This window comes from Panthera leo, chromosome B1 (assembly GCF_018350215.1).
Source record: "Panthera leo isolate Ple1 chromosome B1, P.leo_Ple1_pat1.1, whole genome shotgun sequence".
NCBI classification, from domain to species: domain Eukaryota; kingdom Metazoa; phylum Chordata; class Mammalia; order Carnivora; family Felidae; genus Panthera; species Panthera leo.
The window spans coordinates 118,698,484-118,820,379 of NC_056682.1; the positions used below are offsets into that span (position 1 = coordinate 118,698,484).

Consider the following 121,896-nt stretch of genomic DNA (forward strand, 5'->3'; position numbering starts at 1 on the left):
ATCCTCATGCACAAAACTGAAAAAATACTAATATCTTATTTTGGACTCATTTGGGATATAGATATGATAGAAACTGATATAGGGAATGGCCTCTTAATTTTGAAATAAATAATAGCAGAAGAAGGAAATATGGGAAATGGTCCAATATAGTCAAACTGCAGATATAAAATGTATTGACGAGAGAATAGTAGAGAAAAACATGATGATCTCAAAGTTTTAAACACAAATATCACAGAAGTGACATAAAGCCTTAAAATAGCCCTGGAAAGGTTTAAGCCCCAGGATGTGCTGAGATTGTGGGAAACATGAAAACAAGTGAATGTTTTCAACTAATTCCAGGGAAGCAATAATCAAGGAATGTCTATTTCCTGCTGGAGGTAGATAATGGAATGTTAATGAATAATAAAGGAAAGGCAGAAAGATCCATTAAGCAATTTCATTTTCATCTTCTCCAACGAGTACAATCTTTACCAATATGTTGCCTCTTAAGCTTGCCTGAGCTGTTAAGAGACCAACAGCAAATTCTAAACAAATTCTGGAAAGCCAATGAGGCAGGACTAAGTAACCCCTTCCAATGGGGGCAAATATCAGACATTTCATTTCACCCATAAATGTTTTAGAATATTGTCTACAAGAAAAGGATTCTTTTTTTAATTAAAAAAATACCATTACCACTCTTCTTAAAATTAACAAGTTTTTAATATTATCAAATACCTAGTCAATGTTCAAATGTAATTGTTTCATCAACGCTTTATTTAGAGTTGATTTGATTCAATCAAGAACCAAACCATGCCCATATGTTGCATTTGGTTAACATGCTTCTTAAATACTTAATTTTCAATGTTTGTTTACTTTTGAGAGAAAGAGAGAGACCATGAGCAGGGGAGGGGCAGCGAGAGAGAGACAAAGAGAATCCCAAGCAGCCTATGCACTGTCAGTGCAAAGCCCGACGTGGGGCTCAAACCCACAAACCATGAGATCATGACCTGAGCTGAAATCAGGAGTCAGAAGCTTAACAGACTGAGCCATCCAGGTGCCCCGGTTAACATGTTCTTAAATCTCTTTAGTTCACACATTTTGCCTTGAGATTTTTTTTTCTAAATTTAAGAAACAAGTCTGTTGTTCCTACAGAGTTTTCCACATTCTAGATTTTGCTGACACCCAGAGTGTCAACATATTATTCAGTCTCCTATGGATAATTAGATATAGAGGTCTGATCAGATTCAGTTTGATATTCTGTCCAGGGACACCCTGGTGGCTCAGTCAGTTAAGCGTCGGCCTGCATCTAAGGTCTTGATCTCGAAGTTCGTGGATTCGAGCCTAGTGACGGGCTCTGTGCTGACAGCCTGGAGCCTGCTTCAGATTCTGTGACTCCCTGTCTCTCTCTGCCACTCCCCCACTCATGCTCTTTCTCTCTCAAAAATATATAAACATTAAAAATTTTTTTTAAAGAATAAGGCATAGTTGATATTGTGTACTTCTACTAGGAAGTATGCAACATTCGATTGTCCCTCTTTTTGTGAGGGAGTTTTTTTTATGTTTATCTAGTTTTTTTGTTTGTTTGTTTGTTTGTTTTTTTGAGAGAGAGAGAGCTCAAACAGAGCTCAAACCCACAAACTGTGAGATTATGATCTGAGCCAAAGGTGGACACATAACCAACTGAGCTACCCTGATTTCCATTAAAATGTTTTTAGCAGCTATTATTGACCTTTGCCTAGGTCTATTACTTTTTAGAAATCAGAAAGTGGTAATGTTCTCATTATTTGATTTCTTCATTTATGAGCTGGAATGCTTCAATAAAGATCCCCTTATCACCTATATGGCTACCCTAAAGTTCTTCATACAAGAAAGACATATTTGATACATTCCCTTCTTTACCAGGATTCAGAATAATGAGTTGGTTCTGTAACCTTCAAAGGTAACCAATGAGGCTTTTTTTTAAGTTTTTATTTAAATTCCAGTTAGTAACAAACAGTGTAATATTAGTTTCAAGTGTACAATATAGCGATTCAACACTTCCACACAACACTTGGTGCTCATCACAAGTGTCCTCCTTAATCCCCATCTCCTATTTCACCCATCCCCCTCCCCCCCCCCCCCCCCCCCCCCCCCCGCCGACATCCCCCCTGGTAACCATCAGATTATTCTCTATGGTCAAAAGAGTCTGGTTCTTGGTTTTGCCCCTCTCTCTTATTTCCTCCTTTGCTAGTTTGTTTTATTTCTTAAATTCCACATGAATGAAATCATACGGTGTCTTTCTTTTTTTTTTTTTTTAATTTTTTTTAACGTTTATTTTATTTTTGAGACAGAGAGAGACAGAGCATGAACGGGGGAGGGGCAGAGAGAGAGGGAGACACAGAATCGGAAGCAGGCTCCAGGCTCTGAACCATCAGCCCAGAGCCCGATGCGGGGCTAGAACTCACGGACCGTGAGATCGTGACCTGAGCTGAAGTCGGAGGCTTAACCTACTGAGCCACCCAGGCGCCCCCGGTATTTGTCTTTCTATGACTTATTTCATGTAGAATAATACTCTGTAGCTCCATCCATGTCATTGCAAATGGCAGGATTTTCATTCTTTTTTATGGCTGAGTAAATTCCATTCTACATATATACCACATCTTCTTTATCCATTTATTTGAGTATCATTATTAAGTCATGAAATTTATCTTATTTGATGTCTTGTATTCGAATACAGTCCTTAATCCTTATATGAGGAAGCCTTTTTAATTTGGCTCCTGTGCCATTTCTGTCATAACCCATAATAGTAGGTGGTAGCTTCCTCATTTTCTGGTATAACAAGATCTTTCTGACTCCTCTTGTATATCTTCTGCTCTGGACCTGGAAACACTTATTTTTGCAAAAACTCTGTTTTCTTTTTATGGAAAAAAAATTAAAGAATCAGCTTGGGTATTATAAAGTGTTGCCTCAGGACTTTTTTAGCAGACAGAGCTAGGAAACACCTTGTTTGAAGAGAAAATATATCATCATGAATTCGTATTAATATTTCCAATCCAAGTTTAGGTTAAGATGTTTTCAGTTAATTTTTTGTTTGTACTTTTATATGTCTCTTCTCTTATGCTAAAAATATTGGTTCCTAACAGCATTAACATAATTACTTATTAATTAGTTTTGAACAATATCATCACTGATTACTGAAAAAACAATTTAATATTTCTTTGCATATCTTTTTCTCCTTAGCCCATGTTCACTAGAGTCGTATAAACTACTATGTTTTAAAGTCACTTGAAGTATCTACTCTCTGTGTCATTAACCTACTAATTCAATTTGTTTCATTTTGCTCCCAATTTTTAGGAACTCCTTTTAATTTTAGATTAATTTATTATATAGTTATGTAAAACATACTCATGTTTCCAAAGTCAAATCTAAAAACTAAAATTAAAAAGATATATTCTGAGAACTCCAGCTTCCATTTCTACCCCTCCTCTCTGTCCCTTCCACAATCATTGCAGTTCCCAAAATAGTGCCCCCTAGGAACATTTAGCAATGTCTGGTTGCACAACTAAGTAGGTACCTCTGTAGGTATAGGCCAGGGATGCTGTTAACCATCCTACAATGCAGGAGAGAGATAGTCCTACAACAAAGAATTATTCAGTTTAAACTTTCAATATTGTTGCTGTTGAGAAACGCTTCTCTATAAATAACACTTGTTCCTTTTGTTTGAGTTACTCTTTTTCTAATACACACCAAAGAAAAAATTACTTCCTTAGATAACAGTAGACATAATACCTAGTTTTCTCCTTGATTTTTTTTAATGTAATGATGTACCCTGGAGCTCATTTCAAAGCAGTATATAGATGTATTCTTCATTCTTTTTCACAAGGACATAGTACTTTATTATATGGATGCATAGTAGTTTATTCAACTATTTCTTATTCATAGATATTAGACTCGAGTATTTTTCTATTGAAAATAGCTCTGCAATGAATAGTGTTGTGCATATGTCCTTTTGTACTTTTGCAATGCCCATATATTTGGATGATCTTCTAGAAGTGAGGTCACTAGGTAAAAGAGAAAATGCAATTATAACTTTGCTAGCTATTGTCAATCCCCCTCCATACAGGTTTCTTCATTTCCATCAGCCAGTGGAATACTTTTTCAGATTCTTTATCACTGTTTTTACAAAGATTGAAAAATTATATGTCAGTGTAATTTTTAATTTGCATTTCTCATTATATGTGAGTTGAATATCTTTTCATTTCATTTAGGACCATTAGAATTTATTATTACTTTTATTAGTTAACTTCTGCCATTTTTTGTCAGTGTTACTAGTCTCATTCTGCTATATCTTTAGGAGCTCTTTTTGTATTAGAGATAGTAACCCTCTGTAATATAATTCACAAATACTTTTCCCAGTTTATGTTTTTATATGTTAATTTTCTTATAGCTTTTTTCCATGCAAAACTTTTTTTTATTTTAGCACAGTCAAATGTATCTGTCATTACCCTATGTCTTCTAGATTTCTGAATTTTTATCAAGTTTTCCCACTTACAAATTATGAAGGGATTCCTGAATTTTTTTTTCTGGTAGTTGCATGACCTCTCTGATACATTTGGAATTCATCCTGGTAAATGGTTCAAGGAAGGATCAACTTTCATCATTTTCCATGTAGCTATTCAGTTATGCCACTATCATTTCTTAAAGTATTCATCTTTGGATATGCTATCTTTATCTTGTATCAATTTCTATATGCACTTGGGACTATTTCTGGATTTTTTTATTCTATTAGTCTAATTACATTAATTTGTCTATTACATTACTCTGCCGAATTAATGCATTAATTACATCTGTTAAAAACAGCATCCCAATCACTTTTCTTCCTTTTTTAGGATTTCCCTGGCTATTCTTGCTTGGCATTCTTTCACATAAAAATTTGAATAAACTAGTATATCTCCAGTTTTCATTTAAATAATGACAAATATATAAACTAACTCATGAAGAGTTGTCATCTTTATATCATTCAGTCTTTCCGGCTAAGAATATGGTGTCTCCTTCCATTTGTTCAAATCTAATTTTTGTGAATCCGAGGGAAGATGGCGGCGTAGGAGGACGCTGGGCTCACCGCGCGTCCTGCTAATCACTTAGATTCCACCTACACCTGCCTAACTAACCCAGAAAACCGCCAGAGGATTAGCAGAACGGAGTCTCTGGAGCCAAGCGCAGGCCCACGGGAGAGGGTAGGAAGGGCAGCGAGGCGGTGCGCGCTCCACGGACTGGCGGGAGGGAGCCGGGGCAGAGGGGCAGCCTGCCGGCCAAGGAGAGCCCCCGAGTCTGGCTGGCAAAAGCGGAGGGGCCTGACGGACTGTGTTCCGACAGCAAGGGTGACTTAGCGTCTGGGAGGTCATAAGTTAACAGCTCTGCTCAGAAAGCGGGAAGGCTGGAGGACAAAGGGAGGGAGAGCTGCTGAGCCCCCGGACGACAGTGCTCAGTTTGGTGGGGAACAAAGGCGCTCGCCAGCGCCATCTCCCTCGCCCATCCCCCAGCCAAAATCCCAAAGGGAACCAGTTCCTGCCAGGGAACTTGCTCGCTCCGCTCAAACACCCAACTCTGTGCTTCTGCGGAGCCAAACCTCCGGCAGCAGATCTGACTCCCTCCCGCTGCCACAGGGCCCCTCCTGAAGTGGATCACCTAAGGAGAAGCGAGCTAAGCCTGCCCCTCCTGCCCCCGTGCACCTTGCCTACCCACCCCAGCTAATACGCCAAATCCCCAGCACCACAAGCCTGGCAGTGTGCAAGTAGCCCAGACGGGCCACACCACCCCACAGTGAATCCCGCCCCTAGGAGAGGGGAAGAGAAGGCACACACCAGTCTGACTGTGGCCCCAGCGGTGGGCTGGGGGCAGACATCAGGACTGACTGCGGCCCCACCCACCAACTCCAGTTATACACCACAGCACAGGGGAAGTGCCCTGCAGGTCCTCACCACTCCAGGGACTATCCAAAATGACCAAATAGAAGAATTCCCCTCAGAAGAATCTCCAGGAAATAACAACAGCTAATGAACTGATCAAAAAGGATTTAAATAATATAACAGAAAGTGAATTTAGAATAATAGTCATAAAATTAATCGCTGGGCTTGAAAACAGTATAGAGGACAGCAGAGAATCTCTTGCTACAGAGATCAAGGGACTAAGAAACAGTCACGAGGAGCTGAAAAGCACTTTAAACGAAATGCAAAACAAAATGGAAACGACGACAGCTCAGATTGAAGAGGCAGAGGAGAGAATAGGTGAACTAGAAGATAAAGTTATGGAAAAAGAGGAAGCTGAGAGAAAGAGAGATAAAAAAATCCAGGAGTATGAGGGAAAAATTAGAGAACTAAGTGATACACTAAAAAGAAATAATATACACATAATTGGTATCCCAGAGGAGGAAGAGAGAGGGAAAGGGGCTGAAGGGGTACTTGAAGAAATTATAGCTGAGAACTTCCCTGAACTGGGGAAGGAAAAAGGCATTGAAATCCAAGAGGCACAGAGAACCCCCTTCAGACGCAACTTGAATCGATGTTCTGCACGACATATCACAGTGAAACTGGCAAAATACAAGGATAAAGAGAAAATTCTGAAAGCAGCAAGGGATAAACGTGCCCTCACATATAAAGGGAGACCTATAAGACTCGTGACTGATCTCTCTTTTGAAACTTGGCAGGCCAGAAAGGATTGGCATGATATCTTCAGTGTGCTAAACAGAAAAAATATGCAGCCGAGAATCCTTTATCCAGCAAGTCTGTCATTTAGAATAGAAGGAGAGATAAAGGTCTTCCCAAACAAACAAAAACTGAAGGAATTTGTCACCACTAAACCAGCCCTACAAGAGATCCTAAGGGGGATCCTGTGAGACAAAGTACCAGAGACATCACTACAAGCATAAAACATACAGACATCACAATGACTCTAAATCCATATCTTTCTATAATAACACTGAATGTAAATGGATTAAATGCGCCAACCAAAAGACATAGGGTATCAGAATGGATAAAAAATCTAATTTTTGTGCATTTTGGAGATGTCTCATAGTTTTCCTCATATAGGCTTGAATATTTCTTAAGTTCATGCCTAGATATTCTATTTCAGTTCATTTTCTATCATTAACAGGATCCTCTATTCCTATTGTATCCTAATATATTATTATGGGTTGATATGAATGCTATTGATTTTGTCTATTGATTACTTAACATACTATTTTACTAGACATCAGATGTATTTGAGTGGGTTTAGCATTCCCTTATAATAGCTGGAAGAGCCCCAAAGAAATACTGCTTTATTATGTTTGAGAGTTCCTATTTTTAGCGTAGGTTGATGTGGCCAAGGGAAACAGATTGCCATGAATCAGAAGAGTAAAACAAGTACCACTGAGAAAATAATGGAAGCCCCATCAGAAAAGAAGATAGTAAAAGAATACTTAGGGGAGGCAATTTTCGAAAATGATGGAAATGCTTCGTATCTTGATAGGTTTGTGTTTATACAAATGACATGTATCTGCCAAGATTCATGAAATTGTACAACTAAGATTTCTACATGTCACTACATAGAAATTTCACTTCAATAACCTGTAAATAAAAAGAGTACCTAGGGGTTTTTTTATTTCTTACTTTTCTAATCTAAATAAATACCCACTGAAAAGCATCAAACTAACAGCTATAGATGGTTAAAATTTTCCACCTCCTCCCCAAGCCTACTCTTCAGAGGAAATCACTGTTAACACTTCAGTGTCAATACTCCCAGACTTTCTATAACATATAAATTCTCTCTCCCTTCCTCCTTCCCTCCCTTCCTCTCTCCATCCATTTCCTCCCTCCCTCCTGTCTCCTCTCCCCTCCTCCTCCTCCTCATCCTTTTTCTTCTTTCTCCTTCCTCTCCCTCACCCTCTCTTTGTTCAAGCCAAAAACCCACACAATCCAAATTCAAGGAAGAAACAAATTTCAGCAACCAAAAGCTAGTATCAAGTTCTTTTATTTCTCAAATATATTGAACAGGACACATGCTTCATAGCAGTATTTCTTAAAATTCCCCCTTTCTCTTCCATCAACGTCTAGTACAAATGAAGGGGTTTCATCCAACTTCTGAGAACAATCCTCTGAAGTATCTCTTCCCTCATTCCTAGATTGGACTGTTTCTCTATTTTACCTCATTCCTTTTCCCACTTCTGCATCACTATCGGGAAGTACCTGACAGCTTAGACCCCTGTTGGATTATTAGGGAGAAGAAAAAAATGTGAGAAAGCAGAAGCCACCAAAGGGTGGGAAGGAAGCTGAGAACAATATTTGTCATACTAAAATGATAAGCATATATATACACAAACACAAATTATAATCCTATGATACAAACATCCTGCAATATGATTTTCAATTTACTCAACTATAAACTCAAAGTACTTATCCATACCATGAACAGATAGATACTGTAATTATTTCAAGTCACTAGATAGGTCAAAAGACTCATAGGTGTGAACTGGATAAAATAGCTAGTAGGGTTACTGCTATTAAGAATAGTAACTAGATTGCTGATTAATAAGTATTGTTACGGAAACTGGTCTAGATCACCTGGCAGAAGAACCAAGTGGCACTCAGAGATCTGGAGATCTTGGAAGTCAGGAGGTTTATTTTACACCAGTAGGCTCAGAGAAGATCACTCTCCAGAGGTCTGACCCTGGAGCATAAGCAGAGGGAACAATTTATAATCTGTTACTTCCGCATTCCTCATGAGTAGTAACTTGGCAGAGACAAGCAGGGTGGGAAGAAGAACCCGGAAGGGGAGTCTTAGGTCAGGGACTGGAATTACCCTGTCAGTCCTGTTGGCCATCTTATAACAGATTTTTCCCTATCGATATCAACCTGGAGAGTGCTCTCTAGTGGCTTGCTATAGAACTCTATCCTTGCCTCTGCCCTGTTCAACATTCCTATTGGTAATTTAGATAATGACATAAAAATCATGCTTCTGAAAATTGTTTGACATAAGTGTAAGAGGAATGGCTAATGCAATAAGTGATGTAATCAGGATTCAAACTGTTCTTCTTAAGTCTTATTAAACTAAAATCCAACAAGAAAAAATGCAAAAGTAAAATATAAAGTTTGAAACATAGGAACATAACCACAATAACTTAAGTGTAAGATATAAAAGACTAATGGGGGGCCTGGGTCACTCGGTCGATTAAGAATCCAACTACTGGTTTTGGCTCAGGTCATGATCTTGCTGTTTGTGAGTTCGAGCCCTACATTGGGTTCCATGCTATCAGCTGATAGCAAGGAGCCTGCTTGGGATTCTCTCTCTCCCTTTCTCTCTCTCCCCTTCCCTGCTTGTGCCCTCCCTCTCTCTTTCAAAGTAAAATAAACTTTAAAAATAAATAAATAAATACTAACAACAATTCCAGCAAAATAACCAAAAAAGTTTTACATGCCGAAAAGTACAATATTAAGTAATAATTACTCATGAAATCTAAAATAGACAATAGACTTCTTCATTTGCATTAACAGGAAGTTAACATCCAAATCAAAGGAGGTCATAGTACTCAATACCCACTGTAACCTGACAGTGGACAGCAACATTAATTGATTTAGTTCTGGGCACCATACCTTACAAAGGACATGGATAACACTGTGTTGAAAGGACAACAAAAACAATGAGGCATACACAGTCTACTTTACATGTGAACTGAATAACTAAAAGCCATTTACATATAGAGGCCATAATTAAATATCTGAAGTGCTGGCATGTGAAACAGAGGACAAATGCAATATGTATCATCCAAATGGAAAAAGTAAGACTGATGTATTGAAATTAGTGAAAATCTGTGCTTATTAGAAATAGCCATACACAAATTTTAACCGTATCAGCCTTGTATATAAAGAAAGAACAAAGAATAATGTACATTAATTTTAGGAAGAGCACATATTTTATTGAATATGTCTTTCTTGTTTTGTTATCTGAAAGGCAAAAGAAATATTTCTTATCTTTATTTAATATTGCCAAGATGTCTATTTTTGCAAACTCTGGTTGTGTGGAAACCCTCTATCCAACAAAAAATCTAACAAAGGTCCAGAATGAGTAAGGTTGGTGACATAGAAGAATTGTATCATTTAAACCAGTGTTTGGAGCCAGGAGTGATGATACCATACCACACTGGGAAGAATGTGACGATGTTCTGGTTGTCACAATAATTAACAATGCTATTGTTACAAGTGGGTGGGACCATGAATGATAAACATCCTGCAAAGCATGTGAGGCTATCCTTACCAAAAACAAACAAAAAAAATTTACTCTTCCCAAACTCCCAATAGTTGCCATGTTGAGAAACACATGTTTAGATCATAATTGTGCTCATGGTGCACTTTGAATACTAGAATTTTTGGCTACATATTTAAAGAAATGCAGTTGTATCTATGTAGTTGTATCTACATATTATTACAGTGTTCTCTTGGATGACCTTCAGCACTATTTTAACTGTTCGAGTTGATATGTTTATTGCCTTGATTTTCATTCCATAAACTCACTAGGTAATTTGTTCCAGTAACCATCAACTTTTCCTTGGTGCCAACTTGGTGATATACAGCACCTCTTCTATGTTCCTTGTGGCAAGTTGCACCCCACTCCTCACATCTTATGATGCTCACAGCTGCGGGTTCAATCTGTTAGACATTGCTAAAATAGTTTCTATTCTCAATGAGCAAAATCCAGGACCACATTTTGGGAGAATTTATAGCGTGCATGGCACAGGAAACTAGCTGAGAATCAATGACATACAGACAATCAAATTTTGTTTTCACAAATTTGCAAGTAACTTCCCCAAGCTCTTTCTTTTCATATGCCATCCTTGCTTTCATATTTTTCACCAAAACAAATATAAAAGCTCATAAGTATGATAATTTATCAAGAGTCTTCAAATTAATGCTTCTTTTGTTATCTACATCCTTTTCTAAAGGAGGGGCAGTCTGCTAGCAATAGTGATACCCATCATTGGTTAGGGAAGCTTTCTTTCCCCATTCTCCTGTACGTCCAGAGCTATAATGGCTTTATTGCCCTAGGGTGCTAATCAAACTCTGTTTCAATAACAGATGGTTCAACAGCTGTTAACATTTGATAAATCCTTTTGTTCTTATCCCAGAACATTTTGTGTATTCTCATTAAATGCAAAGGGAAGAAATGAAAGAAAACACAAGAGAGAGACTGTGGACAAAACTATTCCTCAGAGAACTTTCTAGTTTAACCTATGAGCCATGAAATTAGTGATGTGCTAAATAAGCTGGAAATTTTATAATTTAAAAGACCTCACAATATAGAGTGGTCTGCTTGCTTGATCATGTATATAAAAAAATACATAAATTATGGACATAAACTACAATTTATGTAAACACGCAAAGAGACCTCCTAGGACAGGAGCTGGAAAACTGAGGCCCACAGGCCAAATCCAGCCTGGCACCCACTTTGGTATGGCTCAGAACTAAGAATGTTTTTACACTTTTGAATGGTTGAAAAAAAAAAACAGAAGAGACATGACATTTTATGATATGTAAAAATTATCTAAAATTTAAGTCTTATTGTCGATATTTATTAAAACACCACCACACCATTCATTTATGAATTGCATATACCTGTGTTCACACTGCAATGACAGAATTGAGTCATTGCTACAGAGACCATATGTCCTGCAAAGCTTAAAATATTTTCTATATGGCCATGGCCTTTTAGAGAAAAAGCAAAGAATGAAGAGTGTCAGAAAAACTCTAATCATGCAGATGGACGCTAAGTAAATACTTTTTGAAAGGAGTAGTGATGGAACAGAAATACTGGAGCTGCATTCCACTTCTCAATGGCAAATAACTCAACCTTTTAAGTTTAGATAGTTCAACTGTGAAATGGAAATTAGAATATTTAACTCACCTTATTAAAAATAAACTAGGTAAGTGAAGTATACCGTACATAATACACAAACAACAAGGGTCAGCTCAATGAACATTCACAAAGTGAACACACATTTGCAACCTCCATGAATATCAAGAAATAGAATATTACCAGGACTGTCAAAATCCCCCTTCCAAATTACAATGCACCTCTTCCCAGAAAGAAACCACTCTTCCTGATTTATACCACTATTAATTTGTTTAGCCTATTTCTTATCTTTATTTAAAGTAGATCAAACGGTATATATTTTTTAGTGTCCAGCTTATTCTGCTCAGTATTGCATTTGTGAGTTTCACCCATGTCACTGTAAGTAGTAGTATTTAACTCATTTTCATTTCTGTATTTTAGGTCCTTGTATGAAAATACCATAATTTATTCATTTTAATGTTGATGAGCATTTGGTTATTTCCATGTTTGGGCCATTGCAAATAATGCTGCAATGAACATTTCATGAGTCTTTCATGCACATATGTGTGTATGTCTGTGTGGTATATACACAACTTTCTTTTTTGTATTTACTTATTTCCCAAACTGTTCCAAAAAGTATTAAAGACAGCTTTAACAATTGCTACAGTTAGGTTGAAAGCATTATTAATGGCTAGTGCTTAAACCCCACTTAAGGAAGAATGGTCTGTTAGGAATGAAAGGTGGACTCCGGAAGTATAAGTTGGAGAGAAAGAATGAAACCAGAAAAACAGTCAGCATTTTTTTTTAAATGAAGAAATGTATTGGCAAGAAAAAGTATAAAAGAGAGAAGAGGAAAGAATGTATGGAAAGAAAAGGATAAGACAACATGGCAGAAGGCTACAGCCTACAAAAATAACTGGTCTATGAGAAGTCACCAAAGAACTTTAAGGAAGAGGTATTTTAAACATTTAATATCAAGCTGCATGAACTGTGTCCTGTCAACCATCTCAATTTACCCCCACCTAAAAAATCAGCTGCCCACACAAATGCCTTTCTGAGTAAATTGGTCCAATTGTTGTTTCATGAACAGCAAAGAAAGAGGGAGCTACTATACATCTAGAGTAATACAGCACAGCAAATTTAGGAACATAGCTAGAATATAGCCCAGCAAAATTAAGAAATCAGCAAACATGTATTGAGTGTTCAAAATGATTACTGTGTCTCATTTGTTATGGGCCATGGAAGCAAACAAAGATAAATAAGACACAGTCCCACATTAAAGTCCTACATAATTGGCAATCCACAAAAATTAAGTTAATTACTTTTTGTAGGTTATATGGCTTTCTTTAAACAAACAAAAACAAACTCCCCTTTTCTAAACAAAACATTTACAACTGTGTTACCTGGAGCATGAAGAGTCCACCTTCCAGGTTCATAGAAAAACTATCTCATTAAATATTAATTCAGGGCTTTCAAATTTTAACACATAGATTAGGATAATCATTATGAAACTGCTAAACATTAAGTAGACCTCTTTTTTAACTTTTAATTTTGAAATGCTTGTAGATTCACAGGAAATTAACAAAATGTACAAGAAGGTACCATGTGCCCTTCATCTAGATTCCCCCAAGTATAATATCTTTCATCTTTACAGTACAATACCAAAGCCAGGAAAATTACATCAGTACAATCTACAGAACTGACTCAGATTTCACTAGTTTTAGATGTACTCATAGGTATGTGCAGTTCTATGCAATTTTATCACCTGTGTAGATTTCTGTGACTACCACCACCAAGATACAGAACTGTTCTATCACCATTAAGATTAATTAAAATCAAAATTAAATTTTAAATTAAATTAAAATTAATTTAATTACTTTTTAATTAAAAAATTAAAACTTTTTTTTAATGTTTTCATTTTTTTTTTTTTTTTGAGACAGAGCGCATGCGTGTGCAAGTGGGGAGGGGCAGAGAGAGAAGGAGACACAGAATCTGAATCAGCACGGAGCCCAACATGGGGCTCTGGCCCACAAACTGTGAGATCATGACCTGAGCTGAAGTCAGACACCCAACCAACTGAGCCACCCAGGCACCACTCCTGGGTGCCTCTTTATAGCACCTCTTTATAGCACCTCCCAGTCCACTCCCACCTCCCATCCCTAACACCTGGGAGCCACCAATCTGTCTTCCACTCTTCCATTCTTATTTCAAGAATGTTATATGAATGGAATCAAATGGTATGTAGCCTATGAGACTGGCTTTTTTCCCCACTTAGCATTATTACCTTGAAACTCATCCAAATTATTGAATATGGTTCATTTTTATTGCTGACTAGTATTGAATGGCATAGAGATACCACAGTTTGTTTAACCATTCCCCTGTTGAAAAGACATTTGAGTTGCTTCCAGTTTTTGCCTACTACGAATAAAGCTGCTAAGAACATTCATGTACAAGATTTTGTGTGAACTTTTCTTTGATAAATGCCCAAAAGTGCAATTGCTGAGTTGTATTTTTTAAGAAACTGCTGAACTATTTTCCAGAGTGCCTATGCCGTTTACATTCCCAATGGCCATGCATGAATGATCCAATTTCCCTGCATCCTCACCAATATTTGGTGGTATCACTAGTTGTAATTCTAGCCATTCTGATAGGTGTATAGTGATGTCTTTTTGAGGCAGACAGCTTTTTAAAAAGTACCACTATCCCTGGTAGCTTAAACATTAAAAATGATAGTCTTTATAACTTTAATAATAAAAAATATTTTGTCAGCATTGATTTTCCTTGTCCTTCGAATTAGAAAATATGCACATATAAAACATTGTCCTCTTTTTCTAAAGGAGGAAATGTACATTAGGCACATGCTTTACATACAGTAATCACATGCTGAATTAATATGAGTTGTTAGCAGCAGTACAAAGTGCAGTAGTAGCAGGACAGAACTGTTAAACCTTGTATAATACAGAGGTTCTGCAGAATAAAAATAAGTAGTTTTTATAGAGGTTCTATGCATGCTGAAAAATAAATATATTCTTTATTCTAAGGAACAAAGCCCTATAATAAACCAAACCATGTCCTTTAACTCTTGTTTAGCCTAATTTTTTTTTATTTAAGTGTGAATTAATTCATCAGTTTCTCAAGCTTCCCTCAATGTTTAATTTCTGTATTGAAAGGCTATGTGGTCACCACTTACAAATAAATGATTAGTATATCATTTTTGTAACATTTCTTTTATAACCATATGGTACCTTACTTTAATACTTTCACCTTAAACTCTATTCCGTTGGATATTAATATTGTTCCACCATTCCCTGTTGGTCATTATTAGCTTGATATATCCTCTCCCCTCTCTCTACTATCAATCCTCCTGTGTCTTTTGTCAAATCAGTCATTTATAGGCAACATTTAGCTGTTTTTGCTTTGTATCCAAAGTGATAATCTTTTTTTATGAGTGAATTTTTTTTCCAGTAATTTTTTTATATATCAGACCTTATTTCTATTCTTGGTATGTTCTATCTCATTCTATTTTTCCTCTTTATCCCTGATTTCTGTTGGATTAATAAAATTTTTCTATACTCCTCTCCCATCTCTCTCTCTCTCTCTCTCTCTCTCTCTCTCTCTCTCACACACACACACACACACACACACACACACACACAGTATTTTCTTTTTGGTTTGGTAGTTACAGATTTCCTTTGCTGGTTGGAAACTAGTCATTAGTGATATCGAATTGGCAGAAATCTCAGACCACAGACACTACCTGGGTAAAGCAAATAGGGTTTAATAATCCAAAGTCAGCAAAAATAGCATTTGTAGAAAAAAGATCACTAACATTTTCTAGAAGAGACAACAGATCTAACTTGGAGACCCCAAAAGCTTCACCAGTGGGCAAACTTGTATGGGTAATAATCTCTTTTTAATTAAGGGGCATATCAGAAATTCAGTTGGTCCAAATGGCCTCCTGCTGGTCCAGACTTATGTCCTTAGGCCAGGCAGGATTTGTGCCAAGAACTACTTCACCTGGACTGGGTGCAATTCACCAATGTGGAGTTAGAAATATGCCATATGCCAGAGTAGGGCTGGCACAGTACATGATATGACCCTAGCCCTCACTTATCACCTTCGACCTCTCCAAAGCCTTGTCCAAGCACATTTCTGAATTCAGGCAGTAGAATTTTAAAAAGGATTTTTAGATGTCACAATAAAGGAGATTATTAGCTCATTTGTATGGCTTAAGTTACACATTCTTAACTCTGATTTTTTTTTAATCTAAAGTTATTAAGGATCTTCAGTCTCTTCCCAAAACAAAAATGTGAACATGTTTCAACTACGCTGTGAACACTATTTCTCCCTCATATCCCTTGTTACTTGCTAGAGTTTTGTCTTTTCTAAAAAATTCACCCTAAAAAACAAGTTCTTTTTTACTATCAGTAGTTAAATTTATCAGAATATTTACCACTTCCTAAATTTGTCACAATTTCTTCCATTCCATTTCTTCCCCCTCCAACACATGCTTTGGTAGTTTTCTCAATGAACATCTAAGTTCTCTTATTATTTCTATGTCTGCAAATGCCAATATATTCCACCCTCACTCTTGTAATAGGTTAGCTAAACATAAAAATCTAGATGACAGTTATTTTACCCCAGCATTTTGAAGATAATTAGTATCTTGCCTTCTGTCATATGCTAATTTGCTAAGTTGCTAATGGTCAATCGTCTTAGGTAATTTCTTTTCCTTTTATGGAGGCTTTAAAATTTTTTCTTTGTATTCTTGATGTTCCCCAATTTCACAAATCTGTGACTAGGTATGGAATTACTTTAATTATTCTACTTGCTCTTTGCTGTTCACTTTCAGTCTTGAGAATTTTCAAAATTCCTCAGTCACTTTCTCTTTGAACATTGCTTCTTATTTTCTCTATTCACTTTTCTGGAATTCCTGTTCGATTTAAGTGCAAATATTAGAGCCTCTCTAGCTTTCCTTCATTTCTTTTAATTAATCAAAATCGCTTTGTCTATCTGGGCTGAATTCTGAGCAAATTCATGAGTATTGCCTTGCAATTCATTAATTCTTTCTTTGATTTTGACCTGTCTAGGATGAATTCATCTTCCATTGACTGCTTTTGTTGGATGTGTTTCCTAAAATGAATTTTCCACATTTTGGAACTTGGATTTTTGGGGGTTTTTTCTGTACTTTCTGTACTTTTGGTTTTTTCTCTACTTTTCTCTACTTGAAGGTTCTTGTTGACTCTCTTTTTAATCTGCTCACCTCTCTTTCATCCAATATTTTGACAGTCCAGAACCGAATCTCCCATTGGTTGCTCCAAGTTCCCCCCCACCCGCAGTAAAAATTCAGCATACTGCAAAACAATTAGCTACACCAGAGGGAAGCTTGGCCTCAAGACCTGGTCAAACACTATATCCAGAAATCTACACAGACTCAAGCTTTGCATAGGCCACAACCCCAGGCAGTCATTGGTAGTAAACCTTCAGTCTCCTCTGCCTAATACAGAAATCCTGATGTAGCCCCTGGATTCAAACCAAACCTGGCTTGGGTTCTTTTTTTCTTCCCCTCACCCCATTACGTCACAGGAGCCAAATACCCAGCAGATCCTTGGCTTCAACTTTTCACCTCTTTATACTGCTGTACCATTTGTGGTTTATAGAAATTCTAACTTTATTTTAATTTTCTCCTCTTATGTATGTAGCATTAACAGTAGGTTTGGACACAGAGAGTAGAGTGAGATAATGAAATACTCAAAAGAGTGAATTTATAAACCTGTTCTTTCTATTTTGTATTTATTAAATAATATTTCTGATAGAAAAGGGAACTATTTTCATTACTATATAAGAAAAAACCAATTTAATTAATTTAATTAACACATAAAGAAATAAAACAGTGGGGGCGCCTGGGTGGTATAGTTAAGCGTCTAACTCTTGATCTTGGCTCAAGTCATGATCACACAGTTCATGAGTTTGAGCCCTGCATCGGGCTCCGCATTGATGCACAGTGCCTGCTTGGGACTTCTCTCTCTGTCCTCTCTCCTTCTCTCTGCCCCTCCCATATTTGTGCACACGCTCGCTCTCTCTCTCTCTCAAAATATATAAATAAACTTAAAAATTGTCCTCAAAAGCACAACCCTTTTGGTTGAAAGACATAAAATCAAAAGCATGTAGATGATCATTTAACTTTTGTGATCTGGTGGTTAAAAACAACTCCTAAAATACAATAGCTTAGATAAAATAAAAATGATAAGCAAACATAATAAAGATTCAGAAAGATATATTTGATGGTCTGCATCAGAAAAAAAAGCAGTAGTGGGGCGCCTGGGTGGCTTGGTCGGGTAAGCGTCTGACTTCAGCTCAGGTCATGATCTCACGGTCCGTGAGTTCAAGCCCCGCATCGGGCTCTGTGCTGACAGCTCAGAGCCTGGAGCCTGTTTCAGATTCTGTGTCTCCCCCTCTCTCTGCCCCTCCCCTGTTCATGCTCTGTCTCTCTCGGTCTCAAAAATAAATAAACGTTAAAAAAAATTAAAAAAAAAAAACTAGAGAGAAAAAAAGCAGTAGTGAAAGGAAATCTACTAAAACTACATTTGTATTTCAACACTCATCACTAAATACTACAAATTTTAGAGAGGTGAGTGAGTAAGTGAGTGTATGTGTCTGTATGTCTGTGTGGAGAGGAAAAATAGGTCTAAGGGAATGGAAATATAGTTGGAATTTCAAAGCTTTTGGTCAAAGCTATTACTAAATTAAGTAAAACAACAAACGCAAAAATAAAGCAAAATATTTTTATCTGTTTTGTTCAAAGATGCATCCTAAATTCCTAGTTCCTGACACAAAGATACCCTCAGTTACTAACTGGCCATCAATCACGAGTATGTGGTTGACATACACTATCTCGATTTCATCAACATAATTAAGGTTTTTGTTATTTAAGGAACTATTAAAGAAATAAGACTGAATAACAAGTAAAATTAGGTAAACTAATTAGTTCATGACCTTTCTCAATGTTCATTTATTAGTGAATTGAAGTCCTCTAAACTGAAATGAAAATAAAATAACAGTTTCAGACAATCTAATTCCAGGATAGACAGGAAGAAAGCCAACAACAGTCACCCATCTGGAAAAGCTGATATGATCCATCTAGTGGCACCTTCTCTAACAGGGAGTCATTACCTACATAAGTTGCCTTCTATTTTAACAACCTGCTCCCTAGATAATCCAGGGAAACCAGCCAAAATTCTATTTTCCCTTTCCCTTTTACTCCACTTGGACAGCTCCTCTGGGTGGTCTGGCAATCCAAATGGATTTCACTGATGAAAACCCAGAACTCAATGCCTCCAAAAGCAATGGGTTCACAGTAAGCCATGCCCAGAGGTATGGGCAGAGGAAGGGGAATTACATCCTTGTCTCTATCCTTCTCAACTCTCCCCATAAACCATGAAGTCATTCTGGCCAATTTTCTCTCTAGTATCAATCATGCTTGGTCAAATTACATAATCTGATCAAGGGACAGTTTGGTAAGATTGGTAAGACAAAGACTGGTAAGAATTATAATTTGGGTAAGCTAGAGATATTTTCATTTTATTTTACTATTTCTTCAATTAGCAAGCAAAGGAGACCAAGCACATTTGAAGATGCAAGCAAATTCTGCTTTGATGCTTCTCAGAGTCAAGACCAGATTTAGTGAAGGATCCATATCCTCCACATACCCATGGATCCCAAACTACTAATTTTCTGTTTTCATTCTCTTTTAGACAGGAAACATCAGTCTTCCATACTAGTTTTTGAAAGCAGGGTGAAGAGAACAACATTGGAAAGTAACTTGTTCTCTTTGGGAGTGTTTGAGGAATCTCTTACCTGTGGCTCATTTCACATAAGTAATGATTCCCCCCTGTTATTTGGTCATAAATGACTCCTGCCTCAGCCACTGATGCCCTGTGTTTCACTCTCTTTTGGGGTTCCCTTACTCCAAGAGGGTCTTTGAAAGAAGCCCCACTCAGGGAGGACCAATTAAGCTTCCTTTCAGTTGGTGTACATCTAGCCTATAGGAAATAACACAAGAATAGCCAGTTTAGGTTGATAATTTCTTTCTCTAAGTTTTCTTTTTATAAGTTGTTTTATTTTTATTAAAATAGCATGTGCACATATTTTACAAATCAAGTAGTGCTAAAAAGCTTAAAACAAAAATAGCAGGTTCCCCACCTTATGCCCTCTACCCTTTATCTACTACCCACTCCCACTCTTCCTTTGAAAGAAGCAACCACTTTCAAATCTCTTAGCTATGTAATGTGGGCACTGAACATGTCTCCAGTTAATAGATGCATACATGTCTACAAGATTAAATTGTTATCATTGGGTTATTTGTTTCAGTCTGAAGAAGCAAAAGTTGGCAGTAAGGGATTAGTTATTTTTTAGGAGTTCCTTGGGATTTGCTTCTACTTTCAGAACTCTCCAACAGCTGCTTATAAGATGACAAATTATCTCACAAGGAGATCTAATTACAAACCTAGTTAGAAAACACTAAAAAACCAGGGCACCTGTATGGCTTAGTCAGTAAAGCCTACTACTCTTGATTTCAGTTCAGGTCATGATCTCACGGTTCATGAGATCGAGCCCCACATCAGGCTCTTAATTAACAGCCTGCTTGTAATTCTCTCTCCCTCCCTCTCTCTCTGCCCCTCCCCCATTTCCGCGCGCGCGTGCGCGCGCACTCTCTCTCTCTCAAAATAAATAATCTTAAAAAAAAAAAAGAAATTGAGAAACAGACAATTAAGAGTACATTCCAGCAAAAAGCTCAATGTTTTACTGTGGTAAGTGCTACTATCAGGTTTTCAAATAACCCCATTACATGATTATTCTGTGTATCAAGAATTTTCATGCCACTCTCATGCATACATTTGCAAAAATATTTGGAAATAACTTTCAAAAAATAAAGCAAACAGTCATGCTTACAATACTTAAGAGAAACATATGTCGCAATAAGGTTAAACCAGGGTGTTTTTCTGGTGAGCAGATCTTACACTTAACCGAAATCACTACATCCGCTTGTACTAAGATATATATATATATTAAAGATTGTAAAAGTCAAAGAAGCAAAAACCAAATACATGGAAATCATAATCAAGACAATAATTCTTACCCACAATGCAAATGTAAAAGTATGTGCCCCACATGGTAATTTGTTCTGCTAATTACATATGCAATGCCCTTCATGGATCCTGGAATGAAATGATGTGGTTCTAGATATTACTGGTATACACATATTCCAAATATTACATTTTAGAGGCAGCTCTAGGCCTGAAAAAATTATGTTATTAGAGTCTATTTTAGTATAATATATCAATTAACATTTTCAAGAAGAGTTACTTCATGGGTATTTTCAGCTACTTCTCTTAGTACAAAACTAACTTCTCGGAGAACGGTCATTTTTCACAGTTATTAAAGTACCTGTTTTTCATTTCTTAAAATATTGTCAAGATGTTGAGGGCATGATAACTATCACCAATTGATATTTCAAAGGGATATACATCAAGTATTCAATAATTTAGCAAAGCAGGATGTAAGAAAATTGAGATACAGCCCTACTCTCAAAGAGCTTACAGCCTAGTTGGGAAGTCATATGACGCTCCAAGATGTAAATACTACATATGGTGCTACAGGAACACAGAGAACCAAATAGAGGCCTCTTAGAAAATGACATTTGAACTAATTCTGGGGGAAAAATAGCAGTTAGTCATAAAAGGAAGGGGAAGCTGAAATACATCAGTGGTATTAGTGATGCACAAGAAGGCAAGGATTCAAAAACACTTAAGAGAAAAAAACCTATAGGATCGCTGATTGGTTAGCTGTGGGCTGTGAGCAAGAGCAGGAGTTAAAACTAACTTCCAATTATTTTTCTTAAATAACTGGGTTGTTGTTGAATCTATTGAAAATTATAACAAAAGAGGCAGAGCTGAACATGAAACATATGTGACTAGTTTGGAAAATTTTGAGATTCCCTTGGGATATTCATGTGATATCCAGTAAAGAGTTAGATGTTCATGTCTAAGCTAAGGAGGAATTTTGAATTAGAGATATAGATTAAGAGTTAGTCTACAAACGGCAGCTAAAACAATGACAGGGGACAGAGAATAAAAAGAGCAGAGGACTGAATAAAACCACTGGGAATCATAACATCTATGAGTAAGTCAATGATGAGCTTACCAAGGAGATCAGAAAATGGTGGTCATGGAGTAAGAAGGGAACCAAGGAAGGGATGTATATTAGAATCTGAGGGAGCAGAGCTACACTTTCCAATATACTATCCACTAGTCCCACGTGGGTTGTTGAGGACTTGAAATGTGGCTAGTGGACCTGAGGAACTAAATGTTTAATTTTAATTCTAATTTAAAACCTTATAATTGATTCAGTTTGTGAAAAAATTTAAGTAAATTTGGGACAACTAGGCTATGTTAATCTATTTTTTCAATGGTAAATTGTATAACCTCTAAATAAGATCTGTATTTCTGATCGAAATTTACATCAAATTGAGACATGCTGCAAGTATAAAACATGTTCTGAATTTCGAGGATTTCATATGAAGAAAAGAACATACAACATCTCAATGATGGGAAGGGGAAGATGGTGGCAGAGTAGGAGGATGGTAGGCTCACCTCATCCCATGAATACAACTAGATAACCATCAGATCATCCTAAATGCCCCAGAAATCAATCTGAACACTGGAAGAACAAACTCCACAACTAAGAGAAGAGGCCACACTGAAGAAGGTAGGAAGTACAGAGATGTGGCTTGGGAGAGAAATGGATCAAGGCTGCTGCAGTGGGGAGGGAGCTGTGGCGGCAGAGAAGGGTGAGAGACAGACTAGCACACTGAGGAGTGCAAGGAGAAAATGAATTCCCATAGTAACTGGCTTGGAAAGCAAGATGCCTGAATTTCATGAGTTCTTGCAACCAGCAAGGCTTAAAACCTGGAGTTTCAAAGGTCAGCATGCTTAGCTCGGGGAGAGCTCAGAGGACATTGGGGCTGTTCTTAGAGAAAAGCAGGGTAAACAGCCCTCAGACATACAGCTTGGAGAAAACAATCTGAAAAACAACTGGGGCACACAATAGGGAGGCTATTCACTCATCTCAGAGTGGTCCCAGAGAGATAGCATTCATGGAAAGACCCTTCCAGGAACAAAGGAACTGGTTGGCCACATTTCCCTCTCCCAACTCCTAAGCATAAGCACAGGGCCACCTGTAGAAAAGTAGCACAATGCCAACACTCCCTACCTACCTTTTTTTATTTTCTTTCCTGAGACAATGTTTTATTAAACCTTCTCCTTACATCAAATTTAGCCTCTAGTCACCACCACAGGTATCAGTCTAGGTGCACGATCTGACAGGACACGGAGGCCTGTTGTCACAAGACAAGAGGACACCTGAGGCTAGGCTGGAGCTCCAGAAGGTGACTCTCCACTTGGGATTTGTCCTCACACAGCACATCTGCACCCATGGTGACTTGCCACCCCCTTTTGCTGCAAAGGCAGAACCAGAATGTGGAGAACACAGCTATCACAAAGGCAGATACTGCAACAATCCTGACATTTTCCACCTTGACTTCTGATATGTTACACGATTAAAGACCTTACTTTGAGCTGTTACAAGAGCAGTAATTTCATATTTTAATAAAATGCCCTAAAACCCCACGTTCCAGTGGAACCACCATTCCAGCACAGTAGGCCCCTCCCCTAGAAGTCTGGCCCAAATCCCTGCCAACAGTGCATCACCCTACCCAGGAGTTTTGCAAGGACTCAGTTTAGGTGGCTGCAGCAGCAGGTCTCATTTCATAAGCAGACCAGAGCACACCTAGTTAAAATGCACCACATTCAGGCCAGGCACCAACACTGCCCACAAAACACAAAGAGATGTTCTTCAGACAACCAGCCTAAAAGATAAAGAATCCAGGACACAACAGCTGGGTGCACACAGCACACACTAGAGACACTCCCAGAAGTGCCAGGTCCAGGGGAACAGAGGACACTATGCTATAGGGCACTACAGAACCTCTTCTTCATAAAGCCATTACCTTCAAAAACAGGAGACAACGTAACTTTCCTAACACATAGAAATAGACACAGAGACTCAGACAAAATGAGAAGACAGAGGGATTTGTCCCAAATGAAAGAACAGGACAAGGCAATGGCCAGAGATCTAAGTGAAACAGATATAAGTCACATGCCTGATGGAGAATTTAAAGCATGGATCATAAGGATATTTCCCTGGACTTGAGAAAAGAGTGGAGGACATCAGTGAGACCATCAACACAGAGATAAGGATAACATAACAGAGATAAAGAGTTCAATAAATGAAATGAGAAACATGCTTATTGAAATGAAGAGCAGGCTGGAAAAAGCAGAGGAACGAATTAATGACCTAGAAGACAGCGTAACAGAAAGTAATCAAGCTGAACAAGAGAGGAAAGAAAAAAGAATTATGCAAAATAAGAATAGATTTAGGGAACTCAAAGACTCTATCAAATGTAATAACATTTGTATTATAGGAGTCCTAGAAGAAAAAGAGAGAAAAAAGAGGGCAGGGAATTTATTTGAAGAAATAGTAGCTGAAAACTTCCCTAATCTGAGGGAGGAAAAAAATATCCAGATCCAGGAGGCACAGAGAACCCCCAATAAAATCAACAAAAACAGATCCAAATCAAGACATTGTAATTAAAATGGCAAAAAGTAGTGATAAAGAAAAATTTTAAAAACATCAAGACAAACAAGAGAGTTACATACAAAGGAAACCCTATAAGGCTATCAGTGGATTGTTCAGCAGAAACTCTCCAAACCAGAAGGCAGTGGCATGATAAAATTCAAACTGCTGAATGGGAAAAATCTGCAGCCAAGAATATTCTATCCATCAAGGCTGTCATTCAGAATAGAAGGAAAAATAATTTCTGAGACAGATAAAAACTAAAGGAATTCATGACCACTAAACCAGTCCTGCAAGAAATATTAAAGAGACTCTTTGACTAGAAAATAAAGACAAAATATGACAGTATGAAAATAAGAAACACAAAGGCAGTACAAATGAATATTTCTGCAAAAAATCAGTCAAGGAACTCACAAATTAAAAGGATATAAAATATAACAGCTTATACTTAAAATCTGGAAAGGAAAGGAGTAAAAATGGATTGAAATTTAAACTACCATCAACTTAATACAGAATTCTATATGCAGAAAAGCTTATATACAAATGTAATACTAACCACAAATCAAAAGCCACTAATATACAAAGAATAAAGAGAAAGAAACCCAAATATATCACTAAAGAAAATCAGCAAACCATGAAAGAGAGAAAGGCAAGAAAGGATCAGAGAAACTCTTCAGAAATGACCACAACACAAGTAATGAAATGGCAATAAGTATATATGTATCAATAATTACTTTGAATGTAAATGGAGTAAACACTCCAGTCAGGATATAGGGTGACAGAATGGATTAAAAAACAAGACTTATTTATATGCTTCCTACAAGAGACTCATTTTAGATGTAAAGACACCTGCAGATTGAAAGCAAGGGGATGGAGAAACATTCATCATGTAAATGGATATCAGAAGAAAGCTGGAGTAGCAATATTTATTTTAGACAAAACATACTTGAAAACAAAGACTATAACAAGAGACAAAGGAGGAAACTATTTAATACTAAAGGGGACAACCCAACAATAACAATTGTAAATATTTAAGCACCCAACAAAGAATAACCCAAATACCTGAAAGAGTTAACATACAGAAATTAATCGATAATAATACAATAATGGTAGAAGACTTTAACACCCCACTTACATCAATGTACAAATCATCTAAAGAAAAATCAAGACGGAAACAATGGCTTTGAACGACACACTGGAACAGATGGATTTAACCGATATATTCAGAACATTCCATCCTAAAGTAGCAGAACACACATTTTTTTCAAGTGCACATGGAACATTCTCCAGAACAGATCACATATTAGGTCACAAAACAAGCCTCAACGAATTCAAAAAGATTGAAGTCATGCAATGCATCTTTTCTGACGACAACGCTATGAAACTAGAAGTAAACTACATGAAAAAATTTGGAAATAACATATATATGGAGGTTAAACAGCATGCTATTAAAAATTAATGGGTAAACCAGGAAATAAAAGAAGAAATTAAAAATACATGAAAAAAATAAAAAAGAAACACAACAGTGTTTCATTCTTTGGGATGTAGTAAAAGCTGTTCTAAGAGGGAAGTTTATAGCAATAAAGGCCTACCTCAGATGCAAGAAAAATCGCAAATAAACAACCTAACCTTACACCAAAAAGAGCTAGAAAACAACTACAACAACAACAAATAAAACCTAAAACCAGCAGAAGGAAGGAAATAATAAAGATTAGAGCAGAAATCAATGCTATAAAAACTATAACAAAACAAAACAAAATACGTGCACACACAATAGAATACATCAATGAAAGCAAAAACTGGTTCTTTGAAAATAATAAATAAAATTGATAAATCTCTAGCCAGACTATCAGGAAAAAAAGAGAAAGGACCCAAATAAATAAAATCACTGAAGAGAGAGGATAAAAAACAACAAACACCACAGATATACAAGTATAAACACAAACAATTGTGAAAAACTATATGTCAACAAATTAGACAACTTAGAAGAAATGGATAAATTCCTAGAAACATAACCTTCCAAAACTGAAACAGGAAGAAACAGAAAATTTGAACAGACCAATTACCAGCATATAAACTGAATCAGTAATCAAAAACCTCCCAACAAACAAAAGTCCAGGACAAGATGGCTTCATAGGCAAATTCTACCAAACATTTAAGAAAAGTTAATACTGGGGTTCCTGGGTGGCTCAGTCAGTTAAGCATCCAAATTTGGCTCAGGTCATGATCTTGCATTTCGTGAGTTCGAGCCCCACATCAGGCTCTGTGCTTCAGATTCTGTGTCTCCCTCTCTTCCCCTCCCCAGCTCACATTCTCTCTCTCAAAAATAAGCAAACATTTAAAATAATTTTAATAAAATAAAGAAGAGTAAATACCTAATTTTCTCTAGCTATTCCAAAAAATAGAAATGGAAGAAAACTTCAAAATTCATTCTATGAGGCCAGCATTACCCTGGTTCCAAAACCAGCTAAAGACACCACAAAAAAAGAGAACTATAGGCCAGTATCTCTGATGAACATAGATGCAAAAATCCTGAACAAAATACTAGCAAACCATATCTAACGATATTTTTAAAACTACACCAAAACAGTATTTTTAAATATTTTAAAACTCACCATGATCAAGTGGGATTTATTCCTGGGTTGCAAACCTGGTTCAATATTTGCAAATCAATCAATGTGATACATCACATCAGTAAGAGAAAGGATAAGAACCTTATGATCATTTCAATAGATGCAGAAAAATATTTGACAAAGTACAACATCCATTCGTGATAAAAACAAAGTAGGTGTAGAGGGAACATACCTCAACATAATAAAGGACATATGTAAAAAAAAAAAACCCATAGCTAAAATGATCCTCAATAAGTAAACCTGAGATCCTTTCCCCTATGGTCAGGAATAAGACAAAGATGTCTACTCTCACTACTTTTATTCAACATAGTAAGGGAAGTCCTAGGCTCAACAATCCTACACAAAAAGAAACAAAAGGCATCCAAATAGGTAAGGAAGAATTAAATTTTCACTATTTGCAGATGACATGATACTACACATAGGAAACCCAAAAGATTCCACCAAAAAACTGTTAGAACTGGTAAACAAATTCAGTAAAATTGTAGGATACAAAATCAATCTACAAAATTTGCTGCATTCCTATACACTAATGATGAAGCAGCAGAAAGAGAAATTTAAAAGACAAGCCCATTTACAGTTGTACCAAAAATAATAAGATACCTAGGAATAAACTGAACCAAAGAGATGAAAGACCTGTACTCTGAAAATTAAAAAACATTGATGAAAGAAATTGAAAACGACACAGAGAAATGGAAGGACATTCCATACTCATGGATTGGAAGAGCAAATATTGTTAGAATGGCTATGCTACCCAAAAACAATCTCCACATTTAATGCAATCCTTCTCAAAATACCTGTAGCATTTTTCACAGAACTAGAACAAACAATTCTAAAATTTATATGGAACCACAGAAGACCCCAAATAGCCAAAGCAATCTTGAAAAAGAAAAGCAAAGCTGGAAGCACCACAATTCTGGACTTCAAGTTATATTACAAAGGTGTAGTGATCAAGACAGTATGGCACTGGCACAAAAATAAACACATAGGTTAATAGAACCAAATAGAGAAACCAGAAATAAACCCACAATTATACGGTCAATTAATCTTTGACAAAGCAGGGAAGAATATCCAATGGGAAAAAGATAGTCTCAACAAATAATGTTGGGAAAACTGGACAGCAACATGCAAAAGAACGAAAGTGGACCACTTTCTTACACCATACACAAAAATAATTCAAAATGGATTAAATACCTAAATGTGAGAACTGAAACCATAAATATCCTAGAAGAGAGCAAAGCCAGTAATTTCTCTGACATTAGCCATAGCAACATTTTTCTAGATAGGTTCACTGAGGCAAGGGAAACAAAAGCAAAAATAAATTATTAGGACTACATCAAAATAAAAAAATTCTGAACAGAGAAGAAAACAATCAACAGAACTACAAGGCAACCTAACCATATTCGATAAATGGTTAGTATCTAAAATATAAGAATAACTTATAAAACTCAACACTCAGGCCAATCATCCAACTTTAAAATGGGAAGGAGACATGAACACACATTTCCCTAAAGAAGACATACAGATGACCAAGAGACATATGAAAACATGTTCAACATCACTTATCATCAGGGTAATGCAAAATCAAAGCTTCAATGAAATATTCCCTCACGCCTGTCAGAATGGCTAAAATTAAAAACACAAGAAACAAGTGTTGGTGAGGATATGGAGAAAAAGAAACCCTCATGTACTGTTGGTGGGAATGCAAACTGGTAAAGCCACTCTGGAAAACAGTATGGAGTTTCCTTAAAAAGTTAAAAATAGAACTACTCTAAGATCCAGCATTGGCACTACTGGGTATTTATTCAAAGAATACAAAAACGTTAATTCAAAAGGATATATCTACCTCTATGTTTATAACAGCATTATTAATAGCCAAATAATGGAAGAAGCCCAAGTGTCCATTGATTAATGAATGGATAAGGAAGATATGAATACACATATAATGGAATATTACTCAGCTATAAAAAATAATGAAATCTTGCCATTTGCAACAACCTGGATGGAGCTAGAGAGTATAATGCTAAGTGAAATCAGTCAGTCAAAGACAAATACCATATGATTTCACTTATATATGGAATTTAAGAAACAAAACAAACAAGCATAGGGGAAAAAAAGAGAGAGGCAAACCAAGAAACAGACTCTTAGCTATAGAGAGAAAACTGGATGGTTACCAAAGGGGAGATGGGTGTGGAATATGTGAAATAGGTGATGGGGATTAAAGAGTATACTTGTGATGAGCACCAGGTGATTAAAATAAAACTTAAAAAATTGTTTTTAAATCTCAGTAATGTTTTTGTACACTGATTACATGTTGAAATCATAACTTTTAGATATACTTGGTTAAATAAGATGTTATTAAATTTAATTTCACTTGTTTCTTTTTATACTATTTTTTGAAGTTTATTTATTTTGAGAGAGAGAGAGAGAGAAAGACATCAGGGGAGGGGCAGAGACAGAGGGAGAGAGAGAATCCCAAGTAGGCTCCATGCTGTCAGCACAAAGCCCAATGTGGGGCTCAACCCCATGAACCATGAGATCATGACCTGGGTCGAAATCAAGAGTCAGACACTCAACCAACTGAGCCACACAGTGCCCTCTTTTTAAACTTCTTAAATGTGGCTATTAGGTATCATGGCTTGCATGATATATCAATTAAACATAGAGTATTTCTGGAAAGGAGAAATCATGACTGTTGGAAGACCATTCTCCATGGGTCTTATGATTCTGTAGGTCTTGTAAGTGAAGCACTGTATGCCATTTGTTCCAAGGATATTTGTATAAAGAACAGCCTTGAAAAATGAAGATAACATCTCACTATGGACCGATATCAATTGTCCATTGTAAAATATTTAGATCTCCTAAATCAGGGTTCACATTCTTGTAATTTAATCCACTGTGTACAGATGTCTCTTGACCTTCACTGAACCATCTTTTAAGATTTGGCGTTCAGAAAACCAGCACAAAAATTCTCATACTCTGGCTATCACTATGACAGTAATAAGTAATAAACTTTTCATTTTTATGAGTAACAAATTTTTCTTCATCCTTGACCTCGAAGTCTTGTATCTTCTACTAGTATCCATGAAACTATGGCAGGCTAGTTTGGCATACTAGTTTGGCAGGCTAGTATGGCAAACTAAGAAGACTAAAATGTTAGACCCTTCACAGTTCTTGATAGTGACTATGTCAGTTATATATATCAGCGTATAAGAAATAGCCATAGTAGCTTAGAACAATAACAATTAAAGACAGACACGTACATAAATGGAATTGAATAGTCTAGAAAAAGACCCATGCAAATAAGATCAAACAAGCTTTTTCCAAAAAGCTACAAAGACAATTCAGTGGAGTGAAAATAATCTTTTCAATGAATGGTACTGGAACAAAAAACTATGCTTATGCCAAAAAATAAACATAGACCAATACCTTATACCTTATATAAAAATTAACTCAAAATAAGACCTGAGACATAATTTAAAATGTAAACCTATTAAACTTTTAGAATTAAGTATAAAATAAAATCTTTGTGACTCTGGGTTAGTCCAACAGTTCTTAAATATGACATCAAAGCATAATCTGTAAAAAAAATAATAATAAATTGGGCTTCATAAAAATTACAAACATTTTTTTATGTGAAAGACACTACTAAAACAAATCATAAACTGGGACTATGTATATGTAAATATCTCATAAAGGACTTGTATCCAGAATAAGGAACTCTCAAGACTCCAAAATTAGAAAACAAAAAAAAAAAAAAAGTGAGCAAAATATTTGAACAGATTGTGGTGCCTAGGTGGCTTAGTTGGTTGGTTGTCCGACTTTGGTTCAGGTCATGATCTTGTAGTTCATGAGTTCAAGTCCCCACCTCAGGCTCTGTGCTGACAGCTCAGATTCTGTGTCTCCCTCTCTCTCTTCCCCTCCCCTGTTCATGCTCTGTCTCTCTCTCTCAGAAATAAATAGACATTTAAAAAAATTTTTTTTAGTATTTAAACAGATCAAAAATCCACATGAAAAAAATGAGCAAAGAAGCAAAGGATTTTTTAATCCAAATGGACAATTTAAAACATAAGATGTAAATATTACATAATAATTTATCATGATGTTGGATTATTTATTACTCTGTAGTGTTTGCAACTTCATTTTTTTCTGATAGTGTCTTTGTAACCCCTTAATATTCATATAGCTTCCATTTGGTTGACTGGTAATGTAAAATTAGATATATTGATGTAATGGACTAGTATTCAACATTAAATACAATGTGTCTTGCAAGATAATAAATAAATACATACATACATACATACATAAAATATTACATAATAATGAAAGGATGGCCAATCCTTTGGCAAGCAGGAAACTACAGATTAAAATAATATTTTTTCCCTATAAGATTTTTAAATATAGAAATATTGATAACATCATGGATTGGTGAAGGATAAGGAAGTAGACACTCACATACTCTTGGCTGTAGTACGATTGGTACAACTTCTTTGGAAAGTAATTTGGTAGTACTTGTTATAATTCAAAACAAGCATATTGTTTGGGTCAACATTTTGACTTCTAGCAATCCGCTCTATGAAAATAAAGGCATGCACATGGAATGGTGTATATAGATGGATTTTTGTATTATAAGCTATATTAAAACAGTGACAACCATTGAAATGCCCATATAAAGGAATGATTGAATAAACCACAATATAACCATATAATTGAATATTAGGCATCCAGTAAGAAAAAAAAGGGGAGGAAGGCAGATCTACATATTGATTTGTTAGCATAAAAAGCAAATTGCATATCAATAAGTACAGAATGATTCCATTCTTGAAAACATTAATGTGGTTACTTCTCTAAACAGATTTTTTGCACATATTTTAGAAAAGGTCAGAAAGGTTTTTGAGAAGTTTTCGGCGTAGGAGGACTCTGGGCTCACCTCATCCTGCTGATCACTTAGATTCTACCCACACCTGCCTAAATAACCCAGAAAACCACCAGAAGAGGAGCAGAACAGACTCTCTGGAGCCAAGCATAGAGAAGAGGCCCACGGAAAAGCGTAGGAAGGGCCAAGAGGTGGTGCACGCAACATGGACTGGCGGGAGGGAGCCGGGGCAGTGGAGGGGCAGCCCACCTGGCAAGGCAGAGCCCCTGAGTCTGACTTGCAAAAGCAGAGTGGCCGGAAGGACTGAGTTCTGACAACCAGCAGGACTTAACATCTGGAATGTTATAAGTCAACAGCTCTGCTCTCGGAGAGCGGGGAGGGCGAGAGGATGCCAGGACAGAGAGTTGTTGAGCCCCAGGAGACAGATCTCAGCTCGGCGGGGAACAAAGGTGCTGGCCAGCGCCATCTCCCTCTCCCATCCCCCAGCCGAAACCCCAAAGGGAACCAGTTCACCGAACTTGCTTGCACCGGGCAAATACTCAACACTGTGTTTCTATGGATCCATCCCTCCTACAGGTCTGCCTCCCTCCCGGTGCTGCAGGGCCCCTCCCACAGGGGACCACCGACAGGCAAAGTGAGCTAAGCCTGCTCCTCCCGCTCCTGTGCACCTTGCGGATCCACCCCAGCTAATACGCCAGATCCCATCAAAGCAGCACCACAAGCCTGGCAGTGTGCAAGTAACCCAGACAGAGGCCACACCACTCCACAGTGAGTCCTGACCCTGAGAGAGGGGAAGATAAGGTACACACCACTCTGACTGTGGCCCCAGCGGTGGGCTGGGGACAGACATCAGGTATGACTGTGGCCACGCCCACCAACATAAGTTATTTCAGACAGCACAGGGGAGGTGCCCTGCAGTTCCGCGCCACCCCAGGGACTATCCAAAATGACGAAACGGAAGAATTCTCCTCAAAGGAACTCCAGGAAGTAGAGACAGCAACGAATTGATCAAAAATGATTTAAGCAATATAACGGAAAATGAATTTAGAATAATAGTCATAAAATTAATCGCTGGGCTTGAAAAAAGTATAGAGGACAGCAGAGAATCTATTGCTACAGACATCAAGGGACTAAGAAATAGTCATGAGGAGCTAAAAAATGCTATAAATGAGGTGCAAAATAAAATGGAGGCGACCACAGCTCAGATTGAAGAGGCAGAGGAGAGAATAGGTGAATTAGAAGATAAAACTATGGAAAAAGAGGAAGCTGACAATAAGAGAGATAAAAAAATCCAGGAGTATGAGGAGAGAATTAGAGACCTAAGTGATGCAATCAAACGGAACAATATCTGTACAATAGGAATTCCAGAAGAGGAAGACAGAGAGAAAGGGGCTGAAGGTATACTTGAACAAATCATAGCTGAGAACTTCCCTGATCTGGAGAAGGAAAAAGGCATTGAAATCCAAGAGGCAGAGAGAACTCCCTTCAGATGTAACTTGAATTGACCTTCTGCATGGCATACCATAGTGAAACTGGCAAAATACAAGGATAAGAGAAAATTCTGAAAGCAGCTAGGGATAAACACGCTCTAACATATAAAGGGAGACCCATAAGCCTCGTGACCCATCTCTCTACTGAAACTTGGCAGGCCAGAAAGGAATGGCAGGAAATCTTCAATGTGATGAACAGAAAAAAAAATATGCAGCCAAGAATCCTTTATCCAGCAAGTCTGTCATTCAGAATAGAAGGAGAGATAAAGGTCTTCCCAAACAAACAAAAACTGAAGGAATTCGTCACCACTAAACCAGCCCTACAAGAGACTCTAAGGGGGATTCTGTGAGTGAAATGTTGCAAGGACCACAAAGGACCAGAGACATCACTACAAGCATGAAACCTACAGACATCACAATGATTCTAAACCCATATCTTTCAATAATAACACTGAATGTAAATGGACTAAATGCTCCAACCAAAAGACACAGGGTATCAGAATGGATAAAAAAACAAGACCCATCTATTTTCTGTCTAAAAGAGACTCATTTTAGACTTCAGGACACCTTCAGATTGAAAGTGAGGGGATAGAGAACTATCTATCATGCTAATGGAAGTCAAAAGAAAGCTGCAGTAGCCATACTTATATCAGACACACTAAACTTTAAAGGTTGTAACAAGAGATGAAGAAGGGCATTATATAATAATTACAGGGTCTATCCATCAGGAAGACCTAACAATTATAAATGTCTCTGCGCAGAATACGGGAGCCCCCAATTATATAAAACAATTAATCACAAACATAAGCAAACTTATTCATAAGAATGTGGTAATTGCAGGAGACTTTAATACTCCACTTACAACAATGAATAGATCATCTAGACAGAGAATCAGTAAAGAAACAATGGCCCTGAATGATACATTGGTCCAGATGGATTTGACAGATATATTTAGAACTCTGTATCCCAAAGCAACAGAATATACTTTCTTCCCAAGTGCACATGGAACCTTCTCCAACATAGATCACATACTGGGTCACAAAACAGCCCTTCATAAGTATAAAAAAATTGAGATCATACCTTGCACACTTTCAGACCACAATGCTATGAAGCTTGAAATCAACCACAGGAAAAAGTCTGGAAAACCTCCAAAAGCATGGAGGTTAAAGAACACCCTACTAAAGAATGAATGGGTCAACCAGGCAATTAGAGAAGAAATTAAAAAATATATGGAAACAAATGAAAATGAAAATACAACAATCCAAACGCTCTGGGATGCAGCGAAGGCAGTCCTGAGAGGAAAATACATTGTAATCCAGGCCTATCTCAATAAACAAGAAAAATCCCAAATACAAAATCTAACAGCACACCTAAAGGAAATAGAAGCAGAACAGCAGACACCCCAAACCCAGCAGAAGAAGAGAAATAATAAAGATCAGAGCAGAAATAAACAATATAGAATCTAAAAAAACAGTAGAGCAGATCAATGAAACCAAGAGATGGTTTTTTTTTTAATTTTTTTTTAATGTTTATTTATTTTTGAGACAGAGAGAGACAGAGCATGAATGGGGGAGGGTCAGAGAGGAGGGAGACACAGAATCTGAAACAGGGCCCGGGCTCTGAGCTGTCAGCACAGAGCCTGACGCAGGGCTTGAACTCACAGACTGTGAGATCATGACCCGAGCTGAAGTCAGACGCTCAACCGACTGAGCCACCCAGGCGCCCCAAGAGTTGGTTTTTTCAAAAAATAAATGAAATTGATAAACCTCTAGCCAGCCTTCTCAAAAAGAAAAGGGAGATGACCCAAACAGAAAAAAATCATGAATGAAATTGGAATTATTACAACCAATCCTTCAGAAAAGGTCAGAAAGAAACAACATAATCATCTTAAGGAAAATGAAATTTGATGGGTAATAAGGAACATTCACTTGACAACTCTAGATGTATTTTTTTTAGAATAGTGGACTTACAGATGATCCTTCTTTTTGTAATTTGATAGCATTTTTCTGAACTAGAGAATAATTGCTGAAGCAAAGTCCGGGAAGAGACTGAAGAGGAAACAGTCAGGGTGTACACAGAAGAATCCACCTTGGACATGACAAAACCTCATCCTCCAGAAGCGTGTGGAAATAGATGGTGGGGATATGGATCAATTGGAGCACAGTCTATAAGGGTAGGAGAACTCAGAGATGAGACATCTTGCCTGGTAGCCTGGTTTGTCAATAAGGATGAGGATGGGACCCAGGCATGAGGAGAGTGAGGAAGGTTTGGAATCATCACTGAGGGAAAGAAGAAGGTTGATCACCAAGGACAAGGGAGGAAGTTTTTATTACCTAGGCCTAAAAGTAGCAGCATTAACTGTAAGGCTTGCTGTCTGTCCAGAAAGAAGAGAATGGATTCCGGTGGACTGCCATATCCGTCTCGTCTCTGCAGCACTGTGACTACCTGAGATATCTTCTGCAACTTGGATCACTTTTCCTGTCCCCTCACTCATTCCATATTCTGTTGGACACCCATCCAAACTCAATTTTAACAAGTTCCTCTTTTTTACAAAGATGTCATAGATTTATTGAAGCTGATGGAAATCTTAGAAATTCTCTTAGCCAATTTCCTCATTTTGTAGATGAGAAAAATGGTAAATCATAAAGGTAAATGATTTTCTGGTATTGTAGCATAGCTTATAAAGAGTGGAGTTGGACTGACGCAGGTCAGTGCTGTTTCCATGATGCCACAGAAATCCTGTGTAACCATGATTAAAATGAAAAGGATACTATGTCTGTGATCATTACAAATACTTACATAGCAAAATTAAAGGTAAGACTCCTGTTTTGGAAATTAAAGTACTCCTGTTGAAGGGAATGGCATGATGTAAATATATACTGTAATTAATTGTATATGAAATGCATAAAATAAATGAGGACAGGAGAATAATTTGAATTGATGCATATTTCTAATATCACAAGCTTCTCTGAATCCTAAAATTTGCACCACACTCTAGAACTACAAAACACTATTCAAGGCTATGCCATGCTTTAGAAGGATTACAGTGCCCTCTGCAGCTTCAGCAGAAATAAACACAGTTTGGGGGGCAAAACAGTAACTTAAGTATCAACATGGAACTGTGTGCAATTAACAGGCCTCAAAAATGTACTTTACCTTCTTAAACTGAATGCAAATATTTATGTAAAGATCACATTTTAAGCAAAGTGCACTACAGCATGTACAGCAAGTATTTTTGTAAAAAGATATACAATGTAGGAAAAAATACATATGTACATATGTATAGATTAATTTGGGAGAACACTCAGGAAATGCCAAAATTGCCTTTGGGATGACAATGGCACGGCACCCTGGGGATCAGATGTAGCAAGGTTTATTTTTCACTGTGATTTTTCATGTACTACTTAAACGTTTTCATCACGTGCATGTGTTAACTTTCCAGGTAAGAAAAAAATTAATCAATAAACCTTTTAAGTACCTTTCAGAGAAAGGATATGCATCCAAATCTGAAGCCTGTCTCTCCAGAAGTTCCATAATTTCAGACAAGTTGTTTAATCTGTTAAAAAAGAAAAAAAAAAAGGCCCAAAATAAAGTCATTTATGTCAAGCCTCACATAACCAAACTGAGACTTAATTACTGTTTCAGCTCTCCCAGAAATGGAATCTTAAACCAATCAATCAGGAATCACCTAATGTGGTACTGATTAGGTAATTTGCCTGATAAACCCCTTCCATCCTCTGAAGGAAAGTAACTTTTCAATAACTACCCTGCTTTTTTTTTTTTTTTTTTTTTTTTTTTTTGCCTAGTATGACTTCTTTGTTCCCCTTCCTTCTGCCTATCAGTCTCATTTTGTATAGCTTCTTGGGGCTCCTTTCTATCTGCTAGATTGGATGCCTGGTTTTAATCAATTTTTGCTCAAATAAACTGTCAAAATTTTTAATATGTCTCAGTTTAACTTTTAACAAATCTCTTTGCCTTTCCTGACCAATTTAAAACATAGCTTTTCCTTAACTCTTTTTTATCTTATTTGATACAGCCTAGCATCTTCATAATTTAAAGTAGTCTATACTAGTTAAAACCAATCCTGAATGAGTAGACTATTTTACATACAGTTTTTATCTACTAGCTAATTTCTTAAAGTGAAAGAAATAATATTCATTAATTAAGATATTAATAATTATGAAATAGTATACAATGAAATGTATACTTTCTAACAGGCCTCTGCTCCAAAGGAGATTAGTTGTCCTCTGTGCAGCTTTCCCAGAAATTGTTAATAAGTACTTATAAAGTGATTGAATAAACAAGTTTTTAATTGAATGTTTACTATACTCTAATTCTCTCTTTTTTTTATTTATTTATTTTTTACAGAGAGTACGCAGCCATGTGTGCACGCATGAGCAGGGGTGGGGCAGAAAGAGAGGGAGATGGAGAATCCCAAGCAGGCTAGGTGTTGTCAGCCCGGAGCCCCATGTGGGGCTGGAACCCACTAACCTTGAGATCATGTCCTGAGTCAAAATCAAGAGTCAGACACTTAACCCACTGAGCCACCTGGGCACCCTTCTAAGTCTCTTTCTAGATGCACAGGTAAAGTATAAACAAAAATGTTGCTAACCACTAGTTAGAGCTGACACTCTAGTGAGAGGAAACAAATAATACATACATAAATCAATACTTATATTATTTCTGAAAGTTTTAAGTAACCTTTTAAAAGAAGAACAAAGAAAGAGAAGTAGCAGACAAGAGAGTTGTTATTTTATACAGAGTTCTGAGAAGGTGACATCTGAGCAGATACCAAATCTAAATGAAGAAGGAAAACATAGATATCTAGGGTAAGAGCCTACCAGGCAGAGAACAGCCAGTGCAAAGGCCTTCAGAGAGAGGGAGCCTGGCTACTATTCAAGAAACTGTCAAGAGACCAGTGTGCCTGGAGTGGAAACAGCAAAAAAGAGAGTGGTAGGGGGTAAGGCCAGAGGGGTAGCAAGGGGCAGTATCATGTCAGGGAGATAGCTGAGACTGTAATCTCATTCTGAGAAAAATTGGGGTTGGGGGTGGCCCTGGGGGTCTTAAGAGAGAATTAATATGACCTAACTTATATTTGTAAAAGATCACTCAAATTGCTTTGTTGTGAATAGGCTGGTAGTGGGGGTGGGCAAAGCTAGAAACATGGAGATGAGTTCAGTAAGAGGTGATGGTATTTTGGACCAGATGGATAGCAGGAGTTGTAGTAAATGGCCATATTCTGGAATATTGTCAAAGTAGCCCCAACAGAATTTTCAGGAACACCAAATGTAGACTCTGAGAGAAAAGAAGTTGAGCATGGTAACTCCATAGTTTGTGGTCTGGGTAACCACAAAGGGTGGAGTTGCCATTAACTGAGTTGTGGAAAACTGCAGATTCACCAGGTTTTGAGGGGAAGATCATGAATTTGGTATTAGACATTTTAATTGTGCTGTCCAAGCAAAATTTTAATTTTGCTGTCCAATATTAGATGTCCAAGATGGGAGAAACTAAAGCAAATGTTTGCTAAAGACCAATTTATTAGAGAAGGGAAAATGACAACATCAGACAGAGAGAAATTAAGCCAGAAGGGGCAGGATCTAGAGGAAACATGGAGAGATTTTCAGAGTGGAAGACAGAGGATGTTCACATAGTTACAATCTGGAGGATGAGGTAAATGGCACAGACAAGCAGGTGGGTAACCAGGTTGGCAGGAGTCAACGCAAAGTGTCTTCTAGCTGCTTCTATTTTCATAGTGAAATAGAAAAAAAAAAAATCTTGTTTGAATAAATTAGGGAATCCCTTTTTATTCCCTTCCTTAAAACCTTCCATTAGATTCCCCTCACCATTGGAATAAGAGCCTAACATTTTATCATGGCCCACAAGACTTCACAGGACCTGGCCCCACATACCTCTCTCCATTGCCCAAAATGTTTCAGCCACAGGGGCCTTCTTTTTATGCCTCAGACATGTACAAGACAAACTTGTACAAGCCTTGAGTTCTTTGACTCACTTGTCCCTCTATCTGAGACAAATAAAAGAGGTATCCTTACCCTCCCATGCATGGCTAATTCTTTTCATATAAGTCTCACCTCAAAAGTCCCCTCCCTAGGCCTTTCTTGAGCATCCCATCTAAAGTGACACCTCCTTGGGGCACCTGGGTAGCTCAGTGGGCTAAACGTCCCACTCTTGATTTTGGCTCAGGTCATGATCTCATGGTCTTGAGATCAAGCCCCGATGGGCATGGAGCCTTCTTAAGATTCTCTCTCTTCCTCTGCCCATCTCTCTTGAGCATGAGTGCTCTTTCGAGCATGAGTGCTCTTTCAAAAAAAAAGTGGCACCTCCTCTTATCATAAGATCCTAGAACTACATCTGACACATAGTAGATGTTCAATAAGTATTTCTTTATGAACATATTTGGAAAATTAAATGGAAAACTGCATGCAGAGCATACACCAGAGCACCTGACACATAGTAAATCTCATTAAATGTTAGCTGCTGTGATGATGGCAGCAAAGACTAGCATGGCCACAATCACAAGCACAACTCTGAAAGGCAAATCCTCCTCTGTGCTCTTGAACCACCCCACTTTGTGTTGTCAGAGATTTTCTCTCATTAATTGCATGTCCCTTCTTCATCTTTATAGGCTCCTTCCCTTCAGCTAAATATGTGCAATATTTCACCACCATTTTTTAAAAGGCAATTAAAATATATTTTTCTTAACTCTGTCTTATTAGGTGCAGCCAAGTATCATCAGGGTTTAGCCCTTAAAAAAGAGTAATCTAGGGGCACCTGGGTGGCTCAGTCAGTTAAGTGTCCAAGTTCAGCTCAGGTCATGATCTCATGGTCCATGGGTTCGAGCCCCATGTCAGGTTCTGTGCTGACAGCTCAGAGCCTGGAGTCTGTTTCAGATTCTGTGTGTGTGTGTGTGTGTGTGTGTGTGGGCGCGCGCATCTGCCCCTCCCCCACTCACTCTCTCTCAAAAATAAACATTAAAAAAAAGATTTAAAAAAAATAAAAAATAAAAAAAAGAGTAACCTATACTAGCTCACAGCTGAATGTTCAAACTCATTCTTATTTACTGTTTTTTTCCATTAACTAGTTTTTCCAAGTTTAACAACTAGATATTTGCATGGTTAAAATATTATTAATTATAAAATATTATACAGTGGAAGGTAGATCTACTATCTAACTCATCCTCCCTCTCTAAGGAAATTAGGTATATTCTGTGTATCTTTCCAGAAATTATGTATGCATATCTAGACACATAAATATCCTTTGAAAATATCATAGAGGATCATATTGTGTACACAATTCCACACCTTGGGTTTCTATCAGTTAATGAAACACCTTGAACAGCTTTCTAAAGTACATATTAAGAGCTATATCATTCTTTTTACCAGCTACATAGCATTTCATTTTATTGATAATATTCCATCCATTTAACTAGTCTCAGATTTATTATTTATTGGCACTTAATGTGTTTTCAGCCATTTGCTATTGTAAGCAACCCTGCAACCCACATACATATATCCTTGCACAGTCCTTCAAATACATGTATAAATTAATTCTTAAAAGCAGAATTGCCTGTAAAAAGGGCATGAATATCTTCCACTTTTTATTGATATTGCCAAATTTACTCCCAAAACAGTTTTATTACATCACTAGAATTTTCTACTCCTCTAAATAATAAATTACTAGTAACTGCCGGTCATATTTTTGGTGAGGGAAAGGGAATAATTCCTGAAGCTCCTTAAACCAACCAAAGGGAATGAAATCACTCTTAAAGAAAATGTTAACACTTTACTATGATACATATTTTTTAAAAAGAAAATAGCACTATTTCCAGGAAAGAATTATTTAGAATTACTTTCCCACTCTTGCTAATAAATGTTCACCGTATTACTCAAAGAGTTTTTCCAGTGTTCAATAATTCTCTTTCCAAAACAGCTCCTCTTAGGAACTCACAGCCATTGGAAATAGGAGTTTAAAGAAAAAGGAAAATGTAAAATGTAAAACTCAGAGTTTCTAAAGAGCACAATAAGATTCTTACGTTTCGGGGCAGCGAAGTGACTTTCAATTCTTGTCTTTTAAGGTATTTTTAATTTTAAAAAGCTGTTAGGAGATTCTTAATTCTGTTGGTGGATTTAAAGGTCTTAACTCTTTGTGAAAAAAAAAAAATATCTGCCTTATTTTCCTACACACGGCAAACTCTTTAGGGGTGAGGTTTGTAAACAGCTGCCTGCACTTCAGTGACTTTTAGCAGATAATAGTTCTCTCCGCTGCAGCCAAAACAGACGCTCGCCGCCTGCTTCCTGCATCTCCTCTCTGTGACTCCCTACCCTACTCTCTTCCAGATCCTTTATTCCCCCCTCCACCTTTTACCCGTGGACGCGCCGCCGGCCTCGCGCCCCCCGCGCCGAGCGCAGTGGAACAACCCATGACGTCACGAGGCCGCGGCTCAATCAGACGCGGAGTTTGGGAAATTTTAAACTCAAAGGCGGGGCGGCCGGTGCTCTCAGAAGAAGGGACGCTGAACAACTGTGCCAGTTCCCTGGGATCTAGCCTGGCAGGATGGCGGAGGAAGGGGCTGTCGCGGTGTGTGTGCGGGTCCGGCCGCTCAACAGCAGGTAGGTGGGCCAGACCGAGACCGGGTCCCAGCTGCGGCCTCTGGCGCGGGCCTGAGCCCCAGAGTGAGTCCTCGCTGCTCCTTCCTGCTGCCTGGTATCTCGGCCTCTTACCCGCTTTGTGCCACGGTGTCCTTATCTGGTAGTGACCAAGAGGAAGGATCGGAAGATCTATAAGACAATTTCCAGCTGTAGGAGTCTTTTAGATGTTAACTCAGGCTCGCCAACGTTAAAGACCTCAACGCCAGCCCTGCACTGCCTCTCCCCGTATGCTCTTCCCCACCCCACCCCACCCCACTCCTTAAAGGAAGTCGTATCGGAAAGGTTTTTATTTGTACTCATCTGTCATTTTGCACTTAACTGCCTCTCCCTTATTACTGTGTACTTCTTGAGAGCAAGGACTAGTCTGTCTTGTTGCATTGTATTCAAAGGCACTCAAGACTTCAGTCAATGACTGAATTCAACATTCAGAACGTTGAATGGCTGATATTTATCAATACTGATTTTTTTTTTTTTTAGTACAGTGTACTCTACTACACAGACACTACCATCCTTGCCCCTGTGGATCTACATTCTAGTGGGCAGACAGAAAATAAAGTAAAAAATACAGAATGTTAAGTTGACATAATGTTACAGGAGTCATGCTACAGAGAAAAAAAGAAGGGGGGGAAATGAAGTGTTTGCTTCTCTCTGATCTGTGGCCCTCACTCCAGAATACTAACATATTTTGTGTTTGAGAAATATTTGTTAAATATCACTAGGTGTTAATAAATGAGGAATTTACTATTTTTAAATATCTCATTACTTAGTGCATTAGAAGACCATTATGTTACAATCAAAATATTTAATCTCTTATTTTTGAAAGGGACTGATATGCAGTCAGAACTGATATGCAGTTAGGCATGTATAGGAACTTAGAGCAAGATGACGTTGAAGAGAGAAATAAACATGTTCCAGATCTAGTATGCCATGTTAAGAATTTCAGATGTTTTTTAAAAGTTGTGAGCAAGAGTGACATAATCAGAGTTGCATTTTGAATGTATCTTTTCAGCAACCAGTACTAGGTAGGAGGGTAGAAATGAAGAACTTCACCAGGAAACTCCCATGAGAAGGCAGGAGTTAAAAGTCTTGGCCCACTTAAAAGTCTTGGCCCCTCAAAGGCAGATTTTCCATGTTTCTCATATATAGTATAAGTCAATACTACTATTTTTTTTTTAAGTTTACTTATTTTGAAAAAGAGAGAGAGAGCAGGAGGAGCAGAGACAGAGGGAAAGAGAAAGAATCCCAGGCAGGCTCCATATCAACAGCCCAGAGCCTAACATGGGGCTCAAACTCACAAAACATGAGATCATGGCCTGAGCCGAAACCAAGAGTCCGACACTTAACTGACTGAGCCACCCAGGTTCCCCAATACTATCTTTTAAAATATTCTTCAGAAGAGGCACCTGGGTGGCTCAGTCAGATAAGCGTCGGACTCCAGATCAGGTCATGATCTTACAGTTGGTGAGTTTGGGGCTCACGTCAAGCTTTGTGACAGCTCAGAGCCTGGAGCCTGCTTGGGATTCTGTCTCCTTCTCTCTCCACCCGTCCCCTGCTTACACTCTTGTCTCTCCCTCTCAAAAATAAACATTTAAAAATAAATAAATTTATTTATTAACTAAAATAAAATATTTTTCAGAAGACAGAATCTTTTAAATTATCTGTCATATGACATGAATTCCATGACCAGTTTTACTAAAATGCAGTGTTTTTATTCTTTCAGAGAAGAAGCTCTTGGAGGAGATACCCAAATTTACTGGAAAACTGACAATAATGCTATTTATCAAGTTGATGGCAGTAAATCCTTCAATTTTGGTAAGCTTATAATAGCATCAAAAGTTAATATATTATCCTTTTCCTATTAGGACTACAAAAGGCTTATCCATAATACTGGATTTGTCATTAAAGATCAGACGAGGCCTTGTATAAACTGCGTTAGTAAAAACTCAAAAATTGTTCATCTATCATGTATGATAAATAAGATAATAAATTGTTATTTAAAATGCAGTTATGTGTGGAACCTGAGAAACTTAACAGAAGACCATGGGGGAACAGAAGCTGAAAAAAAAAGTTACAGAGAAGGAGGGAGGCAAACCATAAGAGACTCTTAAATACAGAGAACAAACTGAGGGTTGATGGGGGAAGGGAAAATGGGTGATGGGCATTGAGGAGGGCACTTGTTGGGATGAGCACTGGGTGTTGTATGTAAGCAGTGAACCACGGGAATCTACCCCAAAACCAAGAGCACACTATATGTTAGGCAATTTGACAATAAATTATATTTTTAAAAATGCAGTTATAGTCATAGTGCCTTAAGGTTGAAACTAACATTTTTTCCTCTTATTCATTAGTGTATTTGTGGCCTAAAACCCCATAAGCCTAAAATATGTTGCTTGATATCAAGTCATCTTTAAGATCGTTGATTTTAGTATATACTTTCCACAATTATTTTTAAGAAAATTCTTTAAAGAATAAGTAGTGAAGATATTCCTTCTTTGTCTGCTAAAATACAGCAAAGACCTACCCCTGCTTTTGTGGAACTTCTCATATGATGAGAGAGAGACTTTAAACAAGTAATTACATTTGTGACAGCATAAGCTTTGTGAGATTTATAGTGGGACATAACTAGTCTAGGTTTCTAAAATGGTACCACCAACACTGGGGCAGAGGGTCATGGAGGCCCTGAACGTTGACTCAGCTGATTTGTATATTGATTTAATATGGGTCTACTGCTGACACTGTGCCAGATACAGTTTTGAGCATGTCATATTTATTAACTCATTTAATCCTCATAACAAGCTTATGTGGTAGGTACTATACAGTAGGTGCCTTTCCATTTCAGAGTAACTGAAATAAGCCTAGAGTCCCACAGCTAGCAAATGGAAGAGTCAGACTCACTAGCATGCTGTCATTTAGGCACCTCAGGGCAACACTGAGGCCCTCTCAACAACTCTGGGAGTAAGAATGGTTAGGATGTTGAACTAGCATTAAGCTAGAAAGCCATCATAAAAGGTTTTGGAGCAAAGATGTAAAGAAGAGAAAACAATTTCTGGTAAAGGACTTGTTTTAGAGTATTCACATAATTTTTAAAAAGGTAGTACAATAAATGCCAGAGATTATAAAACCAAGAGAGAGGGATGCACAAGCATTCAGACTCATGATCTATGGGTTCTCTGTAGCCATGTATGCCCATCGTGGATTTGGACTTATCCACTTATCTAAAGCAAATGGCATTAAGATTTGAATTATCCTGCCATCTGTCCTTGCTCTGATATCATAACCCCTAAGCAGCCTTCAGATGGCACTTTGATTTTCCATAGAGCTCTGCCAACAGGGCAAATGTGTTGTCGTGATGCAAACCATGTGATCACTGAATTTCTCATTGCACGTGGATGCATTTCCCTCCTGATTTAGAAATGCATTTCTTGTGAGCTTTTTAATATGAGGCTACCATTGAAAGAGTAGTCCATTTTTAATGTGCTAATTATGCTAACAAAATTAGCAGAGAACCACATCCTAGACTAGTGAATTCATCAGTACAAATGTACTCTAAACCCAGCCTCCTTTAGCAGCCAGCCAACTGGTCATTCCTTGTAACATTTCAGCTTTGTTAGGTCTCTTCTTCCATATGTGTGCATTTCTTATTTTAGTTTGAGCTAGGTCTTCTTGCTAAATATGTTATAAACCTTAAAATTTCTCAGTAGTAATAGTTCATATTTCCTAAGTATTGACTATAGGTTCACAATAATTCTATGAGGAAGAGAATTCATATCCATTTTACAGATTGGGTAATTGAGGCACAAAGGCATCAACCGCCTTGCCCGAAGTCACGCAGCTTATAAATGGTGGAACCAGATTTGCAGAGTCTGATTCGATAACCCTGTATTCAGCCACTGTGCCCTGCTGACTCTCAAAAGCACATAGAATAGCTGAGAAGTCTGACTTGTATTTTTTCTGTGTGAGGTTCTGTGTGGTTTGTTTGATTTAACTTCTGTGTATCTGTTTTTTTCTTTTTAGATCGCGTCTTTCATAGTAATGAAACTACTAAAAATGTGTATGAAGAAATAGCAGTACCAATCATAGATTCTGCCATACAAGGCTACAATGGTTTGTATTCATTGTAGAAATATTTTGGTATTGGTTCTTTGTTCAAGTATTGATAGTTTCACATCTTACAGATTCATTTTTAATCTTTGCATGTGTGTGTGTGTTTTGTTTTTACAGGTACCATATTTGCCTATGGGCAGACTGCTTCAGGAAAAACATATACCATGATGGGTTCAGAGGATTATTTGGGAGTAATACCCAGGGCAATTCATGACATTTTCCAAAAAATTAAAAAGGTAAATAACTTAGGTAAATTTCTGGTACATAAAGGGAAAAGTAGTAATAATAGGATGAAAACCTTAATATATTTTCTTATAGTGATGAAAGGAAGTAGATTTACAGTTATCTCTTAATTAGCCATGGGTAAAGAAGGCATAACAGATTCATTTTTTTCCCCACAAACTTACTATGTAGAGCTTAAAGTTCTTTCATTCTTTTCCTTGAATCCTGAAACAGTAATAATCACACCAAAAAGTGGGTGTTGAGAAACAGGAAAATCTTACCAGAATGGTTAGCTCCTCGTTGTCTTTGTTTAACTACCAGTGATTTTTTTTTTTAATGTTTATTTATTTATTTTGAGACAGGGAATGAATGTGCGCAAGTGAGGGTAGGAGCAAAGAAAGAGAGAGAATCCCAAGCAGGCTCCACACTGTTAGGACAGAGCCTGACAAGGGGCTCGATCTCATGAACTGTGAGCCAAAATCAAGAGTCAGATGCCCACCGACTGAGCCACCCAGGCTCCCTGCTACCAGTGCTTATAAAGGAACAGAGAGGGGTGCCTGGGTGGCTCAGTCAGTTAAGCGTCCAAGTTTGCCTCAGGTCATGATCTCATGGTTGGTGGGTTCTACCCCTGCATCTGGCTATGTGCTGACAGCTCAGAGCCTGGAGCCTGCTTCATATTCTGTCTTCCTCTCACTCTCTGCCCCTCCCCTGCTCATGCTTTCTCTCAAAAATAAATAGACGTTAAAGAAAAATTTTTTTAATAAAAAAAAAAAAAAAAAAACAGAAAAGTAGATGTAGAAAAAAGACAAGGAAAGCAGAAGGCCAGAATAAGCAACTTAGTTAATTAAGAGCTGGTTTTAGGTTTGTTTTTTCATTACTATTTTAATGATTTTTAATGTTCTTATTTGAACATCCATTGGTAGGTTTTATTTTGAGTTCAGAGAGTTGGACCAGGCACTCTCCTCTTCTAATTCTTTGATACTATACTTTTCATTATTACTGAAACATATTTTTATATTTTTGTGTTTATTGTGGATATGAAACGACATGAGGTTTTGTTTGTTGTTTGCTTTACAAAGATAATTTCTCAGAATGTTTTAATATTTAATATTAGCACATAAGTATTCAGTATTAGGTTTTCATAAATGGATGACCTCTGATGTTTTACATATTTTTTTCTGCTAGTTTCCTGACAGAGAATTTCTCTTACGCGTGTCTTACATGGAGATATACAATGAAACCATTACAGACTTACTCTGTGACACTCAAAAAATGAAGCCTTTAATAATTCGGGAAGACTTCAACGTGAGTAACAGAGTTAGTGTGGTTCTAAAAATAGTCTTGCTTATTGGGATTCATGTTCTTGAACATTTACCTTTAGTTTCTGTATTTTTTAAACTGTCTCCTATTTGTATGGTTTATTTTTTTGTTTCTTAAGTGTTTATAGAGATAGCATATGAGCAACATGTATCGTTTTTAAACACTGACAGCCGTGATATTTTGGTGTAAGTGCCCCCTAAAAAAGAGCAAAATGGAAGTATCAGGTTAGAATTTGGTACAGAAATAAATTGTACATATCATAGTTTACTTGTTATTTTCATCCATTTTCCATTTGTAACTTCTGCATGTGAATTCTATACTAGCTCACACCTTCTTGTGAGATGCAACTTTTTAGTGACTTCTCTATTCTTAACCTTGTTTCAGAGGAATGTATATGTGGCTGATCTCACAGAGGAAGTTGTTTATACATCAGAAATGGCTTTGAAGTGGATCACAAAAGGAGAGAGTAAGACTTTATACTGTATTTTTCCAAAACACTTGTAAAAACTATTCAGTTGAATAGGCTTTAAATCACACTTTTCACTCTAAAAAAAAGTCAGTATTTTTCTTTGATTTTAATATACACACCTGAAACATGACTCCCTTTTTACAGAGAACAGACATTATGGAATTACGAAAATGAATCAAAGAAGCAGTCGTTCTCATACCATTTTTAGGATGGTAGGTAACTCTCTGTTTGGCCTTTCCAATTAGAAATGCACTGATTTTTTTACAAGTTGTCTTTTCTGTCTAGATTTTGGAAAGTAGAGAGAAAGGGGAACCTTCCAATTGTGACGGATCCGTCAAGGTGTCCCATTTGGTGAGTATTGATGGACCATGATACCGTACCACATGGGCCAAACCATAATTTAGTTTGGCTGCTGGATGTTTGGTTTTATAAGAACTGTTAACTGAACTAAACAGGCAAAAACATCTATAAATTGGTAGTTTAGTCTCATCTATAAACGTAAGATTACAAGCTGAAACATCGGACGAATTCAGAGGGCCTTTCTTCCTGTTATGTTATTGCTGTTGTCTCCTAAAATTTAGAGCGAAGCACTTTTCCTAACCAGAGTTCTTGGGGAAGAGTTTTTCCGTACACATTTAAGAGTATATTCTTGCAACGGGGGTGGGGGCGATTTGGTATTGTTGTTGCTGTTGTTTTGTCTCAGCCAAAAGAATTGAGACTCGTGAGATCAACAAAAACCTAACTGGGATGGTTAAAAAGTAAATCACATTATTCAAGTTCATTCTTAAATAAAATAAGGAAATGTTGTTTTTTTTTTTATTTTTTAAACGTTTATTTATTTTTGAGACAGAGCATGAACGGGGGAGGGTCAGAGAGAGAGGGAGACACAGAATCTGAAACAGGCTCCAGGCTCCGAGCTGTCAGCACAGAGCCCGACGCGGGGCTCGAACTCACGGACTGAGAGATGATGACCTGAGCCGAAGTCGGCCGCTTAACTGACTGAGCCACCCAGGCGCCCCAGAAAGTGTTTTATATTATAAACATTGTGTTTACGACTGTAAATCCCTTGAAGGGAAGAAAGACATTTATTCATCTTGATAGCCCCAACACAGTATACGTAGTTTATATTGAGTACTTGTTTGCCGAATAGTGAATATAAGCATGATGTAAACATTTCTTTTTTCTACATAAGTAAGCCACCATTTCCTTCTTGTTGCACTGAAGAAGTTCTCTTTTTTTTGTGCTTGCTTCCTGTTCCTTGCCAATATTGCTTTATTTCTGTCTTCAGGGTCTAAATTTCTTAGCTTCATGTAGGATATGATTTAAGATTATTCTTGAAAACTTCAGGGAAAAAAAATAAAAAATCTCTAATTATTCACTTACAGATTTGAAAAATCAGAGTCTTAATAAATTCTAATTCTTGTTCACCTCAGTTATTTTACCGTACCAATATAAAATTTATTTTAGTAGATGGTCTTGCTTTAATTTAACAACAAAACACAAAACCTAACTTCTGTTTTGTTTTCTAAACCCAATCTGTGATACTTCACTACAATTTTAACTTTTAATAATTTCTTTAATACTCTCGACATGTTCAGTAATCAATTTGATGACTTTTTTACATAATTTGACACTCTATCATCTAGGGAATATAGATACCATCTGGGGCGCCTGGGTGGCTCAGTCGGTTAAGCGGCCGACTTCGGCTCAGGTCATGATCTCTCGGTCCGTGAGTTCGAGCTCCGTGTCGGGCTCTGTGCTGACAGCTCAGAGCCTGGAGCCTGTTTCAGATTCTGTGTCTCCCTCTCTCTGACCCTCCCCTGTTCATGCTCTGTATCTCACTGTCTCAAAAATAAATAAAATGTTAAAAAGAAATTAAAAAAAAATATATAGATACCATCTGGTCCAACCCTTCAGCCTTTCTACTTATTGTAAGTATCTTCTTGGAAAGAAGTCTTCCTCAAAAGATCATTTTCTGGCTCTGTTTTGTTTTGTTTTGTTTTGTTTTGTTCTGTTTTGTTTTTTTAGCGTCTTCTGATCTTTCTGGTTCATAATATCCAGGTCCTTTTGGCTCTGCTTCTTCTCTGTTCCCTTTGTGGGAATTCTTTCTCCTACTCTACTGTCTAAAACATAGGAGTGTTCTGCTGTCGCCTTTCTTGCTTCCTGCGTCTGCCCTCAGACATTCTGTTATCGTTTCTATATTGATGACAGTCAAGTATTTTATCTAGAGTCTCTGAGCTCTAATTCATGTCTTTATAAAGATGATTATAATTGTGTGTCTCACTGTTACTTCAAACTTCAGTGTGTCTAAAACAAAATTAATTTCTTTCTATCATAGTGAATATTCCTTTTTTCCAGTAGTACCAACATTATCCTGATCACCTAGGTTAGACCCGAGCCAGTTCGGACTCATCTTTTTCAGCCTTCCCCTTTTTGTGTCCATTCATCAGCATTTCTTATTCAACATTCCCATGGGCATCACATTCATTTAGGTCCTCATCTCCTGACCTAGCCTCTATGACTCTGGTCTTCCTTTCTGCAGTCTGCTGGCAGATTTCTAATGTTACTAAGTACTGCTTTTGTTATGTTGCATCCTTTGGCAAATTCTGGCCACTCTCAACCAACCTAATTTGATTTCCCTCTACTCCACGTGAGCCCTCTCTCAGATAGATTGGTGCCTCTTGGTGTCTTTGAACACCGATATTTGTTCCCATTTTTATTCCTCAATTCATGCTGCCTTCATCACTACTTTGCCCCTTTAATATTTATCTAGGTCTTCTGTAATAGATGCTACACCAGAAAGATTAGACTGAGTATTTTAGAGAAAGTAGTGTCTGATATAGGACATAATTAAAGCAGGAGTGCATAATTATTGCCCATCCGTGAAAGTCTCTGACTTTGTTTTAATGCATTGAGAATATTTGCTGAGACTGCATCATGTTCTGAGCATAGTACCAGGCTCTGAGATTAGAAGAATAAGGAACACATCCCTCCATCACTTACTGTTTCCCATGCTACCTTACTAGTCCAAGCCGCCATTCACCTCTTGCTCAGATTCCTACAGGAGCCTAATGGGCTCCCTGCTGCCACTCTTGCCTCTCTCCAGTCCTTCCCCACCCACCCTTTTCACCCTTCTCTGCCAAAATGTCTGTCACTGTCTTGCTTAAACCGTTTCCCATCACATTTAGAAAATCCACAGTTCTTGCTCTTGCTTACCATGCCCCATTCCATCTGACCCCTACCCACTTCTCTGACCCAGTCTTGTGCCAACTCCACTTCACCAACTCTGTTGTCCTTCGTATTTTTTTAACACACTAAGCTCATTTCTGCTTTGTGACTGGGTATACTAGCTGTTCTTTCCATCTGGAGTATGGCTTCCTTAGGCTTTGCATGGCTGGGCCCCTCTTCTCTGTCTTTCCAGATTCTAGCTTAATGGGAGGACTTCCCTGCCATCAAGTCCAAAGAACCTATTCTGTACCTTCCTCTTTCCCCTTCCAGCACTCTATTTAAATTATCTCTAATGAGGCACCTGGGTGGCTCAGTCCCTTGAGCATCCAACTCTTGATCTCAACTCAGGTCATAATCTCACAGTTCGTGAGTTCAAGCCCTACTTCGGGCTCTGTACTGACAGCACAGAGCCTGCTTGGGATCCTCTCTCTGTCCCTCTCTCGCTCTCTCTCAAAATAAATAAATAAATAAAACAAAAAATTATCTGCCATGATGCATTTCTTATCTTTTTCTTGCTTCTCACCAACTTTCTCCTCTCCCCAGCCTGCCCCATGTAGAATAAAAGCTCAATGAGAGCAGAGAACTTACATGTCTGATTCACTGCCATATCCTTAGTACCTAACAAACTGCCTGGAGCATGACAGGCAGTCACTTGTTGTCAACAATATTTGTGAAATGAAGGAGAGGCCCATGCTTTTAAAGATGCTACAGTGTAGGCAGAGACACAAATGACTAGCTCAACACAGTAAGTGCTGAAGAGTAAGTTGTATCTTTAAAGACCCTTGGGTACACAATTGAAAGAGCAGATCAAGGTGTGGGAGAGGAAGGATAAAGATGGCAAAGTTTCCCTAAGAAGGTAACAGTTGTCTTTGGTCCTGAGTAAAGAATAGGGACAGTCTAGAAAATTAGAACTAACTAAACAAAGGGAATGGCAAAAGATAGCTCTTGGAAGCATAGAAGTACATGAAGCATTTAGGGTATAGTGAGTAGATCAGCTAGAATTCAGAGTGAGTAATGTGTGGATTTAAAGCTGGAGGAACACAAGTGCCAGATTGTAAAGAATTATATTCACCATGGTAAGGTTTTGAACTTTGTGTAGTAAATAGAGAAACTATTCTGACAACATTATGGAGGCTATATTATAAGGCAGGAACAAAGTATGCACATCAGTTTGACCCAAAAATGGTAAGGCCCTAACCGGTGGAGCGAGAGACCAGCATACAGATGGGGTATGCTGATAAACCATGTGTTAAAATTGTTCCTTCAGTCATTGGGATTTTATTTCAAGTTACCCTTCTTAAAGTTTCATTTTCATCTATCTTACAGAATTTGGTTGATCTTGCAGGCAGTGAAAGAGCTGCTCAAACAGGCGCTGAAGGTAATGGAAACTCGTAAATGTTTTGGCCTAAGTGTTATCTTGTTCTTTTACAGAATAAAGAAGTGCTACCTTGCATTTTAGAAACTAATCAAGATAGTAAGTTTGTGACAAGACTCTTTAATGTAAAAAGCAGCTTCCATATCTAGCAAATTATCTATTTGGGGCTACTATAGCATCAATTAAAAAGCTAAAACTATGCAGTTGGTAGGATTGTATAGCTACAAAGCTGAAAGTACCGTGAAAACCATCTAAATTTTCATAATTAGTAAGGAAATTCAGGAAGGTAGTCAGGTACAAAATTAATATACGATATTAATAACTCCTAATACAAACAACAACCAGTTAGAATATTTAGTGTACAAAAAGACTCCATTTACAATAATGACTTAAAAGATCTAATATCTAGGAAAAAAACTCAACGCAAATTACACAAGGCCAAAATAAAGAAAACTTTAAAACAGACCTAAAGGATGTAATCAAATACTTAAACAAATGGAAAAGCATACTTAGATAGGAAGTTTCAAGATCACGAAGATGTCAAACCTTTCTATGTTTATTTCCTACAGCCTGACACAGAGACACTCCTCTGAGCATGGTCTCTATTCACCAAACCAGTGGATGCTCCAATCTGTAAACAAGAAATAAATGCTTGTTGTTTTAGCTGGCTTGTTACAGCAATAGCTGAAAAATGCATCTGTAAAATAACAGCTGTTCAAAACTATTTGTTGTAGTACCTTTTATATATGTGGTATATTGAAAATGTACATGACCCTCAACAGGGTGCTGAGGAAATAAATTTCGATACATCCATATAATGGAATTTTATGCTATAAAAGGATAAAAACACCAGTGTTTACTGATATGATATATTGCCAAGTGAAAAAAAAACAAAGTGCAAATTAGCATATATAGCGTGCTACTCTTTGTGTAAAAAAGAAATAAACATATATGAACTTGAATTTCTAAAAATCTCTACAAGAGTCAACTAAGAAAAGTGATTTTCTGGTAGGGGGACAGGAACTGGTTGAATGGAGCATAGGAGAAAGAAAGAGCTTTTTCAGTGTACTTTTTTGGGGGGGTATATGACTCATGAGAGCATATTAGTTTAAAAGTAAGAACTTTGTTGTGCACCTAATAGGAATTAATTTGGTTGTAAGTCTATAGTTGCCTATATTTGGAGGTTTGGAAAAAATAGATTTGAACTGAGGAATTAGGCTCTTGGGGGAAATGAACTTTACTTCCCTCTGATTTTTTTTCTTAGCCATCATTTTCTTTTTGCTCTTTCTCTGAGGTGATGACCTTTCTGATTCACTTACTAGGTAGGAGGAACAGGGAAAGAGCTCAACCAGTGGTATTAAAGGTGGACTCAGATCTAATCCAAAGCACAGACTTTATCATCTAACCCTTTAATTTCTAGTTTCTCTTATAATTTATTGATAAATGAGTTAATCATCTAATACAGAGGTTAGTTTTCATTTTTATGTTTGCTTAATAAATGCAGGTGTGCGACTCAAGGAAGGCTGTAATATAAATCGCAGTTTATTTATTTTGGGACAAGTGATCAAGAAACTTAGCGATGGACAAGTTGGGTAAGTTTATTCCATTGTACATTTACCTATTAATGCTTACATTTTTCATTAGGTTGAGAATTTTAATAATTCAGTGACACTCCAACGTACTGATTTCTTCAATATGTTCAAAAGCTTTTGCGATTCTGTGAGCATGCTTAGCTTCTTAAATATATGACTACAACTTCCTAAATTTGCTTTCTATTTTAAATATTTTTTACTGAGTAGTTTTGACCTGTCTTATGTAACCTATAAAGAATTAATTTTTAAATTGTAGCTAATTTAAGGTTCTGCATTAAAAACCAACCACTTTTGTTAAATAAAAATTCTTACTGTTTTTTTTTTTTTTCCCCAAACTCCTTTCTCACTAAGTGGTTTCATAAATTACCGAGACAGTAAATTAACACGAATTCTCCAGAATTCTTTGGGAGGAAATGCAAAAACACGTATTATCTGCACAATTACTCCAGTGTCTTTTGATGAAACCCTTACTACTCTACAGGTAAATTTGATTTTTATTTCAATATTCAGGCCGGGGTGGGGCGGGGGGGAGTGTGGGAGTGGGGAATCATCTTTAAGAAGAAAAAATTACCCACTAACATTAGGGTTTGTTTTTTTTTTAATGACACACTATATCTATTACGATAAAATTGGTATACTGTCTACTAAATAGTATTCCTTAATTTTCTCAAATTTCAATTATTCATATCCCACCGTCACAGTTTTGCTGTATCCAACACTATTATACTGATATATTTCTCTTTAAGAAAGTCACTTTTTCTACTTTATTTATTGTAGAAGGAAACTTTATCTCAATCCCATGAATGAAAAACTAGTATCACTTTCAACAAATAGGTACCCCAAAAAAACACATATCTGTATGTGTGTTTATAATAAAATAACTCTTAAATTCCTACTTGTTGATTGCCTTTGCTCTGAGCCTAAGGCTTACATTTTCTGTTAAAAAAAAAAAAAAAAAAAAAAAAGGAAAAATGAGAAATGTCAATAGAATAGCCATCTCAGTCAAGGGTTCAGTGTTATTTAATGGTCACCTTCATGGACCCACTTAAAGTTACTTCTGATACACTCTAAGAAACATTGTTTTAAATAGCTATTGAGCACTGGCTCAAGGTACTATGAAAGAAACAAAGATAGAAAGTACAGTCCCTGACTTCACAATTTATAGTCATATAGGGAAGGGGCACCTGGGTGGCTCAGCCAGTTGTGTCTGACTTTGGCTCAGGTCACAATCTCACAGCTCGTGAGTTCGAGCCATGCATCGGACTCTGTGCTGACAGCTCAGAGCCTGGAGCCTGCTTTGGATTCTGTGTCTCCATCTCTCTCTGCGCCTCCCTTGCTCGTGCTCTGTCTCCCTCTCTTTCCAAAATAAGTAAACATTAAAAAAAAAAAATCTTAAAGTACTATAAGGAAGATAAGACCTGTCTTCCAACGTGATTGGCTTGGATTAATTAACTGTTAATAAATGGAATAGAGTTCAGAGAAAGGAGAGGTACTTTCCACTGGAAGCAATGCTTCAGAGTAGAGGGAGCATTTGCTCTTGACTTTGAGAGGTGGGTGGGATTCTAGTAAGCCAGTATTTGTAGTTTCTCTGTTGGCATATGTCTTCAAGATGTTTCCCTGACTCTTCTGAAGACTAGCAGCCAGGGTAAGTTACAAGGATAGAGAATACTCTCTGTGTTCAAAAGTATTAAGCCACCTGGGAAGAGGATTGATCTTTCTTTATAAAACGTAATTACAAGAAACCTAAATATTATTAATTAATTTTTTTGATGTTGAACACTTAACACTCTTGTATTTTCCCCAGTTTGCCAGCACTGCCAAATATATGAAGAATACTCCTTATGTTAATGAGGTATCAAGTGATGAAGCTCTCCTGAAAAGATACAGAAAAGAAATAATGGATCTTAAAAAACAGTTAGAGGAGGTATGTGTGAACCGACAGATTTAGGGGCGCCTGGGTGGCTCAGTCGGTTGAGCGTCCAACTCTTGATTTCAGCTCAGGTCATAATCTCACGATTCATGGAATCGAGCCCTGTGTCGGGCTCCATGCTGGCAGCACAGAGCCTGCTTGGGATTCTCTCTCTCTCCCTCTCTCTGTCCCTCCCCTGCTCCTGTACTCTCTCTCTCAAAAGAAATAAATAAAAATTAAAAGAAAAAAAAAAGAATAGGGGCAGATTTAGAACTAAGAGCTGCCCAAATACCCAGAGATTCTTAACTCCTCAATAGCTGAGGTCTACAACCTAATTTTTTTTTTGGGGGGGGGGGGGGGAGGGGGGGTGCTGTGTCATAAGTTTTATGGTGCTAAAATAGAAAGATAAAATTTTACCATTTTTTAAGTGTAAAATTCAGTGGTATTAGGTACATTAACAGTGTACTGATATAATCACTGCCACTACCCAAACTTCTTCATTGTCCCAAACAGAAACTCTGTACCCATTAAATAATTACTTCCTATTTCTCCCCCGTCCCTCCAGCCCCTGGTAACCTGTACTCTCATTTATGTCACTATGAATTTACCTATTCTAGATACCTCTTGCAAGTGGAATCATGCAGTATTTGCCCTTTTGTGTCTAGCTTATTTCACTTAGCAAAAGGCTTTCAAAGTTAATCCAAGTCATACTGTGTATTAGAACTTCAGTCTTTTTTTATCCATTGTCTGTATATAACACATTTTGTTCATCCATTCACCTGTTCATGGACAAGTGGGTTGATTCTACCTTTTGGCTATTATAAATAATGCTGCTGTGAACACTGGTGTACAAGTATCTATTTCAGTACCTCTTGTCAGTTCTTTTGCACACATACCTAGTCATAGAATTGCTGCGTCAGATGGTAATTCTATGTTTAACATTTTGAGGAACAATCATACTTTTCCACAAAGCTGTACCATTTTGCACAACCAACACATTGCATGAGGTTTTGAATTTCTCCACACTTTCACCAATATTTGTTATTTATTTTACTTTTTTTATATAATAGCCATCCTAGTGAGTATAAAATGATAAGTGTGTTTAGTTTTATAAGAAACTGGGGGCGCCTGGGTGGCTCAGTCGGTTAAGCATTCGACTTCGACTCAGGTCACGATCTCACCACTCTCTAGTTCCAGCCCCACGTCTGGCTCTGTGCTGACAGCTCAGAGCCTAGAGCCTGCTTCAGATTCCGTCTGTCTCTCTCTCTCTCTCTGCCCCTCCCCCACTCACATTCTCTCTCTCTCTCTCTCTCTCTCTCTCTCTCCCTCTCTCCCCCTCTCCCCCTCTCCCCCTCTTCCTCCCTCCCTCCCTCCTTCCTTCCCTCCCTTCTTCCCTCCCTCTCTCTTAAAAATAAATAAACGTTAAAATTTTTTTTTACAAATAAGAAACTGCCAAACTGTCTTCCAAAGTGGATGCATTCCCACCAACAATAAATAAGAGTTCCTGTTGCTCCACATTGTTCAGCATCTGGTATTATCAGTGTTTTGGATTTTAGCCATTCTAATAGGTGTGTAGTGGGTATCTCGTTGTTGTTTTAATTTGCAATTCCCTAGTGACCTATGACATTGTCTTTTCATGTGTTTATTTACCATCTATATGTCATCTATGGTGAGATGTCTGTTCACATCTGTTGCCCATTTTTAAATTGCATTATTTTCTTATTGTTGGGTTTAAAAGTTCTTAGTGTTTTTTGGATACTAATCTCTTACCAAATATGTGTTTTGCAAATATTGTCTCCCAGTCTATGGCTTGTTTCTTCATTTTCTGAACAGTGACTTTCACAGTGTGGGGGTTTTTTGTTTTGTTTTGTTTTGTTTTTTTATACAAACATGATTCAACTTTATTTTTTTTTACAGGAGACTCTTTCTTTTTGGATTTTTAATTTTAGTTGAATCCAAGTTAGTTAACATATAGTGTAATAATGGTTTCAGGAGTAGAATGTAGTGATTCATCACTTACATATATCACACAGTGCTCAACAAGAGCCCTCCTTAATGCCCATTACCCATTAGCCCCCACCCACAACCACTCCATAAACCCTCAGTTTGTTCTCTGTATTTAAGAGTCTCTTATGGCTTGCCTTCATCTCTGTTTTTATCTTACTTTCCCTTCCCTCCCTTATGTTCATCTGTTTTGTTTCTTAAATTTAAGAAAAAGACGTATATGCTGCTGTAAACATTGGGGTGCATGTGCCCGTTCGAAACAGCACACTTGTATCCTTTGAATAAATTCCTAGTAGTGCAACTGCTGGGCCGTAGTGCAGCTGTATTTTTAATTTTTTGAGGAACCTCCATATTATTTTCCGTAATGGCTACACTAGTTTGCATTCCCATCAGCAGTGCATCCCCTTTCTCTGCATCCTCACCAACATCTGTTGTTTCCTGAGTTAATTTTAGCCATTCTGACAGGTGTGAGGTGATCTCTGATTGTAGTTTTGATTTGTATTTCCTTGATGATGAGTGATGTTGAGCATCTTTTCATGTGTCTCTTAGCCATCTGAATGTCTTCTTTGGAAAAGTGTCTGTTCATGTTTTTTGCCCATTTCTTCACTGGATTATTTGGTTTTTGGGTATTGAGTTTGTTAAGTTCTTTATACCTTTTACAAGCTAAATTTAAAACAGCTTTCAAGTAAGAAGAAATCAACTCATAAAAATTTTTCAATTTAATATAAACTGAAAAATTTGATTTCTTGAAATTATTTTAGATTGTTTTTCATTTCCAAAAAGCAAAATTTGAGATGTTCAGATGGGCCAAGTAGAGATAGTCTTTCTAAATTGTCACGAATGCATAGGGAGTTAGGTTAAAAAAAGAGAGACCATGTATAATTACTTAAAAGTGTCTTTTGTATGTTCACATTATCTTGAATTCTTCTTCTGACTGTAAGATAACAATCGAATAAGATAGCATAATCATTTGTCATTGTAACTTGTTTATTTTAACCATTGTGGTCCCATATTTTGTAAAAATTTTATATTTTAGTTATCTTTTTAATAATGAGCTAAAATATCAAATGGAAGTCTTATGAGAACATCTGTTCCCTTGCTGTAGGTATTCAAGTCTCTGCTGTTATGACTTCTCTGCCTAATTTTTAGGCAATTAATAGGATTGCTTTAACAGTCTTGTTATAATCTATATGGCATAGAATAGTCACATGGGAAGAAATGTTTATTTTACTTTATTATAAGTTAGAAAAATTACTCTTTGTGGCAACTGAGTATTAGTATTCTATAGGTAAGATATATTTTATTTCGGTAAAATGTAAATTCTCATAGTTCACATACAAATTTAATATTCTGTTCTTTCAAGCTACTTTCAAGCCTTGAAAATCTAGCTATGTTTATTATTAATATAACTTAATATTATACTCTATAGGTTTCTTTAGAGACTCGAGCCCAGGCAATGGAAAAAGACCAATTAGCCCAACTTTTGGAAGAAAAAGATTTGCTTCAAAAAGTACAGATTGAGAAAATTCAGAACTTAACACGGATGCTGGTGACTTCTTCTTCCCTCACATCACAACAGGAATTAAAGGTAAAATTTAAAGGAATGACAACTCAGACTTAGTATATAGAGACTAGGATGGGTATTCCTATAGGTTTATAATATAGTTATGCATTTCTTATCCTTTGTTACAGTGTATTCAGGAAACCCAGAACATTTTGTGTGTTTGCCTATGTGTCAGCAAAACCTAAAAGGTTCATTAAAAATACTGATCTCTGATCCTACATGTAGAGATCCTAATTTGAGAAATCTAGAATAGGGGCACCTGGGTGGCTCAGTTGATCATCCAACTCTTGATTTCAGCCTAGGTCATGATCCCAAGGTCATGGGATTGAGCCCCATGTCAGGCTCCATACTGAGTATGAATGATTATGATTTTCTCTCTTTCTTCCTCTGCCCCTCTTCCCCCATCACGCTTGCTCTCTCTGTAAAATTAAAAAAAAAAAAATGCACAAGAAGTCTGGAATATTGACAAGGAATCTATATTCAATATGCTTCTTAAGAAATTCTGATGAAGTTGATCAAGTGATTGGGAACCACAGGTGTCTAGGGTATATGGGAATATTTTCTCTTTAAAGAAAAAGAATATCAATCTCAGGATAATTGATCTAGAATACAAATCAACATAGTGATCAAAATTCTGGTTTCCAGTATGTGTACTTTTTGTTTTTGGTAGAGTTAGGGGTTTTTTTTTGGTCAAGTAAGTATGTTTTGGCTATAATGGTATCATGGTTAAAAGGATGGCCTCTGGAGCTTGACTGCCTGGATTTGAATCCTGATGCTGTCAGTTCCTAACTCTTTACCTTGGGCAATTTCTTAAATACATTTTTGCATTTTTTTTGTATTTTGTATTTGTATTTGTATTTGTATTTTGCAAATACAAAATTTGCATTTTCTTATTTGTGAGATATCTAGATCTCCACCTCATAGGAATGCTGTGAGAATTAAGTTAAATAATACATAGACTGTGCCTAACACTACACTTTCTACAGGCCAAATCCTCAATATATGTATGCTCTTAATTAAGGTAATTATTAATAGACATCATGCTCAAGTCACCACAGTTCGTATAAAGAAGACATTCGAAGAGCTATTTGTTGACAGACTGACGAGAAGAAAATAGTCCAATGGAAGGTATAAGGGAGAATATTTTAGGAAGAGATCTACATGTACAAAAGCTCGGAGTTGTGAAAACAACATAATATATTTCTAGGGCTTAGAATGTTTTGGTGGCAAGGGAATTTTAAACCATAGTGAAGGATTTGAACATTGCGTTATGCTAAGGACAAGGAAAAGCCTTGTATGTGACACAGAACTGTATTTTATTTTTTTTTTTTTTTTTTTTTAATTTTTTTTTTTTTTTTTTTAACGTTTATTTATTTTTGAGACAGAGAGAGACAGAGCATGAACGGGGGAGGGTCACAGAGAGAGGGAGACACAGAATCTGAAACAGGCTCCAGGCTCTGAGCTGTCAGCACAGAGCCCGACGCGGGGCTCGAACCCACGGACCGTGAGATCATGACCTGAGCTGAAGTCGGACGCTTAACCGACCGAGCCACCCAGGCGCCCCCAGAACTGTATTTTAGAAAGGTGTGTCTGCTTGTGTGCATCAGATTGGTTGGGACTGTACAAGGACTGTGACTCTGGAGATGCCAAAGATGTGGATAAATTGGAGAGCTGTGTGAAAGGTAGACTCAACAGGACTCTATGATTGTTTAGATGTCAGGGACAGGGATAGGGAGGCATCCAGAATAATTTGCAAACATTGCTAGGCTTGCTGGGTAACTGGTAGCAGTATTCGTTGTTAAAGAACACTGGATGAAGCTTAGTGCAGCTGCTCAGTGTTTTATTTGGGCCATCTCCAGTTTAAGGTGTCACGCAGTTGAAAATCCAAATATATGAAATTCAAGTGAAATTTGTGAGGTGGAGATACCAATGTGGCCATTAGATACTGCAGATCCAAAGTAAAGTCATGGGAACGGATAGTCTTATTCTGGGAGCATGTTGAAAATGAAAAGAATAGAGAGCCAAAGACCCCAAGGACAACTTTTCAAGAAAGGCAAAAGAATCCCAAAGGGAGCCCAGGATTAGCTGTAGAGTTAAGTAAACCTGGTGAATGTGGTCTCTAAGAGAAGAAAATATTTCAGAGAGGTAGTGATTAGCAATGTCACATTCTGCTAAGAACTTAATTAAGATAAATATAGACATGGGGTGCCTGGGTGGCTTAGTCGGTTAGGAGTCCGACTTCAGCTCAGGTCATGGTCTCGCAGTTCATGAGTCCGAGCCCCACATTGCTCACTGTGCTGACATCTCAGAGCCTGGAGCCTGCTTTGGATTCTGTCTCTCTCTCTCTCTCTCTCTCTCTCTCTCTCTCTCTATCTCTCTCTCTCTCTCTGTCTCTCTCTCTGCTCCTCCCTTGCTCATGCTCTCTCTCACTCTCAAAAATAAATAAACATTAAAATAACTAAAAAATAAATAAAGGATAAATTTAGACAAAAACTTTTTGGATTTGGATATAAGAAGCTCATTTACAAAACAATTTGAGTTATGTGGTAGGAGTGAAAGCCACTTTACAGAGGGTTAAGATGGCCCCAAGGGATTGGATCATGAACACAGTAGAGAGGACTGGCTTCAGAAGAAAGGATCATTTATAGATCTATAAAAAGGATCTATAAATCCTAGTAATAGGATTGTAGAGAGGATCAAATAAGACAATACTTGGACCTAGCAGAGGGACCACAGAAAAATGGTAACTGTGAAATATGGAAAAACACAAGCAGAGGAGGAGAAACCAGCAAAGCAGAGTGAGAGGTGAGGACAGCTAGCTGGGAGACAGAGGTATTCCTGGAAGGAGTAGATGGATGATGAGGAAGAATACAATGGTAGATAGAGAGAAGTAAGGACTGAGAGTTTGTTTTAAAAAAAATCAAAAGCAAATAGGGCACATGGATGGCTCAGTCGGTTGAGTGTTCGATTCTTGATTTTGACTCAGGTCGTGATCACAGAGTAGTGGGATCGAGCCCTGGGTCAGACTCCCTGCTAAGCGTGGAGCCTGCTTAAGAATCTCATTCTCTCTCTCTCAAAAAAAAAGATATTAAAATAAAATAAAAGTAAACAAAGAGGCTTGAGCATTTATCAGGCTAATAGGAGGGAACTGGTAAAGATGACATGAACAGATAACCCAGGGAGCAAGGTCTCAAGGGAGAAAGGAACAATGAGGTCAGGAGTGCTGGTGGAGGCATTAGCTTTACTGAATTGGAAGAGAACTGGCATTGTGAAGGCCACGTGTGTGAGATTCATTCACTGCAGGAAATTCAAATGGACTGTCTGTCCCTTGTCGGTTAAAGCTGGAGACTCAGACGTGCTTTTGGTAGCTATGGTGTGGCAACAGCAACTTCCTTTCTAGAGAACACTGGATTACTTACTTAAAGGGTTGTGAGTCTGCCAACTCCTTTCAATTAAGTCCCAGAAAAGTTTGTAAATAAACCTTCAAGTAAAACATGACATTTGTTTCATCAAAATTTTTTATGGGTTAAACACTGATTTTAAAAGTTTGTGTTCTCACAGGATGTCCTAAGCCCAGTATGATATTACATAGGCTTAATAAGAATTCTACCAAGTTAGTGCTTTCCAAAAATGAAAACTAATTCCCTTGTTTTATGATGTTTGAGCCCAGATCTGTGTGAGGTAATTTTTATTTCTTTCTCCTTAGGCTAAAAGAAAACGAAGAGTCACTTGGTGTCTTGGCAAAATTAACAAAATGAAGGACTCAAATTATTTAAATGAATTTAATATGTCAGCAAATATAACAAAAACACATAAGGCAGCTGTAACTATGATAGGAGAAATTGATGAATGTGAGTACTTTTTCAGCTGCTTTTAATTATAAAGACATCCTTGTAGGGGCACCTGGGTGACTCAGTTGTTTGACTTGATTTCGGCCCAGGTCATGATCCCAGGGTTGTGAGATCGAGTCCCATGTCAGGCTCCACAATCAGCATGGAGCTTGCTTAGGATTCTCTATCTCACTCCCTCTGTCCTCTCCCCAACTTGCACTCCCTCTCTCTAAAGTAAAAAAAAAAAAAAAAAATCAAAAACTCAAAATCAAAACAAAAAATTATCCCTGTAAAGAAAGACTTCTTTATAATTCAGTTAATGTGGTAAACACATTTAATAAAATGTATGAATTTTAGGTATGATTACAGATGGAGATAATGATAAAAAATTAGTAATTTTAAGACAATGAACATTCTCTATTTTTTTCAAGACTCTTAAGAATAATGCACTGTCGTTGAAACACATGAGACATGTTTTTACTGTTTGGTTTTTGTTCTAATCATTATCCAATTAAATTAGTATCCATATAACATCTGCCTTAAACTTTGTTTAATCTTGGAAGGGGGACATTACACAGACATGTTTCAAAATAACGTCTCCAACATTATCAGTATTTTTAAAGGGCATTTTAAAACCTACTTACAATGATCAAATCTTAAATTCAGATTTTGTCCCTATAATGTAGGTAACTATATTTTATTAAGGATCTATATTATATTACTAATTCCAACCAGGGATCTTAATTCATACAATACTATAAATGATCATATCTGTTGTTAATATATTCTTGGCATTCATATTGTGAGCACATGTTACCTAATTGGATCTTATTATTACCTCTGATCAGATTTTCTTCTAGTCTTTGACTTTTGAGAAATTTTATTAACACATTTATGGATAAATTGCTTTTTCTCCTTATTATAGCTATCTCTTCAGAATCTGATATTTTCAGTAACACTCTTGATCCATTAACAGAGGTAGAGTGGAATCCAGCAACAAAGCTACTATGTCAGGTAATTTAAGTGTACTTCATAGACATACTCTCTTTTTAAAATTCATTTTTATTGGTGTTCACTATTGTTGCTGCACATTATAAGCTCTGACTTAATTTCGGTACCAGTTTTGGTTCTAATTACTTGCAACACTGCTAGTTGCTAACTGGCACGCGGAGGAGGCGAAAAATTTCATAATGCAGGTGTATCGTATTAGGTGACCTTTGCTTCTGGTTCTTTACCAGCAGATCTTGGTATTCGTGATTTTTTGTTTGTTTGTTGTTGTTGTTTTTGGTTTTTGTTTTTACTTAGACCCATAAGGGTAAAAAGGCTGATTTTTAAAGTGTCAAAATTCTCAAGCATATAGTAGAAAAATGACACATCAGGGGTGGGGGGTAATATTGCCAAATAAGACTGAAAAATAAAAGTAAATATATTATATATGACCTTGTCAAAACTGTAAACAAGGAATACTATAGTAAATACTTCAGTGGGTAGAGAGTCCATGTTTACTTTCTAGGCTACTAATGTCCAAAGAAATACAGTATAGTTTTATAAATGTATTTGTTAAGGAAATTTCATTTTAGTTTTAGAGTGAAATTGCCGTGATGCTTGGGAATTATTACCATTAGTTAACCATCATATTAGTTATAATTAGGTGAGTATTAGAGGTAAAGTGCTTTTATGTCCCTGAAACATCCTCTAGAAGTGTGTTATTGTTGAAAAATTCCTGGTGTTTATTTTTGTTTCTATAACTTACAGTTTATCTCTTTCTCATAATAGTATACAAAACAGGAACAGGCCTCTTTTGAGTACGGTAAAACATGGCACTAGAGGTCAATAAAGAATATTTCTGTTTCCCTTCCTAAATTCAGACCTGTCTGAGAAATAAAACAGGCATCAGATAGGTAGAGAATTAAATTATCAGCTTTATTACTAAGGAGCTTAAAAAACTGTGGTCAAATGGGGCACCTGGGTGGCTCAGTCGGTTAAGCAGCTGACTTCTGCTCAGGTCATGATCTTGTCTGTGAGTTCGAGCCCCGCATCAGCTCTGTGCTGATAGCTCAAAGCCTGGAGCCTGCTTTGGATCCTGTGTCTCCCTCTCTCTCTGACCCTCGCGCACTCATGCTCTGTATCACTCTCTCAAAAATAAATAAATGTTAAAAAAATTTAAAAAAAAACAAACTGTGGTCAAATGGACTTCCCAGTATACACCCTACCTCCCCAAATTCCTCCTCCCGACAACTTTTCCAGTTAAATATTGGCAGAGCATTGTTTATAAGATGTTTTTTTCATACTCCTTTCAAAATTGCCTGCTCTTCTAAATTAGCTAGTTTACCAAAATTCACACCCTTTATTTTACCCGGGATCAAACTAGACCATTAGATATTGAAGAGGAATCTACTCCTGAAGCCAAGACTACACTGTATGCTAACTAACTTGAGAATAAATAAAGTAAAATAAAAAAGAAAGATATTGAAGAAGAGAATGACCTAAGTTGCTACATGATATAAGGTTAAATTATTTGAGTAATCTAAAAGAAACAAAGAATATATGATTTGAATTCTGTCTGTCTTGAAAATCTGGTTTTGTTGCCAATAGGAAAACTTAGAAAGTGAGCTGAATTCACTTCGTGCCAACTATGATAATCTGATATTGGACTATGAACAACTGAGACGAGAAAATGAAGAAATGGAATTGAAATTAAAAGAAAAGAATGATTTGGATGAATTTGAGGCTCTAGAAAGAAAAGCGGAAAAAGATCAGGAGGTAAGAGATATGGAAACATGAAACTAAAACCACACTTTTCAAAGAAGTATCATTCTCTTAAAGATATTTCTAAGATTGAGATAGGAAGAATCCATCCATTTTCCATATGTAGACACAATTTAAAGAATTTGAGAAATAATTCATTTGTGTCACTTTTAAAATATTTAAAGCATATTTGTTTCACTTGTGCTCACGCACAAAAAGAAGGAAAAATTACAAATGTCTTTGGGATGGTTTGGTGCATCTGCCTGTTGATGGATTTGTCTTGAATAAGTTATTTCATTGTAATTTGTGTATTATCAGTTAATTGGTTGAGCACACGTAAATTCTGTCTATAGTATAACCATTTCCTACTGAGACCAATATGAATTTTACTATCTGACTGTTTTATGCATGGATACTACATATCCATGGACCCATGGATTTCATTTTCTTTAAAAAGTATATTCCTAAATATTTAGAACATTATTAGAATAGACGGGGAAGCTGATTATGCTCATGTCTTTTTCCATATGAGAGTTATTGTGAAAATTAGTGTAACTAAATACTAAATACTTGTAATGCAATTTTTAGAAATGAAACAGATCACTTAAATTTTCTAAATATATATTACGCTATATGTTAAGAGAACCTAATTCAGAAACCCTCAAACTTCAGGTACTTAGAAATTGTCCAAGAGATTTAAGATTTCTTAGAGCACACAGTCCTTAACTTAGAGTTCACAGACAGTATAAAATCATTTTGCAGAATTTTTGAAGGATATTCATTTTTCTGGAACAAGAATCCATAGCTGTTGTCAGACTATGAATCTGTCCCTACCCCACTCCCCTCTCCTGCCCTGCCAAATAAGAGCCAGTACTGGTGTAGTTAAATGATGACTTAATTTATAGCTACTTCTAAGATTTCTGTGTGGATAGCCCAAAGGAACACAATGCTCTTTCCTCAGTATCATTGTTTCATTTCTCACCCTCTTTTTTTTTTTTTAATAAGGAAAAAAGAAATCTGTGCCAAAACTATTATTTCCATTCTATATACAAATTAAAGTTAATCCTACATTTATGGGTATATATCCTAAGAGGAAGTCTATATGTTCTCCACAGGGTTTCATTTAACTTGGTTTAAAATTTACATTTTAACAAAATACAAAATGTCATATATTGGCCCATGAATTTCAGTCTATAAAACACAGTTTTATAAGGAAGGGGGTGGTGTAGTGTCATGGTTAAGACCATGGTCTCTGGAGCCAAACTGCTCAGATGCAAGGCTAACTGAGCATAAGTATAGCAATCATTTCTAAGTTTTTTACATGATTTCTATATCCAATCAATAAAAACTGAAGCTCACTAAATTGTCTCACACACAGAAAGATTACAAAATAGTATATGACTTGACTGTCACATCCCAATTTTTTTTTTCTTTTAACGAAGTCAAGGGGAAAAATAATCCTATTCTCTTCATCTTTACTTGGACACAATTAAAATGCTAGGTTCAATAAGGTAACCTAAAAGATTAAGTAATAAAAACTTAAATCTACTCAAAGCTCTTTTTGCAACGTCCATTCCATTTTAAACTAAGAATGTAAGTCTGAATATACAGTAAAATGTGTTCCCAAACCTCCATTTTGGGGAAAAGCTTAATGAAAAAGGAATGAAAAGTCAAATAATGGCCTTAAGACATGTGGGTATTGCCCTGGTTTGCTGATGGTCTTATAAATCACCAAGGCTATGGATAATTTTCAAATGGGAATATAGAAATACAGAATGTTTAGTGATTTTAGAAGGAGTAAGTATTATGCTCAGGGAACAAAGTAAATTCCAACCCCTACCTGTTTTAACTTGATTAATTTTAGAATTTTAACAAGTTAGAGGTTTTTGTCTTAAGTTAAATATTTTATTTCACCTGCTGCAAATTACAGTTGAAATCTATTTTTTTTTTTATGTAGCAACCACTTGACTTTTGATTGTATCATATATACTTTCTCTTTATGCTCAGCATCTTAATACATCTTTGGGAAGTTACACTCAGAGCTTTACAAAAGTTACTCCATCTTTTTTCTGTTAATGAGAACCAATAGTTAAAGTGGTATTTCAAATGAAAGTGGGACAATTTTTCTTTCTAAATGTTTATTTTCTAAAATGAAGGTAAATTTAGTTCTTCTTTGTTGGTAAATGTGATTTTCTTGCACAAAATTTAGAAACAGGAAAGAAAAGATAAAAGATGGAGCCAATTTAAGTTATAACCAATATAAATGTCTAAAATTTTGCTGAACACTTGGTAGCCATTTAGCACATGTGGTGATTTTGAGCATTTGAAATGGGGCCAGTCTGAATTAAGTATGAAAAAAAAAGAATGTAAACTATTTCTTTAATTTTTTATATTGATTACATGAACAAATGATAGTATTTTGAATATTTTAGGTTAAAATACATTATCAAAATTAGTTCTACCTGTTTCTTTCTTTAATGCAGCCAGTAGAAAATCTTAAATTACAAATTTGGCTCACATAATATTGTGGAGGCAATGTTGGAGGACATTGACCTAAAATAAGAACTTCAACACGAGCACTAGTCTGAGTCTAAATCTAGTTAGGACTGAATTAAACATTCATAAAATATTAAACAAGTTGCTGTTTTCCTAAGTCCCTTACATTCTACTTGAATTTGCCTTTACTTTTAAAGGATTCATCAAATTATGAAGATTAAATAATTCTAAGGGAAAAAAACGTTTATCTGTGGTAAATTGTCATTTACTTGCTTTGACACAAGAATACCTGAAACTCAAATATTTAATGCTCCAGATATTTTGTGAAAAGGAAACTTTAATAGAAATACTTGTATCTTTAAGTATTCTTTGTACTTCTAGACAGTTAAAAAATGTAAACCAATAACATCATCTTTTTAGTATTTTCTGTAGACTGAATTGACAAGGTAATAATTCATAATCCCATACCTATCTCTGTAGCTTGGTGAACAGTAATATTATTATAAAAACACCACATGAAGCTACCTTAATCTAAACCTAAATTCTAAACCACAAAGCCTTAAAAAGTATGCCAGTATAAAATCTAAATGGATAATTTACAGGAAGAAAAAAAATCTTATAGAATAAACACATGTCTGTACTTAACTTCCCCAAAACAAAAATCTATTAAAAATGTATTTTTTAAAAAAATGTATTTAAAAAAAATTTTTTTAATGTTTATTTATTTTTGAGAGAGAGAGAGAGAGAGAGAGCGTGAGTGAGGTAGGGGCAGAGAGAGGGAGACAGAATCTGAAGCAGGCTCCAAACTGTCAGCACAGAGCCTGATGTGAGGCTTGAACCCACAAGCTGTGAGATCACGACCTGAGCCAAAGTCAGACACTTAACCGACTGAGCCACCCAGGTGCCCCTAAAAGTGTATCTTTTAAAAGTTTATTTCCTCCAAGGAATGCATACTAATTTGCTTTTAACTTTATTATAGCATTATTAACAGATGACATAACTATTAGTTGGGCCATGCTGAGGTTTTTTTCTTGTTGGCTTGTTTTGTGGGGATTGGGAATTTTCTGTTGAGTTTGTCTCTGTTTAATGAGGTGCTCTGTACCAGTAGCTTGAACAATTGATTTCTCAGTCCCTTCTTACTGTTTGGTGATTCTGAAGTGGTGGATGAATGAATGCTATCTTTTGGGGTTGTTGGTTTTGTTTTTTTGGTTTTTTGGTTTTTGTTTTTTTTTTTTTTTTTTGCTTTATTAACTATTGGTTTGCTCTGTTGCCTGTTCACATGCTCTTACAGATGCAACTAATTCATGAAATTTCCAACTTAAAGAATTTAGTTAAGCATGCAGAAGTATATAATCAGGATCTTGAGGTGAGCATTTATGTTGGTATTTCCACTGATAAAGAACTAGGCCTAAAATGTACATCATACATAATTGAACATGATTTCAGAAAATACAAGAATATATTTATTTTTTTCAATGTCAACTTTTTATATTTTACTAACAGTGTAAACTGTCCAATATAAGTTCTTTTTAACCCCCTAAAATATAAATCCAATTAAATATGTTTCTCTTTTTTGTTTCACACTTCTTTTAGAATGAGCTAAGTTCAAAAGTAGAGTTGCTTAGAGAAAAGGAAGAACAGATTAAGAAGCTACAGAAATACATAGACTGTCAGAAGTCAGAAGATACAAAAATGAACTTGTCATACTCATCGGTAAAAATCAGGTTTATTTTGTTGCGTTCTCATGTAGACATTTATAGCACATCATCATCATCGTTGTTATAGCAAATGCTTATATTGAGCCTGCTGTGTGCCAGGCACTGTTGTAGTTGTTTTACATATAGTATTTTATTTAATATTGTCAACCCTATGAAACTGGGACTACTGGTATCATTGCCATTTTATGGATAAAGAATCATTCATAGAGAGTTGAAGATACCATTCTTTGAGTGAATATAGGTAAGTTAGGGATGAGCTTCCATTAAAAATCAATAATTTAAGAATTATTTTATTTTTTTAATTATTGTATGCACATGTATGTAGAATTGTATAGTTAGTATCTTCACGTGAGCACTTATGTTGGTATTGATACATACCTGGAGCTATACGTATCACAAGTAATTGAGCATGGTTTTATAAATTTCATCAATTTGATTAATATTAATGCTTGCTCATCATAATTTAAATAAGTATTTTATCAGTTTGTTATTTTTCAGAAACTGTAGCTCTAGATGATTTTAGTTGGTAGAAGATATGGCATTAAATAACATTGAATTTCGTAGTGAAATTGTTAATTTTCACTGTTTGCTTTCTATTCTCCTTGCTTTCAGTCCTCCTGATTACTTCAAGAAAGTATCAGTTTGATTCTAGTTTTTAACACCGTTTTTAAGAAAGCGGCAGTTTCTAGCTGGAACTTTGGTTTCCATTGTTCTTTTGTTTCCATTTGAGTTTTTCAGAGTACTTTTTATTACCTTCTATTAGTACTCTTCTGTTACCTGTTACTAATGACAAATGATTTTTTATAAAAGTGATCTTACTGTTCTGAGGCCCTGGGAAGAAAGGCAGGTTTCATATAATCCTGGAGTGTCTGTTGATAGAGTATCAAGTAGAATTGGCCACTTTTTAATAATTATTATTTCTTTCTCTTTTTTCATCCAATTCATTCATTCATTCATTCATTCATGCATTAATATTCTGCCAAGACATGTGGTTGAATTTATGTAGGCTAAAGTCATGTTAAAATGCCACTTCTCTCTAAAAATGAGACCGCAGATCTTTTCATGTATTTATCATTCATTTGCATTTTCTCTTCTGGGAGTTGCCTGTTCATCTTTTCAGTTTTTCCATTGGATTTTTTTGTCTTTTTCTTTTCAATTTGTAATTTCATATCCTTAATTTTAACTACGAACTACTTTCATGTTTTAGAATAACTTAAAAATACATAGGAGATTTTAACAAGCTAGCTGAACAACAATTGTGTTAGCCTTTTTTAAACAATAACAATTTTTTTTTTAATGTTTATTTATTTTTGAGAGAGAGATAGAGAGACAGAGTGTGAGTGGGAAAGGGACAGAGAGAGAGGGAGACACAGAATCTGAAGGAGGCTCCAGGCTCTGAGCTGTCAGCCCAGTGCTGGATGGCGGGGCTCAAACCCATGAATCGTGAGTTCATGACCTGAGCCAAAGTAGACGCATAACTGACTGAGCCACCCAGGCGCCCAACAATAACAAATTCTTAAATCTATACAATGCTTCTGTAATTTAGAAAAAGAGATCCAGAATTTTAAAAATATTTTTATTATGGAAAATATTATTTTTTTCATCTTTCCTAAATACACATTTGGTAATTATCATATTTCCACCATTTTTTATCAATTCAGAATAACATCTATGTACATGTTCTCTAAAGTGCTTTCCAACTCTCACAAAGCTAGATTTCACTAAATTTTTTTGTCGTGTGTATAGGAAAGCACTGAAGACCTAAAACAAATGAAACAGACTCTGCTTGATGCTGAAGGTGTAGCTCTTGATGCCAAGAGAGAATCCGCCTTTCTCAGAAGTGAAAATCTAGAGCTGAAAGAGAAAATGGTAAGTGACTCCTATAATATTTATTTAAAAAGTTATTACGATCAATACGTTTGTGTGAATTTACAATGTTTCTCTCAATAGAAAGAACTTGCAAATGCATATAAGCAAATGGAAAATGATATTCAGTTATATCAAAGCCAGTTGGAGGCAAAAAAGAAAATGCAAGTTGATCTGGAGAAAGAATTACAATCTTCTTTTAATGAAATAACAAAACTCACCTCCCTTATAGATGGCAAAGTTCCAAAAGGTATTTTATAATTTCAGACTACCTCTTTTTAGATCTGACTTTCTCTAGAAACCTACCTAAAGAATTTTGTGGCTACATTCCAGTGATTAAAAATCTATTATTCTCTGCTCTGATTTTTTTAATAACCTAATAAGTTTCGGTGTCATTTGGTATCAATATTTATAAATGCTTCCCTGGACTTCATTCAGATTCATAAGGGTTTAGGAGTTATTTTTCAAATAAATTGGACCTAATTTTTAAGGAGTAATTGAAGAACTATTAACAATTAGATTACCTGTTAACCAACATTGGCTCTTTCTTTAATAAATTTTATATAGTCTGGTCCAATAATCTCATTTTGCGTGTAATTTAGGTTGTCCCAATAACTGTAAGCTGCTTTATTTAATTTACCCAAAATATCCTAGATTTGCTCTGTAATTTGGAACTGGAAAGAAAGATTACTGATCTGCAGAAAGAACTGAATAAAGAAGTTGAAGAAAATGAAGCTTTACGTAAAGAAGTTAATTTGCTCTCAGCATTGAAACCTTTACCCTCAGAATTAGAAATATTAAGGAAAGAGGTAAATACATTTTTAAGCAAATAACTCTTCTTCTGGAATAAAAACCTTTGTAATAGCACTTTAAATATTATGCCACAGTTTATTTTAAAGTAGCAGGCAAGAGACCATAAACGTTTAACTAACTTGTTAGGAACAGAAATGAATGTAGTTCCTCCTCTAATTTTTTTTATATTACTAGATGTAAAAATACATTTTCAGAGCATATTTAACAGTATACTTAGTATCATGAGCCATGTACAGCCATTTCTACAGCCCTCAAGTGTTGCATTTAAACAGAGTTCTGTGGGGGCACCTGGCTGGCTCAGTCGGTAGAGTGTGCAATTCTTGATCTCATGGGGGTTGTGAGTTCGATCCCTATGTAGGGTGTAGAGATTACTTAAAAATAAAATCTTTTAAACAGAGTTCTGTGGCCCCCCCTTTTTCTAAATCTTTTTTTTTCTTTTTTTTCTTTCTTTTTTTTTTTTTTACTAGTCACTATGTTGAATAAAAGAAAGTAATGAGATACAAGGGAGGGCTCTGATACAGTTGAGATCAGTGTAAATCTTGCAGGCTAGTGAACAATCCTATAAACTATCTTCCAGCCTTTCTTTTCTCTCTGCCTTTCTAAAAGAAATAAAAAGTGACAAGTGTTTGAACACTATATGGCAGACATCATGCTAAAAAGCTCTAGCAACATTATTTTATTCAGTCATCCTAAAAACTCTTTAATGTAGGTGCTGGTTCTTAGCTCAAAAATAGTTATGGCACCAATAGTTGAGCTACATAGATGTGCCTCCTATCCTTAGTCTGTGATTGAAACAACTCTGCTGTGTTACCCCCATCCTTGGTCTCCAATTTAGCTCACCTCTCTTCTTCCCACCACTACTACCTTACCTTTCACAGTGATTTTACTATTTATAAATTGGATATGGTTTATTTAAATAATAGTTCAAATAAAGCTTGATTATTTATTCTTGGATTACGTTTTTAGAAATAAGAGTTGCATTCAAAGGCTTTAGATGAAAATATGTCAAATTCTTAGAAAAACTATAAAATGTCTGCTACACCAAGAAGTTAGAAAATACTTTAGAATGATAGATGATGAAATAAAGGCATGTTCTAAAATAAAGTGTTTCTATTGAGTGTGCTCCAAACAATCCTTACTAGAGCCCAAAGAGATTAAAAAACAAAACTTTGAAGGTAAACAGGATAATACATTATTAAAGGAATGGTGACAATAAAAATGTTGCATTTCCTCAGTCAAATCTTTGCTTAATTTCAATGTCTTTTTTTTTTTTTTTTTTTTTGCATAGGAATTTTTTTCCTTGAAACTGCTTCAGTAGATCATACATTGCTAACATAACTAAATTTTATTTCCTCTCCATAGATACATGATAAATCTGAAGAGCTCTATATAATAATATCGGAAAGAGACAAATTGTTTTCTGAAGTAGTTCAAAAGGAGAATAGAATTCAAGATTTACTTGAAGAAATAGAGAAAACTAAAAATGACCTAGCAACTACCCAGATGAATTATAAAAGCACTGATCAAGAAGTCCAAGATTTAAAAAATCATCTTGAATTTGAGCAAAAGTATAAGATGGTCCTTGAGGAGAATGCAAGAATGAATCAGGAAATAGGAAATCTCTCTAAACAAGCTCAAAAACTTGGTTTAAGTTCTGATGCTTTGAGCACAGAGGTTGGTACAAGACACCCTCTAGGGAAGCAATCTTTAGTATTCTGGGGTCTGGCCTCCATATATGTCCCATAGACTGTTCTGCTTTTCACATTTTATTTTTCTTATTTTAAAGCTTTGTCCGAAAACCAAAGAACTTCAGCAGAAAGCAACCGAGAGTCAAGAAGTGTTAAATGAAATGGAAGAGCTAAAGGAACAATTAGAAAGTAGAGATTCTAGGCTGCAAACTGTAGAAAAGGAAAAAGCACTGATTGCTGAGCAACTTCAGCAAACCTTGGTGGAAATAAGAACCTTAACCCAAGAAAGGGATGACCTAAAACAACTCCAGGAGAGCCTGCAAATTGAGAGGGACCAACTCAAAAGTGACATTCAGGATACTGTAAACATGGTGAGACTTTGACTGATTAGATGCTGAAAACCGAGAGCCTCTGTGAAAACATAGGAGCTGTCACTTACTATTCATGATCAAGTAGTTCCTGCAAAATCACTTCCATCGTTTCTTATTATTCTAACAGAAATTGTTCTCTGTTTCTCTGACAAAGAATATAGACACCCAGGAACAATTACGAAATGCTCTTGAGTCTTTGAAACAACACCAAGAAACAATCAACACACTAAAAATGAGAATTTCTGAGGAAACTTCCAGGAATTTGCATACGGAGGAAAACTTAGGAGAAACTAAAGATGAATTCCAGGAAAAGGTAAATGATATTTCTGTCCAAAGTTTTCATACTTGTGTAGAAGAGCTTTCTCTTTAACCTCAAACACATAAATACATAATGATAATCTCAATCTTGTCTATTCACAGAGCTAATAACTAACGATAATTTACAAGCATAACCCTAATGTGTTTGAAATAACTTCAGATATAACTGCTTACAGTCAATTTGGAAAAAAAAGGCAAAAATTAGTTCAGACTTTGAGGTGATATTTCCTGAGCCTTGATGTATTTTAAAATCTTTAAAAACCCCTCTGAATTCTAAGAATGTAAGAAAGATTGCTTATTATTATTATTATGTCTAAAATACTTGTTTTATGTCAGATTTTGTATATTAAACTTGCTTAGAGTTCTATAAAATCAATGTTTATGTTGTAGTTTTGCCCGTTTCTAGGGCTTGTGCTATAATTGTACTATTAGGTGCTTAAATCTCACCTTGATTTATTCTAGGTAGTATGGTTCATTTTGTCCTGATACCTTAGGAGTTAACTGGTTATTTAATTATATACAAGAAGGGCTAGGAGATGCTAATGATAATTTTTTTTTTAAGGGGAGGTATATTAGTCTACTAGACTGCCACCACAGAATAGCATAGACTGGGTGGCTAAAACTTTTAACAGAAATTTACTTTCTCCCATTTGTGGAGGCTAAAAGTCCAAGACTAAGGTGCTAGAAACTTTGGTTTGTGGTAAGTCTTCTCTTCTCTGTATGCAGATGGCACCTTCCTTCTGTGTCTTCTCATGGCCTTTCTCCTATTCTTGAGCTGAGAAAGAGAGCACTAGTGTTTCTTTCTCTTCTTAAAAGGACACCAGTTCTATGGGATTAGGGCCTCAGTTGTTTGTTTGTTTTTTGTGTTTATTTATTTTGAGAGAGGGAGAGACAGAGCATGAGCAGGGGAGGGGCAGACAGAGAAGGAGACACAGAATCCAAAGCAGGCTCCAGGCTCTGAGCTGTTAGCACAGAGCCCTATGTGGGACTTGAACCCATGAGCTATGAGATCATGACCTGAGCTGAAGTTAGATGCTTAACTGACTGAGCCACCCAGGCGCCCCAGGGCCTAAGTTTTATAACCTCATTTAACCTTAATAAACCTCCTTAAAGGCTTTATCTTCACATACAGTCACATTGGAGGTTAGGGCTTCAACATAGGAATTTGGGGACAACAAATTTGAATCCGTAACAGGGGATTGCTTATAGTTTTATACAATGGATTCATTTACTATACATTTCTACTCTTAGAAATGCCTTTGATATATATTATCAACAGAATTTTTTATACTGTCTTTCATTCTTATTGCACTACTATTTAAACCAGACTATTTACAACTAGGAATTGAAAACATTCATCAATAAGAGACTGGTGAAATAATCTTTCATACATTCATAGCTCAGAATAGTATACACATATATATGTACATATATACATAAAACTGGGTTTCGTACAGTTATATAATTTTTTAAACTACATTTTATATGCAAGAAAAATCACCAGATTGGACATATTACTAAATAAAAAAAAATAACACTTCAGAATAATTCAGTAAGCCCCAACTTATGTAAATAAATCTTTGTATAGATTTATATACTATTACCCTATATAATGAGCTTTTTTTCCCATTTACCCCAGGGTACAGTATTCTTGCCTTGGAAAAGCTTTCCCACTCACTCTGTGTGCTTCAGTTCTTCTCTCCTAGGAAAGCATTTTTGTTTGTTTTGTATCTTATGTTCTCAGCTTCTCTATAGTTTGGATTAACCAAATGGGCCAAATGCATTTGACCTTGATTTGAAATTTATAACTTTTATTTTCATTAGGGGAAGACTTTTTTGAAAAGATTTTTAAAAATAAGATACAACAATCAATACCTGCTTTTAGACAAATGCAAATCTTTAATCATGTGGTCCCATGAGAAGGGGCAATAGCAGAGGAGTGAGGGAAAGGGAGAGTTGTATTTACTGGAGAGTTATATTTAGCTGCTCTGTGTTCCTAAGTTTATGCTGGAATCATCTATGTTGATAAAAAGGTCTGACTGGGGCTCTTTTGTTTCTTGGGGTTTCACAAATATGGGATGGAAGGCTAAGATAAGCTTCTTCTGTTATCGTGTTCATGTTAGAATCCCATGTGGACCCCTCTGTTCATCTGGACCCCAGAGGGCTGTATTAGTAGGTCTATAATGAATCCCCTTAGAGTGCCCACTTTCAATCTTGCTTCATATTTCTCTCTCTAGAAATGCAGCTTCTCTCATGTGTTCCAACAGAAATTTAAAACAATGATTAGTAAGCTTATCTCAAAGCACACAACTCTTTTTCTTTATTTAATAATAAGATCTGTGGTAGCTGAAATACTTGCTAGGTTGAATTCCATTCTGAAATGTACCTTGGGTATTATTACATAGTTTGCCTCAGCCTGCTCTGTTTTTGTGTACATTCCTATACTTAGGGTGTACAGATGCAAGATTCTGAATTAGGGTATCTGACAAGCTAGTCCCAATGACTATGTATTCCTTACCTTAATTTCTCATGTAGTTAGCTCTGTGGTTACCGTTGTCAGAAACTCATGCATGTCACCAACAATAAAAAAAATAGTTAAGTAAAATAGGTTCTGTCCATACCCACTCTAGAATATTGAGCAACTACTAAAAGTTATAGTTTGAAGATTATGTGACAGCATGGGAAAAATGCCTGTGATCTAAGTGGGGAAAAGCAAAAGTAAAAATGAACAATTCTGTATGTGTGTGTGTGTGTGTATAGATGTGTGTGCATGTGTGTATATATATATATATATATATACATATATATATATATATATCATAATTACTATATTCAAATATATTTTTTCATGGACAAACTCTGAAAGGAAATATTCTAGAATTTTTTTTTTTGGACATATTCTGGAAATCTAGTAGTGGGTTCTGTGAAGCTGGTGACATGGGTAATTTTTTTCTCTTCATTTTTCAATTTTTTGTTAATTGTAGATTATTATAAAACTTTTTAAAACATATGTGGCCAATATGGAGCTGTATTTATTTCCTGGTCATATAAGGTTATATAGTGATACCCTCATTTCATACCAGTGATTGTAATGTCAGTCTTTGTCTCCCTTTATCAAGGGGTACACATATTAAGTTACGTTTGCTTAAGATCTATTTATGGATAAATGAATGTGTATAACATGCTTTTCTTAACCAATATATGAAAGTATATATTTTGAAAAGGTGGTTTATACTATTAGAATATGAAATCTGTTTCTTGCAAGATTAATTTGTCCTCTCATTTGATGAAACTCCAGCCTTTTGGGAGTATGACTGCTTCCAAAAATTATCATTTGTTGGGAGTGGAAGATATGGAGTCATTTCCAGATTTTGATGGAAAGAAAGTGGTAGAGTTCAAGATGGCTTACTCTTTCATAAAATTAAGTTAACCTATCATCATACATGAAGATAATTATTAATTATCCATAACTGTCCAGGTAGTTCTTAGCCATGAACAAGAGTATGTACAAGGACACAGAGTCTGAAGCCAGACCTCTTAGATTCAAAACCTGAGTGACCTTGGGCAAGTGATCTGTCATCCTCTCTGGAACTCAAGTTTCTTGTCTGTCAAATGAAAATAATACCAGTACCTACCTTATAAGGTTATAGTTAAGATTAAATGTGTCAAAATACAAAAATAGTGCCTGGTAAGTAATAAGTAATACTAGCTTTGGCAATTTTTATTATTATTCAAATAGTTATTAACTGAGAAATTCTTCTTTAATCTATTCATATTTTAGTTGGCTGACACAGATAAAAAACAGAATTTGAAAGCCAAAAATACCCAAGCACTGATTGCAAATGTTGAAGATAATGAGCTAACTGAGCAACAGAGAAAGATATTTTCTTTAATACAGGAGAAAAATGAACTGCAACAAATGTTAGAGAGTATTACAGCAGAAAAGGAACAATTGAAGACTGACCTAAGGGAAAATATTGAAATGGTAAGATGTAGCACTGTACATTTAACAATATGTTTTTGTCTTTGCATGTTTTCGGTTTTTATAATTGTACTGAGGCATAATTTACATGCAGTAAATGTGTCTGATACAAGCGCACAGTCTGATGACTTTTGACAAATGTCTCTACCTATATACCCTCCACCCCAGTCAAGGTACAAGGTGTTTCCCTTACCCTGCAAGGTTCTGTCACATCTCATCCCAGTCAGTCCTACTCTTACTCTCTACCGCATATAGTCACCATCCTGATGTTTTTTCACCTCAGATCACTTTTTCTCTTCTAGAACTTCATACAAATAGAATCATATAGCATGTACTCTTTTGTGCCTTTTTTACACTCCTTTTTCAGTGCTGGATAATGTTCCATGTATGAATAGGCCACACAATTTGTTTAGCCTTTCTCCTATTGATGGAAATTTGAGTTATCTCTACTATTTAGCTATTGTGAGTGAAGCTGTTATAAACATTCTTACATAAATCTTTTTATGATCATTTTTTTTAATTTCTCTAGGGTAAGTATCTAAATGGAATAGCTGAGTCATAGGGAAGTATATATTTAACTTAATGAGAATTCACTAGACTGATTTCCAAAGTAGTGGTACCATTTCACATTCCCATCAGCGAATTGAGAGAAGTCTGATGGCTCCACATCTTCATCAGTGGTTCACATTATTGGTGTTTTTAATTTTAGCCATTCAATTGGGTATGTACTTCATTGTTTTAATTTGCCTTTCCCTAATGACTAAGAACATTGATCATCTTTTCATTTGCTTGTTGGCCATTGCATATCTTTCTATAAATTATGTTCTCTCAGTGATATGTTATAGGTTTTAGTATACATGTCTTGTCCATATTTTGTTAAATCTTTTACCTAAATGTTTCTCTTTTATTAATTTTGTCTTAATTTTTAAACTTCATTTTTAATTATTTGTTAATGTTTGCTGTATTGTCGTATCTACTTTAGTTTTGTTTCTTCATTTAGGGGCAATATAATATATATGGATTGAAATTAACATTTTTAGAAGTTTGCTGTGGGTTGTAGGAGAACCTGAACTTTTGTGTAATTTTCCATATTTCTTGGGATTGTCTGGTCAAAAGAGCTGAGTATAAATAAGAATGCAGATAAAAATCATGGTCTCAAGCTTGTAATGTTTTTGTGGCCATGATACTTGAGAATGCCACGTTTAAGCTTATAACTAGGATTAGCCCAAGTCATGCTAGCAAAGGATGGCTGCCATTTTGAACTTGGCTGTTAACTGGTGCACCAAACCAAAGCCATTCATTCTAGCGTTTGAAAAGCCTGTAACTGTAGTCTCAGAATCAGTCCATGAAAGCTTAGAAACAGTCTCCTTTGGTTTAAGGCTAGAAAATGAGCCAACCTCTCAAGATAGAATAATAAATCTAGTTCTAATTCTCATGATAAGAATATAAGTAGAGCAATAAAGAAAACGTGTAAAGGTGCCTAACTGGCTGAGTCAGTGGAACCCAGATCCCAGGGTTGTGATTTCAACCCCCACTTTGGCATGGAGCCTACTTGAAAGAAAGAAAGAAAGAAAGAAAGAAAGAAAGAAAGAAAGAAAAGAAAAAAAAAAGAAACAGCATAAAAAAGCATATGCTTGACATCCTATATGATTAAATTAAAGACTGACTTTCTTTGTAAGATAGTTTTTTCCAATAGAGTTTGCATAATTTCTTCATTTTTAGGCTGAGGTAAATGCTGATTTTTACTTGATTTGATTTTATAAAAATAAGCTAATATTATTTATTTTAATCTCAACTTTAAAAAAAAAATCTAGATGATTGAAAATCAAGAAGAATTAAGAATTCTTGGAGGTGAACTTAAAAGGCAACAAGAGATAATTACACAAGAAAAGAACCATACCATGAAGAAAGAGGAAGAGCTTTCTAGGACCTGTGAGAAATTAGCAGAAGTTGAAGAAAAGCTAAAGGAAAAGGTGAATCTTTAAAGTTACCTTCCTGGCCATATTAGATTTCCGATTGAACTTTTTTTTTTTTTTAAGTTTATTTTTTTATTTTGAGAGACAGCACACAAGCAGAGAAGGGGCAGAAAGAGAGGGGAGAGAGAGAATCCCAAGAAGGCTCAGCACTGAGCCCGATGCAGGGACTTGAACCCACAAACCGTGAGATCATGACCTGAGCTGAAATCAAGAGTAAGACCTTCAACCAGCTGAGCCACCCAGCCACCCCTAAACTTCTTCTTTTTTTTTTTTTTTTTTTTTAATAAATTTTGATGGCAGTAGAGCTGAATTCTAGAAATAACATGTATCTCCCAAATGAGCAGATTTTAATGCTAATATCGTGGACAGTTTCAACTCACACCTAGATCTTAACCAACATCCTTTGTGAGGATATATTATCCTGGAGTCTTCAGATGAGAGAGAAAGCCTTAATTCATCTAAACTAATCATGGAATATATTCATTCATAAGAAACTTATTGGGAAGTACCATAGGCCAGGTGTTGTTCTGGGTGCTTGAGATAAATTAATCAATAACACAAAGATTCTGCCTTTATAAAAATATGGTAGTCATTCTCTAAAATGTAAGATATGTGACTGTTACCATCTCTTAGATGTTTACAATTTCCTGAGTCACTTCTTTTATAGAAGTAAGGTGCTGTTGTACTATTTGTATAAGAGATGAGAATCTAATAATAATTCTACTGCCCAAGTAATTCTAAAATTCACCCACTGAGATCTTTCTATTTTTCTAAGGCCTATGCCACATACATTATAAATAATATATTGTGATTTCCATTGTATTTTTGTGGAGTGGTTTTTTTTTCCTATGTATTCTCTTAATTCTCCTCCTTTTCACAATAACCCAATTAATTTGCTAGAACCTGTTGTCTGTTTCATACTCACCCTAAAGAAGTGAAATTTATAGGCTTATGTAAAAGTTAATGCCTCAGTGTCTTTATGGGCCACCTGTAAGGACCTTTTTTGAAATAAAAATAGATGATCCAAAAAGGTTTTAAGGGATGAGGAATTATAGTTATTTGGCAGGTATACCTGCATATTTAATTAGTCTCTTTTCAAGTTTTTCTTATTTTCACTTTACCTCTTTGATTAACCTCGTGACAATATATTAGTTTCCTAGAACTTCTGTATCAAATTACCATAAACTTGGTGGCTAAAAAACAACAGAAATTTCTTGTCACATTTCTGGATCCTAGAAGTCCAAAATCAAGTTGCTGGTAATACCATGCTCCTCCTGAAGGCTCTAGGGAAGAATCTTTTCCTTCCTCTAACTATCCTTAGCTCCCAGCTGCCTTGGTGTCCAAGGCTTATAGCTGTATCAGTCTTATCTCTGCCTCCATCTTCACAGTCGTTTCTCTGTGTCTCTGTGTGTCCTTTTTTGCCTCTTATAAGGACACTGTCATTGCATTTAGGGCCCACCCTAATCCAGTAGAATTTCTTTTCATACTTTAATTATATCTGCAAAAACCGTATTTCCAAATAAGGTCATATTCTGAAGTTCTGAATATACTTGAATTTTGGGTAGGACACTATTCAACCCACTATAGACACTGTGCCTAGAAGGTTACTCTACTTTCAAAGCTGTTTACTATAATAATCATTTTGGTTTGGCAAAATATATTTTACATAAGAATTTTAAGGGAACATAAGCAAAATGATAATTAAAAATTTTATTTCTCAAGAGCCAACAACTACAAGAAAAACAGCTAAAGCTTCTTAGTGTACAAGAAGAGATGAGTGAGATGCAGAAAAAGATGAGTGAAATGGAGAATGTAAAGAATGGATTAAGAAGCCAAGAATTAACATTGGAACATATGGAAATGGAGAGGCTAGAGTTGGCTCAGAAGCTCCACGAAAATTATGAGGAACTGAAATCCATAACCAAGGAAAGAAATGATCTAAAAGAATTACAGGAATCATTTGACCTAGAGAGAGAGAAACTTCAAGACTACATAAGAGAACTCGAAGTTACGGTAAGTTATACCCTTTTCTTTCATCTAGTAAATGTTTCTTTAAAACCGAGCCAGTTGGAGAAGGGAGAGGCAATGTTGATGTTGTTATAATATTCTTTAAATTCCACTTGCTAATTAAGGGTCTAGAAACAAAAGAAGAACTAAAAATTGCTCACGTGCATCTCAAAGAACAACAAGAAACTATTGATGAACTAAGAAGAAACATTTCTGAGAAGACAGCTCAAATGATAAATATTCAGAATGACTTAGAAAAATCCAATACTGAATTACAAGAAAAGGTTTGTCTCTTCTTCTTTCTCTCTTTTGTCCCTTCTTTTTTGTTTTTTTTGGGGGGAGGGGTTGTTTTGTTTTGGTTTTTGGTTTTTTGGTTTCGTTTTTTTTTTTTTTTTTTTTTTTTTGAAGGAAAAATGAGCAGTTAAGTAGTGACTGTTACAGCTCATTTATTGGGTAGTATTTGTTGAGTGTCTAATGTGTCAGGCAAGGTCTTGGGTTATAGAAATAAAATGGGAACAAGCTGAACAAAATTTCTGTGACCATAGAGCTTATTTTGTAGTGGAAAGAGTTAATTGGTAAATAAACAAACAAATGAAAAAGATAATTTGAGATAATGGCAAATGCTATAGAGAAAATGAAACCCTGGGATAACTGAACCAACATATGTTAAAGTCCACTATGTACCAGCCATTGAAACTGTGGATATGAATAAGACACTCTTCTCTCCCCCTAATTTGGGGATATACAATAATCCTTCAATTCCAGCAGGACAAATGCAGAAATATGATATGCAAAGTTAATGGAACCACTAATGACCATAGGAAATGGTCTGTACATATAAAAGAATATGAGAAGTGGCATGGGAGGTCATCTGAGAATTAAGGACCATTCATTTATTGAGATAAAATCTCAATAAAAACAATGTTTTTTCTCCTATAGCCTTTGAGAACTAGTATAAAAATGAAGACGTGTGCAACTGGCTGAATTAACGGTGTTAGTTAGGTATAAGAATTGATTCACTTTGGATGTAAGCTGGAAACAAAGAAAGTTACGGCAGAATGTGACTAGCAGAAAGGCCATGGATAGCTTTAGTAGGAATCAAGAGAAAATGAATAAATTGTGAGTTTGTGATCCACGATAGGTCATGGGATCAAGATAACTTTTATTTGTAGGGACAGTATTCTCATCTTTAAAAAATTTGAAAAATTATGATAATGCTCTCCAGATAGTAACCTTGGTATTCCATGCATATTACAAGATCCCAGTGCTTCATGAGGAACAGGAACTACTGCCTAATGTGAAAGAAGTCAGTAGTACTCAGGAAACAGGGGATGAACTGGAACTATTAAGGACACAATCCAAAACCAAGGATTCAATGACCCCTGCATGCATAGAAATGGAAAAGCTTGGGTTGACTGAAAAACTTCCAGAAAGTCATGATGAAATAAAATCTCTAACTGATGAAAGAGACAACCTTAGAATGAGAAAAGAAGCAGTTCGGGCTGGACAAGACCAGTTGAAAGAAGACATTAGAGAAACTTTGGCTAAAGTAAGTTTCATCCTTTCCTTCCATTGAACAAGTGTTTTGTAAGAATCAAGTCTTTGGGAAAGGAAGCACTTGTGTTATAGTTAAAATGTTACTACAGTGTTTTCTTTAAATGTCTCAATTATGAAGTGGTTGGAAACAGAACTAAAAATTGCTCACAAATACTAAAAAAAACTATTGAAATTGAGAGAAGATGTTTTAGAGAAGACAGCTGTCTTCTTAAATATTTAAAATGATTTAGAAAAAGCAATGCTAAATTATAAGAAAGGATAAAGCCAGAAAAACTATTTTCTTTCCTTCTTTAAATCTATTCCTGTAGAATCTCATAAAGCACTTCCTCAATACCTGAGACAGAAATCTGAGAATCACCCTTCCCAATATCCTTTCCTCACACTCACCTTATAATCCAAGCACCAAACCTTGTTGATTTTAAGGTGTGTGTGTGTGTGTGTGTGTGTGTGTGTGTGTGTGTGTATGAGAGAGAGAGAAAGAAAGGGAGAGAGAAATCTTCCCTCTTTCTCTCATTGCCAACACTAATCCAAGCCACCATTATTTCTGTCCCTGGCTTTCTGTAGTAGCCTCTTACTGGTCTCCCAGTATTCATTTCTATACTTCTCTAATTCATTCCTCATTCTGAGCCCAAGCAATCCTTTGTTCTTAAAATCTTTTAATAGGGGCACCTGGATGGCACAGTCATTTAAGCATCCGACTCTTGATCTCAGCTCAGGTCATGATCTCACAGTTTGTGAGTTCAAGCCCTGCATCGGGCTCTGCACTGAGGGAGCAGAGCCTGCTTGGGATTCTGTCTCTCCTTCTCTCTGACCCAGCTCTCTCTCTCACTCTCTCTCTTTCAAAATAAATAAATAAAATAAAATAAAAATAAAATAAAATAAACTTTTAATAACCTATCTCTACTCTTGAACCAAAGACCAGAATCCTTCACGTGGCCCATGAGGCCTTGGATCCCAGACCTTGCTGGTCTCCAGCCTTATTTCTGCTCATCTTACCCCTGTTCATCATGCTCCAGCATTGTGCTTCCTCATCTCATGGCTTTTGGGTGTTCTGGTCTCCCTGCCTGCAGCATTTCCCTACTGCCTTGCCCACCTACTGCTGTCATCCTTCATGTCTCAACCAAAGCTTTCCATCCCCCAGGAAGCCCTTCCTAACCACTCAGGGTTGGTTAGGTTGCCACATAACCCTGCAAGAACCCAGCACCCCTGTTTGGTAAGATTTGGCATAATGTCTATCTTTCCCTCTGAAGTGTAAATCTCAAAAAGGCAAGGATCATATAAGTCTCATTTACCAATTTATCTCTAACCTCTGGTAGGATACTGACAGCACACTGAGCCCTCAGGAAAGAAGTGTTCAGTACCTGAGTGATGACAAGTAGGAGAGTGGAAAGAATGCTCTGTAATGAGCCACTGAGTCCTGACTTACTTGTTTTAGAAACTGTCCTGATTTCTTTTCTCTGAAAGTAAAATAAAGTCTCTTTGGATGTCAATTCTCTTGTTGTTTTATTCTTTTAAGATCCGAGAGGCTCAAGACAAACAAGAACGGTCCTTCAATATGGAAGAAGAAGACGGCGCACCTGAGAAAATGATGAGCGAGATGGAGCAACTGAAGGAGCAGCTCAAAGCCACAGAGTCAGCCCTGCAAAGAATGGACGTGGAAAAGCTCGAGATGTCCGAGAGGCTTCAGGAAAGTCGTGATGAACTGAAATGTATAACTAAGGAGAGAGACAACATACAAAGGCTACAAGAAGTTCTTCAGTCCGAAAGCAACCAGCTCAAAGAAAACATGAGGGAAATCATAGCTAAGGTAAGTTTCATCCATCCCCCATGTGCTTTTTTTTTTTTTTTTACTTTTGTAAGCAGATATTTTTGTAAAAACTAAACCTTTGGAAAAAAGAGAGTATAATGGTTATAATGTTTCTGTAAATTTCTTAACATCTCCTCTAATAATGAAGCACCTGGAAACTGAGGAGGAACTGAAAGTTGCTCATCGTCACATGAAGGAACAGGAGGAAACTATTGAGAAGCTAAGAGTGAATCTTTCTGAGACGGAAAATGAGCTGTCCAGCCTTCAAAAAGAATTAGAAATAACTCATGATGAATTACAGAAAAAGGTAAATTGGGGGTGAAGGAAGTGTAGGAAAAAAACCTGAGGGAGCTAGCTAACTGAATTACAGAAACTGTTTTTGCATACTAAATTGTTATGGAGAACATTGTGAGTTCTTTTCATTCAAAAACTAAAACGTATTATATGTGTACACACACACACATATATAAGCATAATTTGTGTGTATGTATATTTTAGCTATTAACTTATTATTATTTTAAGATCCAAGAGCTTCATGCGAAACAGGAACAATTTATTACCACCAAAGAAATCAGTGAGACTCCGGAGAAAATGAGTGCGCTGGAGCAATTAAAGGAACAACTCAAAGTCAAAGATTCATCACTACAAAGTATAGAAAGCGAGAGGCTCCAGTTGACCGAGAAACTCAAGGAAAGTCAAGATAAAATAAAAATTATAATTAAGGAAAGAGATGAACTGAAAAGGATGCAGGAGGCCCTTCAAATGGAGAGAGACCAACTCAAAAAAAACATTAAAGAAATTGTAACTGAAGTAAGTTTCCTTATTCTAATGATTTTTTAGGTATGAAATAGTGGTAAAGTGGTTAACAGTGATATTCACTATTGCTTTATTAATTTCTATCCAATCATAAAGGGACTGAAAATCAAACAGGAACTAAAAAACTACTTATATTCTTTTGAAGGAGTACCAGGAAACCATTAGTACAAGGACTTTTTCAAAGAAGACAGATCAAGAAGCAAATATTCAGAAAGATTTAGAAAATTCAGATGCTGTATCACAAGAAAAGGTAGGTCTTATTAAGTTGGAAACTGACATCTGATTATTGTGTTCCTCATATCCCTGTGGAAGAAAATATTACATACATTAGATAAAATGTAAAGATGATTCACTTGACTCAGAAACAATTCCTCCCTTTCCTAAAAATTTCTGCCTATGTCCTAACTTGTTTTGTTGTTTTCTCAGATGCAAGAACTTCAGCAAAAAGAACGTCAGCTTCTTAAGATGAAGCCTGTCAATGAGACTCAGGAAAAAATGTGTGAAATAGAATACTTGAAGAACCAATTTGAGGCCCAAAAGTCAACTCTGGAAAATATAGAAAAGGAGAATGTAAGGTTAACTCAGAGACTTCACGAAAACCTTGAAGAAATGAGATCTGTTACAAAAGAAAGAGATGATCTTAGGAGTGTAGAGGAGACTCTCAAAGTAGAGAGAGACCAGCTCCAGGAAAACCTGAGAGAAACCATAATTAGAGTGAGTTACTATTTTTCTCCCATCCAGTAAATATGACACTGTGTCCTAAAAGAACCACGGGCGATAGGATTGGTATGAGTGTAAAATTGGTCCAACCTTATGCAAGGTTGGAGGAGGGGATATTTGATAATATCTTCCAAATATTTCAATACGTTTATTCATTGACTCAGAAAGCCCAGTTGTAGCCACTTATCCTGCACACAGTAATGCAATTGTGCAAAGATATCTGTAGAAGAATATTCATTGCAGAAAGTTGTAAGAACAAATCAAAGCAAACCACAAAAACCAGGGAAAATACCAACTGTCCATTAGCAGGAGACTGGTTAATGAGTGCAGCAAACTCAGACCATAGAGTACTAGGCCATGGATAAAGAATGAGGCAGTGCCATGGTGGTGATTTGGAAGTATCCTCTTAAGGAAAGGGGTAAGTTATGGATTAATGTATCTAACATGTATTGATGTTTAAAAGTAACTAGAGGATGAGGCCTAAGGGGGTGGGAGGCATATTTACCTCTTACCCTCTATCTTTCCACACATTGTTTGAACTTTGTCACTCTAAAAAATCATTTTCCTTTCTCTAATGACAAAGGACCTGGAAAAACAAGAGGAACTAAGAATTGCTCACATGCATGTGAAAGAGCACCAGGAGACTATTGATAAACTCCGGGACATTATTTCTGAGAAAACAGATGAAATATCAAATATGCAAACGGATTTAGAAAACACAGATACTGCCTTAAAAGTACAGGTATGGTTTTTATTTGAGAGTTTACATTAGGTCTTTTTTGTAATGAAACAGGATATGAATTAGCCTAAAATCATAGACAAAGATTTGCCTGCTTAATTTAGAAAGTATTATTTATCGGGTGCCTGGGTGGCTCAGTCGATTAAGCATCCGACTTCAGTTCAGGTCATGATCTCACAGTTTGTGGGTTCAAGCCCTGCATCAGGCTCTGTGCTGACAGCCTAAAAGCCTGGAGCCTGCTTCAAATTCTATGTCTCCCTCTCTTTCTGCCCCTCCCTGCTTGCACTGGCTCTCTCTCTCTCTCTCAAAAATAAATAAACATTAAAATTTTTTAAAAAAAAAGAAAGTATTATTTATTAATATCAATCTATATCTTAACTTATTATATGATTATCTTAAGATCCAAGAACTTCAGGAGAAAGAACGTCAACTTCTTAAGGTAAAAAATGATCTCAGAGAAAATATGTATCAAGCAGAGCAATTGAAGAAGCAATTAGAGACCCAGAATTCAACCCTGGAAAGTGTCGAAACTGAGAAGTTAAGGCTGAGTCAGAAACTTCATGAAAACCTTGAAGAAATAAAATGTGTTACTGAGGAGAGAGATGGCCTAAGAAGAGCAGAGGGAACCCTTAGGATGGAGCGAGACCAGCTCAGAGAAAGCCTCAGGGAAAAAGAGGCTAAAGTAAGTTACTCTTCCTCTGCTAGTGAGTAAATGTGTGTTTTTCTGACAGCAGGGAACCGTGCTTTGATGTGAGTGGCACTGTTGATGTGAGTGAACTGATGGAACCTTTTACAAAGGCGGGTAATTTGGTATTGTTCTTCAAAATTTTTAATTCTGTTAGCAGTATTTTCTTTGTGGACTTCATCCTACATGTATATTTATGTACATACACAAACACACACACCACAAGGTGTCCATTGTAGCAATTTGTAATAAAAATTGGGAAACAATCTAAATATCCAATCTAAATATCCAAAACTGGGTAAATATGAACAGTATGTCAGAATACTGTGCAACATAATTAACAAAAAAAAAAGAGATAGGTTTGGATGTTCTAATTTGGAAGCCCAAATAACTTAGAGGGAAAAGCAAGCTGTAGAATAGTATATGTATCATGTATTTGCCTCTGAAAAGTAGGAGTAGATTGTGGGGAGGTGAGGACAGGGAAAGGGATGAAGGGAAAGCTTGTAACTTTCTAACATCTAAGATGTAGCTTAAGAAGTAATAGTTTTATTATTTTTACTAAGAAAATATCACTTTTCTAAAAAAAAAAAATACTAGTTAATGTTAAGCTATGTCACCATTCTTAAAATTTCTCTAATGACAAAGGACCTAGAAAAACAAGAGGAACTAAGAATTGCTCACATGCATGTGAAAGAGCACCAGGAGACTATTGATAAACTCCGGGGCATTGTTTCTGAGAAGACAGATGAAATATCAAATATGCAAATGGATTTAGAAAATTCAAACGCTAAATTACAAGAAAAGGTATGAAGAAGGTGCTTGTTTGGGTATTTGATTTAATTTATATATTTTTTAACGTTTATTTATTTTTGAGAGAGAGAGACCGAGAACAAGCATGGGAGAGGCAGAGAAAGGTAGACACAGAACCCGAAGCAGGCTCCAGGCTCTGAGCTGTCAGCACAGAGCCCAATGCGGGGCTCGAACCCACGAACCGTGAGATCGTGACCTGAGCCGAAGTTGGACACTTAACCGACTGAGCCACCCAGGTGCCCCTGGGTATTTGATTTATTCGTGCCTAAACTCATATGGGGATGTAAAATGGTTTAACCACATTGAAAACATCCTGATAGTTTTTACTAATGCTGGACATACACCTGCCTATGGCTCAGTATTTCTATTTCTTGGATATGTACCTGAGAGAAAAGAGTGCATACTTTCACATAAAGCTGTGTACAAGAATGTTCATAACAGTTCTAATCATAACAGCAAAAAATGGAAAACAAGTGAAATGCCTATCAACAGGAAAATGGATAAATACATTGTGATTTTTTTTTTAAAGACAGTTCTTTTTCTTAATTTTTTTTTTAACGTTTATTTATTTTTGAGACGGAGACAGAGCATGAATGGGGGAGGGTCAGAGAGAGAGGGAGACACAGAATCTGAAACAGGCTCCAGGCTCTGAACTGTCAGCCCAGAGCCTGATGCGGGGCTCAAACTCACGGACCGCGAGATTATGGACTATGAGATTATGACCTGAGCCAAAGTCGGACGCTTAACCGACTGAGCCAACCAGGCGCCCCGTGATTTTTTAACTTCAAAAGCAGGCAAGACTCATCTAGGATGAAAACAGTTCAGAATAGTGGTTAACTCTAAGAGGGGGCACACAGAACCTTAAGGGGTGCTAGAAATGTTTGATATTTTAATCTGGGTTGTAATTATATAGATGTATACATATGTGGAGAATAATTTAGCAATACACTTAAGATTAGTGTATTTATGTATATTATACTTCAAAAGAAAATAAGTTTTGTGTGGAATTATGCAAAATATTAATGAGTGACATGGGAAAACTGTCTTAATTTCGAAATTATTTTTTATCCTTCCCTTAAAAACTGTCTGTATCCTAACATGTTATATTATGCTTATCTTAAGATTCAGCAACTTAAGGCAAATGAACATCAACTTTTTAAGTTAAAGGAAGATGTCAGTGAGACACAGAAAAAAATGTCTGAAATAGAGCGATTAAAGAAACAATTCAAGGACCAAAGTTTAACTCTGGATAAAATAGAAATGGAGAACTTAAATTTGGCCCAGCAGCTTCATGAAAACCTTGAAGAAATGAAATCTATAATGAAAGAAAGAGATAATCTGAAATTGGAGAGAGACCAGCTCAAGGAAGACCTACAGAAAACCATAGCTAGAGTGAGTTGGACTCTTTCTACCTGTCCAATAAACATGTTTTTAGTATAAGAAGCTTCCTTCTTTGGAAATAAATAATAACTGTTGGTGAAACTGTAAATGTTATAAACTTTCAGGGAGACAGTTTGACAATGCCTTATTAAAGATTTATCAGCGTATATATCTGCTACTGCGATTCCACTTTGTAGGAATTTATCCTACCAATATATTCACACATTTGGGCAGAAATACAACAGCACTCACTGCAACGTTGTCTGTGCTGACAAGTCTGGAAGCAATCCAAGTGTCCACTAATAAGGCACTGGCTAAGTGGGGTTCATCTGTATGATGGAGTACTTAGCATGAGAAGAGGGCCCTCTTTCTGTGATAGTGATGTAGAATGATGTCCAAGTGGTATGAGAGAAAGGAGAGCAGTTGGCAGAGTTCACTGGGAAACCCAGCTACGATGGGTGAGGCTGGGGACAGGGACTTGACTTTATAGCCTTCTGTACTGCTCTCATTTGGGGGTGCTGTGCTGCTTGTTTTTAACTGGGAGCATGCATTTTTTAAGATTTTGTCTAACTAGTTCATCATTAAGAAAAGGTAATGTGCCTTTACATCATAATATTTCTTCATTTCTTCTAATAATGAAGGATCTAGAAACACAACAAGAACTAAAAGTTGCCCATATGCATTTGAAAGAATACCAAGAAACTACTGATAAATTCAGGCAGAGAGTTTCAGAAAAGACAACTCAGATTTCAAATATTCAAAAGAGTTTAAATAAATCTAAAGATGAATTACAGAAAAAGGTACATGTCATTTTGTTCTTTGGGGAGTAACTGTGTCCAAAATCACTTGGGGAATGAGAAAGAATATAAATACAGATATTTAGAGATAGAAATAGATGTACATATATAACAAATAGACACAGGAATTCTTTTTGCATTCTAACTTGTTTTATAATTATCTCAAGATACAAGAACTTCAGAAAAAAGAGCTTCAACTTCTTAAAATGAAAGAAGATGTCAATAAAACCCATAAAAATATAAACAGAATGGAACGATTGAAGCAGCAGTTTGAGGCCCAAACTTTATCTATGCAAAGTGTGGAAGCGGATAACTTACACTTGACTAAGAAACTTCATAAAAGACTTGAAGAACTCAGAATTGTAGCTGAGGAAAGAGATGAGCTAAGGAGGATAAAAGAGTCTCTGAAAATGGAAAGAGACCAATTCAGAGAAACGTTAAGAGAAATGATAGCTAGAGTGAGTTCAGAATCTTCCTTATCTAGTAACTGTAAGAATCAAGCTTTCTTGACAAGGGGAACAATTTGGGTTTTTTGTTGTGGGGCTTGGGGATTTGTTTTTTGTTGTTTTGGGTGTTTTTTTTTTTTCTTTTCTTTTTGGAAACTTCTACATACAGGGAAGGATAATGGGAAAACTATTACTATAATTTTTCACACAAAAGAAAATACAGTTTTAAAAGAAGCCAAAATATTTCTCAGAAAATACCATTTTATTTATTTTTTTTTATTTTAAATAGTTTTTTTTTTTAATTTTTTCTTTAATCTTTATTTATTTTTGAGAGAGAGAGACAGTGTGTGAGCAGGGGAGGAGTAGAGAGAGAGGGAGACACAGAATCTGAAGCAGGTTCCAGGCTCTGAACTGTCAGAACAGAGCCTGACGCGGGGCTTGAACTCAGGAACAGTGAGATCATGACCTGAGCCGAAGTCGGACACTTAACCGACTGAGCCACCCAGGTGCCCCCCATTTTATTTATTTTTAAGAAAAGATTTGTTACATAAAGCAGACTATTTTCTTTAATGTAATTTTTAAAAGGGCTTTTTCACCAGGAAATGGCATTATCCTTAAGGAAGAAATATTTGAAGGACTAGATCTGTAGAAGAGTAAGTGCGCCATTTCTCTGCCTCTACGTGACAGAGTTTTAGGCATAGGCTCATCTCGTCCCTCAGAGAAGTGGCCAGATACACAGAGGAAAGAAGTTCATCCAGTAGGACTGTAGGTATTTAGAATCACATGTCTTAAAAAGCCCAATTGAACCCTCAAGAAAATAACATAAAATTCAGACAAATATGAAATCTGTAAGAAATCTTTTTTATTCTCATAATTCAACAACAGAGCAGAAGACCATGTCATCTGCAACATTAGTAGAAACATGAGACCCTTGGGAATCATTGTTATGTGAGCCCTTTATAAAAAGATTTAATTCATTCAACAAATATTTATTAAACAATCATTCTTCTAAGTACTGTAGTAAATAAGTGGGAGAAAAGGTTTTAGGTCGTACTTCGAATCAGAAGTCCAAGATCTAACAGGATATGCATTTTCTATTCCAAGGAGCTGGGAAGAGTGAACAGAGATATTTCAGGTGGTTTGGTAGCGTATTATTTGGCAGCAATTCAGAGACTAATTCTAATTCAGAGACTTGGAATAGTAGGAACCAGATATAAACCTAAAGTGTAATTTGCAGTTGTGATGGTTATGGGGATAAATCCTATCTCCAAAAATATGTGGTTTTTCCACATTTTTTCTTAGTGAGTCAAGGCCACTTACTACTTAGTGGTACTGTTACTCATTTTCTGACCATTTTTCACTTTGTTTTTGAGTTACAAGTTTATAATTCCATTATTGAAATGATGTGAAAAAATGTAAGTGGACAAGTATATAGACATTAAATGTGAATGTAGTTATAGTTGACGCCTTGTTTATTTCTTTGTATCAAAACAGGACCAACAGAACCATAAAGAGGTAGTAAAATATGAAAAAAAGTTACCATGTAATGGGAAACACCACCTCACAGAAAGCCTGAGAGACAAGTGCTCTAGGATAAAAGTAAGTGTCCCATGTTAAAATTACAAATAAATATTGGTACCCTTCCAGAGGCCTAGAATGGAGCCTCTGGGGAATGAGTAGATAGTGCTCAAAGTTTTTTTCAACTTTCTAATCTAGTATAGGTGTGCAAGTATGTGCATATGTATGTACATAAACACACAAAATGGGGGGAGGGGGTGATTTTAAGGCCCCACTGGAAAGATGATATTTGAGAAAATACCCGAAAGAGATAAAGGATTGAGCCACATAGCTATCTGGGGGAAGAACGGGATAAGAAGAGAAAATAGCAAGTAAAAGCTCCTGAGGCAAAAGCCTGCCTGGTGGGTTCCAGGAACATCCAACAAGGGAGAAAGCTAATAAGAAATGAGGTCCGAGAGTTCATGAAGAAGATGCAGGCTGTGCAGCCTTGAAAGATCTTTGGGTTTTAGTCTGAGTGAGATGGAGATTTATTGACAAGTTCTGACCATGAGAGAGACATTATCTGACTTACATTTTAGAGGGATGACTCTGATTGTTGTGTTGGAAACAGAGTGGAAGCAGGAAGAGCATCTGAGAGAAAAATTTCAATAAGCCAGGCAAAGTTGATGGCGGCTCAGCTCAGAGAAGAATCAGTGGAGTAGTGAGAAATGTTTGGATTCTAAATGTATATTGAGGGGAAAAGCCAACAGGATTTACCGTCTCGTTCCAACTAGAATGCAAGATCCCTAAAGATGTTGTGTGTTTTCTGTGGCTATATCACTTAGCACATTCCTAATGGAACATGTATTTATTAAAAGTACAAATGAATGATTACACAGTGCTGCTTCATACTGTAACATGATTCATACTAGGACCAAAGGCAGGAAATGAATGTACAGCTAGCTTTTCCTTAAGTTATTAAAAAGGAAGCTCATTATTGTCAGAAGCCCCTTGTTTTATTATTTAGCACCCTGAATTAAACATGTTATTTGTTACATGACTGTAGCAATATGTACTACTGTGTTCTTCCACCTGCGCTTTGACCAGTGTGTCCCCTGCTTGGCCTCTAATCATTTGAACTTACAGACCAGGCTTGTTGGGTGTCTACCATATGCTAGGCACTATATCAGTTCTTTATCTCATGAGATACTTTTTATTGCTCCATTTACAAAGACACTGAGGCTTGGAGAGGAAGTTTAGTCGTTGCTCAAGGTCATATAGCTAGTAGGTTGGTAGAATCAGGACATGAAATCAAGTATAAGTTTAGAATTTGAGTTTAGAAACATTTTTACAAATATAATTTTATTTCCCTTAAGCTATAATGTCTGTGTATATTTCATAGATTACATAGATATGGATATCATATTTACTTTCCCCTAGAAAAGTTTGTGGGACTCATTATAGTCTTTATTTTGTTTTTGGGAAAATGGCTCAATGATATCTGTAGTCAGGAAGTAGCAGAGATAGAACCTGAACTCTAACTGATAAAAGGTTCGAAAACTCAGATTCTAGGCAGAGAAATAGAAATGTGTAGAGAGGCTGCACCAAGCTGACAAATAGTTCGATTTTTCGTCACTTGTTTTACCTGGAAACTCACACTGCCTGCTGTGAACATGAGCCAGCATTCAGTCTTGAACTATAATATAGACTAGATTGAATTCACTCAAATTTATCTTTAGACTTTGAGATGGTCATTTAAATCATGAATGCATAAAGAACTAAAAGAAAATGTATCAAAATGTTAATAGGGATTGTTTCTGGTTTTCTGTGTTATATTTAAAATTTTTAAATTTTTAAAATAATTAAATAGTATTTCTGTAATCCAAAATCAATAAGAGATCCTTCCCCCCCTTTTTTTTAACACAAACATCTTAATTTGTTTCTGCATTACAGAAAATATTAAGCATAAGTTTTGTTAAAATTCTAGGGCAAGGACTATTTTTGTTACATTAGAATGAATTGTTAAATGAATTCTAATTTTCCTTAGGAGCTTCTGAAGAGATACTCAGAGATGTATAATCATTATGAGTGCTTAGATAGACTATCCCTTGACTTGGAGAAGGAAGTTGAAACCCAAAAAGAGCTTTCAATTAGAGTGAGAGCAAACCTCTCACTTCCGTATCCACAAATCAAACAAATTCAAAAACTTCTTACTGCAAACCAGAGATGTTCAATGGAATTCCACAGAGTCATGAAGAAACTTCAGGTACCACGTTTCTTAGTAATATCTTTGTAAATACTGCTATAATTGGTTTTAACATCAGTATATCTAAGTCCTACTTTGGGAGTTGGCATATTTGCTATTTAGTGTATTTACTACCAAATTAAGGGTTATATGGGTCTCAGCATAGTATGTGCAAAATCCAGTATGCATCTAGGACCTGTTCATTCAACAAAACTTGAGCTCTCCCTGTGAATCTGGATACTGCCAAGGTGCTCAGGAGACAGGTAGGAATAACATCTCAGTTATCTCCTGGTCTAGTGCATGAAGCAGATATATAAGCAGGTAGTCTAAGTGTGGTGATGGAGGTACGTGCAGATTGTTGACATACCAGATAAAGAGTCACAGAAGGTGAGACTGCAGTAGAAGCTGGACTGAGCAACAGTGATTGCAGTCCATTTTGCAGATGATGGAGAGCCACTGGACAGTTATTTTAAGTAGTGGCAGTAGCACGATCATACCATTTTAGCTACTTCACCATAGAAAAACAATGAGTTTGTGGCAGACAGAAGAGACAAAAAGCAGTTACAGTGGTCAGATGAGATACTATAGGTGACTCTTTTACCAGAAAAAGATTCACAGGGATGGGGAGGACAAAAGAAATTAAAGAAATATTCAGCAGCTTGGGATGCCTGTGTGGCTTAGTTGGTTAAGCGTCTGACTCTAGATTTTGGCTCAGTTCATGAGCTCAGGGTTCATGAGATCGAGCCCCACTTTGGGCTCTGTGCTGATGGCATAGAGCCTGCTTGGGATTCTTTGTCTCCCTCTCTTTCTGCCCCTCCCCCACTCACGTGTGCTTGCTCACTCTCAAAATAAACTTAAAGAAAAAAAAAAGTTTGGAATTCATCAGCTTATAGTTGCTAGATAATATAACATATGTGAGTAAGGTCACCCAGAAACCATAATAGAAGAATAAGAGCCATGGGATAAGAAGAGAGATCTAGAGAAGATAAATTTTCCAGTCAGTAGCAGTAAAGACAGCAACATGTGGGTTTGAGGCTGGAAACGTCAAAGGAACAGAAAAAAATCAAGCAAAAGTGCTGTTGCTCAAGTCAGTAGAGGACAAACATGTCAAAGATAAAGTGGTCAAGAGTGTCAGATACTTCATGCAGCCAGAATATGAACTGAACAGATGCCCTCAAGTTGTTGATTGATAATGGAGCTCATTGGTGACTTTCTCAGAGCAGTTTTAGTTGCGTGCTTAGGAAGGGCCAGATTATAAGAGGTTACGAAGTAGTGGAAGACTGAGGAAGGAGGGAGGGAGTTGGTATTTGTCTTTCCTAGGTAGTTTGCTTCTCAAGCCCTGATATTCCTTTTTTTTTTTTTTTAAGTTTATTTATTTTGAAAGAGGCAGTGTGTGCATGCAGAGAAAGGGCAGAGAAAGAGAGGGAGAGAGAGAAAACCAAGCAGGCTCCACACTGTTAGCGCAAAGCCTGACACAGAGCTTGATCCCACTAACCATGAGAGCATGACCTGAGCCAAGATCAAGAGCTGGGTGCTCAACCAACAGAGCTACCCAGGTGCCCCAGGCCCTGAAATTTTTCCACAAATCCAGGCAATCAGATATCCAGAATTTATCCAAGAGGTCCATGGAACACATGGCATTCAGATTATTGTTACCTTGATGCCAAACATCTAACTACATGTAGAAAGTACATCTTGAGGCTGGCATACCCATTTTGGTTACCCAATCAAGGTATGCAGGACAGGATGTTGAAAATGAATCTCAAGCTTCTAGCTGGGAAACATGGGTGATTGGTAGAGAAAGGTGAGTTTCTAGGGAAAGAGATTATGTTACATTTTAATATTGAATGTAAGGTAATTGTTGAACATCTATGAGATGTATCCAGTAGGGAGTCCAAAGTAAGGAACTTGAAGTCTGGAAGTTCTTCTCCCAAGATACTGAGAGGAGAAAACTGGGGATAGAGAGAGGCTCTTTCCTTCTTCCTCACTTACCAGAGGATATAGATAAAGAAGAGATGCCATCCCACCTCTTAGTCTTGAGGGTTTAAAACTTCCTCTAAATGTGATAAAAAGTTCATTTCCCAATTTGTTTAATGTTTTTCTGTAAGTATGTGTTAAGCCATGTTACAAAGATAAAGGAAGAACACCATGAATCCATCAATAAATTTGAAGTGTTTTTTATTGACGAAGTGGAAAAGCAAAATGAACTGCTAATTAAAATACAACACCTTCAACAAGATTATGATGTGCCATCCAGAGAATTAACAGACCTTAAATTGAGCCAGAATATGGATCTACATATTGAGGTATCATTTATTTAAATGGTTTCATTAGATTTTAGGCCTTTATGTCACATAGAGAAGGTACCTTTCCATGTGCTTAGAGCCATTTTTCATTTTCCAGAAATTAAAACTAGGTTGCAGGGTGACAGGTGGCTAGATGTAAAGAGTGTCACATAATGGACTAATCTCCTTTTTCAGGACTCCACAGATACAGGAAATAGATTTAGTACCAACAAGTGGGAATTCATAGAACCCCAGAATAAGTTTGCAAATGCTTTCTAAACCTAGATCTGTGGCTGGGAGTCAGGAACATTTTTATTGCAGTAACTCCATATGGAGTGCCTTGCTCTCACCCAGCAGTGTGAGGCTGGCATCCAACTCCCAACACGTATGTGAGACCTGAGTGCACAGGAAAGCTACATGCAGAAGCACTTCGTATATTGTGATTATTGGTCACAGACAGTTTTGACAGTTAATTCTAACAGGCAGAATTCACAGACATTCCTCTTAGATGGCCTATACTGCCAAAAATTTATTATTCAAATCACTAGAATAAAGTTTTAAATTAGAATTACATTTCTAATGTAATTAGAATAAATTAGAATTATATTTATTTCAAAATATTAAGAATGAAAGTTCAGTAAGATATTTTCCCCTCTTTGATATCTATATGATATTTAGGTGAAAACTTTCCTAATGTCCAGGTGATTAAATACTTATTTTTCACACAGGAAATTCTCAAAGATCTTTCAGAAAATGACTTCCACTGCATAAAGGCTGAATTTCAACAAGTGCTAAGTAATACGAAAGAAATGACCCAGTTTTTGGAAGAATGGTTGAATACTCATTTTGATACAGAAAAGCTTAAAAATGGCATCCAGAAAGAAAATGATAGGATTTGTCAAGTGAATAACTTCTATAATAACAAGATAATTGTAAGTAATGATTTTCTTTTGTGCTACCTCATTCTTTTTTGTTGTTTGCTCTGATTTTTCCACCTTTCTTAAAAAAGACTTAGAACAACTTAATCTTAGGTATGCTTTCTGTAATTTACTTGTATATACTTCATTTTTTTATTTGGAAAAAATTATGTAAAACATGTTCTTCCTCTTATATGTTATGTATGCTTCTTTAAGATAATTAAAGATAATCAACTGACACTTGTAAGGAAGATAAAATTAGGAGGCTTGGGAGACTTAGTTGGTTAAATATCCGACTCTTGGTTTCACTCAGGTCATGATCTCATGGTTTGTGAGTTCGAGTCCCACCTTGGACTCTGCACTGACAGCACGGAGCCTGCTTGGGAATCTGCACCCTGCCCCCCTGCCCTCCCCCCGCCATCCCCCCCCCGCCCTCCCCCCGCCATCCCCCCCCCCCCCCCGCTGTTCCTTACCTGCTTGTGCTTGCTCTCCCTCTCAAAATAAACTTAAAAAAAAAAAAAGGATAAAATCTTGGGGTGTAATAATTAATCAGTTTCCACTTATGAAATCTTGAATCCTCTTTCCTTTCCCAGTTCTCACTGCTTCTGTAGGAATTGAGCCTTTTCCCCCCAGTAGCCTCAACAGGGTAAGACATGAGCCTGATTCAGGGCTGCAGGCAGCACCTGTGGTCATGCCATAGACAAGCCTGGCCAACTCCTTGGCGGAGGCCTCATTTGCTTTTCATGTTGGTGGTATCACTACCATATGCACTGATCCTTCAACTCTGAGGTTCAGAGATATGGTTTATACCTCTGTTCCTGAGGTGACTGGCTCCAGTGTATAGATTCACAAGAACCAACATTGCTGAAGATCATTTTTGTTAATTTGTTGTACTTTCCATTGATGAGGATATCATTCTGCTTTCTTTTTTTTTTTTTAATTTTTGTAATGTTTATTTATTTTTGAGACAGAGAGAGACAGAGCATGAACGGGGGAGGGGCAGAGAGAGAGGGAGACACAGAATCAGAAGCAGGCTCCAGGCTCTGAGCTGTCAGCACAGAGCCCGACGCGGGGCTTGAACTCACAGACCATGAGATCATGACCTGAGCCGAAGTTGGCTCAACTGACTGAGCCACCCAGACGCCCCTCATTCTGCTTTCTGAAGTAATCCCTATCTCTATACCTGGTAAAATACACAGTAATCAGAAAGTTGCTTGTGTACATGGAACTGGAGCAAGGGGAGCTAGATTAACATCACAGCTTCTAAGATTAATTTCATATTTCATATGTTTGGGCAGTTCTTTTTTGACACTTTAATTTCATCTAGAAACTATACTTAAATCACACTGAAGTATAGGTAATATTTTCAAAAGCTGTTTTCCTATGGAGAGTCATTCCCATTTGTTAAATACCTCAAGCTAGCAGAATAGTATGAGCTATTTCAGGGCGGGGGCAGGGGAAGAGTCCACAATCAACGGAAAAGTATAAAACCAATATTTGGCTAAGATAATCCCCATATAATTCAGTGTTTTTCTTGTAATATTGAGGGCCTAGTTGGGAGTAGAAAGTAGGGATTCCTACTGTGTGGATGAGCATAGATATGTGGCTTCTTCCAGCACCCTGAGAATAGGAAATGATAACTTCGTATGGTGTGAGGCCAGTAGTCTAGAACCCAGGAAAGTCCAGGATGCCAGCCAAGAACACAACTAAGTTAGCATCCAAGTCTGATAGAAGTGCCTTAAAGCCACAAAGTTATAGATAAAACCAATAAGGCATTCATGATGAGCAAAAATACATCCCATAACAATTAGGAAGTAAAAAGATATGAGTAATTTCAGAGTTAGCGAAGGTATTGATTGACTATTATTTCCTGCACAGAAATATAAGATTTTCAGATTACCAAAAGTCAGTGAACTATTTTCCCTATAAACATTGAGATTTGAAATGAAACAGGAAAATAGATTGCTGTTAAGTTTATTGAATATGCTCTGCTATTACACATCAGTTAATGTTTATATAGGACATTATAAATATCATAATACAGGAAGGAGCACAGTCGGTTAAGCATCTGACTTTGGCTTAGGGTATGATCTCCCGGTTCATGAGTTTGAGCCCCTCATCAGACTCTGTGCTGACAGATCCTTTGTCCCCCTTGCCCCTCTCGTGCATACATGCTTGTATACACTCTCTCTCTAGGATAAATAAACATTAAAAAAATTGAATAACAAATGTCATAATACATAATAACTTTAACCTGTACAGTTTTGCAGATTCCTCTCCATAATGTTAGCACTGATTTAATAAAGTGAGGTTTATCATCTTGCAAATCAATGTGAATCCTCTCCAGTCCTTATTTTTTATTCTCATCAATATCCAGCATCTTCTGTAGTTTTAGAAACTGATGCAAACCACAAAGAATGTTCACATTCTTTGAAAGTACTATTCTAGAGTGTTCTAAATAATGAATTTCAGCATATGCCTTGTTCTAGAATTCTAGTAGTTTTCATAGTATTTTTATATGTAATTCATTTTAGAGTTATAATAGTGTTTTACTATTCAATAGGCTATAATGAATGAATCTACAGAGTTTGAAGAAAGAAATGCTACCATAACTAAAGAATGGGAACATGACCTGAAATCAGTGAAAGAGAAAAATGAACAACTATTTAAAAACTACCAAACTTTGAAGATCTCCCTGACATCTGGTGTCCTTGTTAATGCTGTTACAGAAGACAATAAGAATCTTCATGTTACATCAAGAGCCACACAACTAACCACAGAGGTATGTGATTTCTTATGAGACATTTTTCAGTTTGCAGATTGATCAGAGTTAAAGATGCATTTTATGTAACACTTCAGAGCAAAATTATAGTATCAAATGTATTAGGGAATGTGGGCCATGTTTGTGTGTGATGGGCTTGTTTTTATTTATTTTTTTAATGTTTTATTTATTTTTGAGAGAGAGAATGAGCAGGGAAAGGGCAAAGAGAGGGGGAGAGAGGATCGGAAGCAGGCTCTGCACTGACAGCAGTGAGCCTGATGTGGGGCTCAAACTGACAAACCGTGAGATCATGACCTGAACTGAAGTCACATGCTCAACTTACTGAGCCACCCAGGTGCCCCAATGGACTTGTTGTTTAAATATAGTCCTATTGTGGCTATCACCCAAATAACTACAGAACTATATATTACATGAGATCTTCCCTTTGAATTATAAAGCAGAAGTAACTCATAGCTTAACTTGATTAAAGATACATGTACCTTCTCAGGTGCTATTACTATACATTATAAATTTCTTCAATTGTGTAATTTTTTTTTTAAGTTTATTTATTTTGAGACAGAAAGAGAGAGGCATGAGCAGAGGAGGGACAGAGAAAAAGGAAGGGGGGGAGGCAGAGAGAATCCCAAGCAGCTTCACACTGCCAGCACAGAGCCTGATGCAGGGCTCGAACTCACAAAATGCAAGATCATGACCTGAGCCAAAACCAAGAGTCAGCTGTTTAACCAACTGAGCCACCCTGGCACCCCACAATTGTGTAACTTTTTATTAAACTATAATCTGTGTCTGTATATAGTACTAGCTTAGAGGGTTAGTGCAATTCAGCTTTTCTCTAATTATCATCAGTCTTTAATACTGGTTTGTGTTATATCAAAATTAAAGTGGAAAAGCCTAAAAAAATATAACAGATGTCTTATATAGATTAACCTGTATCCAAGAATCAATACGTTACTTGAATGATTCAGTTATAGGCGTACATTGGGTGGCTCAGTCGGTTAGGTGTCTGACTTCAGCTCGGGTCATGATTTCACAGCTTGTGGGTTCGAGCCCCATGTCGGGCTCTGTACCGACAGCTCGGAGCCTGGAGCCTGCTTGGGATTCTGTGTCTCCTTCTCTCTCTACCCCTCCCCCACTCATGCTCTGTCTCTCTCTCAAAAATAAAGAATTAGTAAAAAAAAATTTTTTTGAATGATTCAGTTATTTTGTTACCTACCCTTACTTGGGAATCTGCGAAGCAGGCATACTATTTTATGTTGTTAGCACACAAAATGACTTCGTGAAGAACCTAAGAGGAAATTATAATTTATCATCTTGAGCAAAATAAATACTCAGAATAAAACGTCAGCCACTAATTTAATAATCAGTTACCAGTGGAAACTAGAAGACCACTGGTACAGTTTATCGATTTGCTAATCACTACAGACCTCAGTCAGTTGGTGGAAACAAAAATAGCCGAAATATTAAGCCTATCTACCAAAGTAATAAAGAAACAGAAGAAATATCCATCTTCAGTGACCCCAGGAAATACCCTATCCGATAGTAAATGATATACTATTAATCTGGTAATCATGCCGAATTAGAGTAGCATAGAGTAGTTTGGTACGATATGGAAATAGACACATCAAGCAGTGGAACAGAGTAGAGTTCAGCAGTACACCCAAGTAAGGATGAGAATTCAGTGTTTGATAATGGTAACCACCAACTCGGTGGGGAAAAGATGGTTTACTGCATGTTTGATTCCAGACTACCAGCTAGCCACCTGGAAAAAAATAAATCTGGATTCCTACCTCACTCATTTAAACAAAAATAAATTCTAGATGGGCCAAAAACAAACATTTTCTAGGAAATCCTGCATGTGTGTGTAGGTGAATAATCTTACAAATATGAACAAACTCGGGTATTTAACTTCAGGTATTTTTGTATTTGAAAAAAACTGGAAATAACCTAGATGTTCACTAGTGGTTGATGGGTTAGCTAATTTACAATACCTCTATAAGACAGGATGTATGTATCCATGAAAACAAAAATGTGGAGAGATCTCTATGTGTTGTTAATGGAAATATCTGGAAAGTATATTATCAAGTTAAAAAGAAACAGAACTGGGGCACTGGGATGACTCAGTCATTAAATGTCTGACTTTTGGTTTGGGCTCAGGTCATGCATGATCTCTCAGTTCATGGGACCGAGCCCTGAATTGGGCTCTCTCGCTGACAGCAAGGAGCCTGATTGAGACTCGCTGTCTCTTTCTCTCTCTCTCTCTGCCCCTCCCCCACTTGTGCACTCGCTGTCTCTCTCTCAAAAATAAATATTTTTTAAAAAACAACTATATATTCAGTATGTTCCTACTCTGTGTATGACTATTTTGTAACTGTGTACTCACAAGCACTTAAATAGGCATGGAAAATTTCTAGAAGGATACACTTGAAAGAGTTTAGTAGTCATTGTTACCAGGTCAGCTCGGGTTCTGAGATGGGGAAACTTCCCCTTCATTATATGCCTTTGAATTTTTCCACATGCTTGTATTTTTTAATTTTAAAATTAGGTAATAAAAATAAAGGGAAAGCTATGTTATATGCATTACTTAAAGAGTCAGTTAACAGGTGTACTTTCTTTAAGTGCTGTTAATTTAAAATGTGAGTGCCTTTTTAATATGCTTAGCACTGTACTAACCAGTAAATAAGATAAACACTAAACCTTGTAATATAAAATTTGGGCCTTTTTTAATCCAAAAATCATCAACTTCTAAATAAAGGAAGTAATACATCTGTAAATTGAGTGACATTTGGTTTCTCTTCTATCTTTTCTTAATGCAATCTGAAAAATTAATACCTATGTATATGATCGTCTTTGTCTTAAACTTATATTCTGTGATTCTGCCTTCATGGCATACCTTATTTATGTGTGCTTTTTCTCACAGAAAATTCAGGAGTTGGAAACTTCACTGCGTGAAGCTAAAGAAAGTGCTATGCACAAGGAAAGCAAGATTATAAAGCTGCAGAAAGAACTTGAGATGACTAATGACCTAGTAGCAAAACTTCAAGCACAAGTTAATGAATCAAATAAATGCCTTGAAAAGACTAAAGAAATGATCCAAGTACTTCAGGTAACTTAACAAACTCATTTTACAATAAAAGGGGTTTTTTTTCTTCTACTCTTGAATTTGACGGTTTATTTGGGACTCTAATCTTTTACTTGAACTTCCTGTTACCTACGTATGTATGAAGTTCAATACTCAAGCTTTAAGAGAGCAGGTGAAGGGGCCCCCGGGTGGTTCAATCAGTTAAGCATCCGACTTCGGCTCAAGTCACGATCTCACAGTTCTTGAGTTCAAGCCCCGCATTGGGCTTTCTGCTGTCAGTATGGAGCCTGCTTTGGATCCTCTGTCCCCCTCTCTCTCTGCCTCTCTCATAAATAAATAAATAAATAAATAAATAAATAAGCAAGCAAGCAAGCAGAAACTTAGAAATGAAATGTAGGAATATATTTTCATGCAAAATAATGATTATTTTTGTATTCCTAGAAAAATTACTTTTAAAAGGCATATAAATACTATTCTAAAAGTCCTGGCTCATTCAATAAGACATGAACAGAGAGGCAATAAAAAACAATCTCATATAGTTTAATGTAAAACTAAAAACCAAGAAAATCAATTGTAAATCCTTAGAACTTTTTAGAATAATTATTTAATATTTCAAATCACATTTTTATTCAATCAAGAAATATTTGTTGAGTCTTCTATATGTTGGTCATTGCTCTAGATGTCATGTATACAGCAGTGGAAAGAAAAGTACCTCCCTTCCTTCTAGTTGCTTATATTCTTGTTCAGGAAGACAGAAAATAACCAAGTATATATGTGTGTCAAATGGTGAAAAGTGCAATGGGAAAAAATTAAGCTAGACAAGGGGTGTATGGGTGCTGGGTGAAAGTGAGGGTGGGAGGGAAACCTCTTATCTTACAAAGCGTTGCTGAGCAGAGCCACACCATTAAGAGGACTTGAAGGGACGAGTGAGCTCTGTGGTAGCGGAAGGGCCTTCTAGGCGAAGGAAATCTCAGATAGCCTAGACATGTTTAAGAAACAAGCCGGTGTCTCCTGTGCAGAATGAGCAAGGGGACAGAGGTGGGAAAGAAGGTAAGAAGTAGCGGAAAGTCAACTCGTAAAGGGTCTCACAGGTTATCGTAAGAACTTTGGTTTTTATTTTGAGTGAGCTGAGAAGTCGTCGGGATTTTGGCAAAAGGATATAATGATCTGACTTAATTTTAAAGGCTGCCCTTTGAAAATCAAATCCAAGAGGGTGTGTTTGTTGTAGCTGCTACAACAAAGGGAAGCAGACTGCAACAACTCAAACAAGAGAGAATCTTGTTTCTCTATCTCATATAAAAGTATGAGTTCCAGGTTGGCAGGAGGGTCCGTACCGCATGACCATTCAGAGGCTCACTTGTCTCCCATCCTGTTTCTCCGCCACCCCTCTGGTGCTGTTTTCATCTGTATGGTTAAAGCCAGGTTGTAAGCAGTTCATGCTCCGGCTCATAAGAAAGGGACAGATGGAGAAGACAAAATTCATCTTAAAATCTCTATTCTTAAAGAAGGCTCTGGCCCAGATGTGGCACACATGCCTTCCTTTCATATTTCTTGGAGTTAAGACATTATGCCAGAGTTTTTGGCCCAGACAACTGGAAGGTTATAAACTTATATTCTATAAAATGCAACGTGTATTTAACTCAACATAAGAAAAAACTTTTAACCTATTCCCCACTATTTGAAAACATCTTGGATATAGCTGTCCAATATAATGTGGGGTTTATTAATTGAATAGAGAAGAAAGTAATTTGAACAAATGAATCATTAAAATTTTGTTTCAATCTTGATACATTTCCTCCCTTGTATCATTACAAATTGTTTATATTGAGTAGCAGTGAATTTATTAAAAATTTAAGTTACATTAAAACTTTAGGGACATCCTGCATGATGGGAAAAAAAGATTTTTTTTTTAATGTTTATTTATTTTTGATAGAGAGACAGAGCACAAGTGGGGAAGAGGCAGAGAGAGACACACACACACAGAATCTGAAGCAGGCTCTCAGCTGTCAGCACAGAGTGGGGCTCAGACTTACAATCATGACCTGAGCCACCCAGGCACCCCAGAAGAAAAAAGATCTTATTTATGATGGTCACAAAATCAAAAATAAAATGCTTGAATGACTAACCTTAACAAAAAATGAGGAAAACATATATGAAAAGAGCAAGAGAACTTAAAAAAGAAATACAGAGCGTGTGGTTTATAAGAAACACACCATTTCCTAGGTTGGAACTTCAATACTGTACAAGCCTAAGTTGTTCCCACGTTAATTCCTAACTTTCATGTAATTCAAATCAGAATTTCAAAGGAATTCTTTCTCAGGTAGAGCCAGGAAACTTTCTTAACTGAATCCATCTAAAATGCAGCTGATAAATAGGTGATATTAACAAATTTATGTTTGCAGTCTTCTCAGTTTATTAGTGAAACTAAGACTCAGTATTTCTTGAGTGCAGCATTGGTCGCATGCCATATGTTTGAAATATGGAATTCTGTTGTCTCATTTCTAATTCGGTATTTTCAATTTTGATTTCTCTTACATAAGAATGTTTTAAATAATGTTATATGTGACTAATTTATTTCATTATACCATGGCAAAAAAAACTGTAATCTCTGCATTTTCTTTTTAGTGTCATAAGTGGATACCTTTTTTTTTTAAAGTTCTTTGAACTTTTAAAACAGTATATAGACAAGTAGATCAGTGGAAGAGAATAGAAGGCTTAGAAGTAGACCCACACAAATGCAGTCAGCTGATCCTAGACAGAACAAAGGCAGTTGAGTAGACTCAACTTAGCAACTAGTGATGCTGGAGCATCTGGACTTCCATAGGCCAAAAAACGAATCTTGACAGATACCCTCTATCTGCCACAAAAAGTAACTCAGTTGATCAAAAATCTAAATGTAAAACACAAAACTAGAAAACGCCCAGAAGAGAAGATAGAAGATCTAGGTGGCCATGGGCTTGGGAGTGACGTTATCTTAGATACAACACCAAAAGCACGATCCAGGAAAGAAAAAACTGGTAAGTTGAAATGAAAATATTTAAATGAAAAATATCTGCTCTGTGAAGGACAGTTAAGAAAATTAAAAGACAAGTCACAGACCGGAAGAAAAATTTTTGCAAAACACATATCTGATAAAGAACTGTTGTCCAAAATAAACAAAGAATTCTTAAAAGTCCATGATAAAAACAACCTGATTAAAAAATGGGCAACAGATCTAAACAGACACCCCACCTAAGAAGATACTCATGGGACAAATAAGCAAATGAAAAGATTCTCAGCTTCATGTCATTAGAGTATTGCAAATTAAAACAAAATACACTACACTATAACACCTATGGTATCTCAAAATGCCATGCTCGTCAAAATCCCAAACATCACACTAAATGCTGGTGACGAGCTGGAGGAATAGGAACTTTCATTCATTGCTTGAAGGACTGCAAATGGGACAGCCAGTTTGAAAGAGAGTTTGGCAACTTCTTACAAAACTGACAACACTTCAGTCAGCCACATTCTCAGGGAGTCTCTGATATGAGCATCTGAATCAGAAGGTGGGGTATTGAACGGGTGCTGTGACTGAGCAAACAGTGGGCTTCTCCAAGAATGGGCTTATCTTACCCTGTCATCAGCCTCCTTAAGCTGAGCATCTATCATTTTGCATCTTTTTAGTCTTTGCTAGCCATGGTGTGCATGTGAATGTTTCTATGGGGTTTGGGGTGAGAAAGCCTAGAGGAATAAAGAGAGCTCTCTAGATCCCTATTTAGATGGGTTTTATTTTTTATTCAATATCTAATTCTCCATTGTATGGCTGTGGTACAATGATAAAAAGTGATTTATTCAGCAATAATAAGAAATGAGCTAACAAGCCACAAAAAGATGCAGACGAACCTTAAATACACACCACTAATTAAAAGAAGCCAATCTGAGGTGTCTGTGTGGCTCAGTTGGTTAAGCGTCTATCTTTGGCTCAGGTCATGATTTCATGGCTCATGAGTTCAAGACCTGCGCCGGGCTCTGTGCTGACAGCTCAGAGCCTGGAGACTGCTTTGGATTCTGTGTCTCCCTCTCTCTCTGCTCCTCCCCGGCTTGTGCTCAGTCCCTCCCTCCCTCCCTCCCTCTATCTCTCTCTCTCTCTCTCAAAAATAAATAAAACGCATTAAAAAAAAAAAAATTCAGAAGAAGCCAATCTGAAAAGACTACATACCCTATGATTCCAACTATATGACATTCTGGGAAAGGCAAAACCAGGGAGACAGTAAAAAAATCAATGGTTGCCAATGGTCCGGAAGGGGTTAGGGAGGGAAAGATGAATAGGTGAAACACAGGGGATTTTTAGGGCAGTGAAGCTATTCTGTATGATACAGTAATGATGGATATGTGCCATTTTACATCTGTCAAAATCCATAGAATGTACAGTACAAATAAAAAACCCTAATGCAACCTAAAATATATCAATATTGGCTCATAATTTGTAACAAATATACCACACTAATATGTGATGTTAATAATGGGGGAAATGGGCAGGGTGGGGAGGGAGATAGAGTGTGACAAGGGTATATGGGAACTCTGTGTACTCTCTGCTCAGTTTTTCTATCAACCTAAAGTTTCTCTAAAATATAAAAATCTGTTTATTAAAAAAAGATTTAAATATATGCAAGTATGTATTTATGTATGGTTTTTTTTTTTTCTGTGATGGGAAGTAGATACATTGACAGCACTGGATTGAACCATCCTTGAGTACACAATGTCCCAACAACACTTTATACTGCTTTGTGCCTTGGTTCAGTTCTAGTTTGCTGTTTGTATTGCCATTCTGGCATCTTTTTGTTTCATTTTACCCTCCCTGTCTCCCCCCCTCTCACCCCCCCATTATTCTCAACATTTGTTGCATTTTGTCTTAAGTATTTCATTTTTAATTGGAAAAAAATTTGTTTTAAGAAATGAAAGTCATATGTTCTTAATTACATATTAGCTTCCAGTAGTTTCAAATATACTTCACATCAAATATCTGCTTGTTCATTTTAGGATTAAATTTTGGGCCTTTTCCTGCTTTTCATATATTTGAAGTTTGCTGTTTTAAAATGTTCCTACCAAATCAAGGTAGTTAACAACTCTTTAAAACTGCTCTGAAATTATTTTATTTTTCTCTTCTCTAAAAAATTTAGGACAAAGTTGCTTTAGGAGCTAAGCCCTACAAAGAAGAAATTGAAGATCTCAAAACAAAGCTGGTAAAAATAGACCTAGAGAAGATGAAAACTGCCAAAGAGTTTGAGAAAGAGTACGTCTTTGCCTTAATTGAACATGACTTTAATAGCTCAAGTTTGCCTTCTAAATTATATAAATTTCTTTGCATTGGTTAACTTTTTTAAATATATGGAAATATTGTTATTGCTTTTTAAAATATCCACATCCACAGATTTTAAACTTGTTAAATTCTCAGGGGCGCCTGGGTGGCGCAGTCGGTTAAGCGTCCGACTTCAGCCAGGTCACGATCTCGCGGTCCGTGAGTTCGAGCCCCGCGTCAGGCTCTGGGCTGATGGCTCGGAGCCTGGAGCCTGTTTCCGATTCTGTGTCTCCCTCTCTCTCTGCCCCCCCCCCCCCCCCCCGTTCATGCTCTGTCTCTCTCTGTCCCAAAAATAAATAAAAAACGTTGAAAAAAAAAAAATTTAAACTTGTTAAATTCTCATTACATATCCAAAGTTTTTTAAAAATGTGCATAGTTCTGGCCAATTACTAATACAATGTTTCTTTTGATGCTTCTTGCTCAGTCATATATAAACAGCTTAAAAACGGCCTTTTTATGCTTGAAAATGAATGTTAAGAACCTGTATGTGTGTGTTTGTGTCTAGCAGTTTGACCAAGGTTTCTGTTGGTTCTCTTCATTTAATTTGTTCCTCCTGTTGTGTTTTTGTGTAAAGGTTGTATTTCCTTTTAAATTATGGTACCTAGTACCCAAATGCATAACCTCTTTTTATTTGTTTATGTATACTACTGTACATAATGGCACGCCTAAAATTCTTTATGATATGGCGTAATGAAAGAGCATGAAACAGAGTCAGAGACAGTGAATTAGAAATATAATATTGCCACATTATTATATCACCTTGCATAGGCTGTTTAATCTCTCTGGGCTTTATGTTCATATACAATAAATAAAACAATAAGTCTGTATTAGATGATTTCTTAAGATTCCTTCTGGCTCCTAATGCTTTTTGTTCTTCCTGTAAATATTTAACAAGGATACCTAATTTGCCCAAAAAGTAGCATTCTGAAGCTTTTGCATCCGGACTAGCCTTCCATTGATAAGACTATTGGTTTTAGTGAAACTTATACCTATCAAGTTCTTCATTATAAAAAAAGCAATTTTACTTAGAGAACAGGATCCGCAGATAACTTTCAGAGTCTCTAAAGGCAGAAAGTCTCATGATTTATCACTGCTGATTAATGCTTAAGCCAGGAGTTCATAAAATATCACTTTCTACTGGGAGACAGTGAGCAGAATTTGTTTGACCTTTGACTATCACACTGGACTGGACTGCAGTTGGGGTTTACTTCCCTGACAATGTAGACATAGGTAGAAGTTTTTTCTCACTTTCATGCTCTGGTAATTGTTGTATCCAATTAATAGCTATTGGGCTTCCAGATATTTAAAAAGAATTGTTTAAAAAAAAGTACTCCTGCAACCAAACAGAATGCTTCTGATTTGACGGTGTTGTACCTATAAAACACTTGGTACCAGGAGGGTATCTGCTACTACTTATGGGTTTCATGTCAATGTGATATATCTTATTAGAAAATTCTTGACAGCAGTTCTGTTTATTCTTCCATTAAAAATTAGTTGCTAGGCTTTTACATATTTCCATTGTTCTTTTTAGAATTACTTCTACAAAAGCCACTGTAGAATATCAAAAAGAAGTTATAAGGGTATTGAGAGAAAATCTTAGAAGAAATCAACAAGCGCAAGATACCTCACGTAAGTAGAAAATGCTGATATTTCCATAACTTTCCATTTTACTTCTCAATACACTTAGACATTTTGAATACTATTATATATGTGACAGTCAAGAATAAACATGTTAATCACTAATTTAGAAAGAACTGTTTTTGAAACGAACTTACTGGGATCATATTTATCCTGTACCCAATTTAGTTTGGTTTCCTATAATTTTAACTGTCCATTGGAGATTCTTAAAAAATACAGATTTTACCTTTGCATTATCAGATCATCAGATCTTTACATAGTAGTGAAGACATTCACATCTTAATAGATTTTAACCATAGGCACAGTAAAAATACAATCAGTACACAGTAGAAATAAGGAAATAAAATCCTATTTGTTCTTAGTACTGAAAATACAGAGTTGATGCTTATTTGCAAACTCTTTGAAATCGTGCAATCTTTTTGAAATTGATTTTAGACACAGTTGTCAAATCTAATGATCAAATTTCTCATATGATTTCCTCAACCTATATCTTTTTCCATATTTTTATCTCATGTTTCATTTGAAAAGAGAGGATGCTGAACAGTACTTGGGACAGCTTTGTGTAGTAAACACTGAACTAAGGACAGGTCACTCTCACTTCGTGGCCCTATGAAATCATGGGGACAATAATACCTGACCTTCTAGCTTATATATATACTTATTGTAAGGATCAAACTGAAAGTTGTGTGTGAAAGCACACTGAAAGTTCTAAATGTCAAGCAAACATAAGGTAATACTTGTGTGTATTATTATCTACTCATTTAAAAAAAAAAAATGAGAAAGTGTTAAAGATGTTGTCTAGTACATATGTAGACTGAACTTCTCTAGTGGCTATTGTGGGATAATTGCACCCCTACCTGGAAAACTTTAAGGGATAAAAATAGAAATGAGCAAGCTTTGTTGTTACAGAAGGGTCAGGATAATTAACTCTTGATTTGTGACTTTCAGTACATATTGTATCTGAATTCAAAGTAATTCAAAAGAAAATGGACATTAAGTGTCTTCCCCATACACACCTTATCACCCTTTTGTAAATTGTTGGTTACACAGTGACTTCTACGTAGAAGCACCTCACATTTTAATGCAGTTTTACCTGAAATTTAAAAAACAACTCCTTACATTACTTTTACACACATAGTGCAGAATACTTAATAATATATGCTTTAGTATCTTTCTGAGGTTTATTCAGTTAACAAGTATGTGTTGAGAACTTACAGTGCACTGAGTAACTGGCAGTGGACCCCACACACACACATTCTGTATTGTAAGAAGCCCTCTGGGTGTTTCCACTGATGGAGAGGAGAGAGAGTGAAGGACCACACTCACTGGGGAGATTACTCCTGCTGCCGTCATTGTGCAAGATTTCAGGGAGCACTGTGGTGGGAGTGGACTTGGTGGGTTGGAGAGAAGCAGGAGGACTCTAGAGATAATTAGAAGTGTTGATCACATAGGCACAGGAAGTGAGGTAGAAGGAGGAAGGCAAGGATGGCTTCTAGGGAGATGATTGAGATGGTCTGGTTTTTACAGTGACTTATTGCGCTCAGTAACATTCCCTTTATTTTGAACTTTGGAGATAATTAAAATTATCACTTTTGTGTGTATTTGCCCTCCTCACAGTTGTATCAGAATGTACGGACTCTCAGCCTTCGAATAAACCCTTAACCTGTGGAGGTGGCAGTGGCATCGTACAAAGCACAAAAGCTCTTATTTTTAAAAGTGAATATATACGGCTAGAAAAAGAAATCTCTAAGTTAAAGCAGCAAAATGAACAGCTAATAAAGCAAAAAAATGAACTATTAAGGTAAGATCTGCTTACACGATATTGAAATTATGCTTCTGGCTATTACATGTGGGGAGCATGGCATATACATATGCATATATATTTTTTGCAATTGGCAAGCCTTCACACATATGGGGAAAGTCATTTTTAGAGTATATGTAATAAATTTTTTTTTTTATTTTATTTAAATCCAAGCTAGTTAACATATAGTGTAATAATGATTTCAGGAGTAGAATTTAGTGATTCATCACTTACATACATTACCCAGTGCTCATCCCTACAAGTGTCCTCCCTACTGCCCATCACCCATTTAGCCCATGCCCCAACCCAGCACCCCTCCAGCAACCCTCAGTTTGTTCTTTGTATTTAAGAGTCTCTTATGGTTTGCCTCCCTCTCTGTTTTTATCTTATTTTTCCTTCCCTTCCCCTATGTTCATCTGTTGTGTTTCTTAAATTCCACATGCATGAAATTATGATATTTATCCTCCTCTGACTGACTTATTTCGCTTAGCAGAATATATTCTAGTTATTTTTTTTTTTTAACATTTATTTATTTTTGAGACAGAGAGAGACAGAGCGTGAACAGGGGAGGGGCAGAGAGAGAGGGAGACACAGAATCTGAAACGGACTCCAGGCTCTGAGCTGTCACACAGAGCCTGACGCGGGGTTCGAACTCACGGACCGTGAGATCATGACCTGAACTGAAGTCGGACGCTTAACCGACTGAGCCACCCAGGCACCCCAGAATACATTCTAGTTATATCCATGTTGTTGTAAATGGCAAGATTTCATTCTTTTTGATTGCTGAGCAATATTCTACTATATGTATATATACACACACATACCACATCTTCTTTAGCCATTCACTAGTTGATGGACATTTGGGCTCTTTCCATAATTTGGCTATTGCTGATAGTGCTGCTATAAACATTGGGGTGCGTGTGCCCCTTCGAATCAGCATTTTTGTAATATATGTCTTTTAAGAGGAATAAGACTATGGGATACCATTCCAGATGTTTGCTGTCTATCAGTTGATCTGTTTTTAACAAAGCCCAGAAGCAGGAAGTAAACAGATCTTTGAGGGGCAGCTCAAATACCACAAGTCTGTATACCCAAGTCAAAGGAGAACTTAAGTCCATTATTGTAGCGTATTTCCTTTTACTTCATAAACAGTTCTAACAGATTTAATTATTTGGCTTCTATCAAGGATTAGAATCTTGTGCCAAGCACTTTACCAATGATACAATAGAAGAAAACTGGCATTAAACAAATAACTAAACAACTAATTTTTGCAATGAGTGCTATTAAACAGCAACAGAAAAAAACACATTATCTAGTTGTGGGGAGGGGTGATGGCGAAGAAACTGATAGAAGAGCAGTTATAGAAAAGGGCAGAGGTTAGACCAGATGAAAGGAGAGACATATAAGCCTTCTAGGCAGGGGCCAGCATGTGCACAGGCTTCAATCAGAAAGAATAACCTGTTGGTGGAACTGAAAGACACCCAGTGTGACTGGGGTGTAGAGAATGAAACATTAAGGTACAAGAAGAGATGCCAGAGGTCACTGGTCTAGGTTACTTACACAGGCCTTTTTGGGTCACTCTGAGGAGGCATGGGTGATAATCTGCAATATAATGAGAAAGTGACCTCCAGCGGAGGATTTTAAGCCAGGGCCTGATGAGATCAGATAGCATCTCTGGCTCTAGAGCAAATAGGGAAACCCAGTTTAGGAATCTATTTGCTATAGTCCAGGCAAAAGATAATTTTGGCATGGACTAATATGGAGCCAATTGGGATAAATATAAGGAGATAAATTTGAAAGATTAAGTGTGAGGTTGGGTCCACAGACCTGGATGACCAAATAAAGGAGAGCAAGGCCTCTGGGATTGGTCCCCAGGCTTCTCTGCAGGAACTGGATAAATGCTGGTGACATTTCCTGCAACAAGCAAGACTATAACTAGTTCAGAAGCATGGTGTAGTATTTCTTTTAAAATAACAAAGGTACATTAAAGATTAGTCTATCCAGAAGATTAATTTGTCAAGTTATTGCTGCAAGGTATCAATAGGTAAACCACTCTGGATGATCTCACTGATTCATTTGAAAATCTGTCACACTCTAAGCTTTCTTTTCAGGACTCCATGATTACAATTGTTCAATTAATGCGACCTCATTTCATTTTCTGAACTGTGAAAATAATCGAAGCAGGAAGCATTAGGTGGGAATATAAGTATGATAAAATGGTAAATTATAACAAACAGGCAAAGGTGGGGGGGGGGGGTAGAGAAGGAGAGTTGGAGTGCCTGGGTGGCTCAGTCGGTTAGGTGTCTGACTTCAGCTCAGGTCATGATCTCATGGTCCGTGAGTTCGAGCCCCACATCAAACTCTGTGCTGACAGCTCAGAGCCTGGAGCCTGCTTCAGATTCTGTGTCCCCTCCTCTTTCTCTGCCCCTGCACCACTCGTGCTCTGTCTCACTCTATCTCTCAGAAATAAATGTAAAAAAAACAGAGAGAGACAGAGACAAACGAAGAAACTGACTCTTAACCATAGAGAACAAACTGATGCTTACAAGAAGGAAGGGGGTAATGGGATGGGTGAAATAGGTGATGGGGACTTAAGAGTACACTTGTTGTGAAGAGCACTGGGTATTGTATGCAAGTGTCGAAACACTATTTTGTACACCTGAAACTAATATAACACTATATGTTAACTGTACTAGAACTAAAATTTAAGATTAAAAACAAGACAAAGTGGTAAATTATATGTTGTATATATTTTACCAGAGTTTTAAAAATTTTTAATGTAAGTGTGAATAAATTTCAGGAATTGAGCAGACTTACAGTCTCTTTTTTTTTCCCCCCTACTACATTCAAGCAATAATCATCATCTTTCCAGTGAGGTCAAAACGTGGAAGGAAAGAATCCTTAAAAGAGAGGCACACAAAGAAGTTACTTGTGAGAATTCTCCACAGTCTCCTAAAATAACTAGAACAGCTTCCAAAAAGAGGCCACATACACCTTCTCAATGCAAGGAACGGAATTTACAAGATCCTGTGCCAAGGGAATCACCAAAATCTTCATTTTTCGATAGCCGATCAAAGTCTTTACCAACACCTCAACCAGTTCGCTATTTTGATAACTCGGGTTTAGGCCTTTGCCCAGGTAAGTAAATATCCTGGTTCCTTAGAAATCAGGGGATATCTGTCAGAATTTATCTTTAATTTGTGGTCCCAAAGAGCAAGTTTAGACAAGATGTAGTTGAGCAAACTATGGTGCTCAACTTGATTTGGCATTTCTGGGGTGAGAAAGTTTCTCCAAAGCATGGCACTAATGCGTATTGTTTTTTACCCCAAGCTAAGTCTTTATTCTGCCTCTTAAACCTTCAGCTTTTCCCTAAGAGAAATAAGCAACTCTGTTAAAAACATGAAGACACTACCCTATAAACAAAACTTACCGAAGAAGCCCTTCTTATCAATTCAGTTGGCCAGTATTTCCAATAGCATTATATTCATTTTACACAAGCCAGATCATAGACTTATTCCACTTATTAATTCAATCAGTCAGCAAAAAATTTTGATCTCCGACTATGTGTCAGATACATTGATAAGCAAAACCAGACATGGTCCCTTACCCTACTGGAGCTTATAGTCCAATAGGAGATATAGTAATCAAGTAGTCAAAAATAAACAGGTAAAATTCTAGAGTATGAAAGGCTATGAAGCATATTAATAGGTTTTTGCTGCAGGAATATTAAGGAAGTCTTCCTTGAAGAAGGAAACTGAGATCTAAGGTTAATGTGAGTTTCCTTAACAAAGAGGAGAGGGAAAAGTATTTCCGGCAGATACAACAGTGACAGCCCAAGGTAGGAGGGACCATAACCAGGGGAAGCATTAGAAGAAAGATGGTATGGCCACAGCACAGTTAACACAAGCTGCTGTGGTTGGAGGCCCCGAAGGCAAAGAGGAGAAGAGCCAGGTGTGTGGGAATTTGTAGATTGTATAGAAGAAGTCTTTGAGAGATTTTAAACAATATAATGGCAGGGGATCATAATGAGTTATAAATTTTGAACACATCACCTTAGTTATATGGTAACCAACAAATAATAGGAGCAAGAGTTTATGACAGTTGTCTAAGCAAGAGGACATACTAGCGTGGACCTGAGCAGGTTCAGTAGAGCTAGAGAGAAGTGGACGGACAGGAGAGATAGGGGAGTCAAAGCAGTCATAGGTGCCTGGTAGATGGTGGGAGGGGTGCCAGACACAGAGGTGTAGAGCATTGCAGAAGAAAGTCTGTAATACTGTGTTTCTTGTAGTCCTTCTCACCACACAGCATTGATTGTGTGTGTGGCCAGAGCCTTTGTGGCTGCATATCTGCCTGTCAGAAATCCCATTACACAGTTGTAGAAATCTGCAGCAACAAAATTGTACACCTAAGGAAAGCAGTTGCCAAATCATTTTTGGCCCCAAGTGAAGGTTGTGGATTTGTGAGGAACTCTACTGTGTGACTTTAAAAGAAATCTGTCCATTCTCATCAACTTTAAAATCAATATTAGATAAGTCCTCAGTCTTAAAGTGCTCTTTGGGATATAGGAAGACATCAATTTGAAAAAATGTTTAAACTATTCATTTTATGGAATAGTATTTAACAAACATTTAAGGACCTGCCATTAGCTAACACTTACATGGAACTTTTGCTGTATATGCATACATGCTATTTTAGAAGAGTCTTCTGAAAAACCAGGAAACTCTTAATCACCTCTTGATTTTATCTGATAATGCCAGAGACACATGCATGATATGAAACCACAAGTAGAAATGCTTAAGTCTTTTTATCAATATATGGATCACTCTGGTACTATTTTTAAGTAAAATAAATAAAAGAGTAGGCTGGAGGGACACCTGGGTGTCTCAGTGGCTGACTCAGTTAAGTGTCTGACTCTTGATTTTGGCTCAGGTCCTTATCTCATGGTTTGTGAGATCAAGCCCCACCGGGGCTCTGCACTGACAGTGTGGCACCTGCTTGGGATTATCTCTCCCTCTCTCTCTGCCCCTCCCCTGCTTATATATGCTCTCTCCCTCTCTCAAATAAATAAACCTAAAAAAGAAAAAAAAGAGTAGACTGGAATAATATATAAATCAAAAAACTGACCAATTCAGCCTTAAAGGACATAGTCCCAGCCTGAATTAGTAAAATACCATTCTAAGAAAATTTTAATGCTTTTATTTTGAATTATAAAAGATAATTTAAAATTTCTCAACAACTTGAGATAATTGCAAAGACCAGGTATGAGAGATTTACTTATATGAATATAATCATTTGAAAATTAATATTGTTTATAAACAAACGCAACTGAAGTGCTTTTTAAAGGCTCAAAGAAAGTTTTCCAAGGATGGCTAAATAGTCTCCAAAATTAATAGTATTTGTTTAGTATAGCATTTTTTTTTCCCCTAAAATTCAGGCAAAAGAAAATCAGACTCAGTCTGTGTTTGATTTCACTTTGAATCTCAAACTGATGAATTTCAAATGAGACTTTATTGCTTCTTGGTTTTATGTTCAAAATGGTTTTTCTAACAATTGATTTTGTGAGAAAATGGGGAATAAACTTCTCCAACTCTGATGAAGTGAAATATACCTTTATAATGACCAAACATGAGGTTAATGACCATATTGTCATTTTCCATTCTTCTTATCTCTGCTGTCTTAGCATTGTTTACATTTCCAATTCAATTAGAATTTCGTGTAGTTTTTTTAATAAAATATGGTTACTTTTGGGTTTTTCTTTTTGTTTTTTCTCAGAAGAACAAACTGCTGGAGCAGAGAGAGTGGGTCCTCAGCCAAGTCTTTGGCACACCTCCTCAAGAAAAGATATGCCTGAATGCAAGACCCAGTAGGCTCCTCTACTGTCACTTTCCTGGGGGCGCAGCGTTTCCTGCTGAGAAATGACTGTGCTTTTACGTTATGTGCCTATCCCTGGCAATGTTACCACAGTCCAACATAATTTCAGTTCAGTTTTCACTTTGCCACTAGAATTGGAAGATGAAGGAACAGGAGATTAATGCATTCCAATAATTTGGAATGACTGATAGCAAAACCTCCTTGAATGTGGTAATACTTTAGAAATTGAATTGTTTTATTTATTTATATATTTTATACAGAATAAAATTATTGAAGGAAATTTCCAGTCTTTCCATGCATATACAAAATGTATTCATCTTTATTAATGTAATGTTTTACACATGACTTAGGTAATTCTAAGGCCTAATACATAAAGTGTCATTTAATTAACATTATGAACTACTTTTTAAGTGCCTTGAACATTGAATAAATGTTTAATTAGTGGTTCTGAATCACAACTTTATGTAATATTGATGGTTTCTTGGTGGGGTATTCAGGGTACATTTGGCTGTACTCGTTTGGTGACTTGCAGAATTTTGCTACAAGAATATATACATGCTTCCTGGATTTAAGTTGCTAAGGGACAGCAAAGTGCTCTGACCTCTTCATTTTCTAGCCTGATCTTTGTTTTGCTATAATAAATACAAAAATTCTCTTTGTTTTTCTGTACCCACCCACTCCCTATACAAGAACTCTAAATTGGTTGATTTGTTATTAGACTTTGTACTGTGCTGCATTTTACTCCCAGCGGTAAGAACTTCATACCATTTATCCTACCCTTTTATTTCAGACATGAGGAAACAACACCTGAGTTTCTATCAAAGTAGAAAATCTTAGAAACCCAGAGTCCCCACACATACATAAGGCATCTGTGGATGGGCTTCATGCAGTCTGTAAGACCTCTGAAATTC

The 121,896-nt window shown here is 36.6% G+C and overlaps 1 protein-coding gene across 4 annotated transcripts; it reads left to right on the forward strand.

Moving 5' to 3' along the window:
* The first annotated feature begins 42,017 nt into the window (after positions 1-42,017).
* Positions 42,018-121,273, forward strand: CENPE (centromere protein E). 4 transcript variants are annotated; one of them, XM_042935783.1, is made up of 51 exons: positions 42,018-42,136; positions 43,896-43,987; positions 46,190-46,279; positions 46,397-46,515; positions 47,687-47,806; positions 48,206-48,287; positions 48,435-48,502; positions 48,576-48,641; positions 52,845-52,896; positions 54,398-54,485; positions 54,837-54,966; positions 56,290-56,409; positions 59,828-59,986; positions 63,669-63,813; positions 64,718-64,806; positions 66,388-66,555; positions 70,328-70,402; positions 70,630-70,749; positions 72,501-72,623; positions 72,705-72,870; positions 73,275-73,429; positions 74,796-75,107; positions 75,220-75,492; positions 75,647-75,805; positions 79,592-79,795; positions 81,607-81,765; positions 83,491-83,781; positions 83,901-84,059; positions 85,034-85,324; positions 86,849-87,139; positions 87,288-87,446; positions 87,662-87,949; positions 88,101-88,205; positions 88,382-88,669; positions 89,259-89,417; positions 89,815-90,096; positions 90,745-90,903; positions 92,032-92,301; positions 92,931-93,089; positions 93,254-93,544; positions 95,027-95,131; positions 97,077-97,295; positions 99,383-99,580; positions 100,288-100,491; positions 103,040-103,258; positions 106,173-106,358; positions 111,497-111,609; positions 113,207-113,304; positions 114,931-115,114; positions 117,966-118,252; positions 120,890-121,273. In XM_042935783.1, exons 1-51 carry the CDS (start codon positions 42,081-42,083, stop codon positions 120,979-120,981), a joined length of 8,487 nt encoding a protein of 2,828 aa, XP_042791717.1. In that variant the 5' UTR covers positions 42,018-42,080; the 3' UTR covers positions 120,982-121,273. The 4 variants fall into 4 exon arrangements, with proteins under 4 accessions (XP_042791717.1, XP_042791716.1, XP_042791718.1 ...); XM_042935782.1 differs by having other exon boundaries at positions 120,887-121,272; XM_042935784.1 differs by lacking the exon at positions 70,328-70,402 and having other exon boundaries at positions 120,887-121,272.
* Positions 121,274-121,896: the final 623 nt, after the last annotated feature.

Bases quoted from the DNA above. Each gene is read 5' to 3' on its own strand.
- CENPE (XM_042935782.1), top strand. From the start codon at position 42,081: ATGGCGGAGGAAGGGGCTGTCGCGGTGTGTGTGCGGGTCCGGCCGCTC. The intron at 46,280-46,396 runs GTTTGTATTCAT...TTGTTTTTACAG, and splicing joins TGCCATACAAGGCTACAATG to GTACCATATTTGCCTATGGG. The intron at 99,581-100,287 runs GTATCATTTATT...TTTTTCACACAG, and splicing joins ATATGGATCTACATATTGAG to GAAATTCTCAAAGATCTTTC.